Below are 135,922 nucleotides of genomic sequence, written 5' to 3' on the forward strand. Positions count from 1 at the left end.
GATAATCTAGAAAAAATAGATAAATTCTTAGAATCATACAACCTTCCAAAACTGAATCAAGAAGAAATAGAGAATCTGAATAGACCAGTAAGGAGATTATAACAATAATAAAAAAAAACCCAAAAAATAAGAGTCCAGGACCAGACACCCTCCCTGGTGAATTCGACCAAACATTCAAAGACTTAATACCAATCCTTCCCAAACTGTTCCAAAAAAAGAGGGGGAGAGGCTTCCTAACTCATTCTATGAAGCCAACATTATCCTGATACCAAAACCAGACAAAGACAACACAAAAATGAAAGTCACAGGCCAATATCACTGATGAATATTGATGCAAAAATCCTCAACAAAACACTAGCAAATCGAATACAATACATTAAAAAGATCATAAATCATGATCAAGTGGGTTTCATTCCAGGGATGCAGGGATGGTTCAACATCTGCAAATCAATCAACGTGACACACCACATGAACAAAATGAAGAATAAAAATCATGTGATCATCTCAACAAATGCAGAGAAAGCATTTGACAAGATACAGCATCCATTTATGATAAAAATTCTGAATAAAATGGATATAGAAGGAAAATACCTCAACATAATAAAGGTCATATATGACAAACCCACAGCTAATATCATTCTCAATGGAGGAAAAACTGAAAGCTATCCCTCTAAGAACAGGAACCAGACAACGATGCCCACTTTTACCACTCTTACTTAACATAGTGTTGGAAGTCCTAGCCAGAGCAATCAGGCAAGAAAAAGAAATAAAAGGGATCCTAATTGGAAAGGAAGAAGTGAAACTGTCACTATTTGTAGATGACACAATTTTATATATAGAAAACCTTAAAGAATCCACCAAAAACCTTTTAGAAATAATAAATGAACAAAGTTGCAGGATACAAAATCAAAATACAAAAATCAGTTGCATTTCTACACACTAACAACGAAGTAGCAGAAAGAGAAATTAATTGGGGCTGGCCTGGTGGCATAGTGGTTAAGGTTGCATGCTCTGTTTTGGCGGCCTGGGGTTTGCAGGTCCAGATGCTGGGCACAGACCTACATACTGCTCAAGCCATGCTGTGGCAGCATCCCACATACAGAAATAAAGGAAGATTGGCACAGACGTCAACTCAGGGCCAATCTTCCTCCCCCCGAAAAAAGAGAGATTAAGAATACCATCCCATTTACAACTGCAACAAAAATAACATCTGTTGCTGTTTTACACCAGAGGAAACGTTAGGTAGAATAAACGTGCTAGAGTCCATTAATTTATTCACTCCCACGAGATGTACTGAGCATATCTTAGGTCATAGCTAGTAAGAGAAGGGCCGGAAGCTGCCCAGAGGCTCTCAGGCTAGGGGAAAGTCTTATTCTCCAGTTCTAAACCTGATAAAGTGAATTTTTAAATGAAAATGTGTGGCTTAGAGATGTGAATCAGATTTACTCTAAAGCATATTTTCTTTTCTTTCTTTTTTCTTTTTTAAGGTATGCTTTTTTTGGTGAGGAAGATTGGCCCTGAGGTAACATCTGTTGCCAATTCTCCTCTGTTATTTTTTTCTCTCCAACCCAGGACATAGTTGTACACCCTAGTTGTAGGTCATTCTAGCTCCTCTCTATAGGACGCCACCACAGCACGGCCTGATGAGCAGTGTGTAGGTCTGCGCACGGGATCCGAACCGGCAAACCCTGGGCCACCAAAGTGGAGCATGAACTTAACCGCTACACCACTGGGCCAGCCCCTAAAGTATGTTTTCTTAACACCTGACTTGAAATATTAATGAAAAAATTAAACCCGAGGTACACAGGAAGGCTCACATAGTAAAACGCTTCAATGCCGTCTCTGCCCTGCTGTAATTAACATTCTGGTGAAAATTCTGAGACAAAATTGAATGCTTCTCACTTTGTGGACTGTCACTCGAGTCATATTCCCACAGGATATTCCAGGGGAACTAAACACAGAGCTTGCAGCACCTCCCTTTACTAGGGAGTGTAACAAGAATGAGTAGGCGGAATTACAGTCTGTTTCCTTCTCTCACGATTACTAAGTTGCTTGAGAGTCCTGGGAAATGTTCCTGGAAAAGTCAGTATAAACGTGTCCTAGAACATGCTGACCCTGCGTGTACATGGGTCCTGACGTTTACCCTCTATTCTGGTCAATTTGTGGGATTACTTAAAGGGAGTGTTTCTGACTGATGGTTAGAAATCAGCATGTTCTATCCTTTATTCAAATCAGCCCCACAGCGCACACAGCCACCCTCAGGAGTAACAAAATCACAGACGTTGCCTTCCTCCCTTTGACTCGGCCTTCTCCTGGAGAGCACAAGCCACTTGGTTTTCCCAGGCATCTTTTCCTTTCCAAAAGTCATGCAATGTGTACTACCATCTCCTTTAAGAAAAAAAAAAAGGAAAGGAAGTATGTTCCTTTTAGCCAAGATATATTTGTTTTCACTATCGCTCCCGACTGGAAGCGCCATGTTACTGAGAGCAGAGTGCCGTGCAGGGCAGCCCACGGTGGCGGTAAGAAGTCAGTAAGTAGCTGATTAAGCAAGCACGGTCCCAGGGCTCACACCGTGCAGAGCAGATTTAATTGGTCTGTGTATCGTGTCTGCAGTACAACTGTCCTAAAGCTCATCCACCACGTAATAACATCCTCTACGCAGACGCATCGCTTGTAGATGCCTTACCTTACAGAGTTCTCTCCTCCAAATGACTTTAAATTCTCATGTCAGAAGTGTCTCCTTTTCCCAGATGTGCCGACAGTGCTCCTCCACTAACAGGAACTTTCCTGATCTCCACCTTTTCCTCTGCCCAACTTACCAAAATAAAAGGACTGTTTGCACATGACTCCTCTAAGATCAGTGTCATATCTTGAAAAACAGGCCAAAAAAAGGAGCAGGAGAAGGGGGAGGGAAGAGAGGGAGGAAGGAGAGGCAGAGAGGAAGGAGAGGGGAGGGAGGAGGAGGAGGAGGGACAAGTGGGAAAAGGAGGCGAGAAGAGGGAGACAGGAGGAGGCAGGAGGAAGGGAGGAAGATGAAGAGGAGGATGAGAATGTTTTCCCCTTTGGTCTATTTGATCCAGTTAAAAACAGAGAAGAAAAACTAAAGAGAAGAATTTCCACTTTGGGCAACATGGCAGTGTAGATACTCTGAAGGGCCCTCACACCATAACACGATTAGATTCTCAGACTTAACTTTTCATGCCAGAATCAGGCTTGAAGGAAGTAAGGACATCCTGAAGACTCCCAAACCAGGGAAACCCTTCTAAGCTGGATCTAGTGGGGAGGGTGAACTCCAGTAAGAAAATACAAAAAGCGGGGTCACCCTCAGAGAACTTGCCAGTATCAGAACTACTTAAGGTTGTGGAGGTGGGGACGGTAAGCCTGGGGCTCCTGGCACAGCAGGAGAGGAGACCTCCAGACTCCTACCCTGGAAGGATTCAAAAGTGCCCCCACCGAGGGCCCTCTGGTTCTTGTCGTAGCAACTGTCACCAGGATTCCCACAGATTAACATCCACCAAACATGAGCTCACAGTCAAAGAGCACCAACCATGAACAGAGACACACTTGTGAACAAGTCAGGAAGAACAACCACAAACACAACACAGATTTAGACCCACAAAGACATCAATTGTTCACATATCAGATTCAGAATCTGAAAAATTGGGTGTCAACTATTGATGAAAAAAGAGTAAAATTACAAAATTACAAAAAATGAGCAAGTAAGAGACTATTAATGAACACGCATATTTGAAAAATATCCAAATAGACCTTTCATAAATGGAAAATATAAATTTTGAAGCCTCAAAAGATGAGTTAGACAGCAGATTACACACAGATGAAGAGAGATTAATAAACTAGAAGCTATAGTGGAAGAAGTTCCCTAGAATGCTGAAAAGAGAAATAAGGATAATATAAAAAAGGTTAGATAGATGAATCATAGAATAAAAAAGTTTAACAAATATCTATTCAGAGCTCCAAGGAGACTAAAAAGGAAGAATAAATATTTAAAGATATAATGCTTGAGAATTTTCAAGAACTAATGAAATTCATGAATCTACAATATGTTCGAAACATAACAAACAAAAAGAAATGCACCCTGAGGCACCACAATGAACTCAGAGAACCCCAAGGACAAAGAGAAGACAGACCAGCTACCAAGCCACAGCAATCAGACTCACAGTCTCATCAACAAAAACAGGAACCAGAATCCAATGGAACACTATCTTCTAAATTTAAAAAAATCATCGTCACCCTATAGCTGTATGTCTACCAAAAGTACTTTTCCACAACAAGAGCAAAATAAAATTCTCAGTAAACAGAAACTGAGAGCTTAACCCAATAGTTCTAAAGAATGCGCTCCAGGAAGGTGAAGGTTAATGCCCAAGGATGACTGACTTACACACAATGTATTACGGGGAAATACAATCATATACGGATTATACCCTAACGTTACAGACATTAAATAACCACTGTTTTAGTAGAACCAGTTTCTTTCCATTGGAATGTATCTCTTTCCTAATAAATCACTTCTTATTTAAAAAAGGAAGATATGAAATGTAAGAAAAAATGGTGAGCAAATAAATGGGTAAATGTTCAATCAAAACAAACGTTGCCTATAAAATAATTTTCAAAAATATCTAATATAGGGGTTGTAAAAAGTGCAGAACTAAAATATTGGACAATTATAGTGTACTAAGTCTGGAGAAGAGCAGACACATAGTGTTTTAAGATCTATATATTGTTTGGAAGGAAACTGGAGTATTAACCTTAAATTGCTGGGAATGCAAGGTAAAATTTCAATGGTGGCCACGAAAAGAACAAGAATACAGCAAGACGAAAAAGGAAAGTAGATAGAAAAGTAGATCTCAATATATCCAAAGGAAAAAAAGGATGAGAAAAAAACATGCATAGAAAAATCAGAAGGCTATGTAAATGCATTGGACTTACCAGCTAAAAGACTGTCAGAATGAATTATGAAAGACTAGGTATGTGTCGTTTATAAGAGAAACACCTAAATTTAAGGTACAAAGAAATTACTTTTGTAAAGAATATACCAGGCAATCACTTATTAAAAAAAAATTAAGATAGTAACGTTACTTCAAACAAAACACATTTTAAGAAACAAGCAGTATTCAGGATACAGAGGGCTCTACATAATGCAAAAAGGTTCAGTTCATCAAGGATACAAAAATTTTAAATGTGTATACCTTAAATAGCAGCCCCCCCTTTTCTATTTGTGTATGTATGTACACACTTTGTGTGTGTGTGTTCACACACAGAGAAATAAAGCCACAGGGAGAAATTGGCAAATCTACTACCACAGTGAGACATTTCAACATCCATCTCTCAATCATCGCTTAGTCAATCATTAAAAAAAAAGTAAACACAGGAAATCCGAATAATACACTCAACAAGCTTAATTTATTGGGTAGAGATAGAATGCTGAATCAGGGAGCTGGCCCGGTGGCACAGCAGGTAAGTTCACATGTTCTGCTTCTCGGTGGCCCGGGGTTCGCAGGTTCAGATCCTGGGTCAGACATGGCACTGCCTGACAAGCCATGCTGTGGTAGGCATCCCACATAGAAAGTAGAGGAAGATGGGCATGGATGTTAGCTCAGGGCCAACCTTCCTGAGCAAAAAGAGGAGGATCAGCAGCAGATGTTAGCTCAGGGCTAATCTTCCTCCAAAAATAAAAAAAGATCATAATGGATATAAAAGAATTAACTGAATGATTATGAAAAGACTATATATCCAAACTAGTGAGATGAAGCAAAAGCGATGCTTAGTAGAACATTTATGGCATTGAGATTTTACTTAAAAAGAAGATAGGCTAATGCATTAAGCGTCAATTTAAGACGACAGAAAGAAACAAGAATGAATCCAAAGAAACTGACAAATTCCTAGAAAATATAATTTCCAAAAATGACTCGAGATGAAATAGAAGGTCTGAATAGATCTACAAGGAGAGAAATAAAATCATTTGGATAAAATCTTCCCACAAAGAAATATCAATGCTGAAAGGTTGTAAAGGCTAGTTATATCAAAGTTTCAAGAAATAGATCATTCCACATTTATAAAAACTCTCTCAAAAATAGAACTAGATGGGGCCAGCCTGGTGGTGTAGTGGTTAAGTTCACGTGCTCCGCTTTGGCAGCCTGGGGTTCGTGGGTTTGATTTGAGGCATGGACCTGTACACTGCTTATCAAGCCACGCTGTGGTGGCATCCCACATAAAACAGAGGAAGATTGGCATATTAGCTCAGGGCCAATCTTCCTCACAAAAAACCCAAAAGAAAACAAAAATAGAACAGGAAACAAAAAGGAGGGAAAGCTCCCCAATGCATCCCATGACCCCATATTGTCTTGATGCCAAATTAAGCAAGGGGAACACAGGAAAGGAGATTTATGGAATATTCTCATTCACAGACAGGGATGTAAGAATGTTAGGAAAATATGTTAGCTAACTAAAACCCAGTGCCAGAAATGGGTTTATCCCAGGAATGCACAATTTAATTCAGCAATATGAGTAGAATTCATATATATGTATGTGTACGTACATATATATATTTTACTATTTTAACAAAAGAGAAAGCATAGGACCACGTCAATAGATGCACACAAACATTTGATAATATTCTAAAATTGTCATAAAATTCTCTTAAGACATTAAGGATAGACTGAAGTTTCTTTAACCTGATAAAAGACATACCAAAAAAACCTCGCAGCAAGCATCTTTCCTAATGGGGAAACGTCAGAAACAGCCCCTTTAAATCTGGAACAAGACAGGGGTCCCCAGCACACCTGATCCTGAGCACCACTGCAGCAGAGGGATAAGCTAGCACAGCGAAGCAAGAGAGGAAAGCAAGCCACAGAACCTGGAAAGGAAGTCATAAAATAGTCATCATTTATAAATGATACGACTTTCTACATAGAAAACACCAAAGAATCTACTGATGCACTATTTAAAATAAAAGAACTTAGTAAGGTAAACGGGTATAATAATATCAGTTCACAAAAACCCACTACATCTTTATATACCAGAAACAATTAGAAAATGTTTTTTTAAAAAGTATCACGTATCAATAAAAAAAATAAAGTAACTAGGAATAAATCTAACAAAAAACGTGCAAGTTGTACACGGAGAAAATTATAAAAATCTTATTGGAAGACTTTAAAGAGGGGCTAATTAGAGTGACAGACTGTGTTTATGGATGGGAAGATTCAAATCACAAAGTCTTCTCTCCCCAAACTGACTTAGAATTTTGATCAGAACAGTATGGACTCTAACAGATTTTATCAACAAACCTGACACACTAATTCTAAAATCTGTGAAACAACAAAGGCCAAAAATAGCCACAAAACTTCTAAAGAAGAAGACTATTGTGGGGCACTTGCCCTCCAAGATATCACGACTTATTACAAAGCTACAGCAATCAAGACAACACAAGAATCAACCAGAATGGAGAGTCCAAAACGGGTTCATACACTTACGGAGACTTAGTGTGCATCAGAGACAGCCTCACAGATCAGTGAGAACAGGATGAGATCTTGAACATACAGCGCTGGACAACTGGCTACCCAGACGGGAAGAAATCAGACCCCTGCCGTACACCAGACAAAACACCCATTTCTCACTATTCAAATAATGTGAAAGGCAAACTCCTACAAACCTCAGCTCAGAGAGTGCATTCCTAAAACTGAGAACTTCTACTCCTCAAAAGATCTCATAAAGAAGATGAGAAAGAGAAGTAAAAAATGGGTAGACGAGGGGCTGGCCCAGTGGTTGGGTTCGCACATTCTGCTTTGGTGGCCCGGGGTTTGCCAGTTCGGATCCTGGGTGCAGACATGGCACCGCTTGGCAAACCATGCTGTGGTAGGCGTCCCACAAAGAAGGTAGAGGAGGATGGGTATGGATGTTAGCCAGGGACAGTCTTCTTCAGCAAAAAGAGGAGGATTGGCAGCAGATGTTAGCTCAGGGCTAATCTTCCTCAAAAAAAAAAGGAAAAAAATGGGTAAATGTGGGTAACAAATAAACAATAAAGGCTCTCCATTCAGAAACCATAAAGAACGGCTACAAATCCATAAAACAAGACAAAAATACAACAGAAAAATGAGCAACGAGCATGAACAGGCATTTCACAGAAAATACAGGGCAAATAAAAAACAGGAAATGATACTAAACCAACATGCCTATTAGAAGGCAAATTAAAACCACAACTTTTAATTTTAACACAGACTTTCACCTAGATTGGCAGAGATTAAGAAGTCTGATAATACCAAGTTGTTGAGGATGTGGTGGAGTATAAATTGAGACAACCATTTTGAAAAACAATTTGGCGGCACCTCATAGGTCTGAACATCTGCACATCTACGATCCCACAACTGCTCACTTAGGTGTCCGTGCTCAGACTTTCACTCGTGCGCACCAGGGAACACGCAGGACGTTCACTGCAGCACTTCCCCTAATACCAAAAAGTGAAATTGACCCAAGACTCCACCTACAAGAGGAGGACACACACATCCTGCTACACTCACACAACGGGCTGTTACACAGAAGCCACAATAAACAAACTATACCCATACAACATGCTAAGAATTTTGGATACATAGTGATGAATGAAAAAGCCATTCAGAGACAAAAAATAGACACATGTGATGCATTTTTATAAACCTGGAAAACAAGCCTAACTAAACGATATCTCCGTGTGCATACACACACACAATACACCCGTATAGGGGAATGGCAGACACGAGACTGAGGCTGGCGGACACCTCTGGTGGGGAACTGAGAGGACAGGACGGGATGGTGAGGTAGTTCTAACACTGGTCATGTTCTAGATTGTAGGTTGGCCAATGGGTTCATTTTAGGATCCCATAGTCTCTATGTGAATAATTTACGTAATTTTTAAAGGTGGGACGGAAGAACATAGAGACAGAGAGATCCAACTGATGGCTATTAGACGTGACTATCGGGCAAAGCCTGGACCTTTGAATACAGCCCCTCCCTAGGGGAAAATCAGCCCTTGATCTCACTTGACCGCTCCAGCGTTTGACCCACTGACCACTCCTTACTCACTGGCCCTCGCTGTCCTCTCTGCCTGCATTACTGTAGCCATCTTCCCACGCAAAATGTTCCGCTCACTGAGCATCCCATACACTGCCCCCCAGTATCCGCAGGAGCCTGGTACACTGGCCCGCTCTCCCAGCCAATGGCTGACTTTACTACATGCCCAGGAACTCAGACGTAACAGATTCCAAGGGAACTCGTCGTCTCTTCCCAACATGTTCCGTTTCCCTTCTCTGTTAACACTTCTTCTAGGAGCCATTTTTGACTCCTCCCTCTCACTAACCTGCCCAAGTGACAAAACCTAGTGGTTGTAATTCAGAAACCCTCCCTGGGACCCTCTCATCTACTGAGAGAAGCCTGGAACTGCCATCTCTACCTCTGGGTTCTCTGTGCCCCGATCTGTCAGCTTTGTCTTAAGCACAGCTCAGATGAGCTCATACGTCTGCTCAAAAACTTTTAACGACTACCAGCTGCCTATAAGGGTGGTTCTAACACCTTGCTACACACTAGAATAACCTGGTGAGCAAAACTCCTGATGTTCCAGTCCCACCCAACACCAATTAAATTGGAATTCTGAGGGATGGGACCACGGTATCAGTAATTTGTCAAACAGCCTAGCCCTGTTCCTCACATTTTTTCCACAAAGGCCACTATTGAACCCCAATCATGATGGATGGTCCTTACGCCTAGAATGCCCATTTCCTCGTCTCCTTCTGTCAAAATCCCATCCATTTCTTCTCCTTCCAGGTAGGATGAAGTAGATAGAAGCCAGCCAACGTTTCTGTTGCAATAACTTGGGGAAAATGGGTAAATGCAAATATCAAGACGTCAGACAGCTGCAAAAAGGAACAGGACTGAAAGAGAGAACATTCTAGAGGAAACAGCTGTTCCTAGAGAAACTTTTCTTCGCTCAGCAGTCCTTTCCTTCTCTAAGGCATTCCATGAGTCCGGGTGGCGTCTGAGCTTGACCTTGACAAACATGGAGAGACTGGGCTAAAATGAAGATGACACATCTTGCGAGACAGACTGGAAACAGAGGAGCCCAGAGACACGGCTGGTTTCCTGATGTTTGCTCAGCACTAAGGATGCAGGCGGACCAGGGGTGTGGCCAGGCTGGCAAGATGGCGTGACATGTCCTGCAGCTCCAGATAATTAGCGTAATTCCCCACTAGCAGGAAGGGCCTGCAACAGCGCACAGGGAGTCTCCCTTCCCACTATGTGAAACCAGAGGCGCACTGAGCCGTACCGGAGACGTTAACACAGACCTGCCTGCCCCAAATCCTTTGTTTTTTTTCCAAGATTGGCACCTGAGCTAACACCTGCTGTCAATCTTCTTTTTCTTCTCCCCAAGCCCCCGGTACACAGCTGTATATCTAGTCGCGAGTGCCTCTGGTTGTGGCACGTGGGACGCCGCCTGAGTGTGGCCTGATGGCGGTGCCAGGTCCGCAAAGGGATGCGAACCGGCGAAACCCTGGGCCGCCGAAGGGGTGCGCGAACTTCACCCCCGGCCCCGGGCCGGGCCTCAAGCGCACCTGTGACTGAGCGCAGCCCCGCCGCTCCCGCGCAGACGCCCCGCAGGCCGACGGAAACCGCCCCGCGGCGCCTCGGGTCCCGCACAAGCCCGGGGAGCGCCGGGCCCGCCGGCGGGGGCAGCCGAGGACCCGCCGGAGGACCCGAGGAGGCTCTGTGCAGCTCTGCGGACCGGCCTCTCGAGGCCTCTGGGCTGTTGGCGGGGAGTCTGGGGGTGGCGGCTGGACACCCTGCGACAGCCGCGGAGCCTGAAAGTCTGTTTTCTGTGACAGTGGGTGGCCTGGGGGTGGTGAGAGGAACCGAGATCACCCCCTTTTGTCGGGAAAACGATTTGGGAATCAGAACAAAACTGAAGTCAGCACGGCCGGCGGGCCCTTCCCGCGGGGGTCGGGGCGGCGAGGCCAGCCCCCGGGGGCGACAGGCGCACACGCGCCGCCGCGTCCCAAGCAGCAGGGTCGCGGTCGGGCCGTGGAGGACGCAGCTCCCCCCACGGGCCAGCCGCGTTGGTCCCGGGAAGTCGGCGTGCCTCCCGCGAGCCGCACGTGCTTCTCGGAGGCCAGACACGAAGCGCGCGCGGCCCGTCCCGCGGGAGCGGCTCCTCATCCCCGGCCCCGGCCGGCGAGCGCCCGGACCCGCCGCCGCACCGGGCACCGCTCGTCAGCACGCAGCCGCTCGCGGCCCCTCGGACCCGTCCCACTCCGCAAGGCCGGCAGCGCCGTCTCTCGTTCCCGACCGCACGACCGCCAGTGCCCGGTCGCCCCGGCCAGCTCGGCGGGAACTGCCGGGTCTACGACGTGTCCAAGCAGCCCGCTCGCGGTGCGCGGACGTCCGCCCCTCCTCCGGGCCTGCCAGCCGGGGCAGCCGCGCTCCGGGCGCCCCCTCCCTGGCCCAGCCCCTCGGCAGGCGGGCGCCCGCGCGGACCGGGCTCACGTCCGGCCTGACCCCGCCGCCAGGGAGCCCGGGCACGGCCCGCCCCTCCGCGCCCGGTCCCCGGCCTCCGCCCCGCCCCGGGCTCTGCCGTCGGGCCCCGTCCGCACGCCCAGCGCGCGGCTCCTCAGGGTCACCCTGGAGGTGACGAGGGACCCGCGCGCAGCCCCGTCCCCTGGCCCCCGAGGCAGCTCCCAGCGGCGCGCCAGGGCGGGAGACCGCCCCACGCGGCACGTCGGCAAGGCGCCTCTGGGACGCCGAAACGCACGAACGCGAGCGACCCGGCGCCCTCCGCCCTCTGACCCCGGACGGCGCGCGGCAAGCCAGGAGCGCAGCTCCACGACGCCCGCGTTGCATGCCGGGACCAGCCGTCTAACGACACGGAATACCAGCGCCTGATCGGGCTGTGGGACGGAGGCCCGCGTTGCATGCCGGGACTCGTAGTTCTCAGGACGCCAGGCCTGAGCGCGTGACGGGCGGGGCGGTGGGACGGCGGCCCGCGTTGCATGCCGGTAGCCGTCGTCCCACGACGCCGGCGATCCTAGGGCAGATGGGGCGTGTAGCGACACTGTTCCCGCCGGGCCCACCCCGCAGGCTGGTTCTTGGACGCTTCCGGTACCCGCGGCCAGCGCAAGGCCTCCCGGGCCCGCGCGGGCGTGTGTTCCCGCGGGCCCCTCGGCTCACGCACGCATGCGGCGTCACGTGACGTCGCACGCCGTCCCGGAAGCCGGCGCGGACCGGGGCGGCGGGTGGAAGCCGGTGCCGGAGTGGGTGTTGTAGCGCCGCCGCCGCCGCCTGGGCCGCGTCTCCCGCCCGCGATGGGCGCCGGACCCTGAGCCCCGCCCGCCGACGCGTTTTCTCAGCACCCGCCAGCCGCGATGGAACCGCCGCCCGCCGCCCGCCGTCCCGCCGAGGGCGCCCCGCCGGCTGCCGTGGCCGAGGTGCGCTGCCCGGGCCCCGGGCCGCTGCGCCTGCTCGAATGGAGGGTGGCGGCGGGCGCAGCCGTGCGTCTCGGCTCCGTGCTGGCCGTGTGCGAGGCCGCCGCCTCCGCGCAGTCCCCCGGGCCCGCTCCTGCCCGCGCCGGCTCTGGGGGCTGCGTGCGCGCAGAGCGCCGGCTGAGGTCAGAGCGCGCCGGCGTGGTGCGGGAGCTGTGCGCGCAGCCGGGCCAGGTGGTGGCCCCCGGGTGAGTGGGGCCGGCGGGGAAGGAAAAGGAGGGCGTCCCGGGCCGGTAGAGAGGACGAGGCCGGGGTCTGGAGAGGGTCCTGACCAGGAGAGGAGCGGGAGGGGCTGGACAGAAGTCCCGCACCAGGAGAGGGGATGGGGCCGGGGTCTGCAGGGGCTCCTGACCAGGAGAGGGGCGGGGAGGGGCTGGACAGGAGTCCCGGCCCAGGAGAGGGGATGGGGCCGGGGTCTGCAGGGGGTCCTGACAAGGAGAGGGGCGGGGGGGTGTGGACAGGAGTCCCGGCCCAAGAGAGGGGATGGGGAGGAAGAGGTCTTGGATCAGAAGTGATGGGGCTGAGGTCTGGAGGTCGTTCCAGGCCAGGAGAGGATGGGGCCAGGGTCTGAAGGGGGTCTGAAGGGGTCCTGGCCCAGGAGAAGGTTGGGTGCCGAGGTGGGGAGGGGTCTTGGGCCTGGCTCTGGGCAGGAAGGTGTCCCCAGGACTGCAGCGGAAGGGGCTGCACTCGGTGTGCATCTGTGTGTCTTTCTAAGGCCGGATGACAGTCACTACTTGTTGTTTTACCGGTCGGAGGCTCTGCCTTTGCAAAGGTGGTGAGCCACGAAGTTGCACTCTAGGAAACAGTGCAGTGCTGTCGTCCTTCTGTAGCAGGTGGCTTCCCCACTCTCAGACTCCGCGTTTGTAAGTTAAGAAAACTCAGCCAGCTCCGTGCTGTCCTCTTGGCATAAACCGGGAGGGAGCACGCCTCTAGGTTCGAGGAAGCTGTGAAGCGTGGCTGTGATCCTGGCGCAGTTCTGCATCAGCTCGGGAAGGGGTGCAGCCTTGCACAGGGAGTTCAGGGGACGCAGAAGTACCCCTTCCCGCGGTGGGCTGCAGCTCTCCCTACCTTGCTTTTAACCTCATAAAGGGACTTTGTTGTTTTTTTTGAAGTGTGTGAACCTGACAGCCTATCCGTGTGAGTTTCCCAGTGTTGTGCTCTGAGGTTAGGTTGGTGTGTTGACAGGTGTGTGCACGTGACTGTGGTTGTCATTGTCAGGAGTGGAAAGCCAGGGTAGTCAGCGTTCCCGTCTGTAGAGGTTGGTGTGTAGCTTTTCTCTGCTGGGCCCCAGTGCAGCCTGGGTGCTCAGTCCCCTTTCTGCCCTCGCTGGCCCTCCTCTCGTGGTGCCACTTGCTCTGGCCTCTGCTTCTCTCCCTGTGGCCTGCACTGACCCTCTGGCTGTTGAGCATTTGCTCCCCACCCTTCACATGGCAGCTGATGACCAGGATAGGATGGGGTAGGACAGGCCTCCACCCCAGCCCTAGGAGCCCAGTCCTTCATTCAGTTTTCCTGGCTCATCGTTTGGACAGAGCCTGGGTCCTCAGCCTTTGGCTCAGGCGCCTACGCTTGCCCAGTGAATGCAGGTGGAGTGCAATGGGGGCTGCCTTGAGCGGCACTCTCCACCGGAGCTGTCTGCCTGACCTCTTGGGAGAGAGGGGCTAACTGTGCCATCCGTGTGACACTGTGGCGTCCTGTCGTCATTACTTTGAAGTCAGATGTTACCTGACCATCGCTCGGGACCTAATGAGCCTATAAACCCATCAACTCATAAATTATGGAGGTGAAGCTCAGTGCTGGTGTGTCACTGTGTAGAAAACCCCTGAAGTGGAGAGCTTTTCTCCCCGCCATTCTCTTCCTCTAATTGTATGGAGAAGGCTGCTGAGGCCCAGACAGGGCAGCGACAGGTGACAGCTGGTTAGTGAGAAACTCCACGTGCAGTGCTTTGGTCCCATCAGCTGATTGCAGGAACCTGATGCATTAATCTCACCAGTCAGCCAGGTCCTAGTGTGAGCAGTTTTCTTTGCGTGTGTTTGTGTTGAGGTCCTAGGTGTCTCACTCTGGTGGTTCATCACTGGCCTCCAAGAGTCTGCCGAGTGGTCACATTTCTCCTGGGATGCAGGTGCGAGTGGGAATGAGGAAGGCACCAGCACAGAGCCAGGCTCCCCTGGCTGGAACTGTCTTTGCCATCATCATTCTGTCACCAGCAGGATGCATCCTCACCGCATCCAGTTATTCTCCAGCAATGAGCAGTCCTGGGAACTTAGAAACCCTGTGTCTGGGCGTAGTTGAAATGATTGCCCTGTTACCCCTGTGACCCGTGATAGGATTGTACGTGTTTGTAGTGTTTCATGCTGTCAGGTAGAGGTGGGCCTCCTCTTATTCCACATACAGGAGGGAACTGAGGTCCCGTGAGGTTTTGACATGTGCAGCACCTCACCTTGCTGAGTGCTCTCTTGTTCCTCCTCCGTGCTGTCTCTTCCTTAGGCTGCACTTCATCCAGAGGGTCCCCGTGGGGGCAAGTAGATAGAATGAAGGTATGTGTCTGTTTTCATAACATCTATGTGGGTTAAAATTATTTTGATTTGAAAATATTGTGACAGGGCACCATTTGTCAGAAACTAAATCTGTTAGTTATTAGTTTACCTGATGATGTCCTTCCTCCCCACCTGTCTGCTTTTTTGTCTGTCGTCATTCACTGGGAGACACTGAAGTCCCCAAAGGAAAGGAAGCTACATAAAATAATCAAGGGGGCCAGCCCTGTGGCGTAGTGGTTAAGTCTGGCATGCTCTGCTTTGGCAGCCTGGGTTTGCAGCTTAAGATCCCAGGCGCAGACCTACACCACTTGTCAAGCCATGCTGTGGCAGCATCCCACATAGAAAATAGAGGAAGATTGGCACAGAGGTTAGATCAGAGCTAATCTTCCTCAAGCAAAAAAAGAGGAAGACTGGCAACAGATGTTACTCAGAGCGAATCTTCCTCACCAAGAAAAAAATCAGGGAACGAGTCTGGTGATGAGTAAGGACCGACACAGGAGAAGACTGGGAGTGTCTGCATCCTTAGTGGACATCTGACCAGCTTTAGTTGTGCTGTGTACCCTGTCTGTCTGCAGGAAGAGTGTCTGCATCGGCCGGAGTTTACGGTGAGCGCTGCTGGAAAGCAGGGGAGGATAACTGAACAAAATGAAAGTTGCAGCCTGGCCGTCTCCATTGCTCTTTGGGCTCCAGAATAAAGGAGCTGGATGAACACGTGCAGAAGACAGCCTTAGATTAGTGCCCATTTTAGGGTTCCAGACTTGGGTAGTGAGGGGTTTTTAAATTCTAAACACGGTTCGGTCAGTGCAGTAAGGTGATTGTCCAAATAGGTCTTGCCTTGGAGCAAGGACATTACTTTCTCGTCCTGATATCAAGAATCCTGACAAATCAGTAGACTCTTTTAGTTAAATCACCTTACCCCTCCCTGTTGACATGTGCGCTATTTAAAAGATTAGTTGGTTTAAAAGACATTTATGTCTAAAACTGAGGAAATTGTTACTTTGTTTACTTGAACCCATTAAACTTAATCTTTACTTCAGAGGGATTTCTGTTTTGTCTTTCTCCAGTTTTCCCTTAGAAAACCATTGGCCTTGTCACCCTTAGCTCTGTGTGTGTATACAATTTATCTTTGCTGCAGTTGTTTTGGTTTTTAGGTGTCTTGTCTAATCTTTTAAATAAAAAGTCCTTTGAACCAAATGGCCTTTGAAGTGTCTGCCTAAAAAAGGACTTGTGGGTTTTAGGAAATTGTAGTTTGCATTATCAGATTTGTCTCCATGTTCGTGTTTTCTTTAAAGTTAATTTTAAAGTGTGTCCATGAAATTAAATATCTAGTTAGTAGAGTGGGCGAATCTTCAACTTTGTATGTATTTTAAAAGACAATGCACAAGTACTGATATTAAAGCTAAAGATAACAACAGCAAATGTAATGTGTCACTTGTCTCAGAAAAAGTGCTTTTTATATTTAGGGGAGTGAGAGTCTAGAAAAAGAATAAGTCAATTTCAGAGTGTTTGTGTAACGTCTTAGAAGGTACATCTATTTCCTAAAGGTTGTAAGTAGGTTTTAAATATAACTCGTTTAGCGTTTTATGTTCACACAATTCCTCATAACTTCCAGAAGAACTTGAGCTAAATTTTAACCTATTTAATCTCTGTATTGTTTTTTTCTTCTTCTCCCCAAAGCCCCCTAGTGCATAGCTGTACATTCCAGTTGTGAGTGCCCCTGGTTGTGCTATGTGAACACCACCTCAGCATGGCCTGATGAGCCATGCCGTGTCCACACCCAAGATCCGAACCCACAAAACCTTGGGCCACTGAAGCGGAGCCTGCAAACTTAATCCCTCGACCACTGGGCCGGCCCCAAACTTTGAATTTTAAAAGAGGCTCCTGGTTTTCTTGTGGTGCTTTTGGTTGTGTGCTTTGGTTTGGAGCTGCTGGCTCCATGCTGTCGTGATGTGTTTCGTGTGCTGGTTCTAAGTCTGTGGGAATGATGGAGTTCGGTCCATTGTGTGTTAACTGATAGGTGTGTGCATACTCCACACTGCTTTTCATATGAGCATGGTGTGGGGATGGTGCTGCTTTTTAAGGCTGGAAGCGTTTAAATTTGCTGGCATGTCATTTTGAAGAATTTCACAGCCCTCCAGGTTGCGGGCTGGAGACACTGCAGCACTGAGGCCCTCTGAGCTGTTGACCCAGCAGTGCAGGGGAGTCTGGGTGCATGTGGTTCCACCTGCTTTAGAAATGTGTTAGGAAGGTAGAGTTTGTCAAGTAAGTCACCCTGGAGCACCCTGGAAGGGTTCACAGTTCTGAGAGCGCTCTGTAGGCTTCCTCTGCAGCGTCTGTCCTTGGTTCCGTTGCGCTGGGAATGGCCCTCCTAGTCCTGCCCTCCCTCGCTTCTCCTTCAAACGCTGGGGCCTTTTCTCTTAGAACCGCAGCTTCAGAGCCCAGACCGGAGCAGGCCAGGGTTCTCTGCAGTGGCTTTGTCCTGGCTCGGGGTGTGTCCAGCCCCTTGCCCAGCTTGACTGATGGGGGTGTGTTGATGACCGTCTCCCCACCTCCCGCAGTACTTGCAGACAGAACACCTACACATTTAGCTCCTTTTTGGACACATTTTCAGACTTAGCGGAACCCTGCAGGAATAGTACCAAGAGTTCTCAAGAGCTGCACACAGATTTCCCAGATGCTGACATTTCACCGTGTTTACTTTATCCTTCTCCACCGTTGCACACGTTATTTTTTTTCTGAAGGTGAGGCGTTAGTTGCAGGCAAGATGTCACTTTACCCCTGAAGACTTTGATTTCCTAAAACCCAAGACATTCTCCTACCTAGCCGTGCTGCAGTAATCAGAAGCACAGCAGCTCTGGCGCAGGGCTCTCTTAAGCTCTGTGGTTTCCGTGAGGGGCTGTGACGTCCTTTGTAGCAGCAGAGTCTGGGTCACGAGTGGGATCAGGGCCGGCTCCGTGGTCTCCTGACCTGGGGCAGCGCCTGAGTCTTCCCCTCCTCTTCCTGTCCTTGTTCCTCTGTCCTGGGGCAGCTCCTGAGTCTTCCCCTCCTCTTCCTGTCCTTGTTCCTCTGTCCTGGGGCAGCTCCTGAGTCTTCCCCTCCTCTTCCTGTCCTTGTTCGTCTGTCCTGGGGCAGCTCCTGAGTCTTCCCCTCCTCTTCCTGTCCTTGTTCCTCTGTCCTGGGGCAGCTCCTGAGTCTTCCCCTCCTCTTCCTGTCCTTGTTCGTCTGTCCTGGGGCAGCTCCTGAGTCTTCCCCTCCTCTTCCTCTCCTTGTTCCTCTGACCTGGGGCAGCTGCTGAGTCTTCCCTCCTCTTCCTGTCCTTGTTCCTCTGTCCTGGGGCAGCTCCTGAGTCTTCCCTCCTCTTCCTGTCCTTGTTCCTCTGTCCTGGGGCAGCTCCTGAGTCTTCCCTCCTCTTCCTGTCCTTGTTCGTCTGTCCTGGGGCAGCTCCTGAGTCTTCCCCTCCTCTTCCTGTCCTTGTTCCTCTGTCCTGGGGCAGCTCCTGAGTCTTCCCCTCCTCTTCCTGTCCTTGTTCCTCTGGCCTGGGGCAGCTCCTGAGTCTTCCCTCCTCTTCCTCTCCTTGTTCGTCTGTCCTGGGGCAGCTCCTGAGTCTTCCCCTCCTCTTCCTCTCCTTGTTCCTCTGACCTGGGGCAGCTGCTGAGTCTTCCCTCCTCTTCCTGTCCTTGTTCCTCTGGCCTGGGGCAGCTCCTGAGTCTTCCCTCCTCTTCCTGTCCTTGTTCCTCTGTCCTGGGGCAGCTGCTGAGTCTTCCCCTCCTCTTCCTGTCCTTGTTCCTCTGGCCTGGGGCAGCTGCTGAGTCTTCCCCTCCTCTTCCTGTCCTTGTTCCTCTGTCCTGGGGCAGCTGCTGAGTCTTCCCCTCCTCTTCCTGTCCTTGTTCCTCTGTCCTGGGGCAGCTGCTGAGTCTTCCCCTCCTCTTCCTGTCCTTATTCCTCTGACCTGTGGCAGCTCCTGAGTCTTCCCCTCCTCTTCCTGTCCTTGTTCCTCTGTCCTGGGGCAGCTGCTGAGTCTTCCCCTCCTCTTCCTGTCCTTGTTCGTCTGTCCTGGGGCAGCTCCTGTGTCTTCCCCTCCTCTTCCTCTCCTTGTTCGTCTGTCCTGGGGCAGCTCCTGAGTCTTCCCCTCCTCTTCCTGTCCTTGTTCCTCTGTCCTGGGGCAGCTCCTGAGTCTTCCCCTCCTCTTCCTGTCCTTGTTCCTCTGTCCTGGGGCAGCTCCTGAGTCTTCCCCTCCTCTTCCTCTCCTTGTTCGTCTGTCCTGGGGCAGCTCCTGAGTCTTCCCCTCCTCTTCCTGTCCTTGTTCGTCTGTCCTGGGGCAGCTGCTGAGTCTTCCCCTCCTCTTCCTGTCCTTGTTCGTCTGTCCTGGGGCAGCTGCTGAGTCTTCCCTCCTCTTCCTGTCCTTATTCCTCTGTCCTGGGGCAGCTGCTGTGTCTTCCCCTCCTCTTCCTGTCCTTGTTCCTCTGTCCTGGGGCAGCTGCTGTGTCTTCCCCTCCTCTTCCTCTCCTTGTTCGTCTGTCCTGGGGCAGCTGCTGTGTCTTCCCCTCCTCTTCCTGTCCTTGTTCCTCTGTCCTGGGGCAGCTGCTGTGTCTTCCCCTCCTCTTCCTGTCCTTGTTCCTCTGACCTGGGGCAGCTCCTGAGTCTTCCCCTCCTCTTCCTGTCCTTGTTCCTCTGTCCTGGGGCAGCTGCTGTGTCTTCCCTCCTCTTCCTGTCCTTGTTCCTCTGTCCTGGGGCAGCTGCTGTGTCTTCCCCTCCACTTCTTCTCGTTGTGTGCAGTAGTTTTGCAGAGCGGTGGTCAGGCCACAGTGTCCACTGGGCAGGAGTGTCTCTGGTCACCCTTGTGCTCTGAGCAGCCTGTCCAGTGGCACATGGCTTTGGTTTGTTCCTGGTGTTGATTCCTTGGTCAAGGTGGTGGCTGTGGTGGAAAATGACTAATTTTCCTGATGTATCTCTTCTTGTGAGAGATACTTTATTACTCAGTAAGTGTCTTAAATTCTCATCAAACTGTCACCCACCATTTTTGGCACTTATTGATGATTCTTGTCTGAATCTGCTGTTTTTGTCAGGATTGTCGAATGGCAATGTTCTCGATTCCATTCCTTCTACTCTTCTTGGTTGGCTTTCTTCTGTAAGGACAGTTAGTTTATCCTTGTGGACTCGTGGATTCATGTTTTATTCAAGGATTATAGTCCATTGCTATTATTTGCCTTGATGCTCAAGTTATCCCAGATTTGGCCAGTGGGAGCCCCTTCAATCTGGCTCCTCTGACAAGACCTGGGCTCACAACATGCTCTCCTCTTCCCCAGGACACGTCCACACTCAGGTGCCAGGGGCCCAGAAGGGGTCTTGAGCTCCCCTGGTCCATGAAGGGAAGAGGAAGGCTGGCTCACCCAGACCCAGCACTTAATAGCGACCACCTGACGAGCACTGAGTTCAGACGCTCAGCTCCCTAACACTTTGCTCTTTCTGATGCACCCCTCACCCTCTAACTTTCCCATTAGAGAGAGCAGACACGAAAGCTGATAGGTACAAAAAATTCAGGAGGCTTTGGTACTTGTATATTTTGGGGAAAATAACTCATTTAGAAATTGCATTTCATGATTTTCCTGTGGATTTTCTTCAGGGACAAACGAGGAAGTTCACATGTATTGGTGACTGGATGTTCTGGGGCTGGTCTCCTTGGTTGAAGCGCTGTTTCAGAGTTCACGACGTGTTGCTTCCTTTACGGTGTGCTTGCTGTTTAGGGGTTGAGGGTAGAAATACTCAGATCCACTCAGTGCCTTTCATCCTTGGTTGTGTGAGTGTCTGCAGAGAAGAAAAGTGGGAACATCTTGCACTGGAAAAGGCCATTGCTGCTACGGCTTTCCTAATCCCTTTCCGTCTCCCGTGGCCACGCCATCTCTCTTTTTGAGAACGGTTTAGCCATTCGCAGATACAGAAGAGGTCTTCTGGGGTAGTGTGTACTCAGCTCTGACCCAGAAAGGCACTTGGAGTGATCGTTTCGTTGAGACAGAATAAAGTATCCTTCCCCTCCTTAGCTTAGACTGCGTGTTTCTGAGATGCTGCAGCCTGGGCCTCATGCGATCATCAGTGAGGGGGCAAACCGTTGGTTGCCTGGGCCACACATCTGAGTCTTCTGTGAAGGACGCAGGCCATCACGGGCTGCACTTGGGCAGTACCGTGTGTGTGTGTGTCCCGTGGAGTCCATCCAGCTACAGCTCTGAGCCCCAGGCATCTCCTGCCATCCTCCCAAGCTGCAGAAAGTCCAGCAACTAGGCTTGACGGGCAGTCGGGTGTGCAGACCGCACGCAGCAGTGGCTGGTGGCAGCGGACAGCGTCTTTATCTCTAGGGACAATTGCCTGGAACACATCTGTGAAGATGTAGGCCTCCTCCCTGCTTTTGAGTGGAGATGGCATTGCATTTTTCTTCACCTTCTCTCCCCTGAGCCAGGCAGCTGTGGCGTTAGCCTTCCCTTTGGATTAGTTTATGAAGCAGTGGGTTTCCAAATGTGCTCTTACTTGGGCTTCAGAGCTTTGAGCCACTTTGCTGGATAGTAGCACATTTCTGACTCAGATACTCTGAGAATATTGTGTAGCACTTTGTTTTGCATTTGGCCGCTTGTATACCACCTTCTCTTCCCCTCAGCCTCCCTGTGTGTGGACTCGACCCTGGGGTTAGGGTGCTGAGGTCCTTGTCTTCAAGAGCTCAGTCCCAGGAGGTGGGGGCGATGCAGCTGAGTGTGGGCTTTGGAGAAGCATCTGGGGAGAGCAGGTGCTTATTGTCCTAGGTCATGTTCTGTGCTGAGCCCACCAAGACATTGGGTGATGTGGGACAAGGACTGTCAAGGAGAATAGATGTTACTTGAAACAGGGCGTCTTATGAGAGATCAAGTTGCTCTGTGTGTTACTCATGTGTTGCTTAAATGTCTTGCTGGCCATGGTCCCACAGCATCATGATGAAGTGAACACCTTCGCAGGCTTGGCATAGTGCTCGTTTCTGTGTGAAGTCAGGGTTCAACATTCAACACTCTCTTCAGGTCCTTTTGGGTAATTTGAGTTGTCCCGTGTATCTTTCATGAGCAGGGGCCTCCCTCTGGATGTTGCCTGACTGTCACTGATCACTGTCCTGTTGGGGACGGTTGCCTCTAGAATGTCGAGGACACTCAGGCTGCATGTAGCTCTGGATAGTCCACCAGGAAAAGCTTATAAACCAGCACCATCTGTCTGTTATCTGCACTGGGGTTTGCTGTGGGGCATCCTGTGCAGGGTAGGAGGCTTAGCATCCTTGACCCCCACCCGCTGGATGCCTGCAGCCTGCCTCTGAGTTATGACAACCAAAGATGTCACTAGATGCGGCCCGGTGGGAGCACGTGCAGCTGCCTGAGCCCTGATCTGCCCTGTTGAATAAGACAGGCCAGACCTTTTGACCCCAGCACAGAAAATGACATGACTTGTAATGTAATCAGTACGTGAAAGAGTACGTGAAAGAGTTTTAGAGAAAGGCACGTGTTTGATCTGCATTGCCAAGTGTGTACACTGTGGTTAGGCAGCACGTGTGTCCTCGCTCCCACCTGCCCTGGGTACCTGCTGACGGCCAGGCTCTCCCTGGGTCTCAGAAACACAACAGGGCCGTAAATCCCTGCTCCCTCGAGGACTCTGCGTCTGGGGGGTCTTCAAGTTATATCGCATTGGGAAGGGGCTGCCAGGTGTCACATAGGGCACTGGGAGCTGAGAAGACTTCCAGGAGGAGGTGTAGCCCTGGGTGTGGGAAGACGCTTGGGTCCTTCGGATAGAAGGATGAGGCAAGGGTAGTGAGGAGCAGGGTGGGGACCTCCAGCAGTGCTTGGAGGCACATCATTGGCCGAGCACTGGGTCATGGTGACCGTGGAGTGGCATAGTGAGGCCCCAGGGGTCTACACGGTGACAGAAGGGCTGCTGCTGTCCTGACTCCAGCTGTCACACTGGGTGACACCCCCACCTTAGCCTTTGTGTGCGCTCTGCGTGGGCTTCCGCCCTGTGTGTGATGCTGGCTGCGGGTGGGGTGATGTCCCACAGAGCAGTGTTGAGTGAATGGGTGTTCGGGGGATGGAGGGCGGAGGGACAGCGGCACCAGCCCCCTGGCAGCTGGCCTGTGCGCTCCTCTGTGTCTTGCTGTGGGTTCTGCCAGAAGGCCTTTTTGGAAGGTCACCAGCAACTCTCAACCGCCAGTCTGTTGGCCTTGGCCTCGTTTGTTTGTAATCAACCGGTGCAGTGCCCGACTTTTAAGTTTGGTGAGTTTTATTGAGCGTATGGAACAGCAACCCACAGTCAAGATGTGGACATCTCCCTCCCTGTCCAGGCGTCTGGTTTCTCTGCGGGCGTTGAACACTGACGCTCCCTTTTTTCCTCAAATGTCCCCTCCCTGTTTCTCTTGTGGGCCTGGCTCTGCAGCCTCTGTGAGCACTGATTTTTTTTTTTTTTAATTGACATTCTTTCTTCTGCCCCTCCCTTAATTGTTGGGGTTCCCCAAAGGCCCATTGTTGTCTGTTTTCTCCTTGGCGGTCACGCCCTGGCCTGGCACACAGCCTGTCGGGTCTGTGGCCCATCCACATCCGGTGTGCATTCAGCTGAGGCGCCTATGCCTCCCTTGCTCCATTTCCAGCCGAACTTGCTGGTCTTGTTTGTATCTTGCTCCTGTTTGTGTGCTCTCTCCTTGCCTGTGTCTGGTCAGCCGTCAGCCTGTAGGTTTGTTCCAGGGGTGTGTGGGAATGTCTGCGTTCCCACCTGGTTCAGGCATCCCCTGGCCCCTCCCACCTCCGCCAGCCCAGTCAGCGTCTGCTCACCCGCTCCTGCTGCCCAGGCCCCTCGGTGGAGCCCTCCTGTGGGTCCTCATACTGCCTTCCGCGTCTGGACCTCTGGTCTCAAGTCCGCTGCTCCCTCAGTCCTGCTCTCAGCCGGGAAGCCTGAGGCCTGGTGCACCTCCCCTGTGCCCCCGGCCATGGCTCTTCCTCTTTCCGTCACTTGTCAAGACCCAGATGTCGCTCATTTGGGGCTGTCCTAGAAGCTTCCTTCCACTTCAAGTAGAGCTAGTCATCTAGAATTAGTGGCCCCACCCACTCTGGGTTCCCGTTGAATCTTAATGACCTGGGTAAGACAAAGGTTTCTTAATAAGGACACAAAAAACTTGATAAATTGGGCTTCATCAAAGTTAAAAACCTGGTGTTCAAGAAATACTTCAAGAAAATGAAAAGGCAGACCACAGGCTGGGAACATGCACGTCAAGGAGCACTCCCAGCGGGTTGTTGGTTGAGCTGGAGACACACCCAATGTCCTTTCAGGTTAATGTTTTTAGGGGAGATTGGTGAAATCCTCCTAGTATATTTTTTCAGAATCCTGGGAAAATATCCCCCAAGCCGTAAGTTTTAGTTTAAAAATAAATGAAGTGAATAAAAGGCAAACTGTCTGTGTGTCTCATGCTGTCAGCTGTGCCCGCAGAGGAGAGGTGGCATCTCGAGGCCAAGCCACCAGGTCACACACGCCTGAGCCCAGAGTCCTTCCGTTACAGTGTTCTGTGGCCTGCGTGTTCTTACGTGATAGTAGGTCAGCAGAGCCTGTAATTAGAATGTCAGCAGCATCAGCGCTTTTAAGACCTTGTAGGTTGGTGAATGAACCAGCTTACTCTGTTTCTCGTAAAACCTACCTCCAGCATGCCAAGGGGCAAACAGCAGATTTTTACCAGGTTCCAGAGGGCCCCACAAGCTCCACTGACAAATGCTCCATGGGCTCCATTAGCAAGTGATCGAAATACACCTTTGATGACTGTCAGGAAAGCTCCTCGGGTCTTTTTGCCGGCTCTGCTGGTGTAATCCCAGACAGTCTCGCCTCGTCTTTCCCCTCATGCGTGCGGGAGAGCAGGGCAGGCGAGGAAGGGCCCCGGTGGGGATGGAGTCTGAGTGACAGATGGTTGGAAAGGGGGTCTGGAAAGGTGGGTGAGACCCCGTGGACTGCGGTATGCCCTCACTGCAGCAGGAGCTGTGCGAGGCGTCCTCGTGAGGCCTGGGGTGGAGGTACTGCATGTGGTGGACCAAGAGACCCATACCAGGCGGCCACTGAGGGTAGTAGTGGGTGGGATTAGAGAGGCAGAGGAGCTCCTGTGTGGGACTCGGTGGGACTGAGTAACTGCAAGAACCGTGTCTGGGCGAAGGACTTGAGGTGCCCAGGTGGAGGGCAGGGTTTTGGTGTGGATGGGGTGCTGCGGAGCCACGTGAGTGCAGAAGGCTAGTGGAGCCAGGGTCCCGAATGCCAGCTCTGGGACCAGAGGCACGAGACTCAGTGGTGAAGGCTGAGGAAGTACAGGGTGCCCAGAGGAGGTGGACAGCGAGCCGGTCAGGACTCCCCTGGCACGGGATCACCAGAGGCCACGGCCAGCGGCAGCCTGGAGCAAGGAGGTGTCCTTGACCAGATGCCGTAGGGAAGGGAAGGTTGCTCAGGGGAGCTGTGTGTGGTCTGGTGCGGGGATTTGTCCATTCCTGTGTATATTTAAGATTGGGGAAATTGAGGCAGATTTTTAGGTAGAGGTTTAAGTGGGGTTGAGGCAGGGGAGAGCATGCCGCAGGGAGAGGGGATGGACTGACAGAGCGTGTTCCTGGAGAGCTCAGAGGGGAAGAGGTGCCACCTGCCATCGGACCCAGCACCGTGATGTGGGGCTGAGCCCGCAGCCAGGCTGCGGATACACTGTGGATACCGAGGCCCCGGGCACTGTCCAGGGGTACTGGGTGACTGGTTGTGAGCAGTAAGGACAGAAGGGAGGGGAAGAAAGAGGCTCCTGCGTGGCGGAGGAGTGTTGCCCCCTGGTTTGCGGTACCAGTTGGGGAGCTCTGTGAGCCCATGACAATCACTTGCAGCCCAGCGGCCTCCAAGGTATGCTGGGGCCAGGAGAAGGGATGCACAACCATCACTGGGGGTGAGGCTCTGACTGGTCCTGACTCTTTGGACTGCGGAGAGTGTCTGTGTTTTGTGGCCTGATTTTGTGAGGAAACGCCCTGCTGCACGGACTCTGGCCTGACTTGTGGCCCGGTGCTGGGGTCTGAGCAAGGCTCAGCAGGGTTGACAGTCCCCACGGTACTGCGTCCTGGGCCTGTGGGGCACTGACTCGCTGGGCGCTCTGATCACACAGCCTTTAGCTTCGTATGCCAATTGGCTGCCTTCCAAGACTGCTGCCAGGCGACCAGTGTTTGATGGAAACATACAAAGAAAATAGTAATTTCTGTGTTTATAAAAAGTACAAGTTTTACAGTAGTCCTGTCAGAAAACGTAGATGAATCAAAGCCTCTCTCTAGACTGAGAGGTAACAATCGTGTGTTACTCGCTGGTGTTATACCAAGTTGTTCCTTGTTGACGTGACAAAGCTGCACTTTTTATAAATTGTTTATCAGAAATGTAAGAGGATCGCGTATCAATAGTTAATGCATTTTGAGACACTTTGCACGTTATCCCCAAGTCTGAAGGACGTCCTTAGTTCTTTCAGCTGCGTTGTCTGCAGTTTCGTTGTTTTACGTGAGAGAGACCCATGGGTGAAAAGGCCCTTGGTTTGATAGCCAGAGGAGCTGATGTGGCCTGCCTGGAGTCACGCGAGGGTCCCTGGGGGGCTGGAAACTGGGCTGTCCTTTCCCGCCAGAAGTGTACTAGTTCCCTTTCCAAATGTGCTTGTTTTCATCCCTGTTTCTAGAGCCGTTCTGGTGCGATTAGAAGGATGTAGCCACCCCGTTGTCATGAAAGGCTTGTGTGCTGAATGTGGCCAAGACCTAACCCAGTAAGTACTGGCAGCTCAAGAGCGAACACACGGCACCTCGCAGTGTTTGAGATAAGATGACTGTGCGTGCAAGAGATGCGGTGTTTGAGGGCAGGGCGAGGGGAGTGTAAGGAACCCAACTGCAATTGCACATGGCAGACACCCCTTCCCATATCTGGCCATGAGCAGTCAGTCAGCTTCTGGCTTTATTTCTTTCAGTTCTAAAAGCACTGAGTTATGTCTGAGGCTCACCCCAGGTGTGGGAGGAAAGTGCTGGTGGGTGAAGATTTGTTTCTTGTCCCAGCCGAGCAGACTGTGCATCCCTTAATGTCTGGAGTGGCCGTCCCAGAATGCGGCCTGTACTTCACGATCCCCCAGCCCCCGTCCCACACCCGCTGCTCGGGTTACCCTCATTTCCACCTGTCAGGCCTGGGGACCCTTCTGTGTTTTCAGTTTGAGGGCCTCTCTGTTTCATTGTGACCATCAGTTTGTTTTCAGAGAACTTTGTGAATGTGACTGTTACTTAGGTTTTTCCCAGTTTTCCTGTTTTCAGACAGCAGAGGATATTTTAGCGGGGGTCAGCAGTCAAATTCTGCGCTCAGCTAGCAGTACACATCAACTAGAGTGTGAATTGAAGTCCTGTCACTTTCAGTTCAGTGTGCTTCCTGATGCAGTGCATCAGCTCCAGGCCTCCATCTCACCCCTTCTCGCGTCCACAGGTTGCAGAGCAAGAACGGGAAGCAGCAGGTGCCGCTGTCCACGGCCACCGTGTCCATGGTGCACAGTGTCCCTGAGCTGATGGTGAGCTCCGAGGTAAGTCCCCAGGTGTTTGAGAAGACGTTTCCTGGGGACAGTGGGGAGCATCTACGGAACGTTTGGGGAAAATGTCAGATGTGCTGTGGTCGTTATTTCTAAGATAACCACTGGGGGGTTGGATGGTTTTTGTGGAATGTGTTGTCTTCCAGCAAAACCCAAGGCTGCAGCTTGTCTCTCTTTCTTTCCCAACCTGCTGCTGCACCTGCTCCGGTCAGAGTGCCGTAGAGTGGTTTGGGGCAAATGGCACTGGCTCTGGGCAGCTGGGGTGTGCCTGCCATGGCCCCATGGGTGTGTAAACACGCAGTGGGTTCAGCTGGCAGGGAAGATGGTACAGAGGGTGGTGAGGGATATCTCTCAGCTTCTTTTTGTTTTTCTTAATCACCTTATTTTGGATCCAAATATACTTACTTTGTTGTTTTTCTTTTTAACTTCAGCAAGCTGAGCAGCTAGGAAGGGAAGACCAGCAACGACTGCATCGAAACAGAAAGCTGGTGCTCATGGTCGACTTGGACCAGACCTTGATCCACACGACGGAGCAGCACTGCCAGCAGATGTCAAACAAAGTGAGGGGCCTCGGTGACATTTGGGGGCTTCTGTAGGAGCTGCAGACTCCTTCCCTATCAGCCCCGTCTGCCTGGGCTCCGCCGTGGGCCTGTACTCTGAGGGGGTGCAGGGGGCCTCCATGCTGGTCCTCGTCAGGAGGTACCACCAGCTCACGCTCACCTCCTCATTCACTGGCTCCCCTTGTGTGCTGGGTCCACACGTGGCCGTGTTAGTTGGCAGGGTTTAGAATTCTGAGACCTGGAATTTGTTGTTCCTCCCTCTCAAGGTAGAGTGGAGGGCAAAGGAGGAATGGTGTTGGTGGAGAAGACGAGCTGATTTTGGATGCCCTCCGGGAATATCTGGAATACTCGGGGTGGGAGGTGCAGGTGGGTACCTGGGTCTGTACCTGAGAGATGTGGGCTCGGGATAAAGGCTGGGTGTCACCTTGCATGGATTCTCCACGGAGATGGAGAGAAATGAAGGGGTCAAGGACGGAACCCTATTTAAGGACACTTAAAACTTTCCCACATTTCAACTCTGTCTTCAGTACAGAGCCCAAGAAGTTGGATTTCTGGGCATTTCAGAAGGCTTTGAGTGCCTGTTACAAACGGCTCTCCAAAGGGAGGCTGGTGCGGCTTATACTCTCATTAACTAGCGAGGCCTCACCACTAAGGTCATCACTTTTTAGCCCATAGACTCGTGCTAGATCTTGGGTTTTCAGCATCTACAGATCTCACCAATTCCTAATTGTGACCGAGCACAGCGAGAAGGTGTACTCTGGGGAAAGAGGACTGCAGCCGGGCTGGGCACAGGAGGCAGTGCAGCCAAGGCCAGCAGGGCCATTGCCCCAAAGCCCCTCGAGGGTGCGACCCCTGGTTGACAGTGTGATAGTAACAGGAGCTGTCTGGTGAAGACAATTCATTGACAACCACGTGTCATCAGTTTTGTTACAAACTTTATCTGAAAGAAATTTTGTCATTTTCGTTTGGCTTAGTCTGTAAATCAGCTGATACAGACGTACGTACAAATCATCTGCATAAGTCCCTAATGTCGTAAAAATCGCTTTACTTTAACTTGCATCATCAGTGCTGTGGAGATGATTCAGTAGTTGTGGTGGGCAGTGAATTTTCTTCTTATGGCTGAAATTCATTCCTCACCCACAAAACAGTTTACATTTTTTAGTTGTATTAGTCATTTGTGTATGTCATGGGGTCTTGTAGGGAATATACAGTGTTCTTTTGTGTGATGTAGGCTGGTAGTAAATACTTTGTTTGTTTCATTCATAACAACTACTCTGCTTACTCGGTATCTTAAAGAGTTCGAGGACTTTATGCAGTAGTTTGGACGCGTATGTACCAGCGTATATTGCCACAGCTGTTTCTGGGTTTTATTGTGCCTTTGAAGTTGGGCATTTTTAATTGGTTTATGAGACACTTTGAACGAGTTAGAACACGCCTGTTTCTCAGCCTGTGTGGTCTGGAAGGTGAAGGTGTCTGCGCTTCTGCTTGGATGGTCCTCAGCTGCTCTTGCTGGCTTTAGTGCACCTCTGCCCGCGGGCCCAGGCTCCTCTGCTGGGCTCGTTAACAGCGTAATTACAGGGCTCTGCCTGATACTCAGGAGTGCCCGACCACATGTCATGGCTCCTGAACCCGGATTCCTGCTGGAGACATCTAGAAAGACGTATTTATTTCTTAACTTTGGAGATCTGAACTTGTGTTTTTAAGGATGTTTATGTTGCAAGTTTTGCACTTTTTAACTGTTGAGTAGGGTGAAATTATTTATAAAATTTCATGCTCCTAAATGTTTTAAAAGGATGGCCCCTGAGGGGTTTAACTGATTTAGAGCTGGTTAGAAATTCAATAGGCCTAGAGGGTTGTGCCTTTCTTCTTCAGTTCTTTAGAGCGTTTTTACTGAGTGGGGTTGGCCCGGTGGCGCAGCAGTTAAGTGCGCACATTCCACTTCGGTGGCCAGGGGTTCGCTGGTTCGGATCCCAGGTGTAGACATGGCACTGCTTGGCAAGCCGTGCTGTGGTAGGCAACCCACATATAAACTGGAGGAAGATGGGCACAGATGTTAGCTCAGGGCCAGTCTTCCTCAGCAAAAAGAGGAGGATTGGCAGCAGATGTTAGCTCAGGGCTAATCTTCCTCAAAAAAAAACAAAAATGGAGCATTTTTACTGAGAAAATTGATAAACAGGCTGAAAATGTTCAGAGTGTAACTTCCTAAAGAAAGAAAACTTATTTGCTTGTTAATCGTGTGCAAGCAGGTCGGTACAGACATACCTCGGAGATGTAAAATATGCAGTATCTGTGAAGCACAATAAAGTGAGGTATGCTTTACTACTAATTTCATCTGTCTCCTAAAGATGGTCTCTAATACTGTTTCAGCGTTTGTGTTGTGGGTGTGAGTTAATAAAACTGTCTTCACCTAGTCCATGAGTTAGGCTAGGTTATGTGGGACTGTTTGGTTTCCTTTCATCAGTAACTCAGGAAGACACTGTCAGTAGATTACTGGAGATCTCTTCTAAGCAGTCTGCTGTGTCTCTGTTCCTTGACAGTGCTAGTGTTTGAAGAAACAAAGACGTGTGTGACGTCACTCAGATACCGCTTTATCCATCATCAGACAGACTGTCAGGAAGGAGGAGGGTGTGCTGCTGTCGGCATAGCCCCTTGCTGAAGCCCACAGCAACTGGCTGGCTACCTTAGTTCTCCTTAGACGACTAAGATACCATAGTTATCATGGGTAGTTTCCATAGGGAGTTCCTGTATTATCATAGGTAGTCATACTGTGGTTCGCTGTCATAGGGGGTTACCATGGTTATAATAGATAGTTGCCGTAGTTATCATAGGTAGTTACCATAAGGTGTTACCTTTGGTAGTTACTCTGATTTCACAGGTAGTTACCATGGTTGTCATTGGTAGTTACCATAGGTAGTTGTCATGTTTGTCTTTGGTAGTTACCATAGCTGGTGGTTGTGATTTCATAGGAGGTTGCCGTGGTTGTCATTGGTAGTTACCGTAGGTAGTTGCCACAGCAGAAGATTCCGCGCTCACTGTCGTAGAGTTCGTGTAAGGAAAGCATTGTGCTGCGTGAGTTTAGTACACTGTAAATCGACTCCTCGTCTGTGACAGTAGAGTGTGTATGTGCAGCTTTGGGGGGCAGGGTGTGGAAGTGCTGTCTCCGTGGCTCCTTCCTTCTGACTGGGCACCCCCGTTCTTTTCAGGGCATATTTCACTTCCAGCTGGGCCGGGGCGAGCCGATGCTGCACACCCGTTTGCGTCCGCACTGCAAGGAGTTCCTGGAGAAGACCGCCAAGTTGTACGAGCTGCACGTCTTCACTTTTGGCAGCCGGCTGTATGCGCACACGATCGCAGGTGAGTGGCTCTGATGCTGTTCAGTTATCCTGACTGAATTGAGCATTGTGTGGCTCTGAAACACTTAAATGGTGTTGACGGTGGGTTTGGTTTTTTTCTTATTTTCAATGGTGTTTGTTGGAAGATGAAGAAAAAGATCAAGAAGCTCTCCCAAACTAAATTTCAGTATTAGTTACAGCTGGCAGTTGGGGGTGGCAAGGCAAGATTCAGTCTGTGCAGGGCACAGGTAGACAAGAATGGCTGAGCCCCTCACCTCCTGGGAGGGTGCTCCCCACTCTGCAGGGACCCTACAGGCCGTCACTGGACATGTTCCAGTCCAAACGGCAGGCTGCTGTCTGGTCAGGTGCACACTGCAGGCCAGTTTGGAAGTTGGTCAGGACCACAGATATGTGGGAAAGTAGAAACTTACTATATAAGTGTGCTTAAAATATTTTATTAATTGGTTTGGAAATAGTTCTGGAGCCATGTTGCTCATGCTTGTTTGCACTTAACGCTTGAAGTACAGACAGAAGGGGTAGCTCCTGTCTGGGAGTGAGCAATGTATGCTGCAGCCTGAGCCTTGTCTTGGTATAGACTCTGAGCTGCTGTGCCAGCCGTGTGCGTGCAGCATGTGTGCACAGGAATCCCTTGGCCACACAGCATTGCCCACTGGTGACAGCTCTGGATGAGGATGGAGTGTAGAGGATGGGCTTCACCCTGCCCGGGGACAGTTGGGCTCCGGCTTCTCTGACCCATTCGTGGACATTGACACTCGCATCATATTATATATGGCCACAGCTCCTTAGTATTAGTCACAATGTAGTTAAATTAAGTACTTTCAAATTCAGATGTCTTTACAGGTTACTCTTGGTCTTTTCTTGTTGATGGAGAAATGAACTTGGAAATTTTGAATCCCCCTTTAGCATTTAGTGCCTTTATAGGAAACTTTAATCATGAACACGTAAGCAGCATGTTAAAGTTAATTCATCTTGTAACTAAAGTCAACATACCTGCCTTTAGTAGGTTTATATGCCTGCTGTGTGGCTGCCTGGGAGATGTGATCTGAAGACTAAAGGAGCTACTTTCTAGCATTCTCATACCGGTGAATAAGCAGCACCCCCTGTGAAGCAGACCCCAGGGTTAGCCCTGGGCCAAGTGATGGCTCGGGCCTTCCCCTCTGGAACCTTTGCCTCTCTCTAGGACTTGATTAGCAATGCAGTGGAGTTCTAGTGAAGGTAATGCTACCTGAGACGGAGGTGCCCGGGGAGGGGTCCCTGGAGTAAGGTTAGGAAGACATCTGCACAGCCCGTGGACCTGGGGTGGAGCGTGCCCTCCCGAGGCTGTTGTGAGCAAGGCCTGCCTGCGGGCAGCTGAGCCTTCTCCATTTCAGGCTTTGAAATGTACTTTAGACTTCCCATGTTCCACCGTGTCCAGACAAAGCCATCACAAGGCAGCTGCAGGCCAGTGTCCCAGTCAGGGGGCTGCAGAGACCCTCAGCAGAACAGCACTGTGTTCTGGGGACCCGACCCATGGCTGCTCTGTGGCTGCCCCCCAGTACTGGCTGGGACGTCAAGACCGAGGATGTTTCACACACGGAGGGGACTTGGGAGAAAGTCATCACTCAGGATGGACGCCCTGCGTGGCTTTGAGAGACGGCTGGGGGCGGGGCGGGGGGGGAATATCCCTGTGTGGTGGGCTTCAAGGAGTTTGAGCTTGGCATCTACACGTGATCATAGCATTGGAAGGGATCAACAGATTGTCCAGGTCCTGTGATAATTCACACAGACGACAGCGGGAGGCCCAGGCTTTCACTGGTCCCTGACCGCGGTCTTTTTGACAGCCGTGGTTTTTCTATAGCTTCCTCTCTCTATCCACTTTTGATTTTGGAAGTTACCATCTTCACAGAATGTGTATTTTTAGTATGATTAGGATGGAACTGTAAAGAGGTTTAGGTGCTTTTCATTTATTGTAGAAACACTAAATTGTATTAATAAATTTTAGGTTTAGCCACTGAGCAGCTTCACTGTTCACAAAGAATTACATTCTGTAAGAGCGAGCATTTTCTGTTAATGAAGTGCTCATGACTCGGTAATCCCAAGGATATAAGCATCTGGAGGTTACTGTATAGAGTGGTCCCCAGGGAGACCACATGGACCCCCAGGGCAGTACTCGTGGCACAGCTTGCGAGAGGACTTTGAGGTGCACAGACTTGTTTTAATGGTGGTGTGTGTATTTCAGCCAATAGTAGAAATCAATAAAACCTGTGTATTTGATTGGTGACTTGTAAGACAGCCTGTTGCAGAGGGTGTGCAGGGTGTGGATGGCACAGGGAGTCGCTCACGGGCCGCCAGTCTGATGAACGTGGCGACTAAACATGGTGGGGACACACGTCACGACAGGAAGCTGTGCTACTGTGTCTGTGTGTAGGCAACACTAATGGGATTTAACCTAAAAGTCTTGAGAAAGCCCAGATTATACTGTGAGCATGAGTTTAAAAGTGCTGCCAAGGTGTCCAGCTCCCCCTCCACTTCACAAGTGACTGAAGGTACAGGGTGACTGCACGTGGTGGCACAGCCAGAATTCAGCTCCCAGCTCGGGTCTGCCACCTCTGCTCCAGTCTCTGGGCTCCTTTTGGATCCTGGCCCCCTGTACACAGCGTGTGGCTGGAAACTATTTGTTCACATGTTTATTGTGGGTGGAAACTATGTGTTCCTGTGTTTATTGCCCCGCAGACTCTAAGCTTCCTAGGGAAGTGATACTGAGCTTTGTTCATCCTGTATCTTCTGTTCTTAGCAAAATTCCAGGTAATGTTAAATTTATTAAACGTTTAACGAGGGTATGCCCTTAAACACGTTAAAATAAGAGAAAAGGAACCAGAAGTGAGTGACGGTCTCACCTGAAAAGAGAGATGTATCTGATGCTGACATGTGATGTTCCAAGTCTCTGATGTTATACGGAAACAGAGAGGCTGACCGTGTGCGCAGCGCGCTGGCAGTGCATCTTAGACATGTGACCTGTCTGTTTTCTTTTCAAAGGCTTCTTAGATCCTGAGAAGAAGCTTTTTTCTCATCGAATATTGTCGAGGGACGAATGTATTGACCCGTTTTCTAAAACAGGCAACCTTAGGTATGTACCTGGTGTGTTTACCACTGAAGCTCACTCTTAATTCTCGCTATGAGGACTGCGCTTCGGACCTCAGAGCAGTAATTCTGTGCTTGTTCTCCCCGTTTCTCAGGGAGCCTGCTGTGCTTCCAAACCAGACCCCTTCCTCCCTGCTTCTCCCTGAATGTCCAGGCTCTGGGGGACTCAGGCCGGAACCCAAGGGAACAGGGCATTGGACGAGGGAGCTGAGGGCAGGGCTGGGGTGGGGGACATAGGAAATGGAAAATGACCAGTGGAGAGGCAGTCTGGGCAGAAGGGCCCCCAGGGCATCCCCCAGTGCAAGGCGGGCGCTCTGGCTGAGTCGCGAGTTTAAAGAAGGTGTTTTTGGCATTGGTGTTGGCATCTCAGGTTTATATTTCCTTAGAAACTTGTATGCTTGAATCCTCCTAGTGAGTTGTAAAACCCCAAGTCACAGTGCCTTCTGCCGACTCTGCCTGTTTCACGTCCCCATCACCGTCTGCCCCTTCCTGTCCTCTCTGCTTTTAGGAGGGGGCTCTCCCACCACTGATCAAAAGGCTGTTTTACATTCTTGGAAATCTCTGGCTTGCTCTGTACAAGGGATTTCCCCATTTCTACCCAGAAGGGTAGGTCCGCCCATTATGTTACTGTATCAGACATAACTTGTTTTCACAGATGTTGATTCCTAATGAGACTTGGACAATAACAGCTGTGGCCTTGGTGGCCTTTTGGCTGGTGTTGGCCACCCTCAGCTAACATTTCGTGGTCAGATTTAGGGTGTTCTCGCAGACGGAGACCTATTCAAGTCCATATGAACTAAGAAGAGAGTCTGAAAGGATTTATTTCAGAAAACGACCTCGTGTTTGCTGGTTAGTGTCAGAGGGAGCAGACTGATGAGGACAAAGGAAAAAGAGACAGTGTTAGTGGTTTATTAAAGGGAAAGGCTACCCAAAAGAGAAGAAGGAGCCTGCTCGCCGTCAGACACGGCGAGGGTTGCTGGTCTCGGTGGACACAGGCAATCGGGCCTGCTTCCCCAGTCTGGAGGTGGTGTGGGTTTTCTCCCCCTCGTCTGGAATTAAATGTGCCAGAAGCACTAATTGTAAGTTATTTTAGGTACCCTGTGTTTCACCTATGGCAAACACACTAATAGAAATTTTGGGCACACGAGCATTTTTTTCTGGGTAGTTGTGGCCTTTATTAGCAGCTGGGGAACCTAAACGTGGAGGCCTTTCTCCTGGGTTTACTTCCTGATCCTCGAAGACAGGCAAGAAGCACTGATCACTCTGAATTTTGAATGCTACGAGCCAGCCTCTCTAAATCTGAGTTGTGGACAGAAATTGAATTTCACACGTGAGGGTCACAGAGCATGCCTGCATCCCTTAGATGGCTTTTTGGACCCTTGTTAACATTTCTGCTCACCCCCTATGCCCTAACAGCTTTTGGAAATATAGCAGTCACTTTTTTGGACTTGAAAAGATGCCATGTAGGTACACTAGGAGACGGTGGGTTATCTCAACCAGCTGAGATTTGAGTAAGGTCATAGTCCCTGCCGATAACTGAAGGCCCTCACCTGTGGAAGCAGGTGCCCATTACTTGTGTTTGTAAATAAAGTCATGCAGGGACGTGGCCACACCCACTTATTTAGTACTGGCCCTGTGGCTTTGCTGGGACCACGGCAGTGCCCCCAGACACAACCATTTATTCCCTGGCCTTTAAGGAAAGTGTGCTGACTGCTGCTTTCAGGAATATCAGGGACAGTGGAGAAGAGTGTGACTGTTTCAATGGCACTTTCTCTGGAAACTTTGAGAGTTTAAATGTGAGCTAAAGAAAAGCCCCTCAGAGTAGTTTGTATCTGTTTCTGATTAATCTGTTATTTACTGGTTATGTATAAAAATTATCATGACTTTTAATTGATGATTATTTTTTGTAAATGGTATTACTAGTTCTGATACATTTTTACTTCTAGAAATCTCTTTCCTTGTGGAGACTCAATGGTTTGCATTATTGATGACCGAGAAGATGTCTGGAAGTTTGCCCCCAATCTGATCACCGTGAAGAAATACGTGTACTTCCAGGGCATAGGAGACATCAATGCTCCGTCTGGGCCCCGGGAGTCTCAGGCGAGAAGGAGAGGTGGGTGACCTCCTGGTCAGCGGAGAGAGAGTTCACGTGGGCTTCACTCTTTGCTCCTCTGTTGCTCCTCTCTATTGTGGCTGCTGGAAACTGAAGATGCGCTTTGTTTATCTTTCAGTAGTTACGGGGGTGGTTGGGTTTATTTATGTTGTGTTGAACAGGATGATATTATTTGGTGTCAATTTGGGTTTTTTTTTTAAATAGTACTAACCTAAACACTTTTCCGGTTGAGCAAAGATTAAACAATACTGCTTAATTTAATAATATGAATACTACACTCCAGTTCTGCTTAAAGTCAAGCACGACGCTAGGACTTTGGCTGTAGGTTCTTTGGAGAGAGTAGACGAGTATAGAGGCTCCAGCATGTGGATGACGGATGCCGTGCCCTGGAGCCTGAGGAACCACCAGGTCTAACCTGTCAGGCAGCGTGAAGCCAAAGTCTGTGAAGAAAATGTAAAGGTTTGGTTTAGTGTTTCAGATGATCTTTAGTTTTTAAATAGGATATTTTGAGGCCTACAGTAATTGCTGCAGTCACTAATGTAGAACTTAGAGATCTGGGAAGAGAAGTGGGGCCTGCAGGAGCGAAGCGGGGCGGCTGCTGTCTGACCGTAGCCTGTAACCTGGGAGTGTCGAGTGCATTTTTAAGTCGTGTAGAAACCAAAAGTACGTGGCCCCCAAACCTGAAGAACTTGCTCTCTGGCCCTTGCCGGCAGAAGTCTCCCACCCCAGATCTGGAGTGTGGGTGAGGCTGGTCACGAGACTGCTTCCACATTTCACAGTAAGTAACAGTGGCCTTTCCTTTTGTGTGCATACGCAGTGAATCACTCTCCCAAAGGCGCCGAGCTCACAGAGCAAGCTCCGTCTGTCAAGGACCCTGAGGAAGGAAGGCAGGTTTCTGGGGTCGAGCAGAGTAACGGGCTTGGGAAGCCCTCCAGGGAACTCAATGGAGGCGCTCCTCTGCGGGGGGACTGGCCCTTGCCCTGTCAGGAGGAGGAGAGGGGCACCCGGCCTGCTACCCGCACCCCCTTGGCCGATGGTAGGGGTCCCCCAGCGAGTGCTCCACAGCAGAGTCGGACATTGCCTGAAAAGCGGCCCGCTCAGGGCACGGCGGGCGCTGACCTGGACTTTGACTTATCCAGTGACAGTGAGAGCAGCAGCGAGTCAGAGGGTCAGTCGTCCTCCGCCGCCTCTGATGGCGAAAGTGGGGAGAAGAGGGGCCGGAAAAAGCCTAAAGCCACACGAGATGCCAGCAAAGTGGTGCCGCAGGGCGGCCTCCCGGGCACAGGAGGTGACAGGCCTGCAGGAGCAAATCACTGCGGAGAGTCCACGCCCAGTGCCCATCCAGACATGCCAGAGGACAGCGAGCGGGACAGCCTCTGCGGGCTCGGGGGTGGCTGTGCCGACAGGAAGGAGGCCGAGACGGAATCCCAGAACAGCGAGCAGTCGGGTATCACAGTGGGCGAGTCCCTGGACCAGAGCGTGGAGGAGGAGGAGGAGGAGGAGGAGGACACCGATGACGACGACCACCTGGTCTACCTGGAAGAGATCCTTGCCCGCGTGCACTCCGACTACTACGCCAAGTACGACCGCTTCCTCAGTGGGGAGATCCAGGAGGCCCCTGACATCCGGAAGATCGTCCCGGAGCTCAAGAGCAAAGTGTTGGCAGACGTCGCCATAATATTTAGTGGGCTGCACCCAACAAACTTCCCGATAGAGAAGACCCGGGAGCATTACCACGCCACGGCCCTCGGAGCGAAGATCCTCACTCAGCTGGTGCTGGACCCCAACGACCCCAACAGAGCCACCCACTTGGTCGCAGCGCGGGCAGGTGAGTCCTCCCCTCCCTCCCTACCCTGTGCTTCCTGTGAGGGGACAAGGGTGGCCTGCAGGGCTCCCCCTCCCTCCCTGCCCCGTGCTGCCCATGAGAGGACAAAGGTGGCCTGCGGGGTTCCCCGTCCCTCCCTGCCCCGTGCTGCCTGTGGGGGAACAAGGATGACCTGCGGGGCTCCTCGCACAGAGCAGCATGGCTGCTGATTTCACATTGGATTTTCCGAAGCATTTTCCTGAATCACTGCCTTTTAAGAGCTTATTGATGCTTATGCATTGGTGAGAGTCTAATTTGACTGCTTTTCTGGGTGCCGTATGGGCTTTACATGCACGAGCATGCTCTCCTGTGCGTGTTGGTTGCATGTTGTCGGTACAGCATCAAGTTGCTTGGACAGCTGCCCCTACTTGCTGTGTGTAAAGTCAGGATCTCCCACCGTAGTGCGAGCCATTCGTGGGAGGGGAACGGACTATTGTGAGTTTATGAAGGAGGGATTAAGGGCCAATTACATAATTATCAGGACACTCAGTCTAGATGGTAAAAGATCAAATTAAAAAGCGGAATGCAAAGATTTCAGCTGGAGCAACACACAACAGAAATGGTTGAAGTTGGAAAAATAAGGATGGGCCTGTTGCCTTGTTACAGAAAAATCCACCTTGGACACTCAGACTCCAGTGCTTGCAGCCGAGTAAAGCAGCCCCTCTGTGATGGGCAGGTCGTAAAGGAAGGCTTATGCCTAGTTGCTTAAAAAAAAACCAACTGCATTGCTGTTTAAGAATGCTCCTCATGACCAGTTTCACATTTCCCCAAAGACTGCTGTGGGCCCCCTCATCCTCCTGTGCCGCACCCCCTGAGCTTGGGCTCTGGATGACTGCCCCAGGGCACAGGGCAGGCTCTGCAATGCCACGCATGGGTGTGCTTGACTCATGGGTCCCCTGTGTGCCATGTGGCACATGACACGCATGTGCTCAGAAAAGCTTTTGCGTGAAGGGGTAACAGAAGTTTCCGTCTCAGTGTGAAATGTTGAAAGGTTCTCATTGGGAGGTAAGGGGCAGCCTAAAATGATCCTTGTATGCAGCGAGTTAGCTCTCTCCTGAGCAGCGGGCAGTGCAAGGAAGGAGTCTCTGAGGTCAGTGAATATATCCACCTGGTCCTGGTCCCCTGCCTAGGTGCCTGCCCTTTAGTCGTCCCACTAGATCCTGACGTTGCTGCTCATTCGCCTGTAGACACGTGTTTGATGACAGGAACAACAGCTGGCCTGGCCTTTGTGTTCTCGTGGTCATGATGCAGCATGGTCCTCCCTAAGCTTGTGGTGAACAGGATGCTGTCCTCACCTGACAACTAAGGACATTTGAAAAGATGCAGCTGCGTGCACGTCAGGCACTGTACCCGCACCTCTGTTCCCATCCCACTTGTACTGCTTGCACACCCGACCTGGCTGTGGGTCTCCCCTGCCTGGATTCCATCCCTGGCCTTGTTGCTGGATGGGAGATGGCAGGCTTGTGGGGTAACAATGTGATCTTGGCAGAGGGGAGCTGGGATGGGGGCTTTGAATGTCCAGCAGAGGACCTGAGACTCGGTGCAGCAAGAAAAGCATATTGTGGTGAGTTTCTCAGCAGGTGGCAGTGATAGAAGGAGCTTTTAGGAACGCCAAGCACGTGGTCTTGGGGAAGAGTGAGAAATGGCGGCTCTAGGGCAGAAGGCAACAGGGTGCAGAGGAGGTGAGGGTGTGGCTCAGGCTTTTGGGGCTTCACACCAGGATGCGTGTGGAGGCAGCGGGAAAACGTCCTGTAGAAACAGGAGGCGCCACAACTCACCTGTCAGGGTGCCTGGAGCTAGAGTACTTGGCTTTGGGATCCCGGGCTCATCTGTCATCCACATCACTCCCCTCTCTGTTCTCTGGCCAGCGTGTCTGTGGGCATCACACTGCGTCCAGTGAGACCACACAGCATCTCCCCCCATGCTTTGTGGGACATCCCAGGAGACGGAAGCCCAGTGCTCCAGGGGAAGAGCCTGGAGGCTGCCGAGGGAGGGCAGGCAGGAGCTGATGAGCAGTGAAGCCCAGAGCTGAGGCTCTGGAGTAGACGCTGAGATACGGGAGTTGTGCCAGCAGGGGCTCACCGAGAGTCCTGGGTGATTACACACGTTGCCCCCACGCGTCTGACCTCCTTCCACTGCTGCGAGGCTGCCCCTCCTGGACCCAGACAGCGTCCCAGTCCTTCTCCCGCCTGCCTGACTAACAGGGCCCCGGCATAGTGTTCGCTCGACAGCAGCTGAACTGAAGCAGTTGTTTGATCGCAGGCACGGAGAAGGTGCGCCAGGCCCAGGAGTGCGGGCAGCTGCACGTGGTCAACCCCGACTGGCTGTGGAGCTGCCTGGAGCGGTGGGACAAGGTGGAGGAGCAGCTCTTCCCGCTCAGGGACGACTACGGCAGAGCACAGAGGTGAGCACCATGCCTGTGGCGGGTCCCGCGGAGTGCCTGCGCCCTCAGTCCTGGGCAGGCCTGTCTCATCCTAGAAGCTGACCTCCGCCGCCAGCCTCCTGCTCGCAGCACTGTGCAGGTTGTCTTGTGTGATCGCTGTGCCCACCCCAGGCTGGGTTTGTCATCCCCATGTCGTCCCCATGTGCAGGTGAGAAAAGGGAGGCTCCAAGGGCCCAGGTCTGCCGGTGCCCACAGGCTACTGCCTCCCTCTCCAGAGGCCTCTCACCTGCCCCCCTGCCGCTCTCCCTACCATTACTCCGAGCTCCCCCAGCACAGCTTGTCTTCAGAAGCACCTGTGGGACATCATCACCTAGGGAAGAGACCTGCTTTTTCTTCTGACAGCGGAGCTGGCTTTTAGCAGTGGATCAGTTTGTGTGTGTTTCTTTCAGGACTGGGAGGTAGTCACATAAACTGCACGAAGGTTTTATGGAGGCTGACAGCGAGGGACACGGGTGGAGAATGGGGCCAGGTGGCAGAGTGTAAAAGCTCAAAGGGGAGGCAAGGGGAAAGAGGGGGTCCCATCTTCTGCACAGTTGTGGGAGGGAGTTGTCCCACATGTTGGGACAGTGGCGAAAAGCGGGAATGCCTATTTCTGTTGAGAAAGGCTTGAAAAGTGCTTCCTGCTGTTTGTCGAGTTTGAGTATAGTCTTTAGAGGTGACGTCCTGCACTAGATATCAGAGAAGCAACAGATGCAGACTCCATGCTGAGGTCCCCGCAGGCCTGTTTCTCCGCAGCACCTTGGGTCGCTTTCGCACTGGGGTTGGGCCCTAGAATTTAAGAAGAGTCGTGTCTTCACCTGCGCAGGCTCTCGCCTCAGATGGAGGGAGATGCCACTTCAGGCCTGAGTGGTGGCTGCTGGGCGTCAGTTCCGGTGCTTCCTCATGGCCTCGTTCTCGTCCCACAGGGAGGAAAGCCCGGCAGCCTTTCCTGACAGGCAGAGTGCACTTCCAGCCGCGGTGTTCCATCCGACGCCTGTCCATCCCAGGGCCCAGGCTGGTCCTGAAGTTCGGATCTATGACGCCAACACGGGCAAGCTCATTCGGAAGGGCACCGCAGGCCCCGGGCCCCCTGGCTCCCTTCCGGTACACGTGGAGCACTCCTCCTTCAGGTACATCTGCCGCCCCAGCAGGGATTCCCTCTCAGGTTCAGACTTGTCCCAGCTCTCCCAGCTGCTGAACGAGGTGCTGGTGGAGTGTGCGTGTGAGGTTAGGGGCTGGTTCTGTCCTGAGTTGGAGGTGGGCTACCAGGCTGAGGGCTCTGACTCCCAGCCCCTGGAGACTCCTCACCCACGTACCCCTGCGCCTTTCTGCATGTTCTTCTTCCGTCTTTGGTCCCAAAACTGGAGCAGACAGATCCGTGGTTTACCCTGTGAGAAGCCCTGCACATGTGCCTGCAAGTGCCCACGCTCACATGCTGGCTCAGTGCCGTCCTGCACAGGCTGTTTCATTTGTAGACCAGACAAATGTGGTACAGCTGGTCCATCTCCTCCCAGCAGAGCCCAGGCCTGGGAGGGGCTGGATCTGACCCCTTCCTGCCTCGCCCTTCCAGGGCCGTCCCTTCTGCGGGATGGTCAGGAGTTGTGTGGGAGGAAGGACGAACTTGGGGCCTGTGCGCAGAACCAGCTCTGCAGCTCCAGTAGACACAGCCTCCCTGGCCGTCCTTTACTGCTTCCACGCTCAGATCGGACTAAGGCAGGGGTGAGAATGGCAGTTTGTAAGTAGGAATGTAAAGGAGAGAAACCTAATTGATTGAGGACTGGTGCTGCCCTTAGCAAGGCGCTGCCTGAGCAAGCCAGTCTCCACACGTCCTCCGTACGTGCACCCTTCTCTTCCTCTGTGTGGACTGGACATCACCCTCATGTAGACCACTTTGTAAATAACCTTAGGACATTCTTTGAGATTTAAATGAGGGGTCTGAAGTTTTGTTTCATTTTGTCTTTTGAAGAGCGGCCATGGCTTTGAACTTCCTGACAAGTGTGTGGTCCTGCCTCCTTTCCCCCTTCTTTCTGGAAAGCACAGAGCCCTTCCCCAAGGAGCCATTCCACACCATTAGCAGCCCACCTGAGGCAGTGGCCTCCCTTCTACCCCAGCTCCCAGCGGACCTGGTGGGCCTGTGCTGCCTGGCATGGCTCCACTGGAGTGCCCTTCAGGAATGGGCGGTGACTGAACTGAATCCCTACCCTCTGGCCTTCCTCTGGCCACAGCCACACTTCAGAGCCCGACACGAGCCAAGGTTGACTCAGACGCGGATGAGCCCCAGGGCTAGCCTTGGGATGGAGCTGCCCCCAAAGGCTGGGTGGGGTGTTCGTTGACCCCATGTCTGTCTCCAGATATAAAAGGACAAGCGCCCTGGGGTCAGCCCATTTGATTTGGACTTTTGGTTGGTTGGTGGTGGTTATTTGTACCTAAAAGCATCATCACCAGTTTCACTTCCATTTTCTTCCAATAACATAATCTTTTAATTATTTAATTTGTTAGATCGTGACCTCCGTGTGTTGCTGGTTGTGTTTCTGTGGAGTCACTTCTCAAAAATGGCATAAATGTACCTTGAACTTTACTAAATGGTGTCAGTTATTTTGCTACAAGTTTGTTGAGGTTCACAGTCCTGCCAGTAGGGCACAACCCTCTGCTCCCTGGCAGTGCTGGGGGCACAGCACATGGTGTGCCCGCCTGTCCATTTCCAGGCTGGCGGGTGCAGGAGCACGATCACGTTCTGACCGTCGTCGCCGGCTGCCCAAGGGTGACCTCTCACCCCCTCACATCAGACATGCTGATGAGCCATTAGGATTTCACTTCAGCGGACTCCCCCTTGCATCCTGAGTGCCCCCTTCTCCTAGTGGGGTTTGTCATCTTTTGCCTTCTCTCCTCTGGGAGGTGTTTTGTAGGTTGGAGGGATGTTCTGAGGAACAAGTTGCCCAGGCAGGTGTAGGAGAGGAGAGCACGTTGCACTGTTTCAGCTGCTCTTGCCCAGCCATCCTGGACTTGCATCCATGAGGACAAAGGACCCCGGTATTGTTCTCTGAGTCAACATTTCTAGTGCTCAGTGTTCTCTACAGGAGCTTCTTGAGCTGTTTCTCACCGTGGATTCCTTCTGCATTCCACCCTCTTTTTAAGATTCTCTGGTGATGTAATGTTACCTCAGGTGGGCATCTTTTAAAGCACTGCTCTCTCAGGACGCGAGGACGGGTGGACATTGGGCGTTCTCTTTTGGCAGGGAGCAGCTTGACTCACAGAGCTCACCTTCCTGGGGTGGAGGACATGAAGTGAGGACAGAAGTGCTCGCTCGTATTTTAGAATAACTTGTTCATGCTACCCTGAAAAAAATTGAGTTTTGGTTTGTAGCTCTGTATTTTACTGTCCCATAGGATTTCAGAGATAGGCTGTTTCTTTAAATCCAATCCCATTATCCCCTTTCTCAAACTCTTACCGTGCGTACACTTTCAGTGTTCACAGTGGGCTCTGTGTTCATTACCGTGTAGCATGTATGTCGTGGATGTTCTTTTTTATTGCTTAAAATGATGAGGTTGTCCTCATTTCCGAGGCTCCTCTATTTAAAAGTAAATCCCAGGGTGTGCAGCATGCACCTCGAGAGGACCCAGTCCTTGCGGGATGGTGGGGTGCCGCCCACGCGGCCTTCAGGAGTGTGAGTGGAGCCGTCCTTGCCGTCCTTGTTCTGAGGTGTGAGGTGTGAGGTGTGGTGAAGACTGCACATAGCACCAGGGCCTGCCTTCCCACGTGCGGCACCACGGGTGCAGATCCTGCTGGCTTTGGCTCCTGTCTGTGGAGATGGCAGGTAGAGGAAATCGCTCCCTGTGGGGTCCACAGTAAGCACGGGAGCTCATGAGGTGAACCGGGCTGGGCCTCAAGGATGGGGTCAGGTTAGTGAGATTTTAAACAGAGAGAAGACAGATTGTGCAGCACCAGCTCAGAGCAAGGCCAACACCACATTCCCAGATTCCCAGAGCTGTTGTGTGTATTTCCCGTGGACCACGCAGCTGTCAGGGAGACGGGAGGTGTCCGTGAGCAGTGGTGCAGACAGCTGCCTTCTCTGGGGCCGGGACAGCGTTGGGAGGGCCCCACCTTGACCCAGCACCTGGGTTGCCTTCCAGGTGGGGGCAGGTGCGAGTGGAGGCTCACAGGAGAGGAGCCCTGGGGCCATCAGCAGGGAGAAGAGCTCAGCTCTGGTCGTCAGGGCAGTGTGGATTAACGCAGGCTGCCATTTCCCACACGCTCAAAGGCGGAACATTCAGAAGTGGTGATTCCCGTGCTGACCGTTCTTTCACAGCTCGAGGTGTCCCCCTGCCCTGCTCCAGGAGTGCAGATGGTCCCAAGCCTGGGGCCGAGGGCCTGTGCTCCTACTGGCCTGGGGTCTCTCTGGGCATCTGCCCCCCTAGTGAGTGCTCTGCCTGACATGTCCTGTCCACATGTGGAAGATTTCTGCTTCTGCGTGAGGGCACCACTGCTGTTGCACTCACCCTCCTGCTGCAAATAGCCATAAGGGCTGTGACGAAATGGACAAGACAGCTGTGCAAGGGTGTTAGCAAGCATCCACATCCAACACCGCAGGCCTTGAACTGCAGCCTGAAGAGGGGCAGGCAGAGTGCCACACTCCCCACCTTTCTCTTAGGGTGTCGGCCCAGCGTGGTTCATGTGTGTTGGTGGGGGAGAAGGAACCAAGTGGAAGGCCCTGTCTCTCTGGGCTCCCTAGGCAGGTTGGGGTCTGAAGCTGTCAGAGCAGCTGGGACTTGGGGAGCAGAACCCCAGGAGAAGGGGTCCGGGGCCACAGACACCCTCAAGTTCTCAGGCTGCGTGGGATCCCGAGATGCCAGAGCCTTTAAGGTAATGCGATCATTGGTTCAATAAAGTAGGAAGACAGGTGGAAAGGTGGAGAATTATAATCTATAAAAAATAACCAAATGAACATTTTAGAAGTGGAAAATACAAAATCTGGAATTAATTGGAAGATGGTCAGTGGAAAACGTGCAAACTGGAAGCACAGAGAACCGTCACCAGATGCGAAGGCTAGTGTGGAAAAGGCCAAATGCCACCTGTGTGTGTGGTCCCCGAGAAGAGGAGGGGTGGGCGGCAGGCCAGGGTGAAGCCTGGGTCTAGAAACTCAAAACTCAGACCAAGTCTACAGACCCGGTGACTTAGTGAACCCAGCTGCGTAACGGAGACAACCAGAGTGAGCACATTACATCCAGCTCTTTAAAACCAGAGATGGGAAGGTCTGATTCTGTGTGTATGTGTCTGTGTATAAAGTAGTACGTTACATGCTGCTAATTACTAATATTAACAGTAATGTTAATGATGTAATAATACTGTTAATATGCTATTAAATCATAATTACATTATATTATGTAATGTATATATTTACATAATAGATGGATTTTTGCCTCTTAAATCTTTATTTCTATATAGCAAAAGAATTTAAAGCAAGTTATTTTTTAATTGCCACAATTACCTTAATATGTTATAACATCACATAAGTAAGCAAAACTGGGCGTTTAGGACTATTGGGGCTGTAGAGAGGAGATTGATAACATGAAACTATAGCAAATGCTGTGAGGCATATGGAATGTTGAGTTGTCTGAATGCTGTGCACACACTGGAGGAATTGGGAGGAGGGAGGGGTCGTCTGTGGGGTCCAAGTCTCCTTGGGTGGGGACGTGAGCCAAGCGTGAAAGGTCAGGAAGAGTGTCCCACCAGGCCTGCAGGCGGCAATTCCACTTGAGCAGAGAATCACTGTCAGTGTGTCCCAGCCTCGCGGGACGCAGGCAAATTCGCTGGGACATCTGCTTCCTGATGATGGGGGCCCGCATGCCCAAGCACTTCCAGGCCTCTCCATAGGGTTCATCGTGAGCACCAGGGCAGCCTCCCAGACACAGGGCCAGCAGTGAGCCTGAGAAAGCTGCCAGCAGCTGCAGGACGATGCAGGATGGACAAGATGCAGAAGGGACCATGCAGGGCGGGGAGCCAGGGATGAGGTGTGAGCGAGGCAGAACCTGGCCATGTGGCTTGATGCCGTGGTGGTGTTCATGCAGCAGGCCTGCACTTTTCTCCAGAAACGTGGGCTGCCAGTGCTGGGAGACGCCTTTGGGAGTTTTAAGAGTTAGTTGTATTATAAGTAGAAGAAAATGTGTCTCTATTAGTGGTGTCCTGGGAGGAGCCTCTGTGACATTAACTCGCCAGATAATGAATTTGAAAAATGCCTGCTCTGTGTGTGGGGATGCTACTAAGTACCCCCTGAATTTTAACTCTGGAAGACTTCCAACAAGTGGAAACACCATGTTTTCTGCTTATTCACAGGACATGGGATGCTGAAGTAAATACTGCAGTAAATAGAAAGATGGGAATTTGGGATTTTGTATTTTGAGCCCCTTCCGAGCACCTGGCTCTGTTCTCTGCACTGGGATGTGGGATGTGGGGTCCTGCCCTTCGCAGCCTTGTGCTCCATGGAGAGAAGAGTGTTAAACAGGCAGAGGGAGATGGGGGCGGTTGAGGAGGGGCGCCACCAGGAGAGGCTTCCCCAGCAGTGCAGACCGGGTGGGGCCAAGAAAGGAGCCTGGGCCGCAGCCAGTGCAGGAAGCGATCATTCCTGCAGGAGTGTACTCTGGTCCTCCCTGGTCCCTCTCTTCTGTGCCCTGTGTTTCCATGAGAGCAGTGGTGTGACCCTCTCTGTCGATTTCACTGCTGTCAGGATCAGACAGCTAGAGCCCGGTGGCCATGGTGCCTGAGCCCCTCAGGGTGGCAGGTGGTGGTGGGAGGTGTCTTGGGCTCCCCTTTGGCATCTCCTTGACCCAGTGGGGATTTGGTGGCACCATAGGGTTGGTCCTGGGTAAGGAAGGAGAATCAAGCCCCAGCTGGATAGATGGGCTGTGAGGCCGGAGAGGGGAAGGGCCTGAGACGAATCTGGGGTTTCTGATTCCGATAACAGGAATGTTGGCACAGCAGCGAAGGTGAGAGCGTTTCCAGTTTTTAGGAAGTTGTCCTATTGTGGACTTGACCTTTCAGTGTTAATGTATTTCTTCTTTTGACTCAATCAGTTCCAGCCTTTTAGCAGAGTTGACAGACCCCCTAGACCACCCTGAGATGGTCACTGCCTAGATTAACTTAAATGCCTGCTAACTTATCATGTAGAGTAAAACAACATTATGATCTGTAACATTTAAAAATGAGGGCATGCGAAGAGGGCTCATGCAGCAGTGACAAGCACTCCCTTGTCAGCCTTGCGTTTCACTGGCATCTCGGGCTCTGGTTCAGATTTCTGTCTTAGGTTATGTTCTGTAGCGTCTCATGAGTAGAGTTAGTGGAAGTATGAGGATGGGGAGATCTGCGCATTCTGTGATAATGCAGAAAGGTAGTTCTGAAATTGCAGTTTTACACTGATGCTTACATAATTTAAAGCAGTCAGAGTCAGCACTGGACTGATGTTTACATGAGCAATTCCTGTGTTTTAGACTCTGCTTTTCATACTGTTAAGTAAAATCACAAATGTTTGGCATATTTCTCTTAGATGTAAAGAACAAAGGCATGTTGTCTCAAAATGTTTGTTTTAAAATGTTTAAAAATTAGATACAAAAATGGTTTGGGATTATTCAGCCTCGCTCGAAATAAGTAGCAGTAGGCTAGGGAGCTTCTAAGATAAGTGAGAATAAGTAATTAGGTTTTGTCTGAAAACAGACTTGCAGATGGTAAGTTAAACTTCAGTAAAGTTGCGCCCACTTTTTTATTTGTATAACACTAATAATCAGGCAACAGATAACCACGTATTTGTACTGAAACGTGTATAATTTATGTGAAGAGCAGTGATTCAGTTTCAGATGACACCATAAAGAGACAAATGTTTCAGCTCTGCCTATCTTTTCTGAGGAGAATACACATGGCTGTAGTTTTTTCTAACAAGTTCACTTTTGATGAAATTTTCTTCTTTTTTGAACTTGAAAGTGTGATTTCCACCAAAATACTAGTTTTCTTAAGTTATCGCCAGCCCATTTGGGTGTATGAAAGGATATTAATTTACTTCATTAAATCATGTTAGTCACATAAACCTCGTCATGGAAAGCAGCATTGCGATATCCAAACCAGCGTGTTGTCCTAGTGTCATTTCTCACATCATGGGAGACCTGAGGCTTCTCCTAATAACCTTTGTCACGTTGCTTATGCTCTGTTTCTCTCCTCACTTGTACATACAGGAAACTATACATTCTCCCAAAATTAGGGAATGTTGGTACAGCTTGTTGATAGTTGTTTTTAAAATCGGTGAGATGAACAATTTGTATAAGAAACAGGGATCCCAATCTTAACCCCCGTCTGAGCGGCAGTAGTGCTCTGAGTAGAGGGGAGCATGCAGGGACTGGGGTGCGTCCTCATGGGCTCTCTGTATCTGTGCGATGGGGACTAGAATCCTAGTGAAAGTCAGGTCCTAGTGGACTTGACCCCACGTGGCTTAGTGTAAACATTTCCTTTCCATTTGAACCTAGAGCTGTCCCCGTTTGGTTGATTTCACATTGTACCCAGACACATCCATGTCCTTAATCCATCTGGCCACACGTGCCTGCGCAACACCTACAGGAAATCTCCATATGTACAGTTAGCACCCGCAAAAGCAGAGTGTCCAAACTGCTACATCCTTGGAACTGTGGGCTGTGCCCTGAGCCACCCCATCAGGGCGCTCGTCAGCCCATTGCTCCTGCCGGTCCTACAGCTAGAAGTGGCCCCACGCCTGTGTGTCGAGGGCCGCACCAGTGGGAGCCCTGTTCTCCTCCCCCCAGAATGGTGACTCTACCCTGGTCTGTGACTGGAACCCCGCACAGACCCTGTTGTGACAGGGTACCTGGAGCTACTGGGCACTTACTTCATTCCCATGTGCTCATCTGACTGAGGGCTCTGAAAATTGTGAATTTCTGTGATTCTTTCTTTGGTATTTTTGGAGCGTGCAGGGATGGGGGCATGTCCTCGTGGGCTCTCTGTGTCTGTGCAGATATATCTGTGTGGATGCGTGTGCTGGGCTAGGGTGCTGGCTCATCTGGGGGACTTGGAATCAGAGGTCCTTGGTGGATGTGTCTTGGAACTCTCCCTTGCTGTTGTCAGTGTGTGTGAGAACGCTCCCTCTCTTCCACAAGATGTATGTGCACAGAATGCTTAGGGAGACGTTGGAAATAAGAGCAGGCTTCATCCAGCTGGCGGGTGCAGTCCCTCAGCAATATCAGTTCAAGCTCACCTTGTGTTAGGAGCTGCCCATGTGATGGGCAAAGGTCCGAGGGGTGGTCACTGAGCCTAAACCTTGACTTCTCACAGGCAGCAGTGCCGGGGAGGCATCTGGAGAAGGTGAGAGCTGCTGGTTTGAGGGCATTCCACTTGGGACACCAAGACCATGGGGGAGCCCTGGGGCTCACAGCATTGTAAATATATTTCTGTGCAAGGACAGCATGTGAAACTCTGAATTCCTTTTTATTTATCTATCGTTACCATGTGCTACCAGTTATGAACATTTGATTTTTTTTCATTAAAAGGTTTTATTTTGAGACAATTCTAGATTCACAGGCAGTTGTGAGAAACAACACAGAGAGATCCCATGTGCCATTTGCCCAGCTCCCTCAATGGTAGCATCTAGCAAAACTGCAGCCCAGTGTTACAGGAGGGTGCCATCTCTGATGGGGTCCAGATGCAGGGCATCCATCGCCCCAGGGCCTCCTGACACCGTTGTATAGCCACAGCCATCTCCATCTCTGCAGCCCCACCCCCAGACCTAACCCACAACCATGATCTGTTCTCCATCCCTCTACTGCCATCATTCCAAGAATGGTTTATCAGTGGACTCATGTGGTGTGTGACCTCACTCAGCACAGTCCCTGGAGATTCGTCCACGTCGTTCTGATCGGTCGTTCATACCTTTTCACTGCTGAGTGGTGTTTCACGGTAAGGCTGTGCCACAGTTTCTGTAACCGTTGACCCTTTCGAGGACTTATGGGTTGTGCCCAGCTTGGGGCTGTTATAAGTAGCTGCTACAACCATTTGTGTAAGTCTCCATTTCTGCGATGTGAGTGCCCAGGGTGTGGTTGCTGAGTTGTGTGGTGAGTGTATGTTCCGTTTCATGAGAAACTGCCCTCCTTTCTAGACTTGCGGTACCGTTTGACACTCCCCTAGCAGTGCAGGACGGTTTCTCTGCATCTTCGTCAGCATTTGGTGTTCACCATTTTTTATTTTAGCTGCTCCGACAGGCCTGTGGTGACGGTGTGCTTTGGCTTGTGCCGCCCTCACTCGCGGTGAGTCGCGCTGGACTTTTCTCTGGGCTGTTCTGCTTGTGCGCATCCTCTTCAGTGAGGCGTTTCCTTGTGTCTTCTGCTCATTTTCTCAGGGGACGTTCGTTTTTACTGGTGAGTTTGAGAATTCTTTATACGTTTTAGATCCTAGTCCTGTGTCAGTTATGTGGCTTGCAGATATTTCCTCCCACTCTGCAGCTTGTCTTTCTGTCCTCTTAGCAGAGCTTTGGCAGAGGAAAAATTTTTCATTTTATTGAGGTTCTATTTATCAGTTTCCTTTTCATGAGTTATGCATTTGGCGTCAAGTCTAACTCTTTGCCTAGTCCTGGATCCTAAAGATTTTCTCTTATGTTTTATTCTGAAGTTTTATAGTTTTATGTTTTATGTTAAGTCCGTGATCCATTTGGAGTTAATTTTGTACTAGGTATGCAACTTTAGGTTGGGGTCATTTTTTTGTGCCAGCACCATTTGTTGAAAAGGCTACTGTCTTTCGTCTGTTGTCTTGTTTTTGCATTTTTGTCAAAATTCTGTTGAGTATCTTTGTGGGTCTGTTTCTGGGTTCTCTGCCTGTTCCTTTGATCTGCAGGCGTTTCTGCCTTTTTCTTAATCTTGGGGGAAACATTCAGTCTTTCGCCTTTAGGTGCAATGTCAGCTGTAGGTGTTCTGTTGATGGTCTTTATCAGGTTGAGGAAGTTCCCCTCTCTTCCTACTTTTCTGTGAGTTTTGTCATGAGTAGGTGTTTAATTTTTCAGACGCTTCATCTCTATTGGTAGGATCGTGCCTTTTCTTCTTGGGCCTCTCATTCAAGTTGTATTTCCCTTATTGGTAGAGTAACATTTCTCACTGCTTTCAAGACTTTGTCCTTGTCTTGAAGTTTGATTATGATGTGTATTAATGTGGATTTGGGGGATTTATCCTGTTTTGGATTCACTCAGCTTCTTGAATCTGAAAGTTTAATGTCTTTTGCCAAATTTGGCACATTTCCAGCTATTGTTCTCCAGGGACTTTTCCAGCTCTGCCATGTTTGCTCTCTTCTGCTGGGACGCCTGTGACTCAAGTGTTGACCCTTGTTACCCGCCCACGTATCCCTAAAGCTGTGTTTGTCGTTTCCTTCTCAGTCTCTGTCCTCTTGTCATTCAGATGGAGTGATTGCTGTGACTTCTCCCAGCTCAGGCATTGTTGCCTCCGTTGTGATGTTGAGTCTGTCCAATGTGTGTGTTTGGTTTTTATGTTTTTATTTATTCTTTGCATCTCCTGTTTCTCTGCTGAGGCTTTCTATTTGCTCATTTCAAGAGTGCTGGTAATTGCTGGTTGAAGCCTTTCATCATGAGGCTTAAAATCCTTGTCAGAGAATCCTTTTGTCTCCGTCATCTCAGAGTCGACATCTCCTGATGGTCTTTTTCATGCAGTTTGAGATCTTCCTGATCTTAGTATGATGAGTGATTTTCAGTTGAAACCCAGACAGTTTCACATCTCCTTATGAGAGACTGGACCTAATGTAAACCTTCTGTTCTGCTGGCTTCCTCTGGCTCTGCTCCAGCAGCAGAGGTGGAGGCACCACTCGGGTAGGGTTGGGGGAGTCCAGGCCCCCACTTGGCCTCTGTTGACGCCTGAGATGGCAGTCATTGTTACTGCTGGGTGGCCATGAGAGTTCCAGGTCCCCCCATGGTCACTGCTGACACGAGATGGTGTCCACATTACCACCAGGTGCTGGTGAAACCTCGCAGTCACTGCAGGGTGGGGGTGGACGTCCAGGCTGCCGCCGCCATGGTCTCCATTGACACTCAGTGGTCAGGGCTCATCCCTGACTGGTGTGGAGGAAGGTCCTAGCTCCCCACTTGGCATCTCTGGGACCACTGGCAGGGGCATTGGGCCTTGCCAGTGGGTCAAGGGGTACAGTTTCTGTGGTGTTGGCCTGAAGTAGAGCAGTTATTGTCTGAAGGTTTTTTGTCCAGCAAGGTGGCCCTTCTCCAGGTCCTGTCCTGGAGAGAGCAGGCTGCTCTGGGGGCTTTGTGTCTGCCTGTTTGTTTCTGGGTTGCCAGCCTCTGGGATGTCTGAGCAGAAAGGAGCGAGAGAAGTCACTGCTGTGCTTTCCTGGCCCTGGGGGCCCAGCCAGGCTGCCTTCTTCCCGCCCTCGGTCGTCTTCCCTGTTTATCTGTGAGGGTCTTGGGTTGTGTTTGTGGGAGGATAGAGAAAAGCAGAAGTCCAACTTTTGATTTCAGAAATGGACAGTGAATCTTGTGTTTTTTATTTCCTCTCACATTTACGTTCCTGTTTTTCGGGAGACGTGGGAGCAGCGTGGTGTAGGGGTGAGAGCTGGCCTTGCGGCTATAGGAGCCGCAAGCTTTTCGTCCTGTGGTTTGTCTACCAGTGTTTGCCCTGTTAGAAATTAAAATGGAGACATCTTTTAAATACTCATTTATTCATTCATTTTAAAATAATAATAAAATGTTATCTGTTAACATGACACTTTTTTAATGAAAAATAACTATTTTCCAAAGCAAAAAGAAATATAATGAGAAGTGTGGCTTATTTTGCATTTTTGGGAGTCACTCTGGCTCAGTGGAGGACAGTGGTCCCCCTGCCTGTGCATCAGCCTGTTGTCATCTGTTGTTTGGTGGAAATATAGGAAGAAATTCTGTCCCCCTCTACTGTGTCCTTGGAAAAGGGAGAATCTTGCAGATGCCCTGAGGGGTCTTGGGAGCCCTGGATTTGGTGACTCATCTACAGCATCTTACGACTGGAAGAGAATCGTGCCTTTGCTTGTGCACATGAAGTCGTCACACCTGTGGACGCTGCAGCCAGGGCCCCTCCCAGGCCTGCAGATCAGGTGCAGCCCAGGCTCCACGTAGGCTCCTGATCAGCTACCATACAGGGATATACTTGTTCTCACGTTTCGTGTTTTGGTTAAAACTATGAAACAGTTTTCTCTGAAGGGAGACTGTAGTATGTTTGCTTTTAGTAAAAAAATACTTTTGGCATTTTTCCATATTTACAGTAGGAGCTTTGGGTGGTTGGAGCTGACGGTAAGTGGGTGTGAACTGACGTGTGCCCTGGTGTCCACGTCGGAAGATGGGATATGAAGCATTTGAGCTGTGTGAATACTTGCTGGTGGGTTGGCCAGTGGTGAGGCTAGGAACATAGTCCGACTTGTGAATAAACAGAGACTAGCATTTTTTAGGTAGTCCTTTATATTCCTGGGTGAAAAAAATCTTCCCTTCATTAGATAACCTGTGGTTATCCTAATACATTGCTTCTGCCTAATTTTGTAGTTTAGATTTTAATACCCCCATTTTTCTTCAGAAAGTTTTAGTGCCTTGTCTTCCGTGTCTTAGCAAGTGAGCATGTGGTTGGTGATGGCAATGAGGTGCTGGAAGCTTCCTTGCTTGGCTCCCGACCCCACAAAGCAACTGACCCTAGAAAATGCCAGCTGTCACAGAAACCCCTTTAAATTCTGACAGTCATGACATACTTAAAAGCACGGCCACGAGACCTGACGCGAGGAGATGAAGCGTGTCTGTAGAGGGAGCTCTGAGAGCCTGTCTCAGATGAGCTGTAATTGTGACACAACAGAGGAAGCACTGGGACTTGAGCATGCTGTTGGCACTGGCACAGGAGCATCCTTGAAATAGAAGCTTCCTCTTTGCTACAGTGACATTTAATAATTTAAGAAAACTGGCGGACATCATTCTGAACCCTCCCTCCCTGGCTTTCATGGGCACGTGACTTTAACTTCAGCCCAGTACAGTCCATTTTCTTAAATTCACTGTCACATTTTTTTCTATTTTTATAGCCTGGATAGTGTAGAAATGGTGGTTTGGTGTTTTGGTTTTTTTAATCTTAGGACTTGCTTGACCTTATTTTGAGGATAAAATAACATTTCCTGCTGGTTTCTAGGAAATTGTTCGTCGTCTCTCTTTGCATTTTCCCCTTTGTTCTAAAATGAGCAGAGCCAAACGGATGGTCTCTGTGAACATTGGTGGTTTTGTTGACAAAAGGAAGTAGGTGTTAGCTTTCAACAAGAGGAAACATAAGCACGATTGGTCACTCAGCCTGGCTCAGCTAGCAGATATTTGATTTAGTAAACAAAGCCTGATAAGCATAAGTAGGTACTATTGACAAGACCTGGTGTTTTTTCATAAGTAAAATACTCTCTGTTTGTATGTATTTGTTTGTTTACCTATTCCAAGAGTCAGGAATCTGATTCAGTACTGAAAAGGTGAATTCAAACTGACTTTCCTCATCTGGGCCCTATAAAATTCATTTCAGAGTTGTTCAGCCACATCAACAGCAGATGTTTGGTGAAGAGCTGCCAGATAATCAAGATGGAGAGCAGCCTGGTCCTTCTAGAAGAAAGCGACAGCCCAGCATGTCAGAGACAATGCCGCTGTACACACTGTGTAAGGAGGATTTAGAGAGTATGGACAAAGAGGTGAGACACCTGGCGTGCCAGGATGCGGTGCCCACAGACAGTGGCCATCGTCCTGGTGGCCGGCACCACTAGAACTTGTGTGCACCCGCGCATCCCAGGTAGAGCTGAAATTCTGTGCTCACGCACTGGTGTGTGTGGTTCTGGACTAGCACTTTTGTTTTTACTAAGAGATTTGCAACAATATTAAGTGATGTATCGGCAACATTTACCAATAAGAACACTTTTAAAAGTCAGGTTTGTGGTTCCATTGGTGGGGCCAACCGAGCGATTTTGTACCTCCCCTCTCTCCTCCCCAACCCGAAGGACACGTGACAACCTCTGAAATGGTCAATAATAAGGGAGTGCTCCTGGCATTCAGGGGGCCAGGGATGCTGCTGAACAGTCTGCAGTGCGTAGGACAGCCCCCCACAATGTCAGCAGTGCTAAGGGGGAGAAACTCTACATCACTGCCTTCTCGGGTGAACACACAGATTTTTAAAACACACACAAGTTACAACTGGCAATTTATTGTGGTATCTTGTTATTACACCATTAAATAGTTTTAGGCAATGTACGTGGAATTTGTGTTTTCTCAAATGCTTAATTGTGGGACTAATGATACTAGGAGCCTGAATCCATTTTGAGTCGAAGATTAACTACAGTGGGGATTTTCATTAGGACCAAAACCCTTCTAAACTACAAATAATCCTGTAAGTCAGTATTGTCATCTGTCTCCTCGTTCATCTTTAAAGACAACAGAAGCTTACATGTCGCCCTGTCCTTAGTCCCACTTGTCCCGTGTCCTGTGGGGCCCTCCCCCTAGGCCCTGTATGCCCCTCGCCTCCTGTCACCAGCCAGGCCCTTGAGGAAGGGGCACGCCTGTGGGGTTTGTAGGTGGTTTATATGTCGTTCTTGGGCTGACTGTTCTGTGAAAGGACCCCTGTAGAAACCACATCACTCATCTTGAGTCCTCATAGCTCCTCTTGGAGTTCCCAGCCAGGCCCCTGCTTAGGACGGAAGCTGTCCTCCTTCCCTCACGTCTTCGTTCTAGAGACAGATAACCAGCCACAGCTGCTCACCCATTTGGTGCTACTGTGTGGTTAGAAAGCGGTTTTCATGGGGAATGCTGGGGAGAGCACTTAAGTAGGAAAAGCAGCATTTCGGTTTATTTTCAGCAATAGCCAAAAAAATGTGAATGGGTATATTCAATGTACAATCTTGCTGGCAACTCAGATTATCATCTTCAGGGAACAGTTTGTCTTGTGAAGACCCTGTTTTCACATGTGGCAAATTCCTCTATTTACCGTTTTTTCTCTTTTTGAGCACTTAGCTGGTATGCATGCTGTTTTTTGTCTGGTAAAAATGTTTTCTCTAAAGCAATTTCCTCACTGTTACTTCTTTATCTCTAAGCCCAGACTCCTTGCTCTAGGATATTTCTTCCTCCTCCTAGGGCAAGCTACCGCCTAGGGGGCCCTGGGAAGTGATGACAGCAGGTGCCTCACCTCTCCTCCTGGCCGCCCATCCAGCCCACAGTCAGTTATGGCGGTTGTGTTTACTGCTGCAGCCCGTACAGACAGCGCCCAGTCAACTTGAAAGCAAACTCGCCTGTCTTTTCTCCTCAGAATGAGGGAGCAGTCAGAAGAATTGCAGTTTGGGATGTGCACGCTATGGCGGACTGCAGGAAAACCCAGAGAACACAGGACGAGCTGCTTTTATAGGGAAAGGGGGAGGGAGGGGCTGTTCTAGAGCAAGGTCCGTTAGGGAGAGGAACAGCTCCTCATTGGCTAGGCTGCAGCACTCCTCATTGCCTGGGCCATGGCGCTTCATTGGCTGGGCTGTTGCCAGGTAGGACAGCCCAGATTTCTCTCAGGTAGGGAGGGAAATCTTCCTTCGGTGGTATAGTACAATCTTCCTGTCCGAGGTGCAAACTGTGATAGGGCATGAGAGCTCCCCTCCAGGCCTTCCAGCTTAGTTAAGGTTTCTCTTATTACTTTCCACGTTTTCCCCTTTTGATCAAGGTCTTCCTCTGAGAGCATCACTGATGAACAGTCAGGTTCTCTGCACATGGTGGTCTTGTCCCCTGGTGCCAGGAAGGACCTTTCCTGGTTCTCGTGCCCCATTTTGGAGGGAGGGTGCATAGTGGTTAGAAACCATTTAAGCCACATTTGAGTAACAAGGAGGGTTAGGAGGGAGAACTCTCAGGCATTTTTCATTAAAGTCTGTATTTCTCCAAGGTCGTAGGCATTGGAGCTCATGTCAAAGTGCTGAGCTAACGTCACCTTACTGGGTACATCATTTTTACACAAGTTCGACTGGCAGTAGATATAGAACTTCACAACAAGTGTACAGAGTAAGGTTAAGAGCACTGCTATAGGCCCAGTCTGCAGGATGGTTCTAAACCAGGAGCCCAGACCTGAAGGTGCCAGCTGGACAAATCAAGACACTGGATTGTCAGGTGATATGTGTCTGCTCTCTAATCTTACATAACTGGGTTTCTACTTCCCCAGAGGCATTTAGGCATGTGCACCAGGAGGTTTTCACCACTGCACAGACACCTTCCTGCTCAGCAAGTAGATCATCAAGGGCCGTACAATTATCCAAAACTACCTTGGCCAATGAAATGAGTTAAGCGACCATTCCTGAGCTGAAATTGCGTTGACTCTAGAGTCAGCCAACCCTTCCAGAGTCAGGGAGAGGTTCCTCATCATTTGTTTGTTGGCACTCACTGCAATCCACAAGAGGAGCTCTTCCCACGGACGCAAATTCAGAGTCACAAATGCCTCCTAGGAGTTCTTGTTTGGGGCAGTGATGGAGATTAAATGTGTGAGACCAATGAGAGGTCTCTGGTTGGTCATGCAGAGAGAACAGGGCAGTGAATGTGGCAAGGGCACATCATCCTTGTATTCTCCAGCTGTCAAGGCACAAGTTTCCCAAGCATAAAGTCCATTACTGACACCACCACAGATGAAGATGTAACCAGGGGATGTGCATAAGGCCCCCGCATAAGTGACATCATCTGTAGACCCGTTCATCAGCATAGAGGCATTAGCATTACATAACCTACACTCAGGTGCTATGTTGTTACACACCAAGAGGCTGCCTAAATACATGGGTAGATCAAAAAATTTACAAATGGGTGCCGGCCCCGTGGCCAGGTGGTTAAGTTCGTGTGCTCCACTGCAGGCGGCCCAGTGTTTCATCAGTTTGAATCCTGGGCACGGACATGGCACCGCTCATCGAGCCACGCTGAGGCAGCATCCCACATGCCACAACTAGAAGGACCCACAACTAAGAATATACAACTATGTACCTGGGGGCTTTGGGGAGAAAAAAGGAAAAAAATGAAAATTTACAAATGGCCTGGGTTACATTGGTGGCCCCACATAATTTTTCATACAAATATTCAGAAGATCTTGTCGCCCCCCCCCACCCCGAAGTCTGGGTCAAATTAAAGCAAAGAACAAGTGTAGCTGGGCTTAGCTCCCTGACTCAGTAAAATGGGCCAGCAGATCAATTTAGACAAACAACAGCATCTGGAATCCCAGTGAAATTGCTTATAGGGTGAACTAAGGAGTCATTAGTGTTTTGGACAGATGGAGGTTTCTGACAGCAAATCCAGCAATCAGAGAAGTTTCCCCCTTTCGAAAGGGACTGGGAAATGCAAACAAGGACATTGTCCTTCCAGGAAAGGGAGGGAGAGAATAATGTAAGAAACCACAGTGGGAAGAGGGTATACAGGCCTGGTCTGGTCATCTTGGGAAAGCTGTCTGCCTCAGGTGTCAGCTGCTTCTCTTCTTAGTCAGTTTGATTTGGAGATCTCCAGTGTTTGTACAAGACCAGATGTTGGGTAGAGGCTTCTTGAGCTCTGAGATGAGTACCCAAGGCTCAAGTCCCTGAAGCTTGGCTGCCCTCTGCATAGTGAGAAGGGCCTATTACAGTCCCTTCTGAGGAAATTTCAAGGGAGTGACATTGGAAATATCAGTTTGGAGTATTGTAGCTAAGCGTTTAAGGAAACTGGAAGAATTTAGGATCCAGTCCAGTTTACAGATATAACAAAACCTTAAGGACAATTAATAAGTAGAATTTAATATCTACAGAAGTGCAAACATAATTCCTTTCTCCACAATAACCGCCATTTTTTAAATAAAGATAATCATAGTAAAACCAACTTGTTTGTATTAAACTTGGCCTGATTATGTATATAAAATGCAGCAAAAATAGTGATTGACCATATGAACTGTTTTTTAAGATTGCTATGCTGAAACCTTGTAAGTAAGGTACTAGGCCAGTTTTTCAAGTAGTTCCTTAAAGCTGTCTGGCGTAAGTCTTTCTTGAGTATAACATTCTAGTCAAAGCCTTGGTAATGTAGCCAATGTTTCCAATTGTGTTTTGTTACAAGGAGAACAGACCTTCCCTGAGCGCCCATGCAGATACGTACATTGTCATGAAAAGAGTATTCTTGAAAAGAGTACTCAAGAGTTTCCGAGTTCAGGAGGGATCAGGTAGAGAGAAAAAGTAAATGTTTCAACACTTATTGCAAAGAAACCCTTTACCAAACATAGATGGCTTAAAGGAGAGGAGAATAGGGGTCCTTGAAATCTGGCACACAGAACGTTAATCTGTCTTTCACTTGAGTTCCAGAAACTCACTCCCACTTCGGTGTTATGGTCTCTTAAAGTCATCAAAACCTGTATTCCAGAGGACTTGTCAACTTTTTTATGAATCTCTTTGAAAATGAAACATATCTGTAAAAGCATAAGAGTTAAACAGTAACGATCTATAACTGACAAAAGACTTTTTTTTAAAAAAAAGGCAATGGGTAAAATAGAATTCATAAAATTTGGGTGTTTTTGTGACATACATTTTAGATACTAACTAGAATTACAGGCAATAACATTATATTAGGACATATCAGATTTTTAGGAATTTTATATAATTTCTATAACATTTTTCAGTAACACCCATACAGTATAACCTAAAAAAGTTTATTATTGCTTATTTGACCATGCTTCTCATGTAATTAGTAAGCCTAATTAGTGTAATTTCTCTCATAAGGAGAGGGAATAAATATTTTGAGATGTCCCAGGTGCCCTCTGCAAGATGCCAAAATTACATCCTGGTTAGAAAAATGTCATTTAGAATTTCAGTATTTGGGGAAGCTTGTCAAAAATATCAAAAGTTTTGGATGCTTGACCAAAAAGGATCACAGATCATTATGAGATAATACTGAAGTAGCTATATGACTAAAGTAACAGTAACAAGTTTCAAAGACAAATGCAAAATGTTACATGGTTGTAAGCAAAACTTAACTCTTTGAATGTTAAGAAGACTCAGTTCTCTTAAGTAATTAAAGACCTGATAGAAACAACACAGGAAAATATTTTGATAAACACAAAATCTGTTTTCTAGACATATTGCTTAAAGGTAAAGAAGCTTTCACCAGCAGACCAATAGCCCAAGAAACCTTGTCCTTTAAACAGAAAAGAAAGCCAAGTTTTGATTATGCATCAGCTTATTTTGATGTTAAAATTCATTCATTCCAGTCTTAGCCAGCCCTGACTGCTCAAATTTCTTCTCCCTCAACAGAATGCATTCCATTCCTCATACCTTCTTTTAATGAAACACACAGCCTACTTTCCTTGCATACAGAGATGTTTCCCTTTTATGTCTAGTAGCTTTAGTTACATATACTAGAATTTTTAACCTTTAGAATCCCCAGTTCTTCGTAAAAACTAAGTAAGCAGTTGTGAACTATATTAGCATTTGCAGCTTGGTGAACTTCAAATACCTTTTATAGGGCCAGCCCCATGGCGTAATGGTTGAATTCCGCACGTTCCACTTTGGTGGCCCGGGTTCACATGTTCAGATCCTGGGCGCGAACCTAGGCTACTCGTCAGCCATACTGTGGCAGCAACCTGCATATAAAGTGGAGGAAGATTGACACAGATAGGTCTATCTTCCTCAGCAAAAAAGAAAGAAAGAAAAAGAAAAATACCTGTTATAAATTTCTAGAAATATGTGCTGTTTTTTTTAGAGAAGATTTCTCAGTGTGGCATAAAACATGTTCAGTAATAGATTCAGATATGCTTAGTTTCTCTACAATAGGAAGCCAAAAGTTAGAGAAACTTATATTCAGTAATTAATGTTTTAGTATTTTATCTTGTTTGGAAAATGATTTGGGTATTCAGTTATTTAGTTTAACTTTGTATAAACTTTGATCTTATTTATTTTAATTACTTGCTTTTAATAATCATGCTTGGATTAGAAGTTAAATAGCCAACCATCCTCATAAGTTACTTTCTTGCTGATAAATTTTGTAAGAGACAGCGTGAGCCCTAGTAGATTGACTAGTAAATCCAGGCAGAGAAAAAAGCTGCACATTTGCTTTACACCCAGTACTAACAACTCTGAAGACATACCTGTTTTTATTTACACCAACAACCTTAAGTTAGTTTCTCTTCACTGAAGATTAGTCATAGATCAGTGAATCTAGAAAGCATTTAAGTTAGTTTCTGTTATGTTTTTGAGATTTAGGAATGCTTAATTTATATGCATTTAATTTCAAGCCAATTTAGTAGATCTTTTTACAAATCAATTCTAGCAATACTATCTGGAGGTAGAAAAATATCTCATCTCTATAATGAACATACGTAGACACAGACAGACATGAGCAGAAATCTCGTAGCTTTCATTTTAAAACATTTAGCCCTGTCTCAAGTACAAAACCCAAGAATAGTTGAATGCAAACTATATTTCTGACAGATGGACTGAGGTGAGGTTACTTGTTCAGATGGCCAAAGTCTTTTACTAAACATTTCTTTTTGCATCTTGTAACGACCCTTTTAGAACTGTTTGTGGGGTCATTTTGTCTAATATCACAAGTCTAGAATGATTGTTATTTAAATTTTTCCTTCTAGTTGTTTGCTCCAGTTAACTTAGAAATAGTAGTCAGGGCTTCAGCCTTTGAATCCTCAGAGGGTCTCATTTTAAAGGGGCAGCTTTTCCCAGAGGGGAAGAGAGGAAGGTAGTGTCTGGGGCAGAGCCTGGGCACAGGGTGGCTGCTGGGGTGGGTCTGAGACAAAGGACTCTGGAAGACAGACGGGACAGCACCTGAGACAGAGAAGGGGAGGAGAACACAAGGCCTCAGAAGCCACTTTGTTTCTCCTCCGTTTTTCAGTTGTTTTGGCTAATTTAGACAAGGTTTCTTGTAGTGAGTTGATTTTAGAGCTTCGTGCGTATCCAGAAGCCCCAGGCACCAAAGAAAATAGACACACCATTCATTTTGCTTGACTTTAGAGCCACAGTCTTTCAATTGGGTTTTAAGAAAAGTGAGTTTGGGGAGTTGACAGTTCCCCAGAGTGGCCATCGTAACTCCGGACTGCTTTTGGTCTGTGTGGGCCACTTAGTTAAAAATGCACAGGTAACGGGCCCCAAAGTTCTTAAACATAAACCTGGCCAGGGTCCCTGAAGGAGGGTTTCCCCTCAGAACGTTTAGATGAGTAGGATCCCATTTCTGAAATTTCCTCTGAAAACCCAAGAAAGTTGCTGGATTCCTAGCCCTGATCCCTGAGGGAATCTGAAAACAAAAGAAAAACCGGATTCTCTGCAGCCCCAGCCCGAAAAGGAACCATGCGCAAACAGAACAACCGAGTACTCGCCAAGGACAACGCCTTGAAGCGGGAGGACAAAGTCCCTCCCTCTGGAGGACACAGCCTCCCCCGATCCCGAATAAAGTCAGATCTCAGAATGCAAGGGAGCAGAGCTCCAAGTCCCAGAGGAGACCCAGCAAACTGGAAGCAGGCGGCAGCCTGCAGACACGACCAGTGCAGGGGCTCCTTGCAGGCACCTTGCTCGATTCTGGGGGTCGCTGTCTCTGTGTCGCCTCCTGGACCCCACTTTTCTGGCACCATATACGTCAACTTAAAAAGCAAATTCCTCTGTTATTTTATCCTCAAAACAAGTCTATCCAGAAACAGCCCAAATAATTGCAACTCAGGATGTGAGTGCCGTGCACACCACAGGCACGTCCAGAGCACACAGGAGGAGCTGCTCTTACAGAGAAAAGGGGGAGAGGCAGAGCTGTCCTCAAGGAAAGTCCATCAGGGAGAGGAGCAGCTCAGGGCGGCAGCAGCTCCTCATTGGCTGGGCCGCGGCGCTTCTCGTTGGCCGGGCTGTTGCAGGTGGGGTGGAGGTCTCCCCTCGCCAGTAAAGTAGTTGCGCTTCTTGTTGCTGTCAACGTGGATGTGATGGGGCTGAGAGCTCCCCTACAGGCCTTCCCATCTCCGGTTTCGTTAGGGTTTCTTTTACTAATTTCCACTAGTGAGAACAATTTTAACACTTGTTTGATCCATATCGGAGAAGATGAAACATTAATGTGAAATAAAGTGTTAAATGCAACTTCTAGTCACTCTGAAACATAATCTTTGCTTCAGAAATAAAAATTAGCCTTAAGACCTTAGATTTGGTTCTTCAGGAGCAAGAAACATTGAAAGAGAGAGAAATCCTGGACTTTGGGATCCAGCGGGCACTGCGCTGTTGTTTCATAAATGGAGTGAGAATAGGGGTTTTGTGTTCAGTAACGCTAAGGAGTTCAGCCTCATTCTTGGTGATGTCGAGGCCAGAGAGAAACTGCTCTGGTGTCCGGCACTGACAGCGTGGGCGTCAGGTGACCTGGGAGGTGGGAGGGTGTGGTCAGTGCTTTCTGTGGAGCCCGAGCTGACCCTCTACCCCCCGCTTCTCTTTGGGGGCTCCTGGGTCTTGGGGCACCATGGCCATCTGCATTTCCCCTGCGTGGCATGGCAGGTGAGGGCTGCAGGGGCTTAGAATTTGGAAGCTGAGAAGAGTTGGGAGGGGAACGTGCCTGGGAGGGGCAGTAGATGCCGTGTCCCATGGTCTGCAGCTCTGCCTGGAGCTGACCTGGGCTGTCATCCCCAAGGCCGCAGGAGATAGCTCCCCATGGAGTCACAGCTGGCAGCCAAGACCAGAGAGGCGTCTGCATCTCCTTGAAATTCAGTAAAACACGACAATTTCGTGCTGCTCGAGATGGGCGCACCTGGGCCCTGAGCCTCCTGGCGGCCTCAAAGAGGATGGTTGGCCAGCTCACAGTGCAGGGGTAGCACGTGGTCTCAGAGCAGCTTCCTCAGTGTACCCGGTCACGCCAGGTTTACACAAGGGACGTCCTGTACTGACTGCAGGCCAGCAGCCTCATCATAGGAGGACCCAGCTCTATCCTTCACGAGTCTGTGCCCTCAAGGAGGTGGAGACCCCGAGGTGTCAGGAGATGCTGTGGGTGTGCAACAGGCACATCTGCGATTTGTCTCTGTTGGTCAGCCTCACGGGCCCCTTGTAAAACGCACCCGTGCCCAGAGAGTCCTGGAGAGTCTCCCAAGCAGTCTCACCTAAGGGGCTGGGAGACACACGGACCCCTGGACAGCCGATTTAAACAGGTCAGGCTTCCCCTGCATCACTCTGTTCCTGAAAGCGCTCACTCATCCTGAGCCGTGCTCTGTGAGGTCTTAAAAGTGAAGTCTGAATTCTTCCTTCCACTTCCTCGAGTCCTGCAAGGCGTCTGCACTCACACCACGAGCTTTTGACAGGTAGGAAGGAATTAATACAAATCATGATAAAACAGAGGAAATGTGAACAGATCAAGTGCTCACCCCACATGCAGCTTTCACTGCACCTTGATCTAAGGGCAGTGACTGAGTCCTGCCGGCCCTCGTCTTCACTGAGAATAGAAGGAAAGAAAGAGCTTTAAGCGCATAGGTAAATACTGAAATAAGTTGTAGGAGAGAATCCCAGAAGGCCTCTTGAAAGCTGGCATGGGTCATAAAGGACAGCTCTGCGTCCCCGCTGGAGCGTCAGTGTGTTTTGTTTTCTAAAGAGATTCTTGTTCTTTGGAGATAATTCAGAATAGATTGCTTTTTCAGCTTCATTCTGATTTCTGTGGAAATTTGTATACGTTGGAGACTTAACTTAGATGGCCTCCTTGTTGTGTGTTCTCTCTTGATTTATTGCAAATTATCTTTCAGTTGAATGGCAAAACTTTTTTGCATGATTTCCTTCTGTGGACTGTCTGCTGAAAACGTTTATTTTAAAAATGGTTAAGTTCTAGGAATCCTAAAACCCACCTCAGGTCACCCGGCATGGTTTTGTACGGTTATGACGCAGTGTTACTTGTTTCAGTAAATGGGGGTTCTAGGAAATGTGATTGAAAAACTTGACCTTGATCACCTGTGCCCTGTCCTGAGGCCCCTGTGCTCACCTGTGCCCTGTACTGAGATCCCCAAGCCCACTGTGCCCTGTCCTGGGGCCCGTGTGCTCACCTGCGCCCTGTACTGAGGTCCCCAAGCCCACCATGCCCTGTCCTGAGGCCCGTGTGCTCACCTGTGCCCTGTACTGAGGTCCCCAAGCCCACCATGCCCTATCCTGAGGCCCCTGTGCTCAACCTGTGCACTATCCTGAGGTCCCCAGCTCACCTGTACCATGTCCTGAGGTCCCCACGCTCACCTTTGCCATGTTCTGAAGGTCTCGTGCTCACATGGGGTCTGTGTGAGGTGCCCACTTTCACCTGTGCTGTGTCCTGAGGTCCCCACGCTCACCTGTGCCATGTTCTGAGGTCTCGTGCTCACATGGGGTCTGTGTGAGGTCCCCACGCTCACCTGTGCCATGTTCTGCGGTCTCATGCTCACATGTGGTCTCTGTGAGGTCCCCACGCTCACCTTTGGGATAACCCTGAGTCTGTTGTAGTTGTATCTTAATCTACCAGCGGGGGCACCTCAGACAGGCTATGATCAGCGTTGACAGGTGACAGATTTACAGAGTGCTTGCCTGGGGTAAACTGAGACCACATCCCGTGCCTCCATGACCAAGATGTCCCGAAGCACATGAATCCGCCTTCAGGCCCAGGCACCTCTCCCAGCCGCCCCTGGCAGCCCCTGTCCCCTTCATTTCCGTCCTTGCATCCTCACCCGAGTTCTCTTAATGCAGCTCTGCTCCTGTCACCAGAAGGCCCATTGCATCGTAACCGGCAGCCTGCCCCAAGCTATGTGTTTATTGAGACCACCATTGTCCTTGCAGCGCATCAGGCAGCGTGCTGGCCTGTAGATCAGCGTCCTTGCAGGCCAGGGTCTGAGACAGAATCTCCTCTTTACTTGTTTCAGAGTCACAGAAGTCTATGCACGTCTAGGGCAATCATCTCTGTTCTTAGTCGTGTTGTTGCCAAAGGGTTATACTTTGTGTATTGTGGTTCACACAGAGAAGGGCTTTTTGCCAAGTAGAAGTTCAGTGATGTGGGCCTTGGCCATGGTTCAGAGGACGCGGTGAGGGTGCCTGTCCCAGCCTCCATGTTCCGGCCTTGTATGTTCGCACCACGGGCAGCAATATCGTTTCAGCACAGTGGCAGCTTCTGTCCTGCGTGAGATTGTGAACTTTGTCTTATAGTGTGGATGTTTGTTTTTGTTGAATTTGTCAGTGTGTTTCGCATCAGTAAGCACTGTTTCTGAGCCGAGCAAGCTTGAGCCTTGTTTTCTGTGTGAGCACATCAGTACATGTCACTAGAGAGAGTGAGGCCTCAGACCCAGATTGCTGCCTCCTGAGCTCAGGGGCGGCTTGGTACCACTAACCAACATCCTAAGTGGTCACGTGACCCCAGGTGGTCAGAGAGTGGATTTACTCTTGAGTAGAGTGGATCTACTCAAGTGGTTTTACTCTTGCTCCGAGACTTCTCGCAGTCCTGGGGGCCGCCAGGTGATGGTGTCAGCTGAGGCTGCCACCTAGCACGCTCTCCCTTTGGCTTTGCAGCCACACTGGGTGTGGGGCTGGTACATCGGGAGATCTTCACTGAGTTGCTTTTCCCACCCCTGACACGGGTCTGCTCTGCGCTGGCGGCAGATCCTGTTTTGTAGTTATTGTAGTCCTAGTGAGATAGGCACATTTTCCATTGGCGTCACGATGTTGAGAGGAAGCAAGTTTATTCCAGAAGTACCAAGGGCCCAGGTCCGGGAGTGGTGGGAGCCAGCGCAGGCCTTCTAGTTTGTGTTCACAAGTCAGGTTGTTATAATGCCTTCATGCTTCTTTGCCCAAATTAGGGTTCTTCTTAGGATTAACGTAGTCTTCCCCTCTAGGTGTGATTTTTTTTACAGGCTGTCATTTCCTGAGGCTGTCTGTCCTGTTGTAATGTTCCGATCGCTGGTGACCAAGTATATCAGCGTGCTTGTGTTGTAAGGCAGATATGCAGGAACAGTGCAGGCAGGCGTGCCCACAGCATTTGCTCAGCGCAATGTTGCCCAGAGGCTGATGAGCAGGTTTTGTGGTGGGACATGGGGTCGTGTGGGAGGGCAGCTGGCGGGGCATGTGTACCCAGGCTGCGCGGAGTGGCCTCCTTGACCGCTAGCAGCCAGGGAAACAAAACAGCAGAAGGGTCTGCCCCGGAAATGAACTCCTGCGGTGGGAGGGGTGAGGGAGATGACAGTTAACGTAACAAACAAGCAGCGCACGTGGTGGGAGGTGGCACATGAGGGGAGTGGGGGGGAAGATGGAGCAGGAGGGCCTGGGGTGGGTGCTGTGGCCCCGCCACGGCAAGCACAGCGGTTAGATTGTTGTCTTTGGCACTTACTGAGCAGCACCCGGCATTTTTGCAGCTCCGCGTGCAGGACGGGTGTCCAGCCCCCAAGCACACTGAGCCTGAGGACGACATCCACGGCCTTTGGGAGTCTCCCTCCTCCGCCCGGCCACCCTTCTCTGCATCCAGCATCGTGATCTGTTTGCCGGACGCACTTGCAAATGCTTGTCTGTCTGACTTCACCCTCTCCTCTCCTCCTCCTGCTTTGTTTTCCTTCTCAGTCTGTCTTTAATGGGCTGTTCCTTAGAAATTGATGCCATTCTTACTCCTTCTGATTATTTTCTTTGTTGATCTGTGTTTAACTGGCCACAAACTAGAACTTGATTGTTGATGTTTGCCCCTTTTTTGAGGTTAAGAAGTTTTTGTGGTGGGATGTGTGGATTTCGTCTCCAAAATAAAAGAAAAGTTCTGCCCTTCAGGTAGAAATATGCAGCAATCTATTCTAAAAGTTAAAAGTTTAATATATTAAAACATAAAATTTGCATTTAGGGTCAGAAAACTACGTGAAGTGTTAGCCCTAAATAATCAAAGATCCAGTTGATGAGGCTCCTGAGAAGCGCGTCGTGATAAGCGGATGAGAGCATCTGGTTGTTGGGAGGAAGAGGGAAGCAGCGCTGGTTTCTGGGCTGGCCAAGGGGGTTGAGCCCACGACAGCGGCCGACATCTCAGACGGAGTGGGAAGGATGGGCAGGACTGAGGAGTCAGCACGGGGTGGTGGAGGGGAGGTGCAGCCGGAAACACCAGCCTGGAGGTGGTTCCCTGGCCTTCTTCCTCTGTCCCTGGCTCTGACCCCCATTTTTTGTTTGGGGGCAGGTTTGTCTCCTTTTCCCCCGGCTCTGCTCTGAGCCAGCCCATCATGCAGCTGTACCACCAAAGAGTATGGGGCCCCTTGTCATTTATTTCTCTTCCCTCTTTGCCCCATGGGCAGCCCTGGCCACACAGAATTGTGCAGCAGCTCAGGGGCTCAGTCTGAGAGAAGGGCACCCCTAACTCTGCGTACGAGCCGACCCAAGCCCCAGGCTCACCCGTGAGAGCACAGACATGGAACACACCCAAAGAACGCGTCAGAGGCCGTCAGACTGACCTGTGATGGAAATCCAAGGGCGTGGGACAGACAGCGTGGCAAATGTCTGTAACTCACGTCAGAATCGACGCAAGGCAAGACAGAACTGCCCCTCTTAACCTAACCAGCTGGGTCACCTGCTAAAACACAAACCCCTGTTCTGCAGAGGTTCTAACAGGATGTAATATTCGAAATGTCCAGGGCACAATCTGGAAGTTACTCAACATACAAAAAGCAGGAAACTGGCAGATAAACAAGAGATGACAGCAGATGCCCCCAGGGACAGCCCAGACACTGGGATTCTCAGGCCAGCTTGAGGACTGTGCTCCCTGGGGAGAGGTAAACAGCCTTGGAGTGAATGGAAACTATGAAGAAGAACCAAGTGGAAATTTTAGAACTGCAAAATACACTCAGTTAAGCAAATTCACTGAAATTTGCCAGAAGGACCCCCAGTAGAATGGTGGTGACGAGGAAAGACTCAGTGAAGACAGAGTTACAGAAATTACCCTGAAGAACAGCAGGAAAACAGTGGGGGAAATGATCAGAGCCTCAAGGACGTCGGGGTCGATATTAGAAGTTTACCGTTTGTGCCATGGAGTCCTGAAAGAGGGGAGAAAGGTTGGTGTGGAAAAATAATTGGAGAAATAATAGCTGAAAACCTCCAAAATTTGACGAAAGGAACATATTTACCACTTTCTGATGCTACAAACTAGTTTGGTCTTTGTAGAATTTCATCAGAACGGAGTCACGTATGTGCTCTGCATCTCACGCCTGGTCGCCTCTTCCCCTGGGGTCAGAGCAGGCTGTGTGGACGAGACCACAATTGAGGAGGCCCTGAGGAGTGGTGGAGCTCCTTTTTCACGTGTTTGGTGAGGGAGTATGCCAACTAAGGCAGAGGAATGCAAAGACTAAGGTTGTCTTTGGGGGGTTTATGTGGGTAAGCAGCCTTCCTACAATTACATCTCACAAAAAGTCAATGTTAGAGAATTCTGTGTCTTAACACAGTGTTGTGTTGTGTTTTAGGAGGCAGGTGGCTCTGCAGTTGCTGTCGTGAACTTCCAGATATCTTGAGAGAATTAGCACGTATCGGCCTTTAGAAAAAGACGTTGAGATTGAAGATTATATGTGAAAATCACATCGTAAGATTAGGGGAGTGAAACAGGGAGACGTGTCGTAGTTTGCTTCTCAGCAGTCAGTGGGAGAGCGGGGGCTGCAGTGCGCATGGCCAAGGGCGAGTGAATCGTCAAGAGCAGGCAGCTTTCCTGGGACCAGGTGCCAAGACTGCCTCCTCATGGAAGGCTCAGAGCCCTGGGGACCAGGAGAGCAGTTCCTCAACTGCCACCTTCCAGGCCCAGTGCGGCATGAAGAGCAGACCTCGCTTGGTGTTGAAAGCCTTAGTGAGCTTGGGCAGACCATGCCATGGTTAACTTCAGAGGAGAAATTTCCCTTTACTGTGTCTTGGTTCTATCACGAGAGAATGTGGAACACTGAAAAGAATGGCTGGGATGTTTGTTCCTCTGGCCAAGGAAAGAAGTACATTTACACTGGTTCCAAATACCTTTTAGGTGGCATCATTCCAGGCTTAATAGAAATTTATTCCCTGCGGCTGGAGATTAGAAGTCTTGTCATTGGTCACTTGAATGGTGGCCTTTTTAAAGGAGGTGCTGTGTTGAGTTATTTAGAATAATTTGTTCACAGGCGTTTCTGCACATCCGTCCCTCACCACCTGACTCTTGATTCTTCTGGAGTCACCAGGATTCAGTTTCTCCATCTCTGATCTCAGCCAGCTTTTATAGTACGTTCATTTCTGCAGGGACCGGGTGGGCCAGATGCCCTCTCTTCACACCTTCTTATAAAACAGCAGAATGGTGGGAAAAGGAAAGAGCTGGCAGCAGGGCTGGAGTGAGGCCTGAGGCCCATGTGCTGTCTCCCCACACCCGACAGGGCAGCCGGGCGAGGTGGCTGCTGCCCCTCCTTGCCGCTTGTCCCTTCTCTGCCTCGTGCCGATTCCATTTCTTCTCTCCTGGTTCTCCCTCTGCCGCCGACATCACTCCGTGGTCAGAGGCTGTGACGAGTTTTTTGAATTCTTCCTAACCCTGCATCTTCCAGGTAGCTTGATGGGGGCGTTTCCAGTAGGGTTTGATGCTACCCACGTTTGCCCTCAATTTGAGAGATTTCAGTACTTAATTCAGTATAAAATGGATTTTGTTTTTCTCTTCACGTGATTTTACAATATTTATCTCAGCATCTTTAAATAATATTCATAAAGTGAATAGTTCATTCCGGATTACTCTTTTTCGAGAAGTGCAAAGTTGCCTTTTTATAAAAGGCGGCCCTGGAAAGGTGTGTGTCATTCTCAAGCAGATGCTTTTCTACGAGTGATGCAGAATGAGGGAGTGCTAATGTAAGCATAATTTAGGGAAGGTCAGATTTGTGTGCCCGTGAGTTTAATTTGACTGTACGAAACATTTCTCTACATCTGAACAGCAGAATGAGCATGCACACTGGTTAGCTGCCCGCCAGACTCTCAGTGCTAACATGTGGGTTGAGCCCTTGCAGCCTGGTGTACGTGTGCCTCTCCATTAGCCCGTGGAGGTCACCCCGCCATCTCTGAGGTGCTGTGATTGTGTGCTTTGGCAATCAAATTTAAAATAACTGATTTTTATATTCCTACTTTGCTCTCAACAAGGTGTGATGGAGAGTTGAGGGCCTTAAATATTTTCAGGGCAAAATTTAATGGAATGTCCTAATAGCAGTTTGCTTATCAAAATAGAGTGAGTACAGCCCATTAATAGACCAGCGAAGGGGCCGGCCTGGTGGCGCAGCGGTTAAGTTTGCACGTTCCTCTTCAGCTGCCCGGGGTTCACCAGTTCAGATCCCAGGTGCAGACCTACCCACCACTTGGCAAGCCACGCTGTGTCAGGCGTCCCACATGTAAAGTAGAGGAAGATGGACAGGATGCTAGCTCAGGGCCAGTCCTCCTCAGCAGAAAGGGGAGGATTGGCAGCAGATATTAGCTCAGGGCTAATCTTCCTCAAAAACAAAAAAATAAACCATCAAAGTGTAAATGCAATAACTTCTTAGAATTAACTAGATGCTTTTTTTGAATGCTCTCAGTTTAGGAGCAAACCTGATAAGACGTTTTACGTTTAAAAGTCTTGTGATGACCTAATGATGCGGCTACCACTTTATTTAATTAATTGTCAATTAAAATGTTTCTATATTTTAATTTGTAAGGTCAGTGTGCGTTTGTTGTTTCTTAAACTACATGTTGATGTATTAGAAATTGGAGGCTGAATGATTTAAAGGAATTGACACTGACATGAGCTCTTTGGGTGTGACTGATGGTTTCTCGTCAAAGCTGCACTGTATTGGGTGCTCTCTTTAATTTAATCAGAGATTTTTTTAAAAACCAGCCAGTCTTGTTTCAGTGCCTTATTCATGGTGTCCCGTGTCCTCGCAGTCTGTTGTGGTCCATTCACTCGCAGAGAAGTTTATCAGTCCTCTCATAGGCCCAGCAGGGGGTGGACTGTGGAGGGTGCCGACTGTGGGGACGGGTCCAAGAGCCCCACAAGCAGCTGCGTGGGGCACACGTGCACCGGGAGGAACAGCTGTGCAGGACCCACGTGCACCTGGGAGGAACAGCTGTGCAAGACCCACATGTACCTGGGAGGAACAGCTGTGCAGGACCCATGTGCACCTGGGAGGAACAGCTGTGCAGGACCCACGTGCACCTGGGAGGAACAGCTGTGCAGGACCCACGTGCACCTGGGAGGAACAGCTGTGCAAGACCCACATGTACCTGGGAGGAACAGCTGTGCAGGACCCATGTGTACCTGGGAGGAACAGCTGTGCAGGACCCACGTGCACCTGGGAGGAACAGCTGTGCAGGACCCACGTGCACCTGGGAGGAACAGCTGTGCAGGACCCACGTGCACCTGGGAGGAACAGCTGTGCAGGACCCACGTGCACCTGGGAGGAGCAGCTGTGCAGGACCCATGTGCACCTGGGAGGAGAGGCTCTGCAGGGCACACTTGCACCTGGGAGGGAACAGTTGTGCAGGGTCATGTGCACCAGGAGGGGCGTGGGGAACTTAGGAGCTGAGAGGCCGGCAGGGGATGGAGGGTGTGCGTGTGACCCTTTGTAGTAGGAGCTGCAGTGGGTCCAGCCTTTGGGGAGGTTCCTGGGATACCAGCGAGCGGGCAGTGTTCTGACCCATTGGGAGCCTCCCCACTCAGAGCCCCTTGGAAATGGGTGATTCCATTGGAAGAAGGCACAGTTCTCATGAGTTAAATACAGCATCTGACAGCCTTCACTTCCTTTATGTGTTTTCTGGAGTTAGCTGAAAACCCGGTCTTTCTCAACTTCATGTATTTTTTAAATTTCACGTTTAAACAGCCATTTCATTCCTGTGGTTCAGAATTCAAAAGCCTGAAATGTGAACCTCTGTCCTCTGGTTCCTTCGTTCTCCTCGCTCCTGCTGCCTGTTCGTTGCTTCTCTCTGTCCCTGTCCTTGCTCGTTGACCTCAGCATGTGGCCAGGGGCCTGCGCCTTCTCTCCCATGACTTTGTTCTATTGCCCTTACTTGGCATGTCCCTAAATGTTTCAGCCTAGGGTCTGTCAGAGAAAACAAGCCCCATCTAGTGCGTCTCCCAGGACGTGGCTGGCACCCTCCCAGACTGCAGGGCTCCTCCTGGAGAGCAGTCATCATGGCGTCTCTTTGACCTTGAGCATTTTGAGAGAACGCCTTCATTATTCACCGTAAAATCTGTTAGTGTGCTAGAGATAAAATGCCTGTTAGGGTCATGCAGCAGGAAGTGACTGTCAGGCTCTCTGCGTGGCCTGCACTGGGGTCACACTCAGGGTTGCAGGCCCCCAGCAAGATGCCACAGAGGAGGGGCAGCCTGGGCCTTTCCTCTCTCCATTGTCCATGCCCTGTGCCTCACTTGCGTCCCTCGGTGCTGTTTGTAAGGCTCGGTCTAACTGCAGACCTCAGTGCCGGGGCCTGAAGCAGGAGCAGACACGTAGCCTGAGCAGAGGTTGTGCTGGAGGCGTGTCTTCATCAGCGATGAGAAGCAGAGTCTGTGCAATCCGCCGTGGTGTTGCCATTCCCTTGGGGGAGGGGAGGCGATTCCTTAGAATCATGTTACGTGGATTCTTTAGGAAGTTGATCTGTAAGCATGCTGACTCTTGGCCCTTTGTCAGGTGGATGACATCCTAGGAGAAGGCAGCGATGACAGCGACAGTGAAAAGAAGAAGCCGGAAGAGCAGGAGGAGGAGGAACAGGAGGGGGCACCTCAGCCCAGGGAACCCAAGGCCCCGGGGGCCCACAGGGGGCACACGCTCGAGTCGACATCATCCAGCGAGAGGAGTGCAGCGGATGGCCGGGGGCCCAGGTGAGGGCGGGCCCAGGTGAAGGTGGACTCAGGGGAGGGCGGGCCCAGGTGATGGTGGACAGGCAAGTATGCAAGTGAGGGCGGGCCCAGGTGAGATGGACAGGCAAGTGCACAGGTGAGGGTGGGCCCAGGTGAGGGTGGGCCCAGGTGAAGGTGGACTCAGGTGAGGGCGGGCCCAGGTAAGGGTGGACAAGCAAGTGCACAGGTGAGGGTGGGCCCAGGTGAGGATGGACAGGCAAGTACGCAGGTTAGGGTGGGCCCAGGTGAGGGTGGACAGGCAAGTGCACAGGTGAGGGCAGGCCCAGGTGAGGGCGGGCCCAGGTGAAGGTGGACTCAGGTGAGGGCAGGCCCAGGTGAGGGTAGACCGGCAAGTGCACAGGTGTGTGCAGTCAGGTGCCCGGGTGAGGGCGGGCCCAGACTTGGGCGGGCAGTCTAGTGCACAGGTGAGCGGCCCCTGGTGAGGGCTCGCAGGTGTGAGGCTGCAGGCTGCATGCTGCCCCTGGGAGTGCCAGGCACCGTCTGTGTTTGTCAGCACACTCTTGCTGTTAGGTTGCATCTTCCCAGCCCCCTTCCACACGTCGTCGTAGACTGTAATGTTTGAGTGCATCGTTGTCATGGGCAGCAGTGGGTGGGAGGAGAAACCTGAGGACATCTGTGTGTGGTCCTGAGAGGGCAGAGGTCACTCTTGTCTGCTTCAGGAAACATTTAAATTATGTAACAGATTCTTCAAACTTGTAACATTTTCAGAATATTACATTCATGCTGACGTGGATTTTTATTAAACTTTTTATGATTTCCGTTATTAGGCAGATTTAATTTTTCCCCTTCACAAGGTGCTTTGTGTCTCTTACAAGTGTAACACACACAAGTGTAACACGTAGACAGTTGTGACCCACAATGCCTATCCAGCCACGCACGAGTCTCCCGGCCCTCATCCCAGGTCACGCTGGGAGGGCCCCTGGCTCCTATGTGTAACCAGCAACCCAGGCCCCCAGGCCCCAGCGGGAGCAGGAGCAGCATGCCATGTGCCTCTGCGCCCTCGCTGTCCACAGACAGCAGGCCTGGGTGACGCCATCTCCATGTCATGGTTGCCACCAGCTTTTCCATGTGTGTCAGTAGCCTCTGCTGGTGAGCATTTGGTTGCCTCCAGACCTTTGAGTGTCTCAGACCACGTAGCAGTGAGGACTGGATCCCGCGTCTTCTCACACCTGCAGGGATGCGGGCGGTGTGGGTGTCAGCAGCGCTGTTGCCCTCGTCCTTTCCTCCCTCGGTGCTGACAGCGTGATCTTGTTGTCATGGCTGTAACGTCTGTTCCTGGATCAAGTGGGCGCCACAGCGCTGCTCCCTTCGCAGGCCCTGTTGTCTTACTTGGCTCGATAATTACCCCGGCGCCTGTTTGCTCGTTCTCCTCTTTTCTGCCTCTGAGTCTCCCACCCCCAGTCCCTTGGTTCAGTCCTCTAGGAAGTGGCAGCCGCCTTCTCAGCCGTATGTGCCCTGAGCCTCCCTCAGAGGGTCCCCAGCACCCAGGAATCCCTTCGCTGCCTCTCTGGCTTACATCCCGTTTCCTGGCTCCAGGGTCTTTTTTTGTTGTTCTCTCACTTTGGTCGAGTACATCTTCCAGCAGCATCCTGGAAGCAAAAACACCTTGCCTTTCATTAAATGGCTTCGCCTTATCCACGTCTGGTTGATAGCAGGAGGCACAGTTCTCAGATGGGATCCCTTCCCTCAGAATTCCAGAGGCTCTGCTCCCCTGGCACACAGCTTCCCGTGATGGGACCCGCGCCGTGTCGAGTGCCTCTTGGGGACTGGGGAAGTCTACGTCTCGTCCTTGGTGTTGGGACATGTTTGGGTGCCAGGCTGTGGGGTTGTTCCCTGGCCATCCAGTTGTCTCTGTCTTGCCCTTCACCAGGGCTGCCCCTAAACCCAGCCAAACCTCTGGTGTGAAGAAGCCTTGTCAGTGCGGGCTGGCAGGACCACCAGCAGTAGGAGCAGGAAGCACGAGCTGGGTCTCGAGGGTCTTCTCAGCCGCCTGGCCGTGGGCGAGTCACTGAAACTCCTGCGTCTGTTTCCTCGTCTTGACACGAGTGTGACAGCGATGCCATCTCAGGGCGGTCGCGGGAGTCATGCCGTGAGTTGGTGCCAGCACGGATGGCACACGCAGCGGGTACTCACCCACTGCTGGGTCTGATTTTACCTGGGGGCTCTTTTCTTTACCTGCTGAGTCCATTCACCGCCTGTCTGGTCTGACTGCTAAGCCCTTCTGTAGGTGAATGAACAGCGTTTTTACAAAGGTATAGCTTACTCAGGCAGTTCAATTACAAAACAAGATCAGGCCAGAAATTTCAGCAGCAAATGGAGATAGAACTTAGGCAGTCGTTGTTCCATTTGTGGGAATTACACAGAGAACATGGATGGATAGCAGCTGTGTAGTTTCGCAAGAAGGCACACACGGCCCCTCAGGGCAGTCACTCTGTGCTCACCCGTTGTGAAGCGTGACTTTCCAGCGTTGTTGAAATGCTGGAAAACTGTTTTAGGAGAGAACTCTATATCAGTGTTGGGTGATGAGAAGCCTTACATGGTCACTCTGCTCAGCTGTGTTCATCTCTCTGCAGGCCCCATTGGGGTCTCTGATGGTGCTCTGAGGAAGGGACCTGAGGAGCGGGCCCTCTGAGGAGGCTGACTCCCCACATGCTCTGAACCCCTGGTAGCGTGCTGGCTGGCTGCCAGTAACAGGACGTCTTCTCACTGATTGGCAGCATGCTCTGGTTGTGAAGTTTTTAACCTGATGTTGTTGTCTCTATCAAGTGAAAAGAAAGAAACTCAAAGCGTTTTTCACTTAGACTCAGAAATGCCTGACCGGAGCCCGTAGGGCCTGTGTCCCCTGGTGGGATGGCAGTGTACACAGGACACTCAGTGGACTGAGACTGAGTGTGACGCAGAGCACAGGGTAACATCCTGCTTAGACTCAGAAATGCCTGGCCGTGGCCCGCAGGGCCTGTCTCCTGGTGGGACGGCAGTGTACACAGGACACCCAGTGGACTAAGACTGAGCTTGACTCAGAGCACGAGTTCACGTCCTGCTTTGTCTCTGGTTTTACTGAGTTATCTGCCCACAAATGAAACAAATCAGGACTCTGGAAAAGACCCTCAGTTGTGGACTGGTTTAGGTGCTGCCATTCTGACCGGGATAGGTGGAACAGCACCGTGTGCTTAGTCCTAAACTCTGGGCTGTCTGCATCTCTGTTTGCAGCCCTGCACAGTGAGCTTCCAGCTCAGAAGTGTAACCTGATGTCGTGGAGGGCGTTCTGAACAAAACAAAACAAAAGGATGTTCTTTTGGCACCAAGAAGCTTTCATGGGGTTGCCCTGGGCTCTTGAAATCCTCCAACTGTGACAGTGGGGGGTCAGGCGGAAGTTGAGGCATCAGCCCAAGTGCCCGTGGTGGGCATTGTAGAGAGCCTCTCCCTGCTGTCTCCTCGCCATCCCAGTATGCCACTGTTTCACCTCGTGTCTGTGGATGTGACTTTGGTGATTTTAGAATTTGAGGTCAGACGAATGGAGCACCCCAGAGTCTGCTCAGACCCCATCTTTTACCTCCTGCAAAGCTTTCTCGGTTCGTCACCACACCAGCTTGAGTTGCAGTGCCCATTACGGACAGAGCCGTCAGCCCCGGTCCTCCCTGCTTTTCTTTGCATCTGCATCTGCGTGTGTGCGTGTCGCCAGCCTGGAAGCTGTCATGTTTCTGGGGGTGCCCTGGGGCTCGGCCCTCCATCTGGGGTCGGAAGCGTGGGAGGTGGCAAGTCAGAGGGTTGGTGGTCCTCTAGCTCTCCTTCCTTTCCTTAGCAGGAACTTGGCAAATTTGGGTTTTTGGTTATATTTTACTTTGGCTTATAGTACTAGAACTAGAAGTGTGGATTTTCTGAAACTTTTCACATAATAGTATTTTTATTTAAAATTAAGAGAACATGTTTTGGGTTTTTTGGGTTTGGTTTTGTTTTTCGCATGTGAACATTTAGGTTTCATAGTGAGCTTTCCGTGTGCAGTGACACGTTCCATACTGAAGTGTGGGTTTGGCTTTTCGTGTACATGTCTGGCGGGCAGCACATTCTGCTGATTCTGTTGGGCTGAGCTGTTCTGCAGAATCTTAATATCACTTGAACTTGAAAATGGTTCTTAATGGAAGGAGGAAAGTGACATTTCTTACTTGTCCACCAAGAACTGATTCCTCCTCCTTTCAGATCAACAGCCATCAAATGCCCAGGTTACACACAGCGGCTCACGGGACACCTCTGTTCCTTGTGGTAAATCCCAAAGATGAAAGTCAAGTGTATATTTGAGAAGCATTTGCCCAAAGAAGATATCTCCAAAACGTTTAAAACGCCACAAGAATGCATCCTTGTGCCGCCACCGGCAGGTCGTGAGACAGCAGCATGGAGGCAGCACCCCGAGGTCTCATGTCGGGTCCCTCCCCAGTGAGCGCTTGCTCTGGGCCTGGACGTGGGCGGTCGGCCTGGCTCCCAGAAGGACCTTGTAGTGTGACATAAGACTCTTCCTTCAAGTTGTTTCTAGAGTTAGTGGACAAGTGAAAACAACAGTATTTCATTAACTGCCCAAAACAGGGTACAACGTAGCTGGTAGCTTACGTTGGAGAAGGTCAGAAAGGGAGGGAGGAGTGGTTTGCCACTCATGGTCAGGGACAGCAGCCCACCTCTTCTCCACCAAAGACCCTGCTCTCTAAGTACTGGAGAGCTGTGGTCTGGCCCTGTGACCCGTCCCGTCTGGTGCCGTGGGAGATGAGTAAGGACAATCACTCCATTTTTAAGGATCTGCCCCCATCCCTCCAGCCCTCTCCTCTTCTCATGCAGGAGCGCGGTCAGTGTGTGCTGCAGACGCATGGATGGCCAGGAGGGCTCTCCCGCAGCCTTTGCTCCTCTTTTCCTTCCAGGAAGGTTACGTCAGTTCCCACTCTTGTAGACAAACAAACAGCACTGACGCGCTCGGAGGCTCCTGTGTGTGAAAGTGGTTTTCATGTTGCATGGTCAACCTGGGCAAGATTTTCCTTAATATATTGGGAAATCTGTCATTTCTAGAAACGGAGGCAACATTAAGCTTTGTAACGTTTATTGCCAGAAAGCAAAGACGCTTACGTGGCCAGTGTGGACGGTTGCGGTGCTCGTTTCTTCTTGCAGCTCTCTGCCTTCACCCCAGCAGACACTTAACTCTTAAAACTGGGCAGGAGAGGATTACACATCTTCCGTCTTCCCTGACAGGTGACTCTGGGACTACAGGTACTAACTCAGGGGCGTCAATTCCCCCTTGTGTTCCCCAGGATAGGTGAGAGGTGCTCTTTGTGTCCTGTACGCCTGGTCGGTGCCTTGCTTCTGAGCATCACTGGAGGAGCTGCCCCGCTCCTTCTGCTGGGCACATGGCGTCTCATCTTATTTGTACATCACAGTTGGTTTAGCCTTCTTTTGACTTGTGTTCGATCTCTTGCTGTTAGAAATGGTGCTGTGGCGAACATGCGCGTGTGTTGATCATTTGCACGTGCATGAGTTTATCACTCATAAATTTCTAAAAGCAGAATTGCCAGGTCAGAGGTAGGTGCTTTTCGAAGCTGACAGTTGCTGGCGAGTTGCCCTGCATAGAGGGTTGTACCAACATCCACTCCCATCAGAATGGGTGAGAATGCTCATTTCTTCACACCTTCCACAGCACAGTGTTGATGGCCACATGATGAATAGAAAGTGGTACCACTCTAGTTTTAGCGTGTGTCTCTCTTTATGGGCTGTGCCTGAGCCCAAGGCTGGACCTTCAGAAGCCTCACGCTGTGGGGCAGCCACTTCACCAAAACGGTCCTGCCAGTTGCTAGACACGACAGCAGTAACATGCCCCAGAGGGTAGCCCGGAACCCAGAGTTGCTACAGCATAGTAACTAAAATGTCCTGTTTCCAGCAAAAAAATCATGAGACACACAAAGAGACAGAAGAGTCTGACCCGCACATGGGAAAAAAGCAGGCAAGAGAAGCCGCCTGTGAGGGCAGCCAGGTGTCAGTTAACAGACCGACTTCAGAGTGGCCGTGACAGGTGTGCTCCCGGTGCTGAAGGCAACCTGCTGTAAGAATAGAGGAGTGTGTGGACAGGGTCTTGTCCAGTGTAAGTTCTAGACCTGAGAAGTGTAATGACCAAGTGAAAATTCACCAGAGGGCCCGAATGCAGGTTTGAACTAGCAGAAGAAAGGCTCGCACACCCTTGGCACTTGCGGACATGATGTCATCAGAAGAGTGGAGAGGAAAAGGAGCGGAGTCTTAGAGACATGCGCATTGAATGCACCGGCACACAATGGTGAGCGTGCCAGAGCCAGGAAAGAGGAGAAGGGGCAAAAAAATATTTCAAGAAATAATGGCTGAAACTTCCCAAATTCAATGGAAAACATTAATCTAACACATCCCCAGCGCCAGCCCGTTGGCATAGTGGTTAAGTTCACATGTTCCATTTTGCTGGCCAGGTTGGTGGGTTCAGATCCTGAGTGTGGACCTACATACCACTCATCATGCCAGGCTGTGACAGCATCCCACATACAAAATAGAGGAAGGTGGGCAGAGATGTTTGCGCAGTGACAGTCTTCCTCACACACGAAAAGAACATTAATCTAACACATTCCGAAGCACAGCGAAGTCCGAGTGGGGTGGGCATAGAGATCCACACCCAGACATATCAGAGTAAAGGTGCTGGAAGCAAAGACAAGGAGAAAACCTTGAAATCAGCACGAGGAAAATGGTGCGTTACCCAGAGAGCCCCGTGGGACTAGCAGCTGGCCTCTCTCAGAAACAGCACAGGCCAGAGGCAGTGGGATGGCCCACACGAGATGTCCAAGAGAAAAGCTGTCAGCCAGGAACCCTACATCCTGCAGAACTGTCTGTCAAAATGAAGGCGCGAGAAAGACATTCCCAGGTGAAAACTGAGAATTTGTTGTAGCCAACTCGCTTTACAAGGAAATCCTGAGGGAAGCTCTCCAGTCTGAAAGCAAGGGAAAGCAGACAGAAATTAGATTCCACGTGGATGATGAGGAGCGGCAGTGTAGGTGACTGTCCAAACGGTGTAAATTCATAGCTTTCTTTCTTCACTGAACTGATTTTAAAACCGCTGTATAAAATCACACGTATATAATTGTATCGTTGAGTCTCTAACTTGCAGAAATGTAGTATGTTTGCCTGTGACTGCACAGAGGAGGCAGGAGGAATGAGATGTTTCGGACAAAGTGGTAAATGAGAAGGTTAATATAACAATGCTATGAGTACACACTTGTCTTCTCTCTTCCCTTGGCTTCTTTTTAAAAGACATGAAATTATGTAAAGTAGCATTTACAACGTGGGTTTATAACGTGTGGATAGAACACGTGTAACAATAACAGCACAAAAGGGGAGCGGGACCAGAGCTGCATGGGCACGACGTCGCTCTCTTCAGCTGCACTGGGCTCGTGTAAACCTGGCGTCTGTCCTGACGATGCAAGATCTGCACGGTGGGCCCGAGAACAACTGCCATGGAGAGAACTCAGGAAAAATTGTTCACAGATCTACACTGTCACATCAGCATGTGTTCACCTAATGCAAGAGGAAGCAATGCAGGACGGACAGAGGAACAGAACTGCGGGAGGCGGAAGCTGAGGTGAGATAGCGTACGTGAATTCCAGTGTGTCAGCGACGTAAGGGGACCGATTAGATAACCAAAACACGGACGTCGGACTGGAGAAACAGTGCAGCTGTGTGCCTTGTACAAGAGACAGTGAAAATTCAAAGACAGAAGCAGAGTAAAATGGTGAAATGATATCACGCAGACAGCAGCCACAGGACAGCCAGGACGGTTACATGAATGTCAAAGAGAATGAGAGTGTGATTCGAGGAGTGGAGGACACAGCAGTCGCATGTGTTGTGCTCCCTGCATGAGAGAGCACAGCATACACAACCCCAAAGCCGACACCTGGAGGGACGAGTGGGCAGCCTGACAGCCACAGGTGGAGACTTGGGTTCCCTGCCATCAGCCGTGGAAGGAACAGTGAGGAGGTGGAGAAGGAACAACGTGGTCGACAGCTGCACCCACCAGACCTCTGGAGCACACCACCAGGAAGACCGCCAGGCTGGCCCTGGATCCACGTGGAAGCACACAGGACCCAGAATGGCCAAGTCCATCCTGAGGAGCAAAGTCAGGAGTCACACTCCTATTTCAGAGCTTCCTGTCCATCTCGGTCATCGATGGTGTGGCCTGGCGTCAGGACACACAGAGGTCATGGAATCGAATCGCAAGTCCACAGACCCACACGTCTGCAGACAGCAGGCGTTCTCCAGGTAGCAGACCCCCGGGAGGGGAGAGAACTGACTGGGAGGTGGGAGTGTGTGTGGATGGCCTTCCTCTTCCCACGGGGGGTCAGAAAATGCCTTTGGTGTTAGAAATGGTCCTGCAACATGTAAACTTCATGTGTTTTCAGGCTTTTCAAAAACGGTTGCAACAGGGGCTGGCCCCGTGGCCGAGTGGTTAAGTTCGCGCGCTCCGCTGCAGGCGGCCCAGTGTTTCGTTGGTTCGAATCCTGGGCGCGGACATGGCACTGCTCGTCAGACCACGCTGAGGCAGCGTCCCACATGCCACAACTAGATGGACCCACAACGAAGAATATACAACTATGTACTGGGGGGCTTTGGGGAGAAAAAGGAAAAAAATAAAATCTTTAAAAAAAAAAAAAAAAACAGTTGCAACAGTGTGGTCCAAATAACTTTTCTTGGGAAATGTCCCTCACCGCCCCCACGTTGACTCCTAATTGTGCGTCCCTAGACTTGCGTGTCTGGTGCTACCGCCTGCTCAGGTTGCACGAGAACGAATTTCAGAAGGCAGGTTTCCCTGCACACAGTTCGACGCACAGCGCCCTTACCTTGGTTTGTGAAAAGTCGTCTCTTCGTGATATGCACGTGCATCTCTCTTGAAAAAGTAGCAGAGCTTTTCTTTGACCATCATGACTGGACGTGGCAGGAGCCCGCCTCTGCTTCCTCTCTGCTTCCAGACCTGAGACAGCATTCTGTCCACCCAGCAAAGCTCTCTGCATCCCTTGAACTCAGATGCATTCAACCTAGGTGTGCCCCGTTCAGAATTTCAGCAAAAGCTGCTGATTCAATCAGGTATTTTCTCTTTTTTAAATAATTGCCCATTTTTCAGAGTGAGAGACATTGATTTTTTTTCCAGGTGCTTTCATGTCCTAATAATGTTAGGCAGCAATTCTTACCCTGATTCAGTGTTAATGACATGCTGACCTTCCTGCCCCAAAGCCACGGCTCCCACCCAGAGCCAGCCTCTGCAGAGACGCTGTGCGCAGCCTGGTGCCTGGGAGCCCCTCCCGCCAGCCTCGGGCCTTCTTCCCTGAGGGTTTCTGTACCGTCCGGCTCATAGGTCTAGCTCATCAGAGGTGTTGCTTTCTCAGCTCACATTTGAGTCCGACACCCACTGGCCACATGGATGGTCATTCTGCTGCTTCTCTGGGGCCCTTGCTGGTCTAAGGTTCAGGGCCGTCTGCTTTTTCCACAAATGCAGTCACACACGATGTGGGATGATGACTTGGGTGGGAGTTGGCCACCGTCCTTGGTGCCAGGAGTGCTCTGGCCATCTTGGCACAGCCTAACCTGTGTTTTGGGGGCTGGGATCATGGGGCAGGTGGGGGGGCTCCCCTGCAGTTCTCCCCATGCCCACCAGCACAGAGCCTCTGCTGCATCTCCATCCTCCCGAGGAGGAGAACATTGCTGCACTATGTAGGCCCCTGGGTATCTGAGAAATGACCCAGTGTGCTCAGCACTCCACGTTGCTGTTCTAAAAGAATACACGCCTGTCCTTGCACACACATACTCACACTTGAAACGAGTCTCATTAGGTAAAATGGTAACCGTACCACGTGCAATGCTGGTACTGTCTTTTTCTTTCTGCCAAAAAAACCAAGCTGGTTGTAACCAGCAATTTGGAAAATAAATGCTTTATGGATTCTGTTTGATTCTCATTGGTTAGATGCTGGTATAAAATACTAATGTGTATATTTGCCATAGTTAGTAAAATCGTCGTATGTCTTGCTGGATGGCAAACCTCAGGCTCTAGTCCACGTGTGCTGTGACAGCAGTGTGTGCAGAAACTGGCGCATCAAGGGAGAAATCGATGTGTGTATTATGTGTGTTTATATTCGTGTTCTTGCTTTATTCCACCTTGAGTTCAAGATGATTTTCCAAGCTTTAAATTTTCCCCAAATTAAATCTGCTAGCATTTCTCTATGGAGCTGCAGTTGGTGGTAAAAACAAAATCTAAATGTTGCATGTTGTGCTGAGAGGAAATGGAGCTGGTATCGATTACAGGCATTTATTAACCGTGACCTGCAGCCGTCTGTTTCCAATTTTTGAGGTAATTTTTAATTACTAAAATCCAATTGTGTTGTTAGTAAAAATGTCATACTCCCAACATTAGCCGGGAGCCCAGGTTTTGCCCGCTGTTAGTCAAGCTCTTTCTCGCTTTATCACGGAAAGGCTGAGATGGATGGCTCAGCACCAGGCACTGTCACCGAGGGCTGCCGGCCACCCTCTTTCCGTCATCTGGATCCGGTGGCCCCCCCCCACGGGAATGTGGGACTTGGGAATGAGGCACGGCCCCCTCAGAGGAGCCACAGGTTTGTCCTGCCTTGCTCCCTTGTCAAGTCATAGAAACTGGTGTCCCAGAAGACGACCCCCTGTTTCAGGGACTCCTTCCCCTAGTGAAGTGCATGGTCATTCTCTGAGCGTGAGCTGCCGCCTGCATATGCCGCTGGGTGGGGTCTGGCCCAGCCGCGAGGACTTGACTGTTAACTAGAGTCTCACTGAGCCTCTCCTCTCCTCAGTGGGAGTCATGACGCCCACCTAAGGGATTTCTTGTGAAAATTGAAGGAAATAGCGCCCCGTGCAGCTAGCACTGAGAACACAGTGTTGTTAGCATGGTCTGTACAGGGCCGTGTGCAGCAGGTCCTGCCCCCATGTGGGCTACACGTGAGCACCAGGACTGGCCACTTCCACCTCAGACATTCTCCAAAGGCAACTGAAAAGACCTTCAAGAAGGGTTTTATCAGCCCCGCATCCTTGGCATAAGTTGGCCATTTTGGAGGGTGTAACTCAGGGGTCTGTAACTCCTCCTCCACCGCCTTCCCCCGTCCTGCTGAGCTGCTTGTCTTGCCTTCGGGAGTGCCTCATCTTCCTCCTCACCTCCACCTCAGCCAGCGAGCGCGCCCTTCCTCTGCCTGGGGGGCCTGTGCTCTTCCCCTGGTGGCCGCCCTGAGCGTGACCACAGACTCCTTAGGTGTGTTCAGACGGGTGCTGTTCGTTAACTTGGCCGCAGCTTTCTTGTACCCTAAGGTTGTGCCCGAGGTACTCAGGTCTGTTCCTGCAAGGCCTCAGCGTCCACACAACAGCAGCTCCGGCTTTTTCCTGGACTTGGAGGCGTTCCTCACTGACCACAAGAACTATCTGTCTGTCTTTTTTTGCCTTCAAGTTCTCAAACAGAAGAGATGGAAGGAAACCTGAATGGGAGCCAGGCTTTTGTTGAAAAGCAATTTCTCTGTCAGGAAGTGAGAAGTTACTAATGCTTGTTAGTCACTAAGAGCTTGCTGCTGTGGTAGCCGGAAGAAACACTCAAGTTCCTTGACGGGGCTGGCACATCGCAGTTGCTTTAACTGTTAGCAACAGCTGAGAACACCGAGCTCTTCCTGGAGTGAGTAGCTGACAGAGTCAGGAGACACGAGTAGCCATCACATTCCCACCGCACTCTCTGAAGCTGCAAGCCCGGGGCCAGGCTGCAGGCCACGTGGACGCAAGGTTCCCCAGAGACGGGTGCAGCCCATGTTTCCTGAGTTTTCCTAGGTGAGAACCAGGAACCTGAGTTCAGCCACTCAAGAGCACTGATGTGTTTGATAAACCTCTGCCCACTCACAGCACCTGAGCGGCTAGGACGTGCCCCCACGCTGCAGGCCTCAGGGCCTGGGGAGGGCTGGTGGTATGTGTGCAAGTGACCTGCAGTTCTGTTCTGAGAACCTGCTCTTTGCTGCACGTGGATGTGTACACGTGTGTTATCACTGCACACACATGTGACCCACACTTCTGTCCCCACAGCCTGCTCTTTGCTGCACGTGGATGTGTACACGTGTGTTATCACTGCACACGCATGTGACCCACACTTCTGTCCACAGAGCCTGCTCTTTGCTGCACGTGGATGTGCACATGTGTGTGTTATCACTGCACACACCCACATGACCCACAGCTCTCTCCTTAGGAGGCCTGGGAGCTGACTCTTCGCTGGGCAGAGCCCGTGGAACATAGTTTTTATTGGGGTTGCTTGCAGTAGTATGAGCAAGAAAAATACCCTTTCATGTGCCACTTGACATTCTTACATGAAGCATCTTTTTTAGCTCATCCATCTGTGTGTCGTAGAAATACGCCCTTATTTTTGTCACCACCCAACAAAGGGAAAATCACCTAAGTGGTTTCAGATTAATTATGTCACTATCTTTGTTTGTTTTAGAAGCTTTGCTGAGTTATCTGACAGTGGGGGGCTAGGTTCTCAGGGACATGCCTGCTCCAGTTTGGCTTGACCAGGAATTCCAGTCGAGATTTGTGAGAGAGCCTGGCAGACGGGCGCCTGGCACCTGCTGTGCAGCCCACATGCCGCGTCCAGACGCAGCATCAGTGTGCCAGCCGTGGGCGTGCTCTGGCCACCAGCTTGGTCGGTCTGTGGTCCTCCCAGAAGTGGGGCACACGGAGCACACGGCTCCTGCCTTTCCCAGGGGCCCAGACCCTTTGTGCCTTCCCAGCTGGCCCTGCCACCACCCATGCCTCTCTGTCCCCTCCGCCCTTCTTGGTGGCCCTGGAGCTCCAGCATTGGTGCCGTCTATTGTGAGGGCAGGACCAGGCCCCTGGCTTCCTGGTGGTGCAGGCTGCAGGGCCCCTCCCTGAACCAGGTTCATGCACCCGCCCACACAGGCTCCGAAGAGAGGCCCTTCAGGGTGTATTTTCCCTTCTTCTCCCTCCCACTCCAGGGCTGTGCTAGAGCTGGACCCGAAGCCAGGTGGGGCCGCTCCCTCAGCTCAGGCCAGACCAGTGGCCGTCCTCTCCTTGGGGACTTAGCGCTCAGCCCCCAGCCCAAAGGTGATGTCAAGACTCGGAGAGATGGGAAGCAGTCTCTTTGCTCCTGAGTGCTGCTGGGAGGCCACAAGCCAGGGGGTGACAGCGCATGCTGGCTGTTCAGCTCAGGTGCTCTCCAGCAGACGGCAGGTCCAAGCTCACACTTGACTCCATTGTCATGAGATCAGAAGAGGGCGGGACAGCCCTCACCTGAGTGGAGACAGTGCTCTTGCCGTTGACGTGGTCGTTCTCACCCTCTGCAGGAGGCAGTGCTGCCATCCTGGTTTTAGGATGAGGAGGGACGCCCACCTGCAGTTCACAGCCAAGGAGCCTCGTTGGCAAACGGCCTCCTCCCCCTTGGCGGGGCGGGGGGGCAGAGGACTGGGGTCTGGGGAAACATATCGGTGAACTCTCTCATCCTCGTGCCTCTTGATGTTCCTCTGCTTCTGCAAGTCGTGTGATAAAGTAGAATGGTGTTGAAATGGAGAGGTGTCGGTATGCCCAAGGGCAGGCCCAGTCCGCCCACTCGCCCCCCTGGGGTTCTGTAATAACCGTCATTAGCAGTGACGCTTAAGAAAGAGAGCTTCACCTACTCCATCTCAGATGAAAGTAAGTGACTGAAAGTCACATTCCGTCCAGCACATGCCGCAGAGGCGCTCACTCTCACTCCTCTGCTGGGACCTCGCTCCCCTGGGCTGGGGCAGCAGAACTGAAGAGCGGGACACAGCAGTCACCTGTCCGGTCTCAGCTCAGTGCCTCGGCTCGGTGTGGTCAAAGATGCTGCTGGAGGAGCCAGCATGCACATCAGAAGGGACGTTCTCAAGGGGCAGGGCGTTTACTTAGAGCTCCGTAAAAGCGTGTGTTGAGTCATTACTGGGCACCGAAGCACCTGTTAACAATACATTTGAAATCAGCCTGTGTGTCATCCCAACGCTTGCTCTGCGTCCACTGCAGCCCCACCTCCCGCCCGACACCCCCTCTCCAGACCAGAGCTGCTGGGTCAGCCTCTGGGACACAGAGGGGCTGGCTGCATCTGAGGAAGTGTCTATTTTAAGTTTCAGTAGGTGGTGTTAGACTCACTTCCAGAGACCGTCTCAGCGCGTGCTCCAGCTCCTGGGTCCTGGCCCTGTCCCCACGCCCAGCTGGCCTCTCCTTCTGACTTTTGTCCACCTGAGGAGTGAGGTGTGAGAGCTCACCGTGACCTCAGTTTGCGTTTCCCAGTGTCTCGTTCAGTGTTTCTTGTCCATTTTGAATTTATTCTTCTGTCAGTTGCTTCTTTCCAGTTTGGGGGTGTTTCTCCCCATTGGGTACTTATGTCTTACCACTTTGCAGAAGCTCTTTTTGTATTATGGTCTGCGGTTGTGTGTGTCCCAGTCTGTGAGTAGTCTTCCCCATCTTGTGTCTGTCTGTGACTTTGCTATCGTGTCTTTTGCCAAACAAAGACTTTCGTGTCTCTAAATACATCTTTTTTGGGGGTTTCTTCTCTGCTTCAAAATTCAAAAGGGTTCCCTAAACTATGAGTTTATATATATGTATTTCTATGTACATTTCTTAAATTTCCTTTTCAATAAATGGTACTACAACAGTTAGATGTCCAAATGCAAAACAAGTCTCCACACGTACCTCAGAAATTAGCTCAATAGATTATAAACATAAAGCCAAAGCCTTCAAAAGAAAACCTCAGAGCGACCTTTGTGACCTTAAGTTACGCAGTGGGTTTTCCTTTTTGATGCCAACAGTACCATCCATAGGAGAAAAAATAACTGCGATAACTCATGTTCACAATGTAAACGCTCAGGACTGAGCGTGAGAACAAACTGGCGGATGGAAACGGGCGGAAGATCTGAACAGACAGCAGAGAACATCTGTGGGTGGCAGACCAGCGTGGAGAGAAACCACACCGCAGCGGGGCAACGGCTGAGGCTTACAAACGACGCTGATGGTGGCGAGTACTGCCGAGGGCGAGAGCAACTGCCGGGAGCGCTGGTTTGGCCACGTGGGAAGATGGGCCGTCCGGTGGAGGGGGAACCAGCCCAGCCGTGGGGAAGCACCCTGGACTTGTTTTCCTCGGCAGGTGTCGGGTGGGGGCTGCTGCAGGCTCGGCTTCACACACAGGGCAGCCGCCGTCACACTTCGGTTCCTTTGTCTGTGTGCGTCCACACTGCTCGAGGCTCCCGCATTCCTTAGCCTTGCGAAGGCATAAAGCTGAGAACAGGCCCCCTGGAGCCACGTGGGGACCTCTCGAAGCAGGTGACCCTTGAAGCGAGACCGACCCCCAGGAGCGACATCCAGGAGGGAGAGCCAGGACGCCCCCCGGACTCAAGAGTTGTTTGCCTGGGAGAGCACCCAGCCGAGCACAGCACCCCAGGGAGCAGAGCCCTCCCCGTGGGTCCAAATCCCACCTCCGTGTGCCCCCGGGAGGTCGGCTGAGGAAGAGGAGGCCTTGCAGACGGGGAGACACTGCAGCAGTGGCTCGCGTGGCTGGACACTGTGGCTGTGTGAGTGTGTCCTTGGTGGTCGTGGTGATTTCCGTGAAAGTCCCTGTGCTCAGAAACCCCTTTACGCCATTTTTCTAGAGGGGAAATTAAACAATGCTTCTGTCGTTTTTACTTGTATGTTTCCCAGAGATGTCATAATCAAGCACTCCGTAAATCTTGATTTTCAGGCACTAATGTGAGAAATCCCACTTTTCATATCAATTTGGAGCCCAACCTCTCACTTTTCTACAACAATTAAAACAAATCCTCTTCCTTAGTAGACTATTCACTCCCGCTGACGTGAAGTGATGTGTTCGTTTACACTGTGGGCTGGAGGACACAGCACTTTACAGAGGCGCTCCGTGGTCCCAGGCCCCGGCCTGTGGATGGAAGGTGGCTCTTGTCATAGGGCTAAAGCGTGTGGCTGTCCTAACACCAGCGTTGGTGGCTTCAGGTTATCGGTGTGCTCTCGTGTGTGAGCTTATGCTGTGTGTTTGTTACGTACACATTACACACACATGCTGAATATACATTACACATAGTTGTGTTACGTGTCTGTCGCATGTGCAGTTATACACATTACGTTACCTAGTGTATATACATGTATGTTACATGCGTGTATGTGTGTTTGCTGTATTGTTTGTTTGTTAGCCAAAATAATGTTCAGAGTACTCACGTGCGATGCACCGTCGCAGCACGTCCTCTCCAGGAGACTCTTCCAGAGAGGGACGTACGGCCGGAACTGCCCGGCTGCCCTTATGGCCCGTGATCGGCATCCTCTTTCAGGGCCATGGCTGTTTCCTAGCACAGTGGGACCTTTCAAGTGCAAGGGCCCTGGGGAGGGGGCGGGTGTGCTGCCTTGGCTGATCGGCATCTCTGCTTGGAGATGTCATTGGCATGTTCCGGTCCGGCCTGCAGATACTGTCCCTGGAACTGAGTAGCCCCCCTGGCTGGGAATAAAGCCTGATAGCATCTGCTGGAGGTCGGTATGCTGTGTTCGTCTTAGCTGACCACTTTTCAGAGTAATTGGTGCTGGTGCTGCCCGAGAAAGAGGTTCTGAGAGTGGTCCACACGGCCCTGTGTGATCACCCAGCGGTGCCTTCATCCACGTGTCTGCCGAGCACGTGAGCCAGACGCCCCGTCCTCAGTGGGGCTTCTGACTGTCTGTTCGTATTTGGTTCTTCTTTATGCTGATGAGAACCACTGGCATATGAGCTTTGGGCAGAAAGATGCCCCAGCTCTTCAGATGCTGGCAGAATGGGCGCGGAGCACGTGCTGCACACAGGGGCTGCTGCTGGGTGGCGGAGACTCCTCGTTAGAAAGTAAGGCAGCTTCCGCATGGCTCAGAACAAACGAGTCCCTTCCTGGTCCGTTGACGGGCATTCTTGTGTCACCCGACAAGTAGCGTCCACTCTCCGTCTGCAGTCACCCGTGCCCCGCTGGGCAGTGTGAGGCCTGCAGCCCAGGGTCACTCGAGGCCCCACTCAGACGTGAGCTCCTACGAGGAGCTGCCAGCCTCACACGGCTTGGGTGGCCTCACAGTCTGTCTCCTGGCAGCTGTCCTCGCGAGCCAGTTTGCTCCAGCTCCAGCCAAGGCCCAAGAGCTCGCAGCATGCCGCTGGGCGTCCTGCTCTCTGCCTCCTGCTTTCGTGAAGTCCTCTGGTAGTACAGGTGTTTCGTCAGCTGCCAGAGACAGTCCCTTTGTTGTGGCGATTTCATGGTTTTCTAGAGTGTAACTGGCTGACAGGGTGATTTTTTCAGCAGCATTGGTGGACGTCTGTCCCACCCTCATCTCCTCGGTCCTTTGAAATGTGGATCGTGGCAGTGAAGGGAACAGGGAACATGTGTGCCGTGGTCCTGGGTCTGGTGGCCTCCCGCGTATCCTTGACCACAGAACCCTACTTTGTTCTGACGTTGAAACTGGAAGCGTGCAGACGCAGGTCAGCAGATGCCGGGGATGTGCTCGTGTGATGCCGTGAGTGTCCCCAGTAAGCGTTCTTTTCTTCCAGGGGCCACAAGAGGAAGCTGAATGAAGGGGATGCTGCCAGCGAGTCCAGCGGGGAGTCCAGCTGCGAGGACGAGGAGGGGAGCAGCTCAGAGGCAGACGAGATGGCCGCTGCGCTCGAGGCAGAACTCAGCGACCTCATGTGACCTGCGGGCCGCGGGGTGGACGCGTGAACCTCTTCTGTCCCTTCCCCGTGCCGGCCCATAGACGGGGTTTCCTTTTCTCCAGAAAGATGTGTATATTTTGCAGAGCTCCACATACAAAACACAATATTTTGCAGAAATAGGTGTTTTAAAGTTTTAGTACAGGAAGGTCTACTTTTTTAAGTGACAGTTTCACGGGGAAGTGGTGTGCCACGCAGAGACCCTTGTCGAGCTCAGCAGAGCCGCACAGCAAGACTGGAGTTGTGGTTTATTGTCATGTAGGACGGGGTTTTGGGGGGGCGGAAGTGTGTTTTTCCCTTTAAATACCACAGCCTGTTATTTGGGGTGAAGACTTTGGGGATCCGACAAGGTGTAGAGGAGGGTGTGGCATCTTGTCATGATTTTTCACAGCCAAAGCCGTCAGAACGTCAAAGGCTTTAGATGGGGCAGAGCGTGTGCACGCACAGAACCCTGAGAATAGCGCGGGCCTGGGCAGCCTCAGGGCCGAGGAGCACGTGGTGCACTTCCGAGCGGGCCATGACAGCCGGGTTCTGGACCGCCTCCCCTCCCCTGGGCGTCGCGATAAGGAGTGCTGCCTTCCCTGAGCAGCCTTCTCCTCTGAGAGATCTGATGTAAAGTTTTGTATATCTATTTCATATTTGACCCACCACACAGATTTTTCTTTCATTTAATAAAAGTCCCTTTTGTAAGCTCTCTTCTCTGGTGTGTTGTGGCAACAAGCAGGCCCTGCCTGCGTCCCTCCTCAGGGCCCAGCCGTGCCCTGGGCTTGGGGTGACGAGCCACCCTGAGCATGTCCCCGCCGTGGAGCTTGCAGGACACAAGGCACCTGTCGGGAGATCCCCAGGCGTTACAGGGACTCGGGAGTTTAAGCAGAAGCCCAGGTGAGCTGACGTGCTCTCTTAAGCCATTCCAGGGCTGCTGGTCTTCTCGTTACTGGGGGACAGTTTTCAGAAGTTTGCACCAAAGCATCAAGAATGCAAAGGATCTGTTATTTCTGATTATTAGATTTATGAAAATTAGATCTAAGGCATCTAGGGGAACTCTGCGGCAGCTCTGATTGTGGGAACTCATTGCCACAAGTTGTAGAAGAGGATCCGTCACATACGATGCATCACCCCAATGACTCGGTCACGCATTGTCCCCGTGGCTGGGGTCACAGATCTGACCTACAGGCCCTGTGTGCTCATGCAGCCCCAGTAAGACTTGACCCAGAGCGTGACAGCCTCTGTTTTCAAGTCTGTTGTCCTGAGTCCTCTGGGCACTAGCCCTGGTCCCTGGCGCCCAGGGGTGGGTAACGGTGGTGAGTTCACCTTCACACCTCTGTTGAGACAGCCCCTTAGCATCTTTCCTGCGTGAGCCTTGCTAAGCCTTGGGCTGTGGGTGGGGGAAATCCAGAGTTCAGGTGGTGTCTGTGACACTGCGGTCAATGCCTCAGTTCTGTCCTATGGAGAAGGAACGCCAGAACTGGGACTCAGGGTCAGTGGTGTTATGTAAACAGTGGTCTGAGGCATTGATTGAAGACTTCCTTGTTGAATTGCTGTGAGAATTAAAAGGCATACCCTCTACTTCAACTCTAGATCAGCACAGCAAACCTTTCTCTGTTTTCTCTTTCTTTCTTTTTTTTCTTTCTCTTCTGTTTTATTAAAAGTGAAGTGTTAGGCTGAGGCTATGCACTATTCATACTCTCTTCAGTAACGTGCTACAGTGACACAGCTCCAGTGGGCTTATCTTCCTGTATTAACTCACTTGTCTGAGAGGTCGTAGATGGACCTTCAGATGCAGCCAGGTGTTCACCGGATGCTCAGGCGTCACTGGGAGCCTGAATCCTCCTCCCGCGGTTTGGCCCGTCTCCTGCTGTCTGCACTCTCGGTAGGCCTTCTGCTCATCAAGGCGTGATGTACACATTCCATGCACACTCCTGATGATGTAGACAGGGTGGGGGTTGTGGTGGAGGTGTCAGCCTGCACACGGGGACAGGTGTGGGCATTCAGAGGTCTAAGAATCAGGGCACAGTCCTTGCCTGGTTCTCCTCTCCAAGGTAAATGTCTGTAGATACGTTGATTTGCCAGTCGCCAATGGCAATAATCAAGATTTCCAGCCAAAGTCTTTCCTATGGAACAGTAAAGGGGAAAACCCTCCTTTGGATGGGTCTGTATTAGCACAGAAATGGAGACAACAGGATTGTGAATCTGAATAATCTCAAGATTTCTTCTTTCAACACAAAACAGTCTCTTCGGCTGGTATTTCTGAAAAGGGTTCATATTAATGGAATCCCTTCTTGCAGTGTTACTCTCTCAATAAAAAGTGTGTGTCTGGGATCTAACCTGCTGGGAGCTGCGGTCCTCTGCTGGTCGGTGGCTGTCACGTCTGTAAGATACTGCCGCTCACGCGCGCTCCGCCTTCCCCGTCTGGCACGTGTGGCAGGTGGGGCTCCACCCTGTGGGTCGCTGTCCTCTATTCCTGTCCCACCTGCCCCTGTTGCCCGGCAGGGTGGTGACAGAAGCCGTCTCCCTCTCAGCCTGCAGCCTCACGGGCTGGCAGGTGGGACTGTCCCTGGCGGGCTTGGCCCCTTCCTGTGGGGTCCCTGGAGGAAGACGGATAAGGAGACTCCTCGGTGTCCCAAGGGCTCGATCAAGGCACAGCAGAGTGACGGCAGTAGAATTTGAAGAAAAGACCAACTCCAGGACCCGGTCTCACGGTGAAGGAAGGACAAGGCCTCGGAAGGACCGGAGGCCGGCCCGGGGGGCCACCATCTGCCGAGGGACCCTGCTTTCCAACACCACCCTGGGAGCGGCTCCTGACTCGAGCAGACGAAGTCATGAGGACCTGAGCAGGAAGACAAGTAGGTTTACAGATTGACACCACGAAGAAAGGAAAGTCTCCCACAATTTGGTCGATAGGGACACAAAACAGGCCAGGAGTGGTGACAAGGTGCGGGAGGGAGGGAGCCGGACAAGGACTGACTCAGCAACACCCTGGGAAGCCCCGATATCTCATCGTCTCCTCGGTGGGGCTTCCTTTGCAGGACCGGGCCTCTCTCCTGCCACAGCATGTCCACGGTGTGTCCCAGCGCAGACGTCAGGCCTCGGACATGGCCTGGGCCACCTGGCGGCTCTGGCGCTTCAGACAGGGGTGACAGCTTGGCTCTCGACGGCATCCGCTCTGACTTCACGGGAGCTTAGATTCTACTCTAGGGCTCTTAAACCTAGAGCAACAATACAGATGAGGGCAGCTGGGGCAGCCTGGGGATTGGGCCCGCCACCGCACAGCCACCACAGGGGCTCCTGCCAGGCCCCGGGCCCTGCTGCCCATCTGCCTCATCCTCTGCCTCCTCATCTGGCCACTGGTGTTTTTGTCCATGTTAACAATGCCTTTGTGCCCCAAATGAACAAAAAAAACGCCTTTTAACCCAGAGGACTCCCCCTGCCCCCACCTCCTCTTGAACGTGAGGGACAGAGCAGCCGTGAGGGGAGCCAGAGGGGTGGTGGAGGCAGCGGCCCTCCCCTGCCCTCTCCTCGATTAAAGCGCACTCATCTGGGGTGGGTCCTGACATCAGAGCAAACCACAGGGTTGCTAAAAATTAGGCGTTTCCAGAGCCAGGGCCCGTGCAGTGGGAGAGCCGGCTGGGGCCCCAGCACATCCTGGAGCCCTCCCTCCACAGAGATGGTCACAGCACCCTCAGGAGAGGCTGCCCGGGGTGGGGGGGACCCTCAGCCCTGACGCCAGTGCACACAAGTGTTTGCTGTGCGCGCCCGTCACGGGAAATACGACACTGAGTGGCACAAATTGAAGAAATTTTAATAGGAAACTTGAATTTGCTTTCCTAAACTTTTAAATATCAAGCTTTACGCTTAAAAGGGCTATAAGGCAATTCGTGACTAAGAGCTTGGTGGCGCAGTGGTTAAGTTGGGTGCTCTGCTTTAGTGGCCCGGGGCTCACAGGTTCAGATCCCAGCGCGAATCTAGCACTGTTCATCAACCATGGTGTGATGGTGAGCCACACACAAAATAGAGGAAGATTGGCCCAGAAGTTAGGTCAGTGACCATCTTCCTCACCAAAAAAAAAAAAGAATTTGGAGAGAACGCCTTAGGTCTACAAGAAATCTTTGCACAGGTAGATAGTAAATTTTAGGCCATTTATTGATAAACATTCAAAAATCTATAATAATGGAAATTTAATGGAGTTTGCCTTTCTTCCTTGAAAGTTGGAATGTTGACATTTTGGGTAAATATGAGGATCTCATGTCCTCTGAGTTTTTCACGTTGAGTTTTCAAACAACCACGAAGCTCTGACGTAGGGTGAACCTGCTGTTAGTGCAGACGCCCTGCAGGGTGCCCACGTGCATGGCCGGCCGCGTCCTACCTGATCTGCAGCTGCTCTGCCACAGGAGCCTGCAGTCAGGCCTGCGGGCTGCTGAGATGTCCAGGCGAGGACCCCACACGCCTGAGCTGTACCCCCCGGACCTCCATCCAGGGGTCTCTGGCCTGGGGTTCTGGAGGACATTCACACTGAAGCACCTGCCAGCACCCACGTGTGCACCAGGAGGACCAGCATCATGGAAGGTGAACTGTGGTCAGTAAAGCTGTTGTTTAAGCCAGCCGTCCAGCACTTCACTGCCGTGTGCCGCCTGTGCATGCGTGTGCATGGGCAAACGTGTACGTACACACTCATGTTCAGGGGTGCAGGTGGGTTTTAAATAAAGCTTTTCAATTTTGAAAGTCCCACCCAGGTAGAGACCTTCCAAGTACAGAAGGAGATGGAAGGAGACTTTCTCGTTGCCATGCAGGATGGCCATCGCACCCAGCACGCGCTGCACCATCCCGCAGTCATTCGTCTGTTAAAAGTTAATCTAATGGTGACCTTTTAACATACAGGGATCAAATATGAAGGAGAGAAGGGCTACGATCCTGCCACCAAGTCTAACCACAGGAACGTCTCAGTATGTCGTTTTGCTCTTTTATGCATATTGTATTTACAGACCCTTTTTTGGAGCAGTTTTAGGTTCACAGGAATACTGAGCATACAGTGCAGAGACTTCCCATGTACCCCCAGCTCCCCGACACAGCCTCCCCATTTCAACATCCCCACCAGAAGGGGCATGTGATGCGCCTACGTGGACACAACGTCGTCACCCGCAGTCCGTGGTTTGCACCAGGGGTCACTCTGAGTGTTGTGCCTTCTGGGTTTGCACAAATGTATGGTGACATTATCCATCATTCTAGTGTTGCACAGAGCCGTTTCGATGCCCTGGAAATCCTCTGTGCTCCCCTACTCACCTCCCTCCCCACTCCCCCCAGCAACCAATGATCTTTTCACTGTCTCCATAGTTCTGTCTTTTCCAGAGCCTCACAGGGTTGGGATCACACAGTGTGTAGCCCACTCGGTGTGTGGCTTCTTGCACTTAATAATGTGCGTTTAAGGTGCCTTTCTCTTTTCATCATCAATCTCCAACATGCAAAATCCAGGCTGTTGGAAACTCCTGAAGATGAACAACCTAGTTTCTTCAAAAGATAATTTGCAAGAAAAAAAGATGGAGGGGAAGCTATTGATGAAAGAAGCCCATCAGCCCGCCCCAGCGTGTGGGCTTGTCCGGATCCTGGTTCAGACAAGCTGGTCGTGCACACAACAGGACACAACGGAATTTTAGACATTGAGTAGACAGTTGACACTGAAGTATTCGCTTATTTTAGGTGAAGCTGTGCTTTTTTGAGTCCCTGTTTTTAGGGAACGTCCTGAAATATTTATGGACGAGATGATGTGGTGTCTGGGGTTTGCATCAGAATCATGCAAGGCGAGGGGGGTGGGCTGAGGTATCGGTGAGGACAGTCAGCCGCGACTTTTCACTAGTAAAGCTGGAGTTCTGCCGACTTTCGTATGTTTGAAATGCTCCATAATAAAAAGTGAGAACCCAGTGAGTACACTCGTTCAGCCTGAGTTGTAAAGATGCACAGAACGGGCCGGTTCTTTGTAATAAAAGGATGGCTATGTGAGTTCCCAGGCCCCGGCGGGAGGGGAGCAGAGGCCACTCAGGCACGAGGCACGACGTCCAGCGTGTTTTTGAAAGTGTCTGGGGGTCATTTGTAGCAAATGTGAGAGAGAAATAGCACCAGTTTTACGTGGTCATTTGGAAAGAGGAAGCTCCACACGAATTTGAGCGAGGGTCACTCTCCCAGCGCAGGAACCAACTGGAGTGTGCACGTGGCCGCCTACACGGTGGAATTCACCCCGCTGGCACCAGACTAAGGAGACCCTTCTGGTCCTTTAACCACAACCTCACAGTTCTTGAGATGTCAGTTCTGGTTTGACTCTGGCATGTCTTAAGCAGGTAAGTTGTGTTTTCTGAGTCCCTGGTGGTCTTGTCACACGAAGGACACAGGTGAGGTGCTTCCTGGTCTGGGTCCTGGAGACGGTGCCCACTGTCTCGCGGCACAAATGCCACAGGAAGAGCACTGCCTGCCGCGCTTGTCCCAGCTCTTTCCTCCAGAGCACTGTCAGGGTTTCATCTTCATAATTTCATTTCATTTCAGGATTCTTTGGGTATCGTGTCTTTTGGGAGATTTTTGTTTAGGGACCAATCTGCATGCATGAATATTTTTAGCTTAAATTATCTTTGATTGTTGCTTTCGTCCCAGCTATTCTGGGTTTTCTTGGAGAAACTCTTTGTTCTCCACTATCTGTCACTTCCCATCACTTATCCCTTTGTCCTTTGTCCTGAATCCTGGCGGAGCCCCCCGGCGTGCCATCCCCCTCGTCTGCACTCTGGTCCTGTTGGTCCTCTCTCTCCTTCCAGCCGGGAATCCAGTCCGGCTGCTGAGGAGCTTCCCTGCCCATTGGCTCTCGCCACCTCTTTCCTCCTCTCGTCCACCTGGCTGCCTCCGGCCGGGCCTCACACGCGCCCACCTCGCTTCATGTTCTGCTGCATCCTACTGAGAGCACTCAACTCTTCCGAAATTTCCTTCAGGTTCTCGAACTTTATAACTTTTTTTTTTTTTTTTAGATTTTATTTTTTCCTTTTTCTCCCCAAAGCCCCTCCGGTACATAGTTGTATATTCTTCGTTGTGGGTCCTTCTAGTTGTGGCATGTGGGACGCTGCCTCAGCGTGGTCTGATGAGCAGTGCCACGTCCGCGCCCAGGATTCAAACCAACGAAACACTGGGCCGCCTGCAGCGGAGCGTGCGAACTTAACCACTCGGCCACGGGGCCAGCCCCTCGAACTTCATAACTTTTTAAGGGCTAGTTTCTCTATTGTACACTTTTTAAAGGCTCACACATTGAGATCTTTTAAGTTTATTCATCCTCAGAGGAAGAGAGGTCTGCTGGTACTCAAAGCAGACGCACTTGGATGACAGTGTTCTGGGCTCGCCAGGCTCCTCCTCAATTGTGCGTCACCACTCGCAGCCTGCAAAACAAGGCTGCGCTCCGAGCTGCCAGTGCACAGGGGCCTCCTGGCCAGCCCTTGTCTTCCAGGGCTCGGAGCAGGCCTGCTGCTTCCCGGCTGGGGGCTCCGTGTGCCCTGAGATGCCCCTGCTCTCCGTGGGGTCATCGCAAGCCTCCCCCTGGAAAGGGCTTTCTGGCCACCCTGTCTGCACAGGATCCCACATCCTCTCCCACCTTATCTCGGCCGTGTGAATTCTGGCCTCGTTGGTTGTTTTCTTGGTGGACCCCTCACTCCACTCCGTGTCGCCAGGAATGCTGTTTGGTTGAGTGTTGCAGCTCCTGCTCCACCAGAACCTGGCTCAGAATATACGTGCCCAACAAAAAGCTGTTGAGTGAATAAATGAAGCTGCTCAGTCCCCAGGGTCTTGTGGGCATTGCCCAGCGCCGCTCTACACCCTTTAGGATTCCAGTTCTTCAGTTCACTTCCCACCCCATGTGGCCCCCTGTTCTCTCTCGCCCTCAGGGAGGACTTTGTTCCCCAGGACCACACTGCCTGGACAGGGTTGTCGGCGCCACAGGGAGAGGCGGGCTCAGGGCTGGCCACAGGCCTGGGCTTTGGCCGGTGTTCTCTGACCCTCCTCCTGTGCCTGCGTCTCCAGAACCACTGTGGGGACGGGAGACAAGAGGCTGGAGCTGGGCTGTTAGCCAGAAACCTTTCAAAAAATTGTTACCTTTCTGTTAACTTTATTTAATGTGATATATAATAATGCAAACAAAAGAGTGTATGTACGAAGTGTGTGCTCTTTAAAGAATGAAGGTAAATAAAACAGGGCAGTTAGGCAAGAAAACGGAGTAAAAGGCATTCAGAATGGAAGGAAGAAGGAAGGCCACCTTCACAGATGCCGAATTACGTAGAGAATCCCGTGGCCCACTGACAGTGTTGGAGCTGAGGAACGTGTGCAGCAAGGCTGCAGGACACAAGGCAACGTGAAAAAGCTGTTGTGTTTCTATAACTAGCAGCAAACAGCCCGAAAATGAAATTAAGAAAATAACTCCTCCTCCAACACAACACAGGAATAGAGTACGGAGGAAGGAATTTAACTAAGACTGCGTCACTGGGAGAAAGAAGACCCAAACAAACCAGGAGATGCCTGAGTCCGTGGGTCGGAACACCGAGTGTTGTCAGGGCCAGTCAGTACTGCTGGTCCTCCCCACGCTGGTCTGAGATTCAAGGCGGTCCCTGCCAGCGTCCCAGCCGCCTCTTCGGCAGAAATGGACTCGCCAATTCTAAAATTCATATGGAAAGGCAAGGGACCCAGATTAGCCAAAGTAATCTTGAAAATTATTTCAGTAATCTTGAGAACAAGGACTAATTTGGAGGACTCACACTTCTGGTTTCAAAACTCATTACAAAGCTGTAGCAACGAGACAGTGTGGTATCGCATAAGGATAGACAAACAGGTGAGTAGGGTGGAATCGAGAGCCCAGAAATAAACCCTTGCGTTACAGCCAGTTGGTTTTTGACAAGGGCGCCAGGACGACTCAGAGGAGAGTCTTCACCTAGAGGTGCTGGGGCAATGGCGATCCCCATGTGAGAGGTGGGTGACCCCTACCTCACACCACACACAAAAGTTAACTCAGAAGGAGTCAAAGAACTAAATCTAGCAGCTAAAGCCTTAGAGGAAACATGGACGTGAGTCTCATGCCTCCAGTCAGTCGCGGGTTTCCTGGCTCTGACGACTGAAGCACAGGGAAAGAAAAGCAGAACTTGGACTTCATCAAAATGCAAAGCATGTGAGCCTCAACGGAGGCTGCCAAGAAAATGAAAGACCACCCCAGAATGGGAGAAAATGCTTGCAAATTGTATTTCTGGTAAGCGTCTAGTGTCTCGAACATGTCAAGAATTCTTACAACTTGACAGGAAAAAGACTACCAAGTTTTTAAATGGGAGAGAGGTCTGAACTGACATTTCCCCAAAGTGATACACAGACGTCCAATAAGCAAACGAAAAGAGCTCAACATCTTTAGTCATTAGGGAAATGCAAGTTAAAACCACACCCACCATAATAAAATAGGTTTTACTATAATATAATTATGGCTATTATAATTGCATTTATTTAAAGTATTTGAATTATATTTTTAAAAATAATATATTTATTGTAAATATAACAAGGCAATAATAAGTGTTGGTGACAGGAGCCAATTCCTTATAGTAAATATATACATACATGTATATATATTTCATATTCTGTTTCTCTGGAGGACCCAGACTAATACCGTATCTTAAGCGACATATTTTTCAGTATTGCCTTGTTTTGAACTTTAAGAGAGAATCTTTCACTTCGCACCATATTTGGAATCTGTCACGTCGGGGGGCACAGCTGCCGCTCATGGGCGTCATCTGCTCTCTGACGCTCCGTCGCAGGGAAACTCCAGGTCGAGCTTGTTGTTCGTTCTTTTGCCGGGCATTCCAGTTGCCTCCGGCTCTTACTGCACAAATGGGGGTGCTGAGAACGTGGTGTGACTCCCTCCAGGGTTATTCCCATGAGTAGAATCGCTGGGTTTTGGGTGTACACTAGTTCGTTTGTGACACCAGCTCCCGCTCCCTCCAGCTCTGCCTGTTGTTCCCACTGCCTGCAGCCTTGCCATCTGGGCTGGGGCAGAGCCGGCAGTCCCCGCGGTGCCCTCACCTGTCAGCCAGCTCGAAAGGACGCAGAGGGTAACCTGTGGTGAGCGGCCAGGGCAGAGTTTTCTCTGATGGAGAGAACATTCTACACACCCTGCAGATCTGCTGCCCAAACGTCTGTTGGGCACGGTCACTGGCCTTCCCTGATGGCCTGGAGACTGATTTCCGAGGTCGATGGACTGATGTTTCAATTTCTGTCCTCCTGTGAAGGTGCCCGGCACACATGGAGCCGTCCTCATGCCTGAGGAGACGGGGTCACCTTCATAGTTGGCTCTGATGGCCTGGGTGACTGGTGGGCCAGCAATGCCACCTCCTCACGACCTGGGAGATGGAGCCCATGCGGACCGTCACACTCAAGGCCATCACAGCACCCAGAGCACTGGCTGATATGTGGGTGGGCCTTCTACCTTCCCCGCAAGCTGTCACCTGGGGATCATTTGCCTGTTTTCCAAAGACAAATCCTTTTGGTGACGTGGACAGTCATCAAGTGACCAGGGACACCAGCGCTTAGAGGTGCTTCCATTCCCAGAGGGACACACCGGCCGTTTAACCCCTAACGTCGACCCCATTTGAGGGTGCAGTTATCATCTTGGGCCCAAGATGCCCATCACCACACACCTGTTGGGGAGGAATGGACCCTGGAGTCTGTGAATCGGAGCTGCCCAGATGGCCACAGACCGCTGCTTCTGACGAAACGCAGGGATCAATAAGAGGGCTGAGTGAGAGAGGACACGTCCATCTTCACCCACGGCGTCCAGGCTTCTGAAGGTTGCGGTAGGAGAACCAAGCACGGGTCACGGTTTTAGCCCTGAGGATTATTTTTGTTGATGTTGTTATAACTAGTTTCTAAAAATTGACTTTTTAAATTTGTCAGTGAAGAAAGAAAGCAAGGTTGTCAGCACTCCGCCAACAGTCAGCTAGTGACATTTGTGGCACGATAATGAAGACGGCATCAGAAGCCTTTTGCCTTGAAATGTCACCGCCGAGCTCCGAGTTGGAGGCGGCAAGGATCTCGCTGGAGTCAGGGAGGGTTGGGTCTGGAAGTGAGAAAGAGGTTCAGCCGAGCAGATGTCATGGCTGGAGCATAGGCGGCTTGGGGTTGGGACACGTATTTGTCAAGGGCGTTAACAGACACTTCCTTAAAAAAGCTCAGTTCTCTGGAAAACTTCAGATCTTGTCAAAGAGTCAGGAAAGAAGGGAGGGAGAGTGGTAACCGCTCCTCGCACCCTGAGACGGGAGAAGACACTTGACGAGAAACGAGAAACGCTCTGAGGTCGCTCAGATGTCATTTCAAATCTCCCTTCATTGCAGGCACTTCCTGGGAAGCTGCACTTTGACCTCCATGTGCAGGCTCCCTCGACGCTCACAGGCTACCACACGTTCCTTTTTCAGGGTGTGCCCAGTTCGGTGGAAATGCCATGCCAGCCTGCTCTGCGCTTGCCAGACGTAGAACGCGTGGCCTGCGGTAGGGGTGCAATAGTTGAAGGAGACGCAGGTTCAGGAAACGAGCCCCTCCTGTCCCAGTTCAGACCCGTGTGCCCCTCCCAGGGCCGGACAGGTGGCTGCCAGAGGAGATGCACGTCTATCACACGCCCCCGCGTTCACTCCTCGAGGATGAACTCGGCACGTGCGGCATCATAGCCCCGTGTCTATGTGAACAGGGAAGTAGCATGTGCCTCCTCTCCAGCACGGCCCGGGGCTCAACACGGCTTCTTCACGCCTCACCCCTCCCGACGCCGTTTCTCTCTGTCCATTACTGTCTGGGCAGGTTCGGCTTAGAGGACACGTACTTCGTCTTTTTCTGCTTCCATCGCCACCCCTGCCAGAAAGTGCTGACACAGACCTTTCCACCCACACCTCCTTCCACAAAGCCCGTTTCCTCAGGCTGAGTCGCCTTTCCACGCCAGCTGGAAAGCTCTGCTCAAAGCACAGGACCTGATGCCTGGAACATTTCTCCCAAAGTCCCTAACTTTCAGCCTTAATTCCATCTCACTTTCTCCATTTGTTCAAAAAATGCTGAGGGACGTCCACTCCCAGGTACCCTCTGGCTGAAAATAGCCAGCCTTGTGGAATAACACTTAGATCAAGGACTTTCCCCCGAGGGTGCCTCCCAGGCCCTGGCTACCTGAGGCTTTCATTCTGACAACTTTGCGAGGCAAGAGATAAGCCTAAGAAACCCCACATAGATTTGGAACCACAGAGGGCTCTCCTTTCAGTGCAGGAAGATGAGAAGTACGTCCTCCATGCTGAGGACAGCAGTGAGAAAAATCGCCTAATTGGATGAAGGGAGGAAAAATAATTCCTCTGAGAATTAGTAACCAGCTGCTGGTCCCTAAGCAAGTCTGCAGCCCAAATGTGCGCTGCTTGTGCAACCTGAAGAACCACAAGTGGACAGCATAAGTTAAAGTGCTCCCACATTGACGACACCCCCAGACGACCAGCAGACCCCTCCCACGAGAACACAGCTCCAACCTGGGTCTCAGACAATCCCTGCGGACAGAATTATAGACAACATGAGACAATAGCCATAACCACCTGACACGCAAGCTCCCTGTGAGGGAGACCGAGCGGAACAGCAGACGACAGAGTCAGACTCAGGACTGAGCCGTCGCAGACCCTGAAATGAGCACATCGATCTGTCTAACGAGACAAAGGAAAGGTGTGTGAGTACCAAAGACTGTAAAGTATCAAGTGGATTTTTCAAAAGGTATTTTTTCACTTTAAAAATCATATTTAGGGTTTAATTGAAATTTAACCTTTGTGGACAGAATGAAAGCACATTAGACATAACTGAAGAGAAAACTAGTGAAATAGAAGACAAATCCAAAGAAACTATTCAGAAATCAATGCAACAGGAGACGGGAAACATTAAAGACAAGCTGAGGTGTGTGGCGGTCAAAATGAGACGGTCCAGGTGAGTCTAATCCAGATTTCAAGAGGAAAGTCTAGGGAAAATGACGGAGAGGCAATTTTTGCAGAGATAAAGGCTTAGAATTTTCCAGAATTGTTTAAAGACCTCAAGGCTTATATCTAGAATCTCACTGAATTCTTTTCTTTTTTTAACTATCTCATTTTATTTATTTATTTATTTATTTATTTATTTTTTGAGGAAGATTAGCCCTGAGCTAACTACTGCCAGTCCTCCTCTTTTTTGCTGAGGAAGCCTGGCCCTGAGCTAACATCCATGGCCATCTTCCTCTGCTTTATATGTGAGACGCCCACCACAGCATGGCATGCCAAGCGGTGCCATGTCCACACCCTGATCTGAACCGGCGAACTCAGGGCCCCCAAGAAGCGGAACGTATGAACTTAACCGCTGCACCACCGGGCCGGCCCCTCACTGAATTCAAAGCAATATGATTAAAATGAAATCCACACCCAACTTACTGTAGTGAAATACAGAACAAAAACTAAGGGAAATCCTAAAAGCAGCCAGAGATAAAATAGATATTACCTAAAAACTAGTCTGACAGCTAAATCTTTGACTGAAACAGTGAAACACAGAAACCCGTGGAATAGTATCTTCAAAGTACTCAGAGAAAATAGCTATCAATCTAGAACTGTGAACAATCTAGAAATAGAATTATCTTTCAAGATCAAAGGTAAAGTAAAAACACTTTCAGACAAAAACAGTGCATTTGCCACCAACAGACCCTCACTGAAGGAAATTCTAAAGGCTGTTGCGTTAGCCAGCCTCCAGGATCCAACGAGCCTCACCTCCTGGTATCCAGGGCCTTTTATAGTCCCCTCACTGGGTGTTGGAGATACACACATACACATATATTTAACAAAAGTAAGATCTAATAACATAGCTCCAAAAATAAAAAATATACGTGCTTTAGAGCTATGCTGTTATAAGCAAAATCTGACAAAACTATAAGGTGAAATTGGCAAATTCAGCGTCATTTTTGGATGTTTCAGTACCTCTCAATAAATTGATAAGATACACATAAATCAATAAGAATATAGAAGAATGAACAGCAGAGCCAGCCCTGATGGCCTAGTGGTTGATGTTGGGCATGCTCCGCTTCGGCGGCCCAGGTTCTGTTCCTGGGCTGGGAACCACACCACTCCTCTGTCAGGAGCCATGCTGTGGTGGCGGCTCATGCAGAAGAACTAGAAGGACCTACAACTAGAATATACAACTATGTAACGGGGCTTTGGGAAGGGGAAAAAAGAGAGAGGAAGAGGTTAGCTCAGGGCGAATCTTTCCCAGCCAAAAAAAAAAGGAAACAGCATAATTAACAAGTTTGATGTAATGGACATATGTAGAGTGTTGCAACAGTTCTCTGACTACAACACAATAATTTAAAAATCAACAACAAAATGATAACTAGGAAAACCTCACACATTTGGAAATTTTAAAACGAAAGTGTTAAACAACTCATGGGCCAAAAATGAATAATGGAAATTAAAACATATTTATATCTGAATGAACCACATATCAAAACTTGTGCAACTCCGTGGGCGTCCCCTCGGGATTTCCCGGATGGATGAACGGTGAATTAGCCACTCGGGACTGAGAAGATGCACACACACGGCTGGTGTCTCCTCGGAAACACCCAGAACACCTCTCATCTCTGCCCTCTCTCCATCACCAGGTGTCAACATTTAACTACAGGGATCTTGAGTAAAGGAATGGGTACTGCTTCCCCCTGGACGGAGGAGCAGGTGTGGGGCTCCGGAGCCTTCCGTGCTGCAGCCCGGGCCCTCTCTCCTGCCCGAGCTGCATTTGTCTCTAGGTGGCTGCTCTCCTCCGCGCGCCCGGAGACTACGGAGCAGGAGGGTGTCTCCCTTTGATCACTGAGACTATAAAGGCTTCCAGAACGTTGTCCTTAACTCGAATTCCTCTGACCTTGGCACAACAGTCGTTTCCTTCCTTAAACACTGGGGAGGGAGTGGTGGCAGACGGTGACTTTGAACACATCTCTGTCTGAGTTCCAGCACCTTCCGCAGGGCTGCAAGCTCCATGATCCTCATAGGCCGAGAATCATGGGTCTCATGTGCCACAGCTTCCCGGCACCTGGCGCCGCCACAGCGGTCCTTGTCCTGACCCCTTCTGGGTGGTCTCTGGAGAAGCCTCCTTCCTAAGAGGGGCTCAGGCAAACCCACCGGCACTCGAGGGCGGTCTAAGATCAACACAGTACTGTCAGCCTGAGATGCTTTTAAGAAATGCTCTGTGTTTAATTAAACCAAATCCATTTACAGCCAAAATCAGGAGTGGGATCTGGAGCAGGCTTCGTGAAATTTCATGCTCTTCAGAGAGTAATCTCTAATATGCATATTTTTGCATTACTGATGCCTCTCCCCAGCCTGCTGGTGACGTCTGTTTCCTGTTCATTTTGTCTTTGGGAAGTTAAACCCCAAGGTCACCAGCGAGGTGATGGCAGAGTTCTGTCCCCAGAGCAGCCTGCTTCTCGGGCCAGATCGCACCCACAGCACAGACGTCGGTGCCCGAGCAAGAGAGGGGCTGCTGGCCCATCTTCCCTCCATTCGCTGTTCCCTCGCGCATCGCAGGCTGCCACGATTGCTCCGTGGGGTAGATTTCTCGGTCACTGAAGGAGAGGGAACGGGTGTGGGTGCCCACGTGGCGCGCGTTGGCCCACGTGAGCAGGAGCAGAGGTGAAGCTTGCTGAGGTTGGGAAGCCGCCTCTGTCCGCCGCCTGGCCGCCTGGTCCAGCAGGAGGAGGCTCAGTTCGCAGCCCTGCGACGTGGAGCACGATTCTCACACCATTAATGCCTAAATTCCTTGTCCGAAAAGTGGACAAAATAATGGTGCTGCCTTTGCTGGGTTGTCTAAGCATTAAATAAGATCATGAAATGAGATCAAACATGGAACAAAGATCAGTTGGCCTGAGAGAAAGGCCCAGCGGGATGCGCCGGCCGATAGGAAGCTCCACAGAGAGGCCCCGCTAGGTGGGGTCTGTGGGCCCAGCTGTAGTGTCGGGACCTGCAGCGCCCCTGGGCCCCACAAGGATGCAGCGTGTTACAGCAGCAGGAGCCACTGTCAGCAACTCCACAAGGCCACCTTCCCGCAGCCTGTTGGGTCCCACAGTGCCGGGAACCGACCCCAGAGCTCCCTTTTCATGCTCCTTCTCAAGTGCGCACAGACCTCGGGGGCTCGTCAGAACACAGGCTCTGGCTCAGTGGGCCTGGATGGGCCCTGGAGTCTCATTTCCGTCAAGCTCCCTGGTGACACTGCTCGAGCTCCCAGTCGTGGATGTGCGAGGAGCAGGGAAGCAAACCCCCACAGAGGAGAGCGCGTCTCCAGGCGCTTCCGGCTGGGCGCTTCAGGTCCTCCTCTGAACATCTGCTTCTGCTCGTAGTCTGGTCACCGGTTCACGTGACCAGGTGGAGCTGTGCCTCCACTCCAGGACACTGTCTCTGCTGGCCGCCCCCTCACTCTGCTCCCGGCCCTCTGGGACAAAGGCCGCTTTCCCACTGTGCATGGGCACATACACACATGCACACACACACACCTACACACATGCATTACACAACGCACACATGCATGCACATGTGTGCACAGGCTCACACTCACACGCCTGCACCCACAGGGCAGCATGAGGCTCAGACGGTCCCTGCAATGACCCTGCCCACAACACGGAGCATGTGTGCCTCTGCGGGAGCCTGGCAAGTTTTGCTAGCGATCACAGACAGACAGGAAGTGCTCGTCCCCTGGGAGCCCGGCTCTCCAAGGGTAGGCACGCACTGTGGTATTTCCAGCAAAGAGCTAAGGCCACAGGATGGCACAGGCGTGGAATGGAGGCAGGCGAGGGCTAAGCTGGGAAGTCCAAGAGGCATGGTGACCAGGACCAGAAGACACCAGGCCCACGGTGGCCTCGCCCAAGCCACATCATCCTGATGTGTTGAGTGATAACATGTTGTCTTTAGATTGCCCCTGGCTGCCTCCCAAATCCTGGTCCCCGAGGTTGCTGGCTCACATGCAAATGTCTCTACACCGTTTGGTGGGAAGGCGTCCAGCAGGATATCTTCCTAGAATCCAACAGCATGTACCTTGTGTTTATCATGTTGTCTTCCCATCTTGGAGTAAGACTCCCAAGGAGTAGATGTTGAAATATGTAAAATGAAGTAAAATGTAGCTGCACTCGCAACAAAAGAAGAAATACAGAGTAATCCAGCTCCGTTTCTCAACGTCTGTGGTGCAGACCAGTTTCCCTTTTCCTAATTTGCAGTCAGTTCCCGCAAGTGGCGGACGTGGACCCGCATCGCCTGCAGCTCGCCAGGCGCGTCCGTCAGCATCCGCTGTCCGCACCTGCTCAGTAGGCCCCACCACCTTCCAGAAGCTGCCGCGAACCTGCCTAAGTGTTTTCTGCGAACGCCTGCTTCTCCATCGCAGGCCGGTGAGGAAGGTCTACAGACCGTGCAGGGGGCCGCCCCGGGCTAGCCACACTGTGCCCTCCACTCCCTGCCCCCGGTGTAGCTTCCGCCACTATCACACATTGAGCTCACCAACCGTCTCCTGGCGTTACTCTGCCTTCCTGCCGTGCCCACATTCCTGAGGTTGGAAATGCCTGTGACTGATGCTGGACAGGATGCAAATACTGGCTCAGTCCCTGCGGATGGTATGAATAACCCTTAGACACACACACACGTGTGCACACCGATATGCACTCATGCACACCCATGTACGTGCACACAAGTGTGAGCACACACACATGCACACATGCTGCCACCCTGAATTTGACTGGTTTCTATTCACACGAGAGGTGGTTTCCCTGGACGCTGACCACTAATCCTGAGTGCCCGCCACATGCTGGTGCCCAGCCAGTGGCTCTATCCATGGGGAGGACGGCCCTCTCAGGGTCATCTTGAGTGTCGGCTGTGCCCAGCGGCGCAGGTTGACAAGGCACGCTCTCCCAAGTTGGACAAGGTTACAGTGTGACATGTCACTTCAGAGGGTTGAACGTGTTTCAGAACAATTTCGGGACGCTGCCTCCTGACTCTCTTGTCTCTCCAGAGACGACGGTGTTCCGGAAAAGTCAGTCCAGATGAGACTGAGGAGCTCAGACAGGGGACGTCCTGGCTTCTTGCTGGTTCTGCGGGGAGAGTTGCTGAGGGCTCAAAGTCAGGACTGAGGGACGGTCAGGACCCACCCAGTTGAGCCATGTGGGACAGGCGCCCTTGGGAAGCCCCTACCCTGGGGGTCACCCTAATGGGCCCAGTCAGCTCTTCAGAGAGGACCTGCCCGCCACAGAAGTCCCAGCGCCCACCGGGTGGAGGCCCAAGCCAGGAGTCGGGGGGCCCTTTCAGGGTGGGCGGGGGCCTCTGCCGCTCAGAGCCCGTGGGGGCTCTCCCAGGCCTCTTCCCTTCTCGGCAGATGGTCTCTAGTCAAGATAAGGCGGCCGGCTCTGTAGGACGGATCCACTGTGACTCAGTTCACCACACATTCACCGAGCGCTGGGTCAGGCGCGGGGGAGACGCACCCCGACCCAGGAGCACAGCTTGGGGGAGACACACCCTGACCCAGGAGCATAGATGGGGGGAGACGCTCAGAGGCAGGTCCTGTCCTCTCACATTTCTGTGGAGTGGAGCAGAGGACCGAGACAGCTGCTGGCCGGTTCCCCACCGGCTCCCTGCCCAGGAGCATCATCTTTGCCAAGAAGGTAAATGGAATGGAGGCCAATTGGTACCGTCCTCCTGGTGGGGGCAGAGGACAGCAAGTGGCCTCCTGGTGGCAGATGACGTGAAGCTGGACCCTGATTGTTTTGAGGGCTCAGCCAGCTCTGATCTGCTGCCTTTGATTGTTTGGGAGGGCGAAGAGCCCGGAACCAATGGGCTCCAACGACAAGTGCCCGCTCAGAGCTCAGCACCGGTGCCGCTCAGAGAAGGGTCCTCAACCTGGATTTGCATTTCCCTCCTGCTTCCCAGTCCTGATGACAACAGCCCCCCAGTGAGGCTGTGGGCGCCCATCTGTCCTCCTTTATTCCTTGACAAAACCCGAGCCTAGTCCCTACGGCTACGTGTTAGAAAGCTGGGGCATAGAGAAATCAACCACTTCCCCAGGGCTGCACAGCCCAGGCTGAGCAGAGTTCATGCCCCCAGACCCACCCACTGTGTGCCCAGGGGGCCACCTCAGCAACTGTCATGCCCGAGACGTTGGGGGAACCTAAGACTGTAATGGAGAGAAGCCTGGACTCGGTGGGGTCCTCCTCCAGTATTGGCGACAATTGTGTCTAAACTTGGGGGAGGGGAGGGGAAAACACCCCACCCCCCACTAAATGGAGCCCGGCTGACATAAGTGTTGCAAGCCGCGGGACCTCAGGGATAAAACGGACCCTTCAGCTTTTGGAAGCAACTCGTGCTCAGGCTCCCTGCATGGACATTTGACACAGAAGCCTGCGTTCCGGGGCCTACGGTGTTTATGGCACCAGCTGCACAGGCCGGGCACCTGGGCCCGGCGCCCCAGGGATTAATCCGCTAAGTGACCTGCTCTTGCTCCAGGCCCTGTAGGTCTACTGGAATCAAACTTTTGTCTCTTTTGCAGCCACTGTCCTAAAACAGCACAGTTACTGCCCCTTGGAAGTTTCCAGGCCCACCTCCTCCAGCTCCTCAGGAACTTTCCCGACCACCTTCCTCACGCTCCCGTCCAGCTAGCACTCTGTCCATCTCTGCACCATCATGACACAGGGCTCAGCACACAGCAGGCACTTAGTATGTAGTTGCTGAATGCGTGAATAACAGCAGTGACAATAAGAATGGATGCGTCTGGCTTCAGGAGAGAACGGTGGGATTATCAAAGCAGGATGTGGGCTGGATTGATGCCATTCGAACAGCCGTCCCGGGTCCTAGAGAGCCTGGAGGGGCCCCGGGGCTGCAGCCGGGTGAGAAGGCGTCAGGGCCTGAGGTGGCCCCCTTTGTGCCTCAAAGGTCACTCAAGCTCCACTGCTCCTCCCCAGAGGGCACCCACTCCACTTCCATCTATTCACATGCCAGATCTCCATACCGGACCCGGTCTGAAGAAAGGGTTTCCTGCTAAATAAAATAAGCAATGACGACAATAATGGTAATAGTAATGTCTGAAACGTCGCTGGCCTAGGGAACCCAGTCAGGTACTTCAGCACTAAAATCAAAATGCGTGGGTCCTCTCTCCCTTTGCTGAAAGTCATTTGGTTGGGCAGCGCAGGGCTCCCCACAGCAGGTGTTCGTCCTGCCGAGACGCCTGGCCTTGTGGGTACGCGTTCCAGGTAAACAGGGTTGTAAGTTAACTCGTCCATTCAGGACGTCACAAGAGGCGCTCAATGAACCGAAAAGAAAACAGCCCCTGGGCGCCTTCAGCGCCCACACTCCAGCGGCTTCTGAAAGGAGCGTCTCGGCAAGGAAACAAAGCCTCCCGCCTGGGCCGCAGGAGCCCATCCTGCCCACGCGGTTCCAGAGTCTGAACCAGGGAGGGGGGGCTCGGCGCTCGGGCAGCATCGCAGGGCCGCACTGAAGGGCCTCGTCTCCCGGTCAGCGGGGAACGTGCGGCGGGGCCCCTGTGCTCCCATCCTGCCCCAGATGGTCACCGCCGGCTCACGGGGCTGTCTGCCCACGTGGGGCCCACATGTCCACGCTCCACTCCGCCCAGTGAGCGTCTGTGTCTGGGGCGCAGTCAGGGGAGGGGCCTTGCTGGCGGAGGGGCCTGTGTGGGAGGAGGGGCCTGTGTGTGGGGAGGGGCCTGTGCCAGGGGAGGGGCCTGTGCTGGGGGAGGGGCCTTGCCAGGGGAGGAGCCTGTGCTGGGGGAGGGGCCACTGCTTCCTCCCTGGGGAGCCTGGCTGGAGAGCCAGGGCAGCAGGTGTGCCATGCACCTGGAGACCTTCCCCACCTGTCATCCCAGTGACGCCCTTTCCTGTTCCAGAATCCCGCCAGGACCTCACGTGGCATTCGGGCTTTGGGACCCCTTCACCTCCTAACTCTGGGCCGGCTCCTCAGTCTTTCTTGTCGTGACCTGGCCCCTTTGGAAGAGGACTGGCCAGTTGTTTCATAGCACGTCCCTGGGTGTGGACATCCGCGTGTTCCTCCCGCTCAGAGTCGTAGCTCGGCATCTTTACAAGAATCCCCGGAGGGACCCTGCGCCCGTCCCGGGCGTCGGCTCCAGAGGGGCAGAATGTCGCCACCGTCATGGCTGTGACCCAGGCCTCGACTGCCTGGCTGGAGCAGCGTCTGCTAGGTTTCTATTTATTTTTCATAAGTATCTGGGGGGGGGGGGGTTGAGCCCTGCAAATGTCTTGTTTCTCGTCGTACTTTCCGTCACTAATTTCAGCATCCATTGATGACTCTTGCAGGCAACAGTTGCTACTGCGTTTTTGCCAAATGGTGGGTCCTTGAGCCACAGTTGCCTGTCGGGGGTGCCCACTCACGGCAATGGGGTCCCTGAGTCCCTGCCACTCAGGCACTGACCAAGTCCACCTGTGGCCTGGCTGTGCTCACGGCGGTGGGTTCAGAGAGCTGCAGCCAGGCTGTGGGCAGGGAACTTAAGTGGCTTGTCCTCATGGCACCACACATGCTAGAAAAAGACAGGTTTTGGTCTCCAGCACCTAGGAGACCCTCAGAAATATTATCCAAGTGGATGAATATTTGCTTTGAACATGGAAAACCAGAATTACACCTTCTGATATATGAACACCACAGACGAAGTTTTTAAATTCTTTTCTTGTTTTTTTAACCGTTTCTCCACCAGAAAGCAGCATGGACGAATACCTCTCTACATGCAGGATCTCCTGAGCGTCAGGCCAGGACGCCATCACCAAAGGCGGGTCCAGCTGTCTGGGCGGTGGCTGCCGGTGCCTTGTGAGCCGCCCACACTTGCTCTTGGCGGAGGGCAAGCTCGATGGCTGTGAGGCTCACTCTTAGGCGAAACAAGGCACACAGTGCACAGAATCTTTCCCGCCTACCCCCAGAGCAGACTGTAGGGTGCGGAAAGCACATCCTGTGTCACTAGACAAGGCGGAGGCCTGACAAAGGCCCTTTTGAGAATCCCAGGACGTCCTAACAAACCAAAAAGGATCAGCAGTGAGAAGACCCCGTGCGGTGTGATGACGAGAGCGGGCGTCGTGGGCGGAGTCGGAGGGCCAGGTCAGCACCTCTGAACTCGCAGAGGAGAAGAGATGAGCAGGGTCACCTCGGAACGCGGAGAAAAGGGGCTGCCCAGCTCTCCGTGAGGAGGCAGCCAGAGCGCCCTCGCCGCGGACAGGCGCTGTCGGCTGTGCTTCCCCCACGTTCCTTACGAGGCGACTCTGGACTGGACAGAAGACGTTTGCGAGATTAAGGTGGGATCGATATTGCGGCCCAGAGGACAGCGCAGCGCGGGCTTGAAACCAGCAGGCGGGTGGAGGCCCGACCGGGGGCGGCGACGGCAGCCTTAAAGTCCGGCCCCCGCGCAGCAGGCACAGGAAATAAGATCATCACGGGGGATACAGGACGCCCCGGAAGCTTCCAGACGAGAGGAGCGCCGGTGGGCGTCGGGCTGGGATCCGTTCCCTGTCGGGAGCGCCAGATGACGCAGCACCCGCCTGAGTCAGGCTCCTTCGGGCCGCGCCGCCTGAGGACGCGAAACCCCTCAGCGTTAAGACGAGAAAAAGCCCCCGAGGCCTGCGCGGCGGAGGTCACGTCTCACGGAGCTCTTCCTCCGCCTGCCCCTCCTGCCGGATCCTGCTCCTCCTCCAGCCGGGGCACCCCCTGCCCCCACCTCCGCTCTGATGCCGTGTGGTCTCCCATCTGCTGCGCCCTCCGCTAACATCCCTGACTGATGGGCGCGGACACCGAGCTCCCGCCAGCGTCGCATCCAGGCGACTGTCCCAGAGGGACGCGGGATGCACACCGGAGCCTGGACCCCGGAGGCGGGTGGCCGCTGCGCACGACTTCTCAGGGGGGCGTGGAGCCTGCGCCTGGGGCCACCTGGCCTCCGCGGAGCCCCTCTGCCGCCTGTCTGAGCCCCGCGGGGCAGTGGCCGGCCCGGGGTCCGGAGGCCCGTTTCACGAGTTCCCTGAACCTGCGTTTCTGCTCTGCTTCCGCTGCGCCCTGTGGGCCCCGCGGGACTTCCCACCACCCCACGCGGAGCCTGAGTTTTCCTATTTAGGAGGCTGGTGGGGACGGCGGCTTTGGTTAACCCCAGCCCTCTCCGCGGGGTCAGTCTGTGCCCTGCGGAGTGAGGAGGAGCAGCCCGAGGCCCCTGCGGGCACCGCCCGGCCTGCGGCAGCCCGGGGTCTGCAAACGGGGCTGCGGCCGGCCTGGGTGATCGGGCCATCTTTCCTCACGCAGATCATTCGAGAGAAAGAAAGTCTGACGCCCCCGGACAGAAGAGCCCGCTCGAAGAACAGCAGCAAGAGGTCCTTGTCCAGTGTGTCATTAAAAAAAAAAAAAAATCAGTGTTATTTGAAGTGTATTAAAGAGATAAACCATAAAAAATACACCACAGGTGCCAGCCTGGTGGTGCAGAGGTGAAGTGCGCACATTCGGCTTAGGCAGCCCAGGGTTCGCTGGTTCCGATCCCGGGTGCGGACATGGCACTGCTTGGCAAGCCATGCTGTGGCAGGCGTCCCACGTATAAAGTAGAGGAAGATGGGCACGGATGTTAGCTCAGGGCCAGTCTTCCCAGCAAAAAGAGGAGGATTGGCAGCAGATGTTACCTCACGGCTAATCTTCCTCCAAAAAAAAAAAAAGACTAGAGAGAGAGAAAAAATACACCAACGACAACGTAAATCATGCACATGACTTATATATATGTATATACATCTATTTAGCAGTGGTTTTCTGTTTCAGCAACAGAAAAAGGTATAAATATGAAACCCACACACATATGAACTTAAATTTTGTTTGCATATATTACACTGTAAATACATCTGCCTCTGAGAAGGGAAGCGACGCCTGGACGCAGCCCACACAGGGCAGAGCCGAGCTGCGCCTCCCGCTAGTCGACACCGTTGTGAGTCCCCACCACCGACTTGAAGTGGGTCTTGACCAGGTTTTCTCAGCTGCTCCCTCTGCTCCATGGGCCGCCGACTGTGGGGAGGGCGAGGGGCCCTGAAAACGGCCCGAGGCTTTGCGTTCTCTCCTGAACTTCCCCAGCGCTGTAGGGCCAGCTGACCCGAGAGCCCTGGGTGACCGGCGTCAACAGTAAGCTCTTCAGCAAGGCTGCATTGGAAAGCACCGTGAGCAAGTGGTGCTGAGCCTCAGTGAAGCGGTGGGACACCCCCTCTGTGCAGAGAGGAGGCCTCACCCCGTCTGAGCGTCCTGCTCACTCTGACAGGCCCTGATCTTGCTGCCGCCGCCCGGCCCTGAGAACACAGGCGCTGGCCTTCAGGGCCAGGACCCGACGTCCAAGACATGGTCAGGACACACATGGCGTGTCGTCTGGCCAAGGCTGAATCTGTCCACAGGGCAGGAACACTGGGAATGTTGGAGAATGGAGGGGTTACAGAGGGAGGTCCTGGGGGATCAGAACTGGGCTGGCAGGGACGAGCCGGAGCCCACCTGAGCCCCAACAGGCAGGTTTGTCCCAAAGACGGGAGCAGATAGGGGTCTGTCCGGTGCATTGGACGTAAACTCCAGCTGCCTGGGTGTCTGCAGACGCAAAGCTGCCACCCTGCAAGGAAGTGGCTTACTGGGGCTTCAACACCCCAACCCTCCACCCTCTCCGAAGAGGCCCCACAACTTCACCCAGCCAGACTGACCCCCAACCCCCTGGAGAGGAGGGAGCCCCGCTGATCCGGCTTCAGCAGAGACAGCCAGAGTGGGAGATGCCCAGAGACGAGCCCACCGCTCAGCGCCCTCCTCCCCGGCCCCAGCGAGCCCAGTGCCGGGTGCCGACCTGAAGCGGCTCCTCTGTGGGAAGGTGGGCCCTGAGCCCTGCTCACTCAGGAGGCGGGGCCCCAATTTGAAACCAAGAGGCACACCTGGTGAGGCAGCTGCCCATGGGAAGAGGGGGCCTGGCCCATTTATTATTTAAGTAGGGCAGAAACCGAGGGCCCCGTGGTGACACGGCCGCTGACCTCCTCTTCCCATTTGGGACATTGATCCATGATCTATTTATAGGGACATGTGCATCTACATGAAGCTCATTCAGGCAGGAATTGCCTGCCAAGAATTCTATACATTCAGCACCGCTCAGCAAATATTTATCAAATATCTTCTCTGAATCATCCTGTACTGGGAGCTAGGGTGACCCAGACAAGTCAGACTCTGCCTTTGAAGAGATTACCCAGACACAGGAACGGACTGTTTGAATACGGTGTATTTAATGCTTAGACTACAAATGTGCTCAGGGGGCTGTCAGGCCCAGAGGAAGGAGGCCAAACCATTCACTGAAACCCGATTTTAACTACTTTAGGCCAAGGGGGATTAGATAGCTCATAAGACCAAGGAAGTGCTGAAAAACCAAACCAAACTACAGAGATTGAGAGTGAGCGTGAGCTTCAGGAACAGCTTAATCCAGGTGCTCAAGTGCTGCCAGTGTTCTGTCTGCCTCTCTGCACAGGACTCACTTCTCTCGCCACTATCCTGGCTTCCTCCAGTCGTGGAATCAGAGCCCTAGGCCCACATGTCACACTCCCACCCGCTGGAGGAGCCAATCTGCCTCCTGCGCTGTGCCTAAAGAGCCTGCGTCTGGGCTCCCACCTGAAGCGCACTCACCCCGAACCAGTCAGAGTCCCCGCCACGGGAGATGCGGGTCTCAGTCCACCGCCAAGTAAGACATGGCAGCAGCTGCCACCAAAAAAATATGGTCTAATGGGAGGAGAAGCAATTCCCAGAGACAGGTACCAGCCCTAGAAGAAAGGGGTGTTTGAGCAAGAAAAACTGGTGTCTACCCCACTACGCATGGGGCCCAGATTCGGAGGACAGAAGTGCCCAGAGGAGAAGAAACCCGAGGTAGGTCTTTACTCAAGAACAGGAGTCACCTGGCGAAGACGCAACCTAATCACCTACTCTGGGCGCCGGAATCTTCACCTGGTGATCATCAGGATGCCCAGGTACAGACGCCTGCACAGCTCAGGCCGTGATGGAGCTGGAGGGCTGGGCAGGGCGACTGCGTCCAGCCCCGGATGAGAAATACACAGTGACACTGCACGCTACAAACTACTGCTACTTAGAAGCTCTGGCTTCGACGTTCAATTAGTTACTAATCTGGACAACAGTGAGACTCCAGCCAGGGGGGCCAGGGGAGTTGTCCCCTCTGGTCTGGCCACGACCTTGCTTCCTGCAGTGCCAGGTCCTGCTGACCTCTCCTGGGAGCTCCTGTCATTTAACTCAGGCGGCGAGGGGAGGGGCTTCCACATCAGGACCCTCATTAGTCACTTAAAAATGCCAAGTCTCTGAAACTGCTTAAGTTCAGACTTTACGCGGTGTTTTCAGAAATTAAAGGTTGCTGTCCTGTTCATTCTTACATTTAACAAATACGTATTTGGTGCTCGTCCGTGTGCTCAGCGCTGGACGGACGGCCACCAGCAAGGCAGCCCCGTCTCCCAGAAGATGGTTCTAGGGGAAAAACAGTCAGATGGCAATTATCGCGCAGCAGAGCTGTGACGGGAGGGCGAGTGGCAGCCCCTGGCGGAGGCGGCCAGCCTCAGCACGCTGCTCTGTCTACGGGGTGCACCGGAGTGACCGGCATCGTTGCCATCTCCCAGCGCCTGCAGCCAGGGTCCCGCGGCTGCTTCGGGGCTGGTCTGACCCTCCTAATCGCAGCCAGTGAAGAGGCCCCGTGCGCGCACAGAGCCGCTGGCTTCCTCTGCCTGATGCTGACAAACGCCGTCCTTGGCTGCCACCCAGCAGTGGTCCCAGGGAGGCTGCGGGCCGACGCTCAGTGATGTTCGAGGATGGACCTGCGTAAAGTGCTTCATTTTGAGCTTGGTTTTAAATTGAGCACCAGGTGGAAGTGCTCGGAACGAGATGGATGCCCACAGGAGGGGCACGGGGCGGGGTCGCTGCTGTCACTGGACGCAGCACCACAGGGCAGCCCACCCTAGTGCGTCAGGCGAGAGGCAGACGAACGTGCACCAGTGCATCCGACCTCGGGATGAGGAAGGGCCCCCCTCAGGCGCTCGGTGCGGAGGGCAGACGGCAGGACCATGCAGGCGCAGACACACGCCACGACCAGACACCTTCCCATCAGAGTGCCATTAGCCCTGCCAGAGGAGGGCCCCTCCCACTCTGTGGCAGCCAGGGCCGGGCTGTGACCTGTGACCTCAGCACGACCAGACCCCCTCCGTGGCCTGGGAGCTGCCCTGGTTTCTGCCCCTGCTGCACCTCCCGGTGACTCTGTGAACTCCTGACATCTTTCCAGAAAGTTCCCTTTAATGTGGCCAGGTCACTCGTGGAAACTTCCAACCGGGAGGTGGCCCGGTGTGCGAGGGAGCTGGGGGAGGCTGTGCCATGAGCCGACCCCCAGCTGTGCTCACGAAGCGGGAGTCTCTTCCACGGCCATTAACAGGCGAGACCTGTGTCTACAGATGAGATTTGTGCTAGAAAATGTTTAACGATCTGTGGGGGCTGGTCTGTGGCATCTGCTGATTTCTGTGGTGTAAATGCTCCTGCCCAGGGCTGGTTGCAGACACGATGTAAATAACAGAAAACGCAGCCCAGCAGTTAGAATTGATGTGTTTGTTCCTTAATGCGTTTGTTTCATGGTAAGTTTATGAAAGTCCGTCGTTCGTAACGGCTGCCTTGCTGGCGCGGCTGGTGCAGCATCGCCCGGACTCCCTGCCCAGCCCGCCTGCGTTTGCCCAGGACAGACATTACATGAGCGAGGTTCTCAGCCAGCGCTGCTCTGCTGCCCGTTTGGAGAGACGCACCTGCTCTGCGGTCCCTTTACAGCCTCTGCAGAGGCTCCTTCTTTTCATAGAATCAAATAACTGTGGAGCTGGACAGGCTTCAGGCCCGGGAGGCTGAGCCTCAGGAACCTGGACTGCACACGAATGAGTCTCCCGGGAACTTGTGAAATGGAGATTCTAACTCCACTTCTGGGGCCTGAGGTTCGGCGTCTCCACAGGCTCCAGGTGCCAGCACCGCCCACGTGCAGGCCACACCGTGGGCAGCAGCAAGCCTATCTGGCTCCCACCGCTTAGGATCAGGGACTGGTTCCCCCGTCATGCTGCTGGGCTGTTAGACTGACTGACTGCCACTCCCCTCTTCTCAGCTGCTTCTGTCGGTTTGCCTTCCCTGCCTTCTTGCTAACTTATTGCAGACTCTCCACTATTTTCAGGACCCCCCCACACACATGCGCACACTCACACACATGCACGCATGTGCACACACACGCACACGTTAAGCAAACTGCAAGGTTGACAAGAAACCCCTCTGTGAACAGAATCCCCCAGGATCTTCAGGCCTATAACTACAGGATATGACATATGCCACACCGGCCATGACGGGGCAGCCGTGGAGCCCCGAGCTTGCAGACCCTGTTGTTTCTCCGAGTGTTGGCTATGCTGCAGCCGTCCTGGGACACACGTGCATGCTGTGCTGTCTCGGGCCCCGGCTCAGGACGGCCACAATGGGGCCTGAGCCTCGCTGGCCTTTCTGGAATCGTTTCTCACGACCACCACAGGGCGGGCACCAGCCCTGCAGTTTGTCACGTCAGCAGATGTCCCTGGTTCTAGCACTGAGCAAAGCGCCACCCTGTTGACCACAACATATCGCATCGCCGAAAACTGGAGCTGCTTTGAGGCTCCATTTGCAAATGAAGCAACGTCCTCCGTGCCCCGACCCCGAGCACGGGGGTGTCTGGGCTCATCCCCGCCCCGTGAATCTTCTCCCTGATGGGATTCCCCAGCGTGTGGTCCTCTGGGTCCCAGCAAACCACCCTTCCTGGGCACAGCCGCAGCTCGTGTCTGGCGGCCTCTTGGTCAGGGGGACGTGCCCCCTCAGCTGGGAGGAAGTGAGACCCCGCGTCCTCCCCTTCTTCTCCTGGGGGCAGACGAGAGCGGAACTGCTCACATGCAGTCTCTGCTTTGGAAACTTTATCTCAGTGTAAATGAACATTTTATCCTCAGCGGGAACCTTTAGAGCTCTCAGGGCACGTTGAGGACGACCCCCCGCTAAGTTCTGTGCCTTGTTGCGGGGTGTGGACTCCTGGGCATGTCTGCTGTTGTAGTGAAGAAAAAACGCTGGGAAGTTTTAAAATTATGCGCTGGTCATGTCTGGAGAGAGCACAGGGTTCCAGTCCTTACTGAGAATTCTCCCCTCTCTGTGCGTGTTTCACGACATCCATCTTCTACAAGGCCCAGTGTTACTCTTGAACCAGTGGGCTGTTGTATTTCCTTCTAAAATCCAAATTTTCTGTTTTATATCTTGGCTGGAGTCCAATTTGACAAAAAAGAAAAATTTAAATCTAGCAGCATTTGGTACTTTTTTCTCTCCCAGCAGCCACTGTTTCTCGAATTGCTTGGCTGTCTCCGCACTCCTGCCAGTGGCCTTGAGGAAACGCAGAAGGAGCCTTCCATCACTGCACTGTACCTGTCTCAAAGCTGTGGGGTATCTTTTATTTTTGGTTCTGGTAATCTCTATTCGTAGGTGTCGAGGGATGGGGAATTTTCCAGTCATTCTACAGCAAATATAGAAAAATAAGTGAACAGGGTAGCCATTCAAACATCAGGCCTCTGCATTTCCAGCGTCTGCAATGCCATGATGGTTCCCTCAATAATATTTCCAGAGCTGCGTTTAACCAAGGGATGGAAGGGACCAGGACCTGCTCCCTGTAAGCTGTGGGGGGACGCCTGAGGAGGGGCAGCACAGGATGCATGCTTGGAAACCACCTGCTGGAGAATAGTGAGCTGCAGGTGGCGTGCTCATGGTCTGAGCCAAACGCCACTGTCCTGGAAGGCTCCTTTTTCAAAACAGTCACATGCTGGGCGGCTTGGTTGCAGCCTCACGGTGCTGGCTGCCTGTGCAGGGAGGTCCACCGTCTCCTCTTCTTTGCTTGACTGGGGAACTCCTCGGCCTCAGTCTCTCCACCTGTGACGCTGACTTGAGTTCCCGCCCCAGAGGTCACTGTGGGAACATGCGCTGTGGGGGTGACGTGCCCTGCCCAGCACTGTGGACAGCAGGGGCAAGGCGGGTTTCGCACGAGGTGGATGGAGCTGGCAAGGCTCAGGCTCCGTCTAACGTCGCCTGGGAGCTGCGGGCTGAGCACAGAGCTGGGCTTCTGAGGTCACTTGAGGGTGTTCACCTGGTCCCCCCTTCCCCGCTCTGGCAGAACAGTCCACGAGCGAGGCCGTGTGAGTCTCTGCACAAAGCAAGGTGTCCCCAGGGCATCGCTCGAGCCACCGTTAGCACACGTCCACTCCGTCCAGAGCCTTTTTGATGTTCTTCCAACAGCGCGGTCTTTCTAAAAAGCTGCTGCCTGTCGATACTGCTCTCTTACTATCAAACAAGGGAAATTTCAAACCCAAAGCAAACTTGGAACTAGCGTTCCTGTCAGTTACCAAAGATTTTTACTAAAGATTCCTCACCTGGTAATGTACTTCCCCCTTCTGATCCCAAGGGGAATGTGCACACCATGGGGGAGGGAGGGAGCGGGGAGAGAGGCGCAAAGTGCAGTAAAAACAGCCTGCATTCAGTCTGAAGGATGATTCCAACCCGTCAAGCAGCGGCGCCCGTTCCTGGGCATGCCGTGTTCCATATGTGGTGTCACATGGGATGATGCCACAACGATGGCATCACACGATGACGTCACACAGGATGGGGTCCACAGCCCGTGCCTGTGATCACTGGACCAGCAAGCTACAGGAGAAGATGTGACCTCGGCATCTGAGTCATCAGGTCAACCTTTCCACGAGGGGCCCCGAGCATCCCAGAAAGGCCATCCCCCACTGCTCTGTCCCGCAAACACAGCCCTCCTGTGGACACGGCCCTCCGATGCCTGGGGGCCATGGGCTCTGTCCTGTCACGTTGTGAAATGACCCTTCTCAATCTCCATCCAAATACAGAGCCCACCCTGGGTGTGCCCTACGAGTGTCCCCATAGACAGGGGGACAAGAGGAAGAGAGAAGACAAAATGTGCTGAGACCAGCGGCTGGCAGACCAGCCTTGCCTGCCTTTCTGGTCCCCGACAGGCTCCATGGCTTTCTGTGTCCCCGCCAAGAACTTGGAGGGCACCGTCCCCCTAAGACCACTCTCACTGCTGACATCACTTGCTAGCTCCGGGGTCCCAGGGCCACCCTCAGACTGGACACAAGCCCACCAAGAGCCGTGCACTCAGAGTTCTGCCTTCTCCTAGGGAAAGGTCGGACACTGACAGCAGCTAGAGAGAGCACACGTGCCCAGCCCAGAGTGACCCAGCCCGGGCCTCCGTGGCCCCCTCCCGTGGAGTGTGGATGGTGTTACTGTCCTGTTTCCGTGCGCGACAGAGGCTCAGCAGAGCGTTTCCGTCCATGGCAGCTCCCCGAGCCCCGTTGCCCGCAGTTTCACGTGTGGCTCCTTCGTGGAGGCGTTGTCGATTGACTGGTTGAGGATTGACTGATGGGTTGGTTGGCGTTCCTGGGCTGGTTGTCTGAAGTCTTTCCTGTGGGTGCACCAACTGCTCACCATGAGGAAGCCCATCACAGAGAGGGGAAGGGGTCTGCTCTCTGCACCCCAGCACACATGACCCGTGAGGGTCTCGCCTCCCCATCTGCAGTGCAGCACTGTGGGCATGGGGTTGATTCTGTGTCTGCTTCCTGCTAAGAACATTCTGGCAGCTCTGCTTTCTGGGACTGGCGTAATGACAACAGTTTTGTTTTCTGTGGACTGTACTTTCTCAGACCACACACTCCCCCTGACACGTGCCCTGGAGGCCGGGCTGGGAGGGCCCCGAGGCCCCAGCAGGCCCCTGAGCTTCCGGCCAGCCAGCAGGGACCCAGAGCAGGGGAGGGCGAGACCATTGGTGTTTTAAACAGCACTGGTATTAAATGCTGTTTTCATGCGTGTGAACAGTTGACAGGCAGAGCAGGTCGCATTCGCAAAGGGTTTCTCCCTGTGGCTGTCTGTCTGTATTTGAGAAAGACGTGCTGGCGGTGTGTGGAGTCCCCAGCACCCACAAAGAAAAGAGCATTTCAGTTCCAGACTCACACCAACCCCCGAAGAACCTGGGAGTTCAGTCAGGGCAGCTGTGGGCCTTGATGTGTGGTCACTAAGGCGTGAGGCGGCTGGTGCTTAGAGGTCTCATGTTCGCTCACTCCCCGGTCAAGGCTGCTTAAACACACTGGTGTAGAGGAACGAGGCCAGGCCACCAGCCCTGTGTTGGCCGCCTGGGTCTAGGTACTGTGTCGCTCAGGATGTTAAGACGACCCGGGTTGTCTGTCCGCCTTCCAGCTGCCAGGAAACCAGGAGGGGAAGGAGGCAGAAAGAGCTCTCCGCTTGCAGAGTTCAATTCCCCAGCGAGTTGTCGCCTCGTAAACTGGGGCACAGAATCCGAGAAGGGACGCCGTGTATGCTCTTCCTAAGCGTGTGAAGCAAAGGGCAACAGGACCATCAGGAATCATAGGGACGTCAGAGGATGCGGGGGTGGAGAGCGAGGTTCGTTCAGAAAATAGGCCAGAGCAGAGTCAGCAAAGCCAGTGAGGGCGGCGGGACAGAAAGGCAGGGGCCGGGCTGTCCAAAGGGAACCGTGACCTTCTTGATAGAATAGTGAAGGAGAGACGGCCATATTTCCAGCGATTTTCCCTCACTTCCCTCCCATTGCTTCGCCCAAATAAAAGAATTTGGAAATGAAGGCATCATTGCATCACAGCTTATGGAATTCAAATGCCACTGGTCCATCCCTCAAAAGAACTCTGTGCCTTTGTCATGTACCAGCTCTTGGTGGGTTTGGGAGTGAAAGATGCAGTCCCCACTGTGGAGGAGAGAGACTCTGAGCCAATATCTGCATGTGACAAAGGGGAGTGCACACAATGGCCTGAATGCCTGCACAGTCACACCTGTCACATCATCATGAAGGCCTGTCTACCTGCAAGATTATACCTGTCTACCTGCACCATCACACCTGTCTACTTGCACAGTCACACCTATCTACCTGCACCATCACACCTGTCTACCTGCAAGATTATACCTGTCTACCTGCACCATCACACCTGTCTACCTGCACATCACACCTGTCTACTTGTACCATCACATTTGTCTACTTGAACCATCACACCTGTCTACCTGCATGGTCACAACTGTCTACCTGCAATGTCACACCTGTCTACCTGCATGGTCACACCTGTCTACCTGCACAATCACACCTGTCTACCTGCACCATCACACCTGTCTACCTGCACCATCACACCTGACACCTGTCTACAGGTCTGTCTCCCCCATAAGAGCAGAAGCTCCTCCATGACAGGAACACTGTGAATCGCAAGCACCTGGCACAGACCCAGCCCTGGGAGAGTAATGAAGGAAAGTTCTTGAATGGTGAGAGGAAATTATGTTACAATAATGGGAAATTTAGTTGATGACACTGTGTCCCTGTGTGCCAATGGGTGATTCTGTCGTGGTTCTGGCCAGTCGATTCCACATGAAATGGGAACATCCCAGGTAAGCCAGTGACCATATTCTGAGTGAAACGATTCAGTTGTTGATGAAAGGCGTGTGGCTTTGGGGTGCACAAGGACAAGCAAGAGCAGACAGATGGGGCCGAATTCGCTGCCGTCCTCAGGTTTTCTCTGAGACACGGCGGCTGGAATCTATTCCAATGTCTGCACATCCCTTACAGGAGATGCCTGCTCCCTCCCAGGGCCTCCGCGCTAATTCTGTTCTAATTTTAAATGCTGGCTCCACTCTGGACCCCACAACCTGAGAGCGAGGGGGAGGACTCAGAACAATTCAGTCCACAGCCACGCAGACGAGGAAAGTGCTGGCAGATACGTTTATGAAAAATTGCTCGTGGAGCTGGCGTTATTTAGCCTGGAGAAGGGAGAAAGGCTGCACTCATTACCCACGACATCTCTATTTTTAGTTCCTGCAGCTCCCGTTGGCAGGTTTGGGGCTTCGGAGGGCCACAAGGGCAGCCATTGGCTGGGAGCGGGGGGCTGCCTGTCAGTGGGGCAGCTCCTGACCCAGCCACATGTTCTGTCATTATTTCTTCTCATACTCCCTCCCAGGATCATGTTTTCTTTCCTAGCAATGAAGAGTCAGTCCTGAAACAATGGAAATAAACCAGGGTTGTGCCTTCTCCGTTCCTCCAAATTGTATTTGAGATGCTATTAAACTTTCCTCATGTGTGAAATGAGAGCAGGACCAGAGGCCTCTGAGATTAAAACCTCACCTCAGCTCTAAGACACAGCGATTTTCTTTATTCTTTCTAACAGAGAATTCGGGGTGGGTGTTGTATTGGGCGATGATTCTCAACTGGGTGACTTTGCCCCCGACCCCGGGACGTCCAGCAGCGTCTGGAGAGTTCTGGTTACACAATGTGGGGCGGGGTGCTGACGTCTCGTGGGTGGGGCACCGGGATCCTTCTGAACGTCCTGCCAGGCGCAGGACCCCCCAGTAATGATCCCCCCAAACACCGGGGGAGCCGAGGGGAGAGGCCCTGGTGCAGGCGCTGTGCCGGGGTGACTGGACCCAACACAGTCCCTTCCCCAGGCTCCCGTCAGCGCCACCCTTCCTGGGGCGCCCGTGGCCCTGACCCCCTCACCCACCATCCTGGCCTGATCTGTCTGGGAGTTCCTGCCTCCAGACAGAGTGATCCACTCGAGAGGGACACTGGACCTGAGCTAAACCAGGCGGATTCCCCGGGAGCATTGCCAGTGCTGTCTGTCTGCTGGAGGCCCCGAATGGAGCCTCGATCCGCCAGAACCGACCAGAGAAGACAGCGCACCAAGATACATGGGAGAAGAAACATGGGCCCAACGACATCGTTGGAACCCTAAATTCCACCTGATGTCAGGCTCGTCGCCTTCAGCGAGCGGGTTATGGGGTGAGAGTCGTCTGAGAGCTGAGCCAGCTCGACAAGCGCTTCTCATGTCCAGAGGAGGCCTGGCCATGCGCTCATTTATGTAACCCGCATTTTCAGTAAAGGGCAATGTGTGTAAACAAAATATAAAATCATTCTCTGACGGCACACGCGGGGAACGGAAGTATTTTTCAAAGCCTATATTCTTTCATTTGATTCGAAGTTGGAACTATTATTTGCCACCAGAATTGTTCTTTCCTTCTTCCTTTTTTAATGTGAGGCAGTCTAGCAAACTAGGATCCTTTCCCTATTTAACTTTTGTTCACTCGGTTGTTCCGTGGTTGGGATAGAGCTTTAAATTCTCAGTATTTCACCCAACTGTAGAAGAACCTGTTTGCACGATGCTACCAGGCTCCCCGGCACCACGCCGTCCTCGGTAAATCGCTTGGTCTTCTGGGTTAAAGCACCAAAGTCACATGTGACGGGACTCCCTTCTCCTGTGTCTCCAGCGGCCGTGGAAGCGAGAGGACTGGGGAACAGGAAGGGGCCCTTCAATGCTGCGCATTTCCCTCCTTTCAAAGTTATGAAAGTCACACACATTCTGTGAAGAAAATATGGAAAACACAGAAAAGTGACAGTCTCTCAAATCCGCACACGGGAGACCACTGCTGGCGTTGGCGCCTGGCCTTCTCTCTCACCTACGGACCTGCGGCAGCCGCTGGGCCAGCCTGACCGCGACGTCTGGACCGCACGTTCTTCTGCCAGATTCCAATGCCAACATCACACGACTCAAACGGTTTCCGTCCTGCCCGTCACCTGAGCCACGTCACAACACTGTCCAGTGTCACGAACTGTTTGTGGTGGCTGCAGCGTTCCACGGGCCTTGTCGACGTGGCCCGCGAAGCCAGTGTAAAGCTGGACGATGACGTTACTCCCCATTTTTCAATATTGTGACCGCAGCTCCTATAAACATTCTCAGGGTGAGGTTTCCAACTCCGATTTATTTCCCCCAGAGAGACTTTCTAAACAGGATGACAGGGACAGTCTCGTTTTATAGGGAAAGTGGCATCGTTTTAATTTGCATTCTGATTATGGGTGAGCTTGAACAGTTTTTTCAAATGTTTGTTGCTATTTATACTTCTTGTCACTTTCATTTTAGTCCCTTGGGAAGGAACCGCCCTTGACTATTCTCAGACAGAGTTAGAACACCTCCTGAGCTGCCAGCGGCCACGGCGGGGAGGGCAGCGGAGCCGCCCTGAAGCTGGAAGCGGGGCCGCGGGTGGGGCCGCGGTGGCCGTGGTCAGTCTGTGGGATGGCGCTGACAGCTGCGCTCCGGCGCTGCGGTGAGGACGGCCGACAGGTGCCAGCCTCCTGCTGCTGCATGCTCGTGCCTCCCCAGACCACGTGCCGCCCGTTACCACCATCATGGTCACGGGACCTCAGGGTCAGGACCTGCCACTGAACGGAACAGTTGCGGAAAAGTCTAGAAATTTGCACTCAAGAACTGATTGCTTTGAGAGGTAAATGACGTAGCTGTTCTGATGAACAGACAGACAGTGGACTACTCTTCAGTGGAGAACGGTGGAAAAAGCCACACCCCCACCGGCAGAGAAGGCTGTGCCCGGGGCTGTGTGCCGCCCGCCTGGGCCAGCGTACTCAGAGCCGGGTCAACAGAGACGCCATCAAGGGAGGCAGTGCAATGCTGTTCAGACCGGCCTCCCGCTCATGGCCAAGGGCTGTCCCTGTGGTGCACCGTCCTGGTCAGGGCTCGGGACGTCCCGTGACCCAAGGGGAACACTGCTCTTCCTCAGAATGAATTCTCCCCAAAGGCTGTTGCCCCCCCCACGCCGCTTCCACAGCCAGCTCCCCCCAACACTCCTCCACCAGCAGGCCCACAGCAGCCCAGACCCGCACACGGTGAGCCGTGTCTCCACCGCCACCCCCTGGTCCTTCATGTGAAGCCCTTTCTCCCCCCACGGGTGGAAACCTCCAGGAGCCATTCCTGGGCTCGCCCTGGCACACCATCCTCTCTCTGCCTGGATGTCTGAAGCCACCTCACTGTGGTTTTAATCTCCATCAGTCCCCTCACTGCCACCAAAGACCACCCTCAGACCACACGCCACTAGAGAAACACCGTGGCACTGAGACCCCAGGCGCCATCTGGGGAAGAGAAGGAATTCCTGCTTTTCCGTCTACTGCACACATGCACACACACAGCTCACATGCATGCACACACGCCTCACACGCACACATACAGCTCACACGCATGCACACACACCTCACACATGCTGTTTTGGGTGTGACAGACTCCTTCTAGCCCCACAGGAAGTACGAAAAATCCCTGGTCCTCGGATGTCGCCCCGCACCAGGAAAGGGCCCTGCTCGCTGCCGCCTGACCCGCACGGGAGCCGCCTGGGAGTCAGGGCTGTTTGGACCAGTGCGAGCCGGAGGTCACAGGCTGAAGTGTTGTCAGAACTACGGGACTCCTTGTGAGTAATGTCGGGCTTCAGGGGACGGTCACTGCTGTTCCTCAGCAAACAGCTCCCCGAAGGCCAGCATTTTGAGTGCGAAGCTCACCCGCTCTGGGGCCTTGTGGAAGACCTGCGTGCCACGTGGCTATCGCAGCCACCACGGGCCAGGCAGACCTGAGCGGCACCGCCCCAGACATCGTGAGGAGGAGTTCATGCTGGGGAACTGTCAGTGAGGGCGTGAGGCTGAAAATTTATCCAGGGAAAAGTCTAACAAAAGGGCACTTCTGCCTGAAACACTACACATTTTTATAAGCTATAGTCTTGCTGTTACTTGGGGAGATGGAACATATTTTTTAAAACACAAGTACAGGAAGAGCTATGCAAAGAGCAAAATGAACGGCACAGCCACACTGCAGTCCACCGTCTGGAGCATGGAGTGAGCGCTTCTGGCAGGACCCTGGGCGGGAGTCTGTGCGCGGAGACCCCGCAGGCCTGACCTGAGCCAAGAAGGCGCCTGGCACCTGGACTGGACTCGAGGAGACCGGCTTTGAGCACACGTGCTCAGCAGCGGCATCGGCAGGCAAGAAGTGGTCTGGATTTTATTTATTCTTTTAGTGAGGAAGCGCGACAGCAGTCCCAGCGAGAAGAGGTGGCTGGGACCAGGAGGGCGAGAGCTCGGAGTGGGGGTCGCGACTCTGCCGGGCGCCTGGGCACTGACAGTAACTTCACCCCTTCCCTCTGGGACTCGGGACAGCCACGGTCTCAGGCCGCTGGGGCTGTCGCTGCTCTGGCCGTCGGTTATTTTCGCCTTCTCCGTGCGCTAATCCTCCCTTGCACCGTTCTTATCACGACTCGCAGGGAATTCTTGGTGCCTCCACGCAATTACTCCGATTCAGTAACTGTTCTGCGAGGGAGGTGGCTACCTCGAATACAGGCTGGGGGTGCCTGCTGTCTGTCACTCACTGATCCGAGGACGGCCCTCTGTCCTTTGGGCTCGTTGTGTGTGGGGAGAAGGCTGTAGCTTTCCCTGTGTCTGTCTCTTCTTCTCACAACTGTTTCTGGCCTCCGTGCTCTGAGCCACCAGCCCTCTGTGGGGACTCAAGATGGGGCAGGGTGACGGGGCTCATGTTCTGAGAGGAAGAATTTAAAGCTCATTTACAGGCCGAGCAGAGACGGCACGCAGCCTCTTCCGTCTTGGGCCTGCTGTTTACCGTCCTCCGGGTTCCACCGTCAGTGCAGCCAACTGCACAGGGCGTTTTCTCCCCAATGTGGTTTGCAGCCTCCCGAGGGCGGCAGCTGGGTTTGCTGCGTCTTGTAGGCAAACAGGCGCTTAACTGACGTGTGAACAAACATTTCCTGAACCGGGTGGAGGTAAGTGATGTGTCCCCAGCACGTGAATGGCCGAGGACTTCATCTATTCACAAAGAGAAGAGAAGCATCTCTCTTCAGAACGTCCCTGATGCCACATAATTCACGAAGAACAGCAAGTCCCAATCACCAGAACTCAGTTCCAGGAGGCGCTGGACGATTCCAGGACTAGGCAACTCACATAGTCTAACGTTATTGCATCAAATTTGAGACTGTTTCCAAGAAGCACGACACAAGTGACATTGAATGAGCACAAAATTGATGGCGGTCGTCAAAGCTTCCCACACTCTACTGTGGACGTGAACTAAGTCAGAGACGCTCCTGCAGAAATGCTGTGGTGCTTACTGGATCAGGAACGTTTCATATCAAGAGCAGCTTGAGAAGTCTTATGTAAATCGCCACTGAGACACAGACTCTGAAAGCTTACAGATATAAAGCAACACAGCCGTGCCCGCTGGCCTCGACCACACACAGCCGCTGTCAGAAGAGAGAGGGACCTGGTATCAGGAAGAGCGCCTCTCTCCTCAGATGCCTGTGCAGCCAAAGATTCAGCGTGTGGAGCTCCTCCCTCGCCAACAGCGAAGAAAAAAGCCAATTGCTTACACCAAGAAGGAATGCACCGGAGGGCCTGTGGTCAGAGCTCACCTAAAACACCGTCCTATTCTTGAACCAGAAAGGCAAGAGGCAAAAGACCAGAGGATCTTTGCTGTCAAGAACATGCTCTGAGGGCTGGCCCGGTGGTGTAGTGGTTAAGTTCACATGCTGTGCTTTGGCGGCCCAAGGTTTATGGGTTTGGATCCTAGGTGTGGACCTACACGCGACTCATCAAGCCAGGCTGTGGCAGTGTCCCACACACAAAATAGAGGAAGATTGGCCACAGATGTTAGCTCAGGACCTGTCTTCCTCACCAAAAAAACAAAAACAAAACAAAAAACAGAAGAAGAAGAAAGAAAAAGAACACGCTCACAGCCCAGAAGACACAGTGAATAAGTGCACCCACATTTTAGTACACTGCTTCCATATTTGGAGTCCAATTAAGACAGAGTAACAGAAACGTGGGGCTGGGGATTTAGGTAGAGGATGAAAAGTGAGGGACAAAGGAGGAAATCTGAGAAAGCTCAAAGGGAGACTGCTCTCCCTGTGATGGGAAACGTTAGATCCATCAAAGCAGGAATGACAGAGCAGATGAGAGCTGTGGACCAGTGAAGAGCAGCCCCCGTGGGAGAGAGACAGATCTCTGGGCGTATAGGAGAACCACAAAATGACCTGAAGACATAAAAGGCTGCAAACACTCAAGAGAAAGAACAATCAGAGAATAGAAATGCGGAAAGAGAAACGTTTCAAGCAGCAGCAGAGTGAGCGAGGGAAAGTCAGGCCTGGAGAAGGGCGCGGGGATCGAGGTCAGAGGAGCGGGGGCTCATTTGCCTCAAGGTTCAGAGAGGGAGGGTGACGGGTGTCAGAAATGGAAAGAAAGAAAAAGAAAGCTAAGAAGCAGGCAGATAAGCAAAGAAAAGAAAGGAGCATCTGAAAGATGACAGAATCAGGAGCAGACAAGACGTCATGGGAACTCTGAGAGCATTTCCCGGCCCCAAGACTAAGCACCAGCTGTTCCTTCAAGCTCTGAGCACCGAGAAGGGAACCCACAGACAGAAGGCGGCAGTGTAGCCAGGGGCTGAGGGGGTGGGAGGCAAAAAGGGCGCAGGGTTTCTCAGGGGTGGCGAAAATGTCCTATAGTCGATTGTGGTGATGGTTGCACAACTCTGGGAACATCCTAAAAACCACGGAATTACACAGTTTCACTGGGTGAATTTTACGGTATCTGTCTTTATTCCATCTCAGTAAAGCTGTGACACAAAAAACAAGGGGATGTACCATCTTGTTTTGAAAAGCATCCAAGAAATGAAAATTCGTGAGACTTATAGTTAAATATCTAGAAGAAAATTGCTAATTTGGAAAATATTGGTGAAGGAAGTCTTTAGACAAATTTAGGCCCGCTGCTGCGGACAAGGAAGCAGAAGCAGAACAGGCCCCCACACAAGGGGCTTCCACCTGCTGAGACAGAGATAAGTCAATACACACGCAAACTGTTTCCTCAAAGAAGTGAAGTTTCAATTCCATTCACAACAAGGATTTTCCACAGGTAACACAGAGCCGGTATTCACCAATACGTTACCATAGTCAAGAAATTGGGTCAAGATATGCCCATACGGATGTTTATGGCAGAGTATTTCATAACAGTGAAAAACTGGAGAAAACATAAATGTCAAACGGTAGAGTTTCAGTGGAAGTATGGTCCTTGCTGCTGGACGGAGTCTATGCCAGCGTTTAAAATGAAGTTGGAACCAGGAAATGTTGAAATGCTCATTTCCTGTTATGTGGTGAAGATCCAGCTCATGTTATAGTGCTATTTGTATATAAACAAACAGAACATATTTTTCCATTAGAAAAGACCAAAATGTCCTGGTAACAAAATGGTAACTCATGAGGTTTGAATGATGGAGATGGGAACGGCAGGGCATTTCCTATTTTCTCTTTCGTATTTTTCACTGAAAGTTTACTAACTTCTTTTTTTCCTTTTTTTCAAGATTGGCACCTGAGCTAACAGTTGTTGCCCATCTTTTTTTTCTTTTCTTCTTCTTCTCAAAGTACACAATTCTACGTTCTAGTTGTGGGTCTTTCTAGTTGTGCTGTGTGGGACGCCGCCTCAGCGTGGCCTGATGGGCGGTGCCGTGTCCACACCCAGGATCCAAACTGGGTGAAACCCTGGGCTGCTGAAGCAGAGCGACAAACTCAACCGCTCGGCCTCAGGCTGGCCCCAGTTCACCAGCTTTCTCCAATGACTGTGAATGACATACAGAAACATTCTGTAAACGTTTGCTCCTCTCCTAAAACAGAAGCTACACAAAATTGCCCCTTCGTCAATCAGGCCGTGAAGTCAGTATTCTTTGGAAAAAGCAGTGAAGAGTCTACGGGGAAAAATGGACATCGTCTTCTGCAATCCCCCGTGGACCACCAGCAATGCATCCATGAACTACAGGCAGTGCTGGGTCCCAGGACGTGTGGCCGACACCCTCAGCATCAGCCCCTCACTACGATTTCAACAGCGATCAGAAGTACAGAGCGAAGGGTGTGGAGGTCCAGAAACAAAGCAATGAAAGCACCAAAATGGAAGGAGATGCACACAATGAGGGAGAGTAAGGGGCCAAGGGAGGTGAGAAACACAACCAGAGCAAGGCTTAAATAAAAGGAGGCGCACACCCGGCTGTCCTCGCCGAGACACTGAAGGTGTGTACTTGGTGATGGGGAGACAGCCGCCTTCCACAAAAGGGCTGTCGACAGACGCGCTCCTCAGCGCACTCCACGGGCACAGCGTCCTCAGGAGGAAGCAGGGCAGCCCCCCCTCTCCAAGGACCCCAGACCCCGGTTTTCGGACATGTTCAGGGTTTCGTTTCAACATTCCTAAAACACTCTAGATCATGACTGTGTTGTAAGTGCCTGAAATAATGGGGATAATCGGTTTGTTTACTATGGGCCAGATGTAGGATTAACTAGGATTAACTCACTTACTTACCCAAACACTGCAGTGGGTCCTATGATCATCGCATTTTACAGCTGAGGGAACTGAGGCACAGGAAGTGAGTGACTTGGTCGAAGACACACAGACCTCTAAGTGCTGGACCAGGATTCTCACCCTCCTGGGCCAGCGAGCTTACACTGCGCTGTTTCAAAAAGAAAGGGTGAAAGTCGGCCAACTCTACAAAAGTCGTGTTAGACCACTTCTTTTGGCCCTCTCTCTTGGTGATATGGGTAGACTTACCAGTTCAGATGCCTGATTAGCTACCTTTTGATTTCAGAAAGGCTTTCGACGAAGTCTCCATTGACTTCTCCCAAACTAAATGGGAAGTGTGAGTTGCTAGAACAGTCCGGTTGGGAGGTAGATTGTGGCTGGCACAAAGGCCAGGCTCAAGGCAAGCTGGTTGTCAGCATCAAAGGGAGGCAGAGCTCAGCGGAAGCCCCGGGGCCCCGAGGACGCTCCCTCCTTTAGAAAATAGGGACCGTACTGACGACGTGGACTCACAATTTTCCAGTGGCTCGAGGTGAGGGAGGAGCTAATATGCTGCATGATAGGACTTAGGTTCTGAAACACCTGACGGGCTCACCAAAAAAGGTTAGTGAGAACTAACAAAATAAAATTTAATAGGAACAAATTATAACACACTGCACCAGATTTTAAAGAACCAAATGACTGGAAATTATGATCAGGAAAAATCAAACACAACTGCACAAGTAGACTGGAGAGAGCTAGAGATTTCTGTTGACTAAAAACCCAGGGTTGACTGAAAATGTGGTATGGTGGCAGAAAAGGCTGGTGAGCGTGTGGGCTGGATAAACAGAGGTCTAGAATCTAGAAAAGGTAGGTGACGGGCTAGTTCCACCCTGCATGTCACAGCAACCGGGGACCTGATACAAGGTGCAAGATACAGGGTCTGCAAGAGGCAGCAGGGTGGAGCTGGG

The 135,922-nt window shown here is 51.6% G+C and overlaps 1 protein-coding gene and 1 long non-coding RNA gene across 7 annotated transcripts; both read left to right on the top strand.

Annotated features, from left to right (window-relative positions):
- The first annotated feature begins 11,972 nt into the window (after positions 1 to 11,972).
- CTDP1 (CTD phosphatase subunit 1) lies at positions 11,973 to 93,344 on the top strand. 5 transcript variants are annotated; one of them, XM_070627927.1, is made up of 13 exons: positions 11,973 to 12,706; positions 26,760 to 26,843; positions 27,542 to 27,635; positions 28,073 to 28,201; positions 31,405 to 31,555; positions 34,570 to 34,660; positions 36,621 to 36,787; positions 37,605 to 38,615; positions 40,914 to 41,055; positions 42,000 to 42,203; positions 55,629 to 55,791; positions 74,661 to 74,851; positions 92,496 to 93,344. In XM_070627927.1, exons 1-13 carry the CDS (start codon positions 12,402 to 12,404, stop codon positions 92,635 to 92,637), a joined length of 2,874 nt encoding a protein of 957 aa, XP_070484028.1. In that variant the 5' UTR covers positions 11,973 to 12,401; the 3' UTR covers positions 92,638 to 93,344. The 5 variants fall into 5 exon arrangements, 4 of the variants coding, with proteins under 4 accessions (XP_070484028.1, XP_070484029.1, XP_070484031.1 ...); XM_070627929.1 differs by having other exon boundaries at positions 12,052 to 12,464; XR_011542136.1 differs by lacking the exon at positions 55,629 to 55,791 and having other exon boundaries at positions 12,018 to 12,706.
- A 19,678-nt stretch (positions 93,345 to 113,022) lies between these two features.
- Positions 113,023 to 116,125, top strand: LOC139084614 (uncharacterized). 2 transcript variants are annotated; one of them, XR_011542138.1, is made up of 3 exons: positions 113,023 to 113,305; positions 113,577 to 113,888; positions 114,399 to 116,125. It is a non-coding gene; the product is annotated as an uncharacterized lncRNA (long non-coding RNA). The 2 variants fall into 2 exon arrangements; XR_011542137.1 differs by lacking the exon at positions 113,023 to 113,305 and having other exon boundaries at positions 113,417 to 113,888.
- The last annotated feature ends 19,797 nt before the right edge of the window (positions 116,126 to 135,922 follow it).

The sequence above is a fragment of the Equus przewalskii genome, chromosome 7 (assembly GCF_037783145.1).
Source record: "Equus przewalskii isolate Varuska chromosome 7, EquPr2, whole genome shotgun sequence".
Taxonomy (NCBI): domain Eukaryota; kingdom Metazoa; phylum Chordata; class Mammalia; order Perissodactyla; family Equidae; genus Equus; species Equus przewalskii.

Coding starts and splice junctions, on each gene's coding strand:
- CTDP1 (XM_070627927.1), top strand. CDS start 12,402: ATGGAACCGCCGCCCGCCGCCCGCCGTCCCGCCGAGGGCGCCCCGCCG. Junction 28,202..31,404: donor GCCAGCAGATGTCAAACAAA/GTGAGGGGCCTC, acceptor CGTTCTTTTCAG/GGCATATTTCACTTCCAGCT. Junction 55,792..74,660: donor TAGAGAGTATGGACAAAGAG/GTGAGACACCTG, acceptor GCCCTTTGTCAG/GTGGATGACATCCTAGGAGA.